Source organism: Camellia sinensis, unplaced genomic scaffold (genome assembly GCF_055761805.1).
Source record: "Camellia sinensis isolate YWXY unplaced genomic scaffold, ASM5576180v1 Unanchor14, whole genome shotgun sequence".
Classification (NCBI taxonomy): domain Eukaryota; kingdom Viridiplantae; phylum Streptophyta; class Magnoliopsida; order Ericales; family Theaceae; genus Camellia; species Camellia sinensis.
The window spans coordinates 4,131,506-4,275,684 of record NW_028129020.1 but is presented as its reverse complement, the minus strand read 5'-3'; the positions used below and the strand labels follow the sequence as shown (position 1 = coordinate 4,275,684).

At 36.7% G+C, this 144,179-nt stretch overlaps 5 protein-coding genes and 2 long non-coding RNA genes across 13 annotated transcripts in view; all 7 read right to left on the bottom strand.

Annotated features, from left to right (window-relative positions):
* LOC145814954 (uncharacterized) overlaps positions 1-924 on the bottom strand; it is a 6,388-nt gene extending 5,464 nt beyond the window's left edge. Inside the window, exon 1 of one of the 3 annotated variants that reach the window (XM_082911892.1) lies at positions 577-924. The gene's annotated coding sequence lies outside the window, so the exon portion shown is untranslated. The remainder of the gene's footprint in view (positions 1-576) is intronic. The other 2 variants (XM_082911893.1, XM_082911894.1) reach the window with 2 other exon arrangements.
* Positions 925-5,616: 4,692 nt separating this feature from the next.
* Positions 5,617-10,634, bottom strand: LOC114275093 (uncharacterized). 2 transcript variants are annotated; one of them, XR_003633605.2, is made up of 3 exons: positions 9,582-10,634; positions 6,738-7,109; positions 5,617-6,636 (listed from the first exon to the last, which is right to left on the bottom strand). It is a non-coding gene; the product is annotated as an uncharacterized LOC114275093 (long non-coding RNA). The 2 variants fall into 2 exon arrangements; XR_014358171.1 differs by lacking the exon at positions 9,582-10,634 and having other exon boundaries at positions 6,738-9,570.
* A 14,946-nt stretch (positions 10,635-25,580) lies between these two features.
* LOC145814964 (uncharacterized) lies at positions 25,581-26,558 on the bottom strand. Its single transcript, XM_082911928.1, has one exon. The coding sequence runs from the start codon at positions 26,556-26,558 to the stop codon at positions 25,581-25,583; it is 978 nt and encodes a 325-aa protein (XP_082768054.1).
* A 9,520-nt stretch (positions 26,559-36,078) lies between these two features.
* Positions 36,079-36,636, bottom strand: LOC145814963 (uncharacterized). The gene has a single exon (XM_082911926.1). It carries the CDS (start codon positions 36,634-36,636, stop codon positions 36,079-36,081), a length of 558 nt encoding a protein of 185 aa, XP_082768052.1.
* A 22,500-nt stretch (positions 36,637-59,136) lies between these two features.
* Positions 59,137-66,108, bottom strand: LOC114275094 (transcription elongation factor SPT4 homolog 2). 3 transcript variants are annotated; one of them, XM_028217086.2, is made up of 5 exons: positions 65,773-66,108; positions 65,503-65,594; positions 65,268-65,323; positions 62,188-62,249; positions 59,137-59,438 (listed from the first exon to the last, which is right to left on the bottom strand). In XM_028217086.2, the coding sequence occupies exons 1-5, from the start codon at positions 65,857-65,859 to the stop codon at positions 59,388-59,390; spliced, it is 348 nt and encodes a 115-aa protein (XP_028072887.2). In that variant the 5' UTR covers positions 65,860-66,108; the 3' UTR covers positions 59,137-59,387. The 3 variants fall into 3 exon arrangements, with proteins under 3 accessions (XP_028072887.2, XP_082768016.1, XP_028072886.2); XM_082911890.1 differs by having other exon boundaries at positions 62,188-62,245; positions 65,773-66,037; XM_028217085.2 differs by lacking the exons at positions 59,137-59,438; positions 62,188-62,249 and adding an exon at positions 64,001-64,140 and having other exon boundaries at positions 65,773-65,999.
* A 9,021-nt stretch (positions 66,109-75,129) lies between these two features.
* Positions 75,130-113,711, bottom strand: LOC145788616 (WD repeat-containing protein 26 homolog). 2 transcript variants are annotated; one of them, XM_082911889.1, is made up of 5 exons: positions 113,326-113,711; positions 111,728-112,553; positions 107,072-107,173; positions 76,576-77,205; positions 75,130-75,679 (listed from the first exon to the last, which is right to left on the bottom strand). In XM_082911889.1, exons 2-5 carry the CDS (start codon positions 112,523-112,525, stop codon positions 75,452-75,454), a joined length of 1,758 nt encoding a protein of 585 aa, XP_082768015.1. In that variant the 5' UTR covers positions 112,526-112,553; positions 113,326-113,711; the 3' UTR covers positions 75,130-75,451. The 2 variants fall into 2 exon arrangements, with proteins under 2 accessions (XP_082768015.1, XP_028102143.1); XM_028246342.2 differs by having other exon boundaries at positions 113,377-113,655.
* A 14,884-nt stretch (positions 113,712-128,595) lies between these two features.
* On the bottom strand, positions 128,596-141,062 carry LOC145814952 (uncharacterized). Its single transcript, XR_014358170.1, has 4 exons — positions 140,690-141,062; positions 140,390-140,443; positions 136,429-136,557; positions 128,596-129,048 (listed from the first exon to the last, which is right to left on the bottom strand). It is a non-coding gene; the product is annotated as an uncharacterized LOC145814952 (long non-coding RNA).
* Positions 141,063-144,179: the final 3,117 nt, after the last annotated feature.

Sequence of the window (144,179 nt, the reverse complement as noted above, 5' to 3'; positions counted from 1 at the left end):
TGAAACTCCCTAGTTACTCTGTTTTCATGCTGAGAAAGAGTAAGAAAGATAAAACAAGGTCTATAATCTTTCATCTAATTCTACAATTGCATGAACTTTAATCTCCAATTTCAACTACCCAACCAATTATTAACTCTCTATCATCATGATGGTCCGAAAAATGATAGAACAGAGATTCACAAAGATAAAATTCCTAGTTAATCTGTTTTCTTGTTGAGAAAAAAAATCCATAATCTTCCATCTAATTATACGATATTCGTACATTTTCATCATTCCAATGCGTGTGAAAGACAGTAAAACAAAGACCAGGTCACAAAGATGACAACCCCAGGTCCCTGTTTGGTTGCCGAGAAAAGGGAAGAAAAACCCACAATGTTCTTGATCATTGCATGCAAGCTAATTCATCAGTAAATGTTCATAAGTGCATCTACAAACATGCAAAAATAAATTAACCCAAAAAATCAATCATCAACTAGGCATTTGCCCATATGGGTTTCTCAATCAGACCCAAAAACAAAGCAAAAATAGCCGAAGAACAAGAGAGAACGAGAGAGAGAAACGAGAGATATAACTCACCACGCTGGAGAACTGTGTTAAGCGCCAACGAGATCGCCGGAGAACTCTGATCTCTAGCTGCTTTCGATGCTGGAACTCTGATCGGGAGTGGGAGTGGGAGTGAGGGAGTGAGAAAACCCTAGCTGTAAACAGGATGTCAAAACATACGGAGAAATGAGCTCGATCCATTCCCCGATGGAGAATTAACCCACTGACCCGATGGATAGAAAAATAGGGAAACTCACGTATTTCGGGTAGGATATCCATTGTAACCATTAGGATCGGTTTCTATTATCATCCCTAGATACGAAAGGTTCTGACCACACGAAATTTTCTGTCTAATTTCACAAAATTTAAAAACGTAAGATCATAAGATATACTATTAAAATTTTATACTAGAATTAAATAATTAAGTATTTGAAGATGTGCGAAGAGAGATTTGAGATCTGATTGGAGGGCCAATCTGAAAGGCACGTGTAATTAAAATTAGGGGTGGGCGCGGGTCGGTTGCTGCCATGAAACCTCCAATCCGCCATCCATCCGTCAAATTGGCGGATTGGAGAAAATCAATCCGCATCCGTCCGCTAATCCGGCGGATGTGGATTGAGCGGATTGGCGGTTTGGCGGATGGATGCGAATCGGTTTGGCGGTTTGAAATTTTATAAATTTTCAACATAATTCAACTTGTGCATTTCTTGAAAAAAAAAAAGAAAAAAAAGTATCACAGTCAATGACTTAAAAAAGTATTACAATTATTACATGCATCATCCAAAGAAAGAAAGTTTGAAACTTTAGAATATCACAATCACTGCATGTCTCATCCACATATTACAATCACAGTATGCCTCATCCACATAAATTATTACAATCTGTGGTTCTTAAAATATAAAAACAATTCAAACCACCAAAACCATGAACAGAGCAATAGTAGAGATTGTGTATGTCTCTGTATTGTTACATTTATATATGTTTTTGAAAACAAAAACTAACCAGTATATATCATATTTTTTATTTATTACTTTTAGAATTTGATTTAAAAACAAAAAAATATAGATAAATAATACCTTTATTTTTTTCAATTCAAAAAATATATTCAAGTTGAAAACTTCTTTTCAACAGAATATTTGAACTCTTTTTCAATTGAAAATACAAACAAAACATTTAAACAAATTGAAAATACAAAATCTTATAAATTACTAAGGATGCTTGCGGTTTGGCGGTTCGGTTGCGGCCAAAGGAACCTCAAATCCGCCATCCGTCCGCCAAATTGGCGGATTGGAGAAAATCAATCCGCAACTGTCCGTTCGTCATCACGCATCCGTCCAAAATGCGGCGGATCGGTTCGGTTCGGTCGATTTTGGCGGATCGGTATATCCGCTGCTCACCCCTAACTAAAATGATCCTCTGGCGCTGTTGGCGTTGTGGGCCAACCAAACTTATTTGACGAAATATAAAGAAGTGTTTTGAAAAGTTGGTAACAAATTAATTTTTTAATTTTTTGAGTAATTTTTTTGATAAAAAATTAGATTTTTTTTTGGTTAAAAAATTTGACTTTTTTGACAAAAATATTAAAAAATTAATTTTTTTAACTTGTTGCCAAAATGAGCCAAAGCATGAATGAGAAAGATTTGATACAAAGCTTGCAAGAGTTTCAAAAATCATTCACATGCTAGTGTACTATTGTTTTTGCTCTCAAATAATAATTTCAACATGTGTATGTATGTATATATGTGCACACTCTCTCTCTAACTGAGGTGGAAAAATGTAGATGTGACACGTGTCAATCGAGATGGGAAAGACAATGGGCCAATTTAGTAGAGTTACAGGAAAGTGATTATAGGTCATAACTTAACAGATTATATCTTATAACTGTGAGTATAAGCTGGTAATCTGTTTAGTGTAACTGTGGGATTATAGATTTAAGCAACAGAGTAGTGTTTGGTAAATAAATTGTAAAATAGCTTTTTGCTGTGTAATTATCATTTTTGCCCTAATGAACAGAAAATTTGTAATTTTGTCATTTCCTTCTCTTTAAATTTTGAAAAAATTATTTCATTAATGGAAGTTGATTAATTAGTACCTAATTTGGTATATTTCATTTACCTCAAATTTATTTTTTAATTAAAATTTTTTTTTAAATAATATTGAGTTGACAAGGGAACAAAAAAATGTCATTGGAATAAAAATATAATAAATTACTATTAAGGCAATAAAAATAAAACTTCCTACATATTTAAAGATCTCCTAATTTCGTCTACAAATTGACATACAAATATTATGTCTCCTCACTTCCATCTCGTTGTCATCACAGTCAACATCATTTCCATGACATGCTTGTTAAGACGAAGATCCTTCCTCTTCATTAGGCACATAATTCCGTGAATCTATCATAAGAGTCAAATGCAATATCGCAGAACTCACTTCGTCGGATGAAATTATGAATTGCCATTGTTGCACAAACAAGTTTGACTTGGGTTGCCCACTTGTAGTTTGGTGGGATATCCTTTATCATTGGCCATCTTATTTTCCAAACCTCAAACGTTCTTTCTATTACACTTCTAAGTGATGAATGTGCTTGGTTAAATTTTTCTTGTGCATTTTGACGAGGTTGACCATGTTCAAATTGAGCTAGATGGTATCTCTCTCCTTTGTAAGGTGCAAGATATCCTTTCATGTTTGGATACTCAGCATCCACGAATATTTTAAAATTGCAAAATGAAATTAAAGTAAGCAATTATAAATGTAAAAATAAATATGGAGATGTGAGTGTGGTGCATCTACTGTACCAATCAAATATAAAACAGTTACCTCCTTGTGGTTTTGAAAAATTATGACTAGGATTTCTAATTGTATCCAAGAGGATCCGAGTATCGTATGCACTTCATTTCCATTCTGGTAAGCAAAATGTGAAATACATATCAAAGTCATATGTGGCCATTATGTTTTGAGTTGCATACCCCTTTCTACCTATTAAATGAGGTTGCTTATCTGGAGATATATATGCTTTGATGTGTGTTCCGTCAATTGCTCCAATACAATCTTATTACAAAATAGTTCATAAAATTATTTTTAGTCACTGATTATTAGAAATATCCGATCAACATTATTATATGTAACACCTAAGTTCTATTTGTAATTATTTTTTTACCTTGAAATGAGGATAATATTTGCGTTTGCTTCGAATATATGGATGCACACCATTTCTCGATTGAGGTCTTATCCAATCAATAGGCATCATTGTAATAGCTTTTAACACCTTTTTGAAGTATTTTGAAATAATCTCGCCGAAATGTTGAAATCTTTCTTGGGTATTTCTGTTTCGAATATCACCGCCAACAATATACAAAAATATTACAACATGCTCTTGAACCGAGACCTTTTGTCCAGTTTCAAGGCCATACTTTGTCTGTAACAAATCACACAATTAATAAAATACCTCTTTTGTCATTTGAAAATTTTCAAATATTCTTGTCCGATTCCCTTCTTGTAATTCTACCATCCACTTCTCCTTTGATAAACTAGATGTCCTACTGGTTCTTTTATCAAATAATTTGTCGCATATGTCACTGCAACTGTTGCCGCCGTAACTAAGAGCATATTAATATGTTGTTGGGTTTGTAATGTGTTGTCTTCATCTTCAGTATCTTCATTATAGTGATTATCATTCCATTCGTCATCACTGTTACTCATCTCCAAAATATCTACCAATTTAAAGGTTTAGTTACTATTACAAGAATGACCTTGCTTTTTTGTAATTAGATTTTAGTCTAAATTAAGCATTATAAATAATCATGACTTCACGAAAAATAGTTTTTATGATTTTTTTGTTCAATTTTTTATATTTAAATGCATCCTTAGAATTAATATATTAATGATTAAATTAATGGTGGCGGAAAGTGGGGGTGGTGTAATGGTGGAGATGATGGTAACATTAATAAGAATTTAATGTGAAAAATATTTTTCATATTTAAAAAATAAAAAACATTTTGCATTACCCATAAAAAATATTTTTTTATTAATTTTTATTTTTCATTGCACTGAATTTCCAACATAGAGTCACTGGGATACTTTTTTTAAAAAAAATATATAAATTAGATTGTATTTTAGGTGCTAATCCAACTAAGTTTTGATACATACCATCCAATTTATAATTAACTTAAAAACGTCAGCTGAAGATACTCCATTCCACCCATCAAATTAATAAAGAGAGAGAAGAATTGTGATTATGAATTAACTCCTATCATCTTTATTTTCAATGTTTTCTTTTTGTTTTCGGAAATAAAAATACTGATAAGTTCAATCACCCCTACGTATTGTTTCACATCATTTTATTTTCTGCCAAACAAAAAAAAATTTAAACTTCTTAAAGTATTTCTTAAAAAAAATGTATATTTTTTAAAGGTTCATCATGGATGAAGTATTTTTTCTAAAAATACTTTCTCATATCTGTTGTTTGTTTACCACATATAATGCACTAATGAAAATCTGACCTCACTTTTTTTTTTTTTATTTATTTTTTTGCTTTGACAAATATCTTCTGCATGCAGATTGATTAGTGATCCAATTTGGGGTTTTATTCTGTTTAATTGCATGTTAGATGCAAATGATTTTGATGGATAAAACAACAAGCAAATTTAATGTAATAAAACAACAAGCAAAATTTTGTTAGATGTAATAAAAATGATCATTAAAAATAGCAGGCAAATTTAACTTCCTAAAATTTTAACTTCAATGAACATAGCAATACAACAGCAACAGTTTGAAATGCAAACCAGAATGACCTCCAAATTTAGCACAACAACAGCAACAAATGGAAATTCAGCATAGCAACAGATGGACATTCAGTACAAAAAATAAATATTGCACAACAAGCATAAGGCAATTCAACCTTTCTCATAATAACACCAGTTGGAAAACATCTATATATATATATAAAAGTCTTTACCATTCACCTACTATTCATATTCAAAATTGAAACCAACCATTCAACCATTCAACTAACATTCAGCCAGTCAATCATTCACTTACCATTCAACTAAGAAAATGCCACCTACTCAAATATTAATAATAATAAAAGTCCAACATAGTCAATATTAATCAAAGTCCAACAAAATATTAATAAAAGTCCAACATAGTCAATAATATCCATCAAAGTCCAACAAAATACTCCCTCCGTCCCAAAATAATGGTCCCTTTTGGGGAATCCAACTTTTTTTGGTAGTACAATTATTGCATTTGAAAAAAGTTGATTTTCCAAAATTATCCTTTTGATAGTACATTTTTTGGGAATATCAATGCATAATTGTACTTTTTATGTTGTTTATTAATTTAAAAGAAGGGTAAAATAGGAAATTTATATCATTTTTGTACTTGATTTTTGAAGAGGGACTAATATTTTGGGACAATGAAAAATGGAATAAGGGACTAATATTTTGGGACGGAGGGAGTATTAATAAAAGAAAAAAAATAACGAGTTTAACACAACAGTCCATCTAAAAAACAATTAGCCGTGATAACATGTGGTGGTCTTCTCCATCTTAATCTCCAACTTTAGAAACCTCAACCGAACTTCATCCATAGGAAGACTCATGAAGAACTCACGACGCTTGTCTTGTAAGAACAATCTAGCAGCCCATACATACAGCTCATCATTCGGGGACACACCAGGGATGCTTTCCAACATCGCCAAACATTCTGCAATTGAATGATATCTTGATGAGGTCTGTGTTGAAGTTGCTGAAGATGACTCAACCACATTGACTATACGATCAGGTGTCTTGTTCAGTAGAGCGGCACTAGTAAATTTCTTCTTTGTCTTGCTCTTGGTTGATGAACCACCAATGTTTGATGACCATTTTTTGTTTAATTCGGAAGGATGAACCACTTCCAAATCAGCATCATCATGAAATTTAGCATCATGTGGAGTATGAAATTCCTCCGGAGTCTCATTAGTGTGAGGCATTACCCTGAGCTAGGAGTGTATGTCCATTCTTCTATAGCTGCTGCATCTGAGAATAGTATGTCTAAGTCTTCAGTGAATTGCAACGGTATACGTTGGAATTTAGCAGCATTAGGATACCTCTGCAACAATTACAAAGTAAAATTTAACAATTTCAAGTAACAAAATTTGGTGTATTTAAACAAAAAACAAACAAAATATGTATATTAAGCAATTCACGTACCTCCAATTTCTTAGTCCACCACTCATCAGATGCAGATATAGCTCCAGTCAATGTATCCCGACCTAAGCCTGTCTCACCCCTTAACATATTATTCCTTAAAAGCCAATATTTTTTCAACACATCCCAATGATTTTTATTTGTATTCGTTGGTATGCTTTTCCAGTCATACTTTTAAACTTAGTTATCACATTTTCCCACTTGACCCTATCTAAGTGTGTACCAGGTCTACGTCCAACCTTCACTTGCCCAACACAAAGCTTAATAAAAATTTCATTTGATTTTGCATCCCAATGAGCTTTAACGGATGGTACTTGACTTGATTTTCCCTTGTTCTTCCTATTTTCAGATTGTGTTTCCTCTTGGGTACTCATTCTATGAAAGACAAAAAAAATTTAAAACAAACTCATTCATCGGTGCTTGCATTACAACAGCTAGATTAGTACAAAAGAACCATACATGGCAAATACGTCAACATTCATTGGGTACAAAGCTTAGTATAGTTCATGGTAAACTACATTAGCACAAAAACACCGGGTATCTCTAAACGGCACCTATCATCATTTGAAGAGTAATGCAATTGACATAATAATACAAATCGTGAGCAGACCCACAACAAGCTGCTTCATGAAAGTATTGGATTGCTCAAGCATTTGGTTCTTCACTTTTAGTCCTATAGTCTCCATATTTTGATTTGGATCAAGCATTCTCTCGTTCTTTAGCCTCTCTACCATCGTTACAGATTTTGGGGTACACCACTTCCAAAATTGACAATTTCTTTTCTCACAAATGAAATACAGTCTCCCTTTAGATGGCTTGTCAGACTCGGTAACCCTTATGGCAGCTCTTAGCCCACAATCACATTTCAAAGCCTCATACCTTAAGTCGAAGCTCTCACCACTAGAATAATAGTTACTAGAGGATGACATGCCTCAGCATTAATTAGGAACAATTGAATCCAAATCCTTATTGGAAAGCTAATTGTAAATACATTGCACCCACGAAGTATTGATTGAATAAAATGTTTCTAACATAATGACAATTTGTTTGCACCCATTTGTTCCTAGAAAAATTTGAAGTGCACTGATCTCATTTCAAATGGGAGAGTTATTTGTAATTATGTAATAAAATTATCAACTAATAAAGTTAAAAGATTTATCAACTAATAAAGTTGAAAGATTAAATTCAGTGCTAAACATAGAACATGACATAGAACACTACCAAGAACAGTCATCAAAGAAAGATGGCAAAAGGTGTTGCTCCTTGACGTTCAAGAGTATTCTCCCAAAAGAAGGTACAAAATTATTCCAATTGGTTCTTTAATTTTAAAGACCTGTTGGTTCTTCAATTTTAAAGACATATGTTATTTTGTTTTTATATTTTTTCATTTGAAATCTTTTTCATATAGGAAACTTATATATTTTTTGAACTAAAACTAAAGATGAAGGGATTGGTCTAGTCTAGTGGCATGCTTGAATTTAAGGCTTCCTAATGTGCTTTACAAAACTTTTTCTTCCCTATTCTCCTAAAGTAAAAGTTATACTTTTTTGTGGTGACAAAAATTATACGCACAAGGCCTTCACAAACCCAGACAAGATTTTCAAACATTTACGAAAAGATAAAGGCGTTTCTTAAGGAGAAAGGTAAAATTAAGGAGAAAGGTAAACATCTATGAAAAGATTTTCAAACATTTCTTCCCTATTCTCCTAAAGCCCAGACAAGATTTTCATTAATGATGCAGAACTACACTGCTGGCTTGGATGGTAAATTGGCTTGGGTGAATTGTCAACCCAGACAAGATTTTCAAACATTTATGAAATTATTTGTTCATGTCTTAAGGAGAAAGGTAAAATTAAAATAAAATATAATATTAAAAAAAATAAAACAGTTTAGGAACATTAAACCCAAACTGTTCTACAACTGTAGCATCCATTTAAGAATGAATCATGATATCCACCTCACAAGCTGGGTTCAAATTCTAGAAGATCCTTATCAACAAAACCATGAAGAACATAAAGACGTAAGCATCAAAGATTTAGATTCAAACCTAAGCATTAAGAAGTTTGAGATAATCCAATGCCTCTCATATATTTTGAACTTCCTTTCTGTTTTTGACAGGGTAAAAATGCCAAAGATAAAGGATGTTGAGGGCAGATTTGATTTCCTATTGGTAGAATGCAAGTTTAACTAGATTAAGGATGTTGATGTGCTTTAGTGGCAGATAATAAGGGGATTGCAAAAACATAGAAAACTACATGAACTATGGATAATAATTAATAAGTAGGATTAGGTAACCACATGAGCATATAGATGAGATCAAATCCAATAAACATGTCTAAGGTAAACCATAATTACAAAAATCTTAAATAACCTAAATATCAAAATTAGTGCAAACACTAAACATGGTCTAAAATTTGATAAAAAAGCAAGAGACCCAGATGATCAAAACCCAAATATATGCACGAGAAGATCAGAGAACCCATAATAGCAAACATAGCAAAACGTTTATTAGATATGGGTAAAATCCAAATTATAAAAAAGAAAATTATGCAGATAAATATAAAACATATGTGAGACTACATGAACAAGAAACCAGAAACCAAAAACCAAAATCGATGTATTGCCTTCATGAACCAGAAAGAGGGGTACCCTACATGAAGCAGAAACCAAAATCGATGAGAGAGAGAGAGAGAGAGCAACCAGAAACCAAAAACAAACGCAAACAAGAACCCTAATCGAATTTGAACACAGAGCAACCAAAACTCAAAAAAACCCTAAATCGATGTGTATATCTAATATGTATATCTATATATAACAAAACATAGGGTTTAGGGTTTCAAATCTTACTTTTTGGTGGAGATCAACAAAAAACAGGGATGATCGCCGGCGAGCTTTGATGTGTGAAGCAATTCTTCGTTGTTCGGCAGCAAGAGGAGAGGAAAGGAGAAGAAGAGAGCGCCATTTGAGAGGAGAAGTGTACCAAACACACAAACATAGCTTAATTTATGCCAAAAGCTGCTTTAAGCTGAAAAAAAGTGTTACCAAACTGGCACTAAATATAATTATTATTTCATATCAATATAAAACTTACAAAGATGACACTAACTTCTTATAAAAGAGTTGTATATATAATTTTCTGATCCATTTTTGTATTAATAAACTCTTTCTTTATGTTTTTTGATTTTTTTATTAATAATTTTTTTTTCTTTCTTTCTTTCAATCTATGGCAATTTTTTTTTTTGACCAAGTTCAGAATTCAGAAATGTCCATTGAACTAGTAGGGTGAGTGCAATGACTGCACAACTTGAGAAGAAATGTAGTTATTTCAAAAGTTGTTCATGCTTGAATTGCATATTTCATTTGGCAAGAGAGAAATGCAAGACTGTTAATTTAATTGATCTAGTAATATCAGTTAGTTTTAGGAGATAGTGAAATTTGATCTAGTAAGGGAATCAATGTCAAGTTGTCATTGCTCTTTATGTCCAATATTTGCGATCACGATATCAAATGTCATTAAAAAAAAAAAAAAAGGTGAATTCCTCCCTAGTATAAATTGGTTTTAGGTGAAATAGTAGAATTTGGTTAAACACACTATTCGCTCTTTTTTTTTTTTTTTCTTCTTCTTCTTCTTCTTCTAAGGAGGAACGTTGTCAAACTAGTTTTATATATGGATATATTCCTACTATAAATCTCTTATTCACAAAGAAATACTAAGAGGAGTCGAACCACTTGTGGAACTCCTTGCCTCATTCATTGGGCAACCAAATTAATGCACAACCACATACATACAACCAAAATCTAATTCTAATGCCTACACAAGGATAAGACAACTACTACATAAATACACACACACACACACATATATATATATATATATAATTCTAGTTCACTTATCTCATTCTCATATATATATATACTTAGAAAATATGAGGAAGAAGAACTCCGAAAATATGAGGAAGAAGGAATATATTTCTGTTATATTCAAAACTTCTTATTTTACAAGACCAAATGACACTCCTTATATAGGAGATATTACAAACATCATTATAACCCATTATATGCCACTTACATATTATATATTACCATTATCTACCACTATCATATTATATACATGCCACTATCTACCACCAACACCACTATCATATTCTATACATGCCACTATCTACCACCAACACCACTATCATATGCCACTATCTTATTATATGCATTAACACAAATTTCCAGCACTCCCCCTCAAGCTGGTTTGAAGATATCTTCCATAGCCAGCTTGCTAGTCAGCTTATCAAATTGCTTCTTGTGTAGTCCCTTTGTTAGCACATCAGCTAATTGTTCACCTGTTGGAAGGTAGGTCATACAGATTATGCCAGCATTGATTTTCTCCTTGATGAAATGTTTATCCACTTCTATATGTTTTGTGCGATCATGTAGAACTGGATTATGAGCTATAGATATAGCTGCTTTGTTGTCACAATAGACCTTCATAGGTGTCGGGTGAGAAAGCTTTAATTCTTCAAGAATTCTTTTAATCCACATTACTTCACAGATTCCATAGGCAACAGCTCTGAACTCTGCTTCTGCACTACTTCTAGCTACCACATTCTGTTTTTTACTCCGCCATGTAACTAGGTTCCCACCTACAAAGGAGCAGTATCCGGATGTTGATCTCCTGTCTGTAACACTTCCTGCCCAGTCTGCATCTGTGTATACTTCAACTTGAAGATGTCCATGTTTCTTGAACAGTAAGCCTCTCCCTGGAGTTCCTTTCAAATATCTTAAGATCTTATAAACGGCCTCAAAGTGCTCTGCCCCTGGTGAGTGCATGAACTGACTTACCATGCTGACTGCAAAGGCAATATCAGGCCGCGTATGAGACAAGTAAATCAATTTCCCGACAAGTCGCTGATATTGTTCCCTCTCTTTGACTTCTTCAGCCTTAGCAGCTTGTAACTTCAAGTTAGGCTCGATCGGAGTCTCCACCATCTTACAACCAAGCATACCTGTTTCTCCAAGGAGATCAAGAACATATTTTCTCTGATTAACGAATATACCTTCCTTGGATCTTGCAAATTCCATTCCGAGGAAATACTTGAGGGCTCCCAGATCCTTTATGTGAAATTCTTTTGCGAGTTTCTCTTTGAGGGCTGCTAACTCTGCTTCATCATTACCAGTTAAAATGATGTCATCAACATAAACAATCAAAATTGCAATTTTACTATTTTTTGAATGTTTATAAAATATTGTGTGATCTGCTTGACTCTGCGAGAAGCCACAACTGATAACTGCCTTCCCAAAGCGTTCAAACCACGCTCTTGGTGATTGTTTGAGTCCGTATAATGACTTGTTCAATCTGCATACTCTGTCGCTTCCAAGTCTCTGCTCAAATCCCGGCGGTAGGCTCATGAACACCTCCTCTTCAAGATCACCATTGAGAAATGCATTTTTAATGTCAAGTTGATGTAGAGGCCAATCTGAATTTACTGCAAGAGATAACAGTACTCTGATGGAATTTATTTTAGCAACAGGAGCAAACGTCTCCTGATAGTCGATCCCATAAGTTTGAGTGAAGCCTTTAGCCACCAGTCTCGCCTTGTATCTCTCAACGCTTCCATCTGCGTTACATTTTATCGTAAACACCCATTTACACCCAACTGTTTTCTTGTCTTTGGGTAGATCAACTATCTCCTAAGTACCACTTCTCCTTAAAGCATTCATCTCCTCCATGACTGCTAATTTCCAATTCGGATCATCCAATGCTTCCTGTATATTCCTTGGAACAAACAAGTGTGAAATCCTAGATGTGAAAGCTCTATGGTTTTTAGACAGTCTTTGATAGGAGAGGTAATTTGCAATAGGATGTTTAATGCAATTTCGGACACCTTTCCTAATTGCTATAGGAACATCAAGGTCGGAAATAGAAGGAATAGGATTACCTAAAATTTCGATGCCAGAACTCGGGTGGACATTCGGGTCATTAGGATGGACATTCGGGTCATTATTCCTCAGATGAAATCGCTTCCAAGTATAAACCTGAAGCTCAGGATTTAGATCATTTTGTAGTACTTCTCCCCCTAAACAAGAATCTTCTTGACTAGGCACCATAGAACTTGGTTCTCCTAAGTGATCATTATCAGACAGATGTGATTTTTGTGTAGGATAAATGACATTGGGGAGCGGGATAGAAATATCCCAAAAACGGTCTTCTACTCCACTTGTCTCCCCCTGAAGAGAAGTGTTGGGGAAATAGGATTTTGTTTCCACAAATGACACATCCATACTCACATGAAATTTCTTGGTTTGAGGATCGAAACACTTATACCCCTTTTTGTTTGAGGAATAACCCAAAAAAACACATTTTATAGCACGGGGGTCAAGTTTTGAACGAAATTGACTAGGAACATGAACATAGGCAGTACATCCAAAAACTTTGGCCGGTAAATCAGAAAACAACCTCGTGTCAGGAAAAAAAGTTTTGAGACAATCGAAAGGTGTTTTGTATGTTAACACCTTTGTAGGCATCCTGTTTATCAAATAAGAGGCTGTTAAAATTGCTTCACCCCATAAAAATTTAGGAACATGCATGTAAAACATTATAGCACGTGCTACTTCAAGTAGATGTTTATTTTTTCGTTCTGCAATGCCATTTTGTTGAGGGGTATCCCGACATGTAGATTGATGAAAAATTCCCTTTTTTTCCAAAAACTCACCCAACTGCTCATTGAAATATTCTGTTCCATTATCAGAATGTAAAATACCAATTTTGGTTTGAAATTGGTTTTCAATCATATTGTAAAAATTTGTGAATAAATTTTTCACGTCAGATTTTTTATTCATTAAATAAATCCAACATAAGCGGGTATGGTCATCAATAAATGTAACAAACCATCTTTTACCAGAAAGAGTAGTGATTTTAGAAGGGCCCCAAACATCACTATGAATCAAATAAAAAGGTTTGGAAGCCTGGTAAGATTTTGGCAAATAAGTAGAGCGATGAAATTTTGCAAAAATGCAACTTTCACAATGAAAAGAAGAACAATCAATCCCTTTAAATAATTCTGGAAATAAATGTTTCAGATAAAGAAAACTAGGATGTCCTAGCCTATAGTGCCATAGCATTATTTTTTCTCGAACAGAGATTGAACTAGTACTATTAAAGCTCTGAGCTTTTTTATTACTAACAGGTACTTCATCAAAGTAGTAAAGACCTTCAAGCATCCTAGCACGCCCAATCATTATCCCCGAGTTCTGGTCCTGAAATTCACAATGGGATTCAAAAAATGTAACACGACAATTAGAATCCTTAGATAGTTTACTGACAGACAAAAGGTTACAGGCTAAGTTGGGGACGTGAAGAACAGCATTGAGATTAATTTTCTCAGTTAGTTTAATAAATCCTTTTCCTGCAATAGGTGAAAAACTACCATCGGCTATTCTGATTTTGTCATGACCAGAACAAGGGAAATAGGTACTAAATAAATGGGAAAAACTAGTCATGTGATCGGAGGCACCGGAATCTATGATCCACGGAGAGAAGTTTAGGCAAGAGAAGGCTTTAGGATTTCTACCTGTTTGTGCCAACAAAACACTAGGAGTACTGGATGAGGAGTTGGATTTTATCAGCTTTAAGAGTTGATCAATCTGCTTTTTGTTGAAGGGACTTGAATCGGCTTCATTAGCGGTAGGAAAGCCACGATTCTTCTCTCCTTGTTTGCTGCTTTTCCAGTTGACAGGTTTGCCATGGATCTTCCAACACGTTTCGCGTGTATGGCGAGGCTTGTTGCAAAAATCACACCAGACCCGTGGCTTATCATCAAACCTGCGCTGGTAATTTGCAGCCTTGTTGGCCGCAGCATCGCTAATTAAAGCAGAAATTTCAATTGATTCACCAGTACCTTTTTTCTTAAGCATGACGCTCCTTCGGCTCTCTTCCCTTCTGACTTCGGCAAATACTTCGCCAATGGATGGGAGAGGAGGTCTGCCAATAATTCTTCCTCGCACTTCATCGAACTCAATGTTGAGGCCGGCAAGAAACTTGTAAATACGGCTGTCTTCCACAGTTTTCTTGTGGTGGTTGCAGTCGTCAACGGATTTCCATTCGTATGTGTTGAAGATGTCAAGATCCTGCCACAACCTTTTCAACGAATTGAAATATTTGGTGACGGAATCATCTCCTTGACGAATCTCTCCCAACTTCAAAGTTAATTCGAAAACTTGAGATTGATTTCCTAGGTCAGAATACATCTGACTAACATTATCCCACAATTCTTGTGCAGTAGGATAGCACATGTAATTAGAGCTTATATCCTCCTCCATGGAATTGACCAACCATGTCATAACCATGGAGTTTTCAGCGTCCCAACTGTCGAACAGCGGATCATTAACAGCAGGAGCCTTCTTGTCACCAGTGATGTAACCGATCTTTCCTTGCCCACGGATATACATCCGGACAGATTGTGACCAGCGGAGAAAATTATCACCATTTAGGCGGATGGTGGTGATTTGGACAGAGTGAGAGTTGGACGTTTTCACCGGAATGGCAGCGGCAGGGGTTGAAGTGGTTTCGGACGTGACTTCCGACATGGCTATGACGGTTTTAGGGCTGCTGTGTTTTTTGTAACTCTGATACCAACTTAGAAAATATGAGGAAGAAGAACTCCGAAAATATGAGGAAGAAGGAATATATTTCTGTTATATTCAAAACTTCTTATTTTACAAGACCAAATGACACTCCTTATATAGGAGATATTACAAACATCATTATAACCCATTATATGCCACTTACATATTATATATTACCATTATCTACCACTATCATATTATATACATACCACTATCTACCACCAACACCACTATCATATTCTATACATGCCACTATCTACCACCAACACCACTATCATATTCTATACATGCCACTATCTACCACCAACACCACTATCATATGCCACTATCTTATTATATGCATTAAAACAAATTTCCAGCATATATATATATATATAAATATTTATTGTGAGAATGTAGCTATATGTTTGTACATAATCATCGTCTGTTTATTCTTTCCGAGTAGGTTCAAATGCAACAAGATAAGTAATAGCTTTCTCTTATGTTTTCTAGTGAATATATATATATATATATATATATATCTATATAACATAAAATATATTACTTAATTATCTTATTAGCTAGTTTTTATCTGTTGTGATAAGTAATGCTAGAGATCTACATTTAAGACCTCCAAATACGCCCAATGTGGCAAGGAAGTAGAACCCTATATGATTGAATGTGTGACAAATCAAACGTTGACATCTATCATTCCACATTATTGTGGGTGAAATTGTGAAGATTTTATTGGGATCTCAAATATTTTCTGCATATACCTAAGATGTTTCGGTGTGCACTTTTAAAATATATCATATTATGTGCATCTTATCATAAGTAATATAATTATAACACTATAACACTCTCTAAATTGAAATGAAATATTTTTTATATATTAGAGATCAAATTGATATAATTTAAATATTAAGAATCAAAATAATATAATGGTCATATTTAGGAACCTCACAACTAGTGTCATGTGTGGCCTTAACATTCATTATGAAATTTATAATATTACCATGTTTTTGTTGGCTTCTTATTGTTCCAATCAATTTGTTTGGATGCAGTGTCCACCACAAGACTTTGGTCATGGGTTCTATCGCAGTGTGGAACTGTAATTTGTGTGCTTTTAAAGAAAGACAAAGGCACTTTTGTTATGAATCCAAACACGGAGAAAAAAAAAAAAAAAACCAACCGTTGAAACAAATATTAATGAGGGAAAAAAATGTAATTTAGTATACGAAACTCTTATTAATGCAAAGTTTGAGAAGTGCTAGATTTATAGTCTTAGTCACAATTTTGAAGATGTTTTATGACTCGAATCTACATAATTAGAAATGTTAACATTCAATTTTGATTGATAAAAATGAGTAGTTGTGGACCAACTATAGCAATTCTTCATAAGTGTGATTAAAAGAGTCCCTACCCACTAGGGAGCTAGACAAGAGGGACATAAACGAGTTTGACAAAGTGAATGAACTGCAAATGTTCTAGTTTGACCTCAGCTCCACTAGGATCCTAATAAGTAAAGGTTGAGAGGAGTGATAGATAAGAATTGTGTCATCTCTATAAACTAGAAATAATATTATAATTTGCTCAACAAACTCAAATGGAAGTGAACTCACTTGTTAAGCTATACACAATACTTTTTTGTTATCAAATTAAAAATCGTGAATGGAATCAAGAATCGTAACATTCTAACAACTATGATACAAAGAAATATAAGAAGTAAACAAATCCAAAGCTAGTTAGGAAAAAGACAGAAATAATTAGATGGGGGAAGAAAGGTGAAAAACAGATTTCTTTTAAAGTACAACCAAAGGCCCACCCTCAAGAAATAGATAATAAGTGACCCAAGTGACATGAACTCTTTCAACTTCTCCCAATGTACCCATGTCCACACGACATGACAAAGGTAAGAGTGTGAGATATGTAGCTCATGACTCATTAGCTTGCTCAGCAAAAGAATCAGCAAAAGAATCCATTAAACAGTGGCTTCACATCGCATGTCAACTAACTATAAGAACTATATTACAGGAATGCAACTGCATTTTACAGGGAAAAAAAAAAGTTTCAGAAAAGGGAAAGAGACACTTTCTTTAGCACAAATGACAGGATGGAGTCAAGAACCACCTTAACACAGCAACATATAGTCATAATTTTGCTTAAAGAAGTTGTATTTATTATATTTTCCAATTGTTTCCCAATGCTTTGCTGCATTTACACTTGCCTATCAATATTTCTCTGATACCACATGCCAATTGGTTATGTTTTCTCGAAAGGACAAGTCAAAGACATTAGGATAGATACTTCCCTAATGTAATATCATAGATGAGCAAAATCCATCAAAGCCAAGGTACATCAAAGCCAACTCCACCAGAAAGCACAATAATAGACTGGTCATCCAATGTACTTTTGTCCAACTAACTGAAGAAGGGACAAATCATACATTCAGCCTATCAATACTTTAAGAGCCACTAGAAAAATAAGCAATGAAAAAAGTTCCACAAGAACATCCATGTAGAAGGAAAATTCAAAACAAAGCATAGTATAAGTTAATAATCCCCATTCCCAAGTGCCTGAACTAGAATACGTATATAAAGACAGCATTGCTTCAGCACATGGAGTCAAGTGCAGTGGTGATGGGTGAGAGTTAAAGTATAGACAATGATTGGAGTAGCAATGCAGAGGACAAGGTCCAGACTTCAAAATAATATTCTAACCCAAAATGCAACTGTATTAGGCAACCAAACATATCCACTTACGTATGGGCTAATTTTTATTTTTATTTTTATGCAAAATGCAAGCATTTAGGCATATCTGAGAAGATAGGAGATTAATAAGCAAACAATAAAATTAAACCAAGAATTAGTTGAAACAGGACATCAAAAAACGGACCTTGGTATCAAGCATGATAGCACACAAGATCTGGGTGTTGTGCATGGCAATCTTGAGATTGTTCAAGGTTTCCTGATGGTTGGTATTCATGGGTACCACGGGAGAAGTTGAACTTGGCACCATTCATCCCTGCCTTTAGAAGCTTCTCGAGCATAGGCACACTTCGAGAAGCCGGGCCGAGGGTGCACACGATCTTTGTCTTGGCCATCATTTGGGAGTTCCTTCAATATTCCCTCAATTTATATGTTGGCCATTTCACTTACTAAATCCTCTCTCTCTCTCACTGACTATACCTTGTTGCAGAAATACAATACAACTGCAAATGAATGCAACCCAAAAATGGAAATCAAGAAAGAGATGGAGAGAGAAAATCACCCACGCCACGAATTAGCAATTTTTGAATGAAGGGTACAAACAGTGTGTCTTTTGTTTTGTTTTCTTTTGTTTTGTTTTGTGCTTCGCTGGTTAGCCCACAAATTGAACATTTGCATTGTTGGGATTTGGGAACCAAGGGAAAAAATTTATTGACTAAGATTGTCTTTGATTTTGAGAATCGATTTGAAGAAGAATAAAGTGAAAATATGAGGGTAATATGAATTTAATATAAATTATTTTTTTTCACGATCTAAAATAGTGTAAATTAAATTATTGTGTACAACATTGTACTTGACTTCTTCAGTGGTATTTGGACCATGGATCATCAATTTGAGTAAGAATTTAAAAAGAAAAAACTAAAAATTAAGTGAAATATGAATAAAATAAAATTACATTTTACACATTTTTTTTTTCAAATCTCAATTCAAATTCATGATCTATTTATGCATTTTTCAGAAGAAAATGGGCTAAAAAAACCTTCAAAAAATTAAAAGAGAAAATAGATTGCCCCCATTCCTTAGTTAATCTGTATCAACAGTTAGCACCAAAGAAAGGAGGAAGCACTGAATATCATTGTGTATAAATGAATATGCACACAATTGTATGGTGTTTGTATAGGATAAAAAAATAAAAAATAAATAAAAATAGAGAGAGAAGAAAGAAATAATAATAGATTCAGCAGAGTAGCAAAGATCAGAAAATAAGACAAGATGAATGAAATGAAAGCGGAAATGTGTCACGACCCAAACCCATCCTTATAGGTTTAGCGTTGTAACCGGTTGGTAATCTGTAGATTACCTACGGCCTCAAGACAAAATTTCAAAATATTTAATTTTATCGGGGCTTGAAGCGGAAGCAAAACAAAAATGATGATATCCATTGAGCTATGCGTACATGATTAACTGTAGTTATTAAAACATTCTTAACACACTTTCATATATACATGTACGAAGACATATTTTATATCCCACACACTACATGAAGAACTTTTAACAAAATACAAAGACTAACCCAAGCTTAAAAAAATAAAATAAAGCCTCTACACAGAGGCACTTCTTAGATGGCTTGACAAAAAGGCAGACTCCGGGGCAAACTCTAATGTTGATTCTCCAATTGCTCACCAACACATATATATAAGGAGTGAGCTAACACCTAGTGAATAACACCAAAGTAAAGAGGTTATACGAATAAGATTCTTAATTAAGTAATTCATATTTATACTTAATACATGTAAATCTAACTCATAACGATTTCAAGTCCTATCCATCATGCTCAAGGCGTATCAGAGGGGCAAAACGACCTCAGGTCCAAAGTACTCATTCACACAGAATGACCTTGAGTCCAAAATACTCATTCATACAGAACGACCTCGAGTCCAAAATACTCATTCATACGGAACTACCTCGAGTCCAAAATACTTGTCCAATAATATTACAGAACGGCCTTAGGCCCAATCATGACATTGAACGGCCTCAAGCCCAATCACATTACAGAACGACCTCAGGTCCATCATTTCCATATTCATATCTATGCGCATATTCATATTCATGATCATGATCACATTCGTATTCAACGGCCTTAGGCCTATTTCGTGTCCTTGACACACATATCAAACGGCCTTGGGCGTATTTCATATCCTTGCAAAATGACCTTTGGTCCATGTAATCAAATATACAAAATGGCCTTTAGGCCCATTTCATGTTCATTGAGAACAACCTTTGGTCCATTCAGATGACTTCATACTTATCAATTTCATTATAGTCTTGCACAATCAGACAAATAGAATGCTCGTTCATAATTCGAATTCACGAGTCCAGAACACTTATACATGAATAGTATTTAAAAATAGCGTATATGGACATATCTTTAGTAAAGCATTACTCACAGTGTTCAGATGCTTGGTTCACCCTTGTAGTTGACCCTACACAATTCATAACACACATAGAAATCAGATCACAATACAATTTATTCCGTTCTTAACTTGTTTAATTCTCGTATGCTTCTTTCTTACTCTTTTAATTCATTTATAATGCCCAATGTATGCCTAAGAGCGCTTAAAAATAAAAGAGAACGGAAATCGGAACATGAAACGACTTTTCAAAATTTTCTGAAATAGGGCTCTTCGCTCGAGCGCAACATTGGCCGCTCAAGCAGACCCCTTAGTCTGCAAAAATACTGGTTGCTTGCATTCTACGCATAAGCAGAAACTTCTCCGCTCGAGCGATGAAGCCGATTTATGGGTTTTCTAGAATGTTATTTGTGCTTCAAAACATAACTTTAAATGATATAACTTACATGTTTTGTCCCATATATCAACCATGCAACTTCTAACATGATATAATAGGCCTGTTTGGTAGGGCTTATAAGCTGCTTATTTCTGTTTTTAGCTTAATTTAAGCTAAAATATTATGTTTGGTGCAGCTTAAATTAACCAGCTTATAGCTTAAATTAAGCTATTTCTCAACTTATCTTAAAAGCTGGTCATGGGGTGCTTAAATTTTCGACTTAAGCGCGCAGTTGGTGTGGGGGGCTAAAATTACTTAAATACCCTCGTCAATACCCAAATATTATATTAATTAATATTAATTAAAAAATAAAAATTTTTATATTTCTGATGAAAAAGAAAAAAATCAATATTAATTAAAAAATAAATATTAATTGGTAATAATTATTAATAAATTCATATTGTATATTTTTATATTAATTAAAAAATAAAAAATTGTATATTTCTGAAGAAAAAGAAAAAAATCAATATTAATTAAAAAATAATATTAATTGGTATTACTTCTTAATAAATTCATATTGTATATTTTTATATTAATTAATTTTTTTTTGTATATTTCTGAAGAAGAAAAAAAATCAATATTAATTGGTATTAATTATTAATAAATTAATATTGTATACTTTTGTAATGAATTAATTATTAATTGATACTAATTAATAACAATTGTTGATTATTAATATTAATTTTTTTTTAGAGAGGATTATTAATATTAATTGATACTAATAAAAATTAATTATTAATATTAATTTATACTAATTAATAATTTTAGTATTAATTGAGACTAATTAAACCATTAATTGATACTAATTAATAATTTTAGTATTAATTGATACTAATTAATTTATAATGGAAAAAAATTGTAACAATAATACTTCCATTACATTTTTATCAAATGTATCAATTTTTATATTAATTGATACTAATTATATTAACTTTATTAATGAAATAAATTTTTTAAAATTAAATATAGCAATCTCAGTTTTTCTCGTCATGTATTGTATTTCGGACTCGGGTCTAGTGGTTGTTGTTGTTGTCTTATTCTTGTTTCCATCCTTTAATTCCTTGCATTTGAGTTTTGGGATGTGTTGGGTAAGTTTGGAACAGGTTAGTTGGGTGTTGGAACAAATGGTTGCTGTCTAGATTTTGACTTCTTCGCTCGAGCGAGGCTTTTGTCGCTCGAGCGAACCCTGGGTTTTTGCTTCTTCGCTCGAGCGAGCTTTCTTTGATGTGTCCCTTGGCTCGAGCAAGCACTCTTGCGCTTGAGCGTGCGTCTGCGTTTAGTTTGGACCTAAAGGTTGGTATTCTTCGCTCGAGCGAGCGAGCGAGCTCTATGTTTTGAGTTTCTTCGCTTGAGCGAGAACTTTTGCGCTCGAGCGTACTTCTGGGTTGCAGACCTGAAACTTCGCATTGTTCACTCGAGCGACACTTCTTGCGCTCGAGCGAGGTTCTTTTGTGTCTGGTCGCTCGAGCGACCACTCCTTCGCTCGAGCGAGGTTCGAATATATCAGATCGCAGCAGCGGTTCTCTTTTTCACTCTTTGATCTCTTTTTATCTCCAAACCCTAGATCCGACACACATACTCTCTCCGCACACTCCTTCTCTCTACAAATACTCCATGTTCTAGGAGTTTTCTATCCTAATCCCTTTGTAAGAAAGTTAGAGCTTGGCTTGGGCTTCCTATTGATCCGAAAATTTGTGGATTTGGAGCATCTTGGGTTTCACTTTTTTTCTCATTTGGGCTCTTAACTTTGAGGTAGGGATAATCTACTCTTTTTTATGAGTTTTAACATAAATGTTGGGCATTTGTATAAATGTAGGGATTTTGGAAAGTTAGGGTTTGATTTAAAATTATAAAAGAGGGGTTCCTTGGTTTTGGGCTCCATTATGCATATGAGGTTTTGAAATGGGGTTATGGGTGTTCAATTGATGAAATTGAGCCTTAAGGTTGTTATTTGAGAAAAGGGGAAAAATGCCCTATTTGGGATTAAATGAGTTATTTGCCAACATAATGAAATTAACTATGGGAATATATAATTGGATTGGAAATGATGGGATTGGGGGAAAATGTAATGGATTGGTATAGTTGGATTGAAAATCGCTTACCTAGGGAAAATGTATTAATTTATCTTTTTGATAAATTTAATTATCTGTTTAGAAATAACTGTTTTGGGCTATCGGTGGAGGATAGCCATGATTGTTGTAGAATTGCATGATGATTAGGTAAATTGAAATTAATCAATTGGAATATGTCATTGAATGTGACAGTTAGAATAACACATTGAATATGTGCATTAATTGATCATTGTATATGATGAAGTGTTTAAATACATTGCATATGTATCTTTGTTTAGGATGAGATATGGGATGTACTCTATGGTTTGAGAGGAGATAGGGGATGTACTCCATAGTTTGGGAGGAGATAGGGGATGGACTCTATTGATAATTAAGTTGGCCGAAGTGTCCAGGGTGAAAGTCCCAAAACCTTTTATACATTTGAATGATGTTGATGATTGAAGTGTGGATAATATGAGTTGCAGTCTCATTTTGAATTGTTGATGAACTGAAGTGTTGATTATATAAGTTGTAGTCTCATTTTGATTTGTTTGGATGAATGATGATACATGTCTACGAATCGATTTAGATAATAAATGGAAGTGAATTGAGATACGGTTGAAAATGCTGGTTAATTTTGAAAAAAGGATATGTTGTTTACAAGTGTTGATCATTTATTGAATACTAATGTTTTAGTTATTTTTCATATTTGGTTTAGCATATCTCTATTGGGCTTTGGCTCACCCTATATGGGACATCATTTTCAGGTGCAGGGGTCATGCCACCTCTAAGGACCTAGCTTGGGTGGTTTAGAGGCAACAGACTTCTTTTGTTGATTTTTCTTTTATGATATATGTTTTTATTTCCAAGCCGAGGGCTTTAATTGTAAAGGGCTTCTGACCCTCTTTTGTTGTAACTAAGTGTTGACTTGGAAAGTTGTAAGCCCGTAGGGCATTTACTTTTGTTGTCAATATGTAATACTTTTGTAAAGAATACTCTGATGAATGGATGTATATTTTATTCTCCTATGTCTATGGATGTTATGAATGATTGATTTACGCATTTATTTTTGAGGGCGTTACATTAAAACTGAAAAAAATGACAAAATAATCATTTTTATATCATATAAAGGCAGAAAGTATAATTATACAGCAAAAAACTATTTTACAGCTTATTAACTAAACACTACTCTGCTGTTTAAATCCATAATCCCACAGCTGCACCAAACAGATTAACAACTTATGTTCACAGCTATAAGCCATAATCTGTTAAGCTATAATCTATAATCACTTTTCCACAGCTCTACCAAACGGGGCCAATGCCAATTCTACAATATTTGAAGCTCAAATCTCCAAGGATTCATCATACAAGCCAAATTATTTCAAATTCATTTCCATAACTTCATAACTCGTGCACATAAATTCTACATTTCATGGATTGTGCATCCATGTGAAATGTAGACTTTAATTTTATCTCAAATGGTAGAAATGACACTCAAATTCATGAGATTCAACAAAATTATGTATGCATGTGTGATTTGGTGCCAAATTCTTCATGTTTCAAAAATCATCTTTCTTTATTCTATGAAACATAACTTGAAGCTATAAAGCCCCTTCCAAAAATATTTGCATGTATGAAATTTAATTCAAAATCAAACTAATTTTTGATTCTCAAATATAAATCATAATTTATTTCCATAGTTGTCCAAATTTAAATTGAATTCATGTTCTTCATATCAAGCCCAATTCCAAACTCACAAATTCTAAAACATGAATTAAACTTTCAAAATATAACCTCAAAACTTGGGTTCATACATGGCTTGTCTAAAAATACACAAACTCTTAATTAATCAAGAAAATATGATTAATTTTAGATTATTTACATCAAAACTCCTTTAATTTAAAAACTAAACTCATTTGTTCATAAACTCATAATTTTCCAAAGCTTAGTTCTTATTTCATCAAAATATGAAATTAATTCTAAGAAAGCTATGATGCATGTACAATTAGACTATTAAGACTTGTAGGATTTGTCCATGCATGTAGAAATTAGATTCAATTCATGCATGATTTTCCAAAATCAAACCCAAAATGATCAATTTCTAAATTAATTTTCATAAATTGAACCTAACTCCATTGCATGGATCAAATTGTCAATACATCATTGTTGCATGTAATTTATATAACACAATTCAATAATAATTCTCAAAATTAAACTCAAACTTAACAAATTTAAAGAATTAAAACTCATATTCTTCAACCTAACTTGATTTTATATGCAAAACTCAATTTCTATCCATTTATATAATTGATCTACAAATCTTCATTTTTAATCCTCTCAAAATCCATCTTGAATCAATTTATGTCTAGATTATTTAAACAACAGTAGAAAGATGATGGAATTTCTTACCTTAAGATGATTTTTTCACAATTTTTAACTTGAATTTTGGTATCCCAAAAAACCCTCTTCTCCTTTGTTCTTCCTTCAATTCTCAAGCCTTGAGTTCCTTCTCTCTCTCTCGGCCTTTCTCTTCTTACGGCTCAATCTCTCTCTCTGGTTGTTAAAGAATGAATTGAATAGGCGCTATCTAATACAATGTGTATATATATATATATATTTTTTTGAATAAGGAAATGCCAAACGACTTACAACAAATCCAAAAAAAGGAAAGATCTAAGCTCTAGAGGGAGATTAACAACCCAGTCAAGCGGTAGCTTGCCTTTCAAATGGAAAGAGGCTACCCAGTGGGCCATGCGGTTTGTGTTTCTAGGCGACCAGCTGAAAGAGATATCCCTTCGAGACTGCGCAAGTCGAATGTAGTGGATAATGGCCTGGCAATCCCAGGGAGGCACCAATTCAGAAACACTTAAGCTGATGACTAATTTGTTATCTCCTTCTACATGGACTTGCTTGAGGTTGAGGGTGTGAGAAAAGGCGCATGCCATTCGAACCACTCGAGCTTCTCCTTGCATGGTTGACGAAACATGAACGATAGAGGTTCTGCCATCTATCAACTTTCCTTCCCAATTTCGGAGAACAACAGCCAAGGATGCCCTCGACCCATCGTGGGAAAAACTGGCATCGCAGTTAAATTTAAATTGGCCTGAACTTGGAGGAATCCATCTACAGAGAGGAGGCTCTGCCACTCCTTCACTTTGCTGACGGGTATCATTTTGGATTAGAACAAATAATTCTCTCCAAGCAAACATAACTTGTCGCAGAGTTGCCAAGGGGTCTAGAGGATTATGGTTAAACACCCAGTCATTACGAGATTTCCAAATATACCAACCCACCATCGCCACTCTCCCAATAATCTTTAACTGTTCTGCTTTATTGGAGCACATATCCATGAGAGAATTGGTCCATTCAGCCACAGAGTTGTACTCAGTCAAATCAACCCGTATGCCTAGCTCACTGCCAAACCAAACTGATCGACTCCAAGGGCAATAGAAAAAGAGATGCTCAATAGTTTCAACTGGGCAGTCACAAGCTGGACATTGACTAGAAGGAGCACATCTTCGGCGGAACAGATTTTCCTTAGAAGCCAACTTGTTTTTGCACACCCTCCACCAAAAATGACGAATTTTGGGGGGGACTTTAAGGGACCAGATTAACTTCCACATGCTCGCCAAGGGGGAGAAGGATGAGGAGGCCACGGACGAAGGATCATGCTGCAAGGTGTCTTTAACGGCAACGTGTTATCCGCGACGAACCTCATAGTCACTCTTCGGGGTAAAATGCCAGACAAGCTCATCTGCTTTATCTTCGCAAGAGATGGGAATGGACCGAATACTATCCACAACTTCTGCACTTACCACACTCCTCAATTTGTTGATATCCCACTCTTTGCTGTTAGGAACTATAACATCTGTAACACATGAAATTGGGCAATCTGGAGGACGAGAGTGCTTGATTGTGAAATCTGGAGTATTGAGAAGCCACTTATCCTCCCAGAACTGAATTGATTCCCTATTGCCTACCTGCCACTGAACACATTTTTTAAGCAAATTTCTGCCTTGGAGTATGCTAGTCCAGGCCCAAGACGCTGTCCTCCCCTTTTGCGCCTGCATAAACTCTGCATGAGGAAAATAAATACATTTTAACATTCTTGAATAGTAGGAGTTGGGGAACTTTAGTATCCTCCAAGCTTGACGGGCTAGGATAGCAAGATTAAAGGCTTTGAAGTCACGAAAGCCCATACCACCCTGTGATTTTGCAACTGAGAGACTGCTCCATTTTACCTAGTGAATACCTCTGCTATCTGGATTCCCTCCCTACCAAAAGTTGCTCATGAAGGCGTTAAGTTGATTGTAGAATTTTTTGGCAAAAGGCAAAGCAGGCCATAGCATAGGCGAGAATTGCTTGCACCACCGATTTAAGGAGGATTTCACGACCCGCTGGTGATAAAAGGTGTTGTTTCCAACCCTGCATCTTTTGAACCGCCCGTTCAATCAAATACCCATATGCTTCCATTTTCGATCGGCCCCAAAAAAAAGGGAGACCTAGATACTTGGAGTCAGGCGTCATGGAAGAAATGCCTATAAGCGAACCGATCTCATGTTGGATTGGAATGGGAGTGTTGGATGAGAAATGCATGCTAGACTTCTCCCAGTTTATCAATTGGCCAGAGACAAGGCAAAACTCCTCCAAACATCCCTTCAGATGTTGACATTGAGCTATAGTTGCAGTAGAAAACAGGAGAACATCATCAGCAAAGAGTAACTGGGATAAGATAGGGCACCCTCTTTTCAACCTGATGCCTTGTAATCTATTAGCAAAAATACTTACTGAAATTTGTTTGGAAAGGACATCCGCAACCAAGGTAAAAAGGTAGGGTGAGAGTGGATCTCCCTGACGAAGGCCTCTTTGGGGAATAAAGGCTGCTCTTTTTTCTCTGTTAGCAAAGATCGAGAAAGACACAGTACTCACCACTTCCATAATCCACTGAATCCAAATCGAGCTAAACCCCATTTTAATAAGAAGAGCCTCTAAAAAGTCCTATTGGATGCGATCATAAGCTATATTGAAATCGAGCTTGCTTGCCATCTCATGATCGGTGCCCCTCTTTTTCAGCTTTAGATGGTGGAAGGCTTCATGAGCTACTAAAATGTTGTCTTGGATCAGACGCCCTGGCACAAACGCAGATTGTTGCGGGGAGATCACTTGTTTCAAGATTGGTTTCAAACGATTGGCCAAAATTTTGGAAATGATTTTGAGAGTGAAGTTATGTAAACGTGCCCGAACGTCCCAGCTTCACGCGCGAATGGCGGGAGATCGTTTTGTTCATTAGCTACTACAGTTCAGACTCAATGTCACGGTTCTGAATCTAATCTCACAAAGTGCAATGCAAGACCGATAAATCACCAAAGAGTCCAAATCTGGCAAATCGTTTTGGAAAACTGATTTTAATAAAGAAGTGCCAAACATGGATTGCTTTGCCAGATATAGAGTCGCCACCTAAATGTTTTTGTTTTTGGAAAATTTAGGAAACCCTGACTCGTGCCTAAGGCCACGTGTCCGTCATCACCAAAGTTGCCTCGGCTTGGGAACTTGGATACGAGAGGGGAAGATCATGCAATGAGCACCCCCGCTCGCTCGATCAAAGATCGGCCTTTACTAACATGATATGTTGTTTTTGAAAACACATGTGCTCTTATTCCGGTTATTAATCTAACTTACTACGTGATGCGCACAGCATACAAGTATAGACTAGATCGCCTAAGTTGGAACAAAACATCTCATGTTTGTTTGTTTGAAAATGGTTTGAAGGTGCTACTTGCAAGTAGGCTAAGGCGTGGATTTGCCACCCTCAAGTGGGCTTAGAAAACATGATTTTGCCACCTCAAGTGGGCTTAAAACTCGCATTTTGATGAATTGTTCTAATTCAAGCAATCCAACCTTCATCCACAGGCATTTAGGCAGTTATATCATATAAGCAGTTAGCCTCATGGCAAGCATGCTTTTATGGCAATCAATAACACACATGCAGTATGTTAAAGCGTAAACACTCACAGTGTACTCCGAGCCAAAGCAACAACTAGTTAGAAATCATACATGATCCTAGCTATGTTAAGATGCCTAATGCAACACATGCAAAAATGCAACTAAAATAGGCTCGGCTTTTCTAAGATGGCATATGAGATGCAACTTGATAACATGCTGTTGAACACGTATTCAAGTAAATGTATTGAAATACAATACGGTTTGTATAATGCGCCGAGCCCGGTGCATGTAAGACAAATGAATGAATGCAAACATGCAAGCATAGGAATGCTAATTGAAACATGACCTAGAACTAACCATCGTAAGCGGTTAAGTAAAAGGGAGAAAGACGTGGGGTTGGAAGACATTCACACACTCACGCACACTTATTACAAAATTCGCCCTCTCGACGGAGGGTCCGAATGAATAATACAAGCTAGCTACGCTAAGCTATTCTAACTAATCTAATAATCTAATTAGACTAATTATTACATAATCAAATTGAATATTAGCTAAGCTAAGCTAATTAAGAATTTACAACGATGAATTAAATTAGCTAACACATTAACTAATTAATTACAAATTAACTAACTATACAAAGCAGTTAAAACGGCCTCGAGAAGAAGGGCATATACATGCTCAATCGACTTTGCTCGGAAATCCGTTGCCATGCCTCATGTTGTCTCTGTTTGCACTGTTCTGCACCTCTGAAAATTATGCCAACTTCTGTGATGCTTCTGAACCACCTCATGGACGCTCTGAAAGGTCATTGGCCAAGAGGGGTGGCCATCGGCCAGTGAATAATGGTCATCGACCAATTTTGAGGCTATCGGCCAAATATTGTTAGCCGATCGGCCATCTCTTCCTGCAAACTCTCCTTTTTGCTGCAACAGAGCACAAACAGAGGCATGATAATGTATTTGCAAGAAAATGTGTGTGCAACCGCACTCCTTATCATGTTTGAAGCTCAAAAGAGTGTAATGCTCGACTCTCGAGCCATCTATTACGCATTTCGATGTATGATGGCCAAAGAGGCCGAGTTGCACAAATCAATATGGATGAAATGCACAAAAAACACATAAATGCCTTAACCTCTATCATGCATGATTAAGAGAGTCGGCGATCGAAAATTGAGGCACGTTTCATCACTTCAAGTATGAAACGTCCTTCGTTCCTCGTGTTTGGCTTAACACCCAAACCAAACACAATGCAATGCATGCACAACTTAACAAAGCTAATGACATGCAAACTCAATGCAATGCAACCTAAGCATACAAGCAAAGCTAATGCCACATGAGTATGCAAACAATCATGCAATGCATGCAAGCAAACAACATGGCATGCAACAAACATGCAACAATGTCATGCAATGCAACAAGCATGCAACAACATGCAATGTAACAAGTATGCAACAACATACAATGCAACAGGTATGCAATAAGCATGCAACAACATGCAAAAATGGATTTAAACTAAAATGGACGGACCTCAATCATGCCCAAATCAGTGGCCAAAATGATGAAACAATGGCATGAAAAGTAAGAAAATGCATACACATGCATTGTCTCATCACATAGGCATAAGAGCACAACCCTCAAATATGATGAAGAAGTGACAAGTGTGAGAGTATGGCAATGAAGTAAGCTCTGAAAGCATGTGAGGAATGATGCCAAATCATGTACATAATACAAGCATAGCATGCTAGGAGGTTCAAAGCTTAAGGCTAGCCAAGGAACTTGTACCAAGGCCATATGAATCAAATCCCAAAGGGCCAAGGACAACCAAAAAAGTCCTAGAACATGTTAAAATGAGTCTAAAACATGCATGGAAGGAAGCCAAAATATGCTAGCATGAATGGCATAAGGCATGATGGATGCAAGGCAAATAAGGTAGATTACACTACACCTATCAAGACCAAACATGAGATGGCTTCGCCAACAAAAATCAGAGTTATATCATGGCAAAATAACCCCAAATACACATTGAAATGATAGCTCACAAGCTTAGGCATGAAGGCATACGCAAAGGCTCATGTTCAAGGCATAAATGACCAACCCTTCAATGCATTGAAAAAGTGAAAGATGTGAGTGCATGGCAATGAAACATGCTCTGAAATCACATAACAAATGATGCCAAATCATTCAAATAGGTCAAGCAATGCATGCTAGCGGATTTGATGCACAAAGCTAACAAGCTAGGATGAACCATAGCTATACAAATCATGGCATGCATGGCCAAAACAACAAAAATCAGAGCTTAAGCATGCTAAAACATGATCAAAAGCTTCTTAGAGTTAAGCCAAAATCATGCTAGAATGACATGTTAAAGCATGATACACATTAGGCTAATTCATGGAATTGCACTGCAAGTGCATGGAGCATGCAAGGGCCAACCAAGCCAAACCTTAACAGAGGTATGACATGGAAAAATATCACCAAAAACATGCTGAAATAGAATCAAATCACGCTAGAAAGGCATGCTACTTCATGAAGCATACAAGACTAGTTTGTGAGAAATACACTACAACTGTATAAACAATCAAAATCAGAGTTATAACATGTCAAAATACCACAAAAAACATGCTTGAACTAAGCTAATTCAAACCACAAAAGTATGCTACTTTGTAAGGCTAACAAGGCTAACAAAGAGGATTTACACTACAAGTGCAATAAGCATGCAAGAGGTGACCAAGACAGCCAAAAACAGAGTTGTGGAAGGTCTGATAAGTCAGAAAAATGAGCCTAAACAAAGCCATAAAGAAGTAAAAACACATGCTCATTTGGTTGGCCATCAACACTAGCAAGAAAGACAAGAGAAGAGGGGACCGCCCTCTCCTATTTGGGCCCTCAAAACAGGGTTTTTATTACTGAAAATCCTCTGGATTTTAGTGGTTAAAAGGCCACAAAAAGTTATTTTGAAAGGCCTTAGAAGATGGCTCAAAAGCTATACAAGCTAAAGAACAAAAGGGAGAGACAACCCTCTAACACAAAATAGGCCTAAACCATCACTTTTAGGGCTAAAAAACAGATATTTTCTCAGTTCAAAACCAAGCCAAAAACAGTTTGCAAAGGTGGTAAAACAAACATGCAAAGCAAAGGTAAAAGGGGTGAGTGGTTACCTTTGGAGCACAGCAGCAAAAACAACCACTTTTCTTGAGCCAAAACCACCTTTTGGAGCTCAAAACAAGTTCCAAGGGACCTCAGCCCAATGGTGATCAAGTCTTCTTAAGGGTTGATACGTTGAGGATGGTTGTATGCAAGCCTTCTAGCACAAATGCTCAAGAGAGGATTGTAGAGAGAGAGGTTCTAGTGTGAGAAGCTCCCAAACCTTTTGCCAAAAATGTTCTCTAAATGTTCTAACCCTTGAATATGAGATATAAGGCTTCATTATATAGCAAAATATCAAGCTTGGTTAGAAATATCTGAGCTAGGACAGGTGGCACAAGCTGGAAACAGCTGGAAGAGAATATCTGCCAATTCTGGGCTTTCTGGACATTTTTGGATGATCGGCCAACATTTGTGGCCGATAAGGTTCACTTTTGGCCGACCTATAGCTGTTGAGCTCCAATTGTGGCCGATGAAGTCCCATAGAGGCCGATGGAAAAAATCAGTCCTGGTCCCTGACTTGAAGCAAGCCTAATTCCTTTATCTAGACTCCTTTTCAGGTCATTCTTGAGCCTAAACTGTAGCCCCAGAAGTCTTATTTCCAAATTTGGAAGCCTCACCTCAAAATTATAAGTGTGCTAAGAGATAGCCCTCTTTTAGTGAAGACTGCTCTGTTTCGGTCCAGCCGGAATGATGCCCAACTTCAGCCAATCATATCTCCCCCATCTGGACTCGACTTTAGGAGATTCTTAAGTGAAAAATGAAGCCCCAAAAGTCTTGTTTCCAACGGTGGTGGCCTCATAGCTGAAATCCAAGTATACAAAAGGATAGGCCTGATTTAGCGAGGGCAGCTCGACTCTCTCTTAGCGATTCATGCCCATCTTCTTCTCCAACTTGGTTTCTTTCCTCTTCTCCTCTTTTGTTCAACTTCAAACCCCTAAATAAGGTGTTTTGAAAGATTTTTCAAAGATTTCATCTCTCTTTCATTCATTTCCACTTTGTCCTTGCTCGGTTTATCGAAAAGCGCAACATTTGACAAAATGCGAGCCTCGGAACATCGTATGAACTTTATTTCAAAAATATTTTGAAAGAGAGGGTTTTAAGGTCTAAAAACCATCCAAAATAGCTTTGTCCCAAAATGAGGTGTAATGTTGGGATTTGACTCTCCTCTTGCCGAAGAAATCGAACTTTTGCTCTGCACATCTTTCACCACCAAGTAAACCATCAGTAGCGCTCAAGTCTTAAGGGTGGTAAAAAATAGGGTGTCTACAAGTTACACAAGCTAATGGGCCGAAATTGGGTAAGCTTTTCTGGATTGGGCACTTTGGGAATGAGGACCAAATTAGTGTAGTTCAATTCCCTCTATATATGACCATTGGCAAAAAAAACTATGAATCGCTGAGCAAACATCATCGCCTACTACCTCCCAATGAGTTTGGAAAAAAATACCAGAGTAACCGTCAGGGCCAGGTTCTTTCAAAGGTCCCAATTGAAAGGCAGCAGCTTTGATTTCTACATGGGAAACCGGGCGAGTCAGTGAATCATTCATCTCCATGGAAATAACCCTCTGAATGGACGATAGAGCTGAGATGAAAGATCGAGAAGGCAGACTTGTAAAAAGATGAGAAAAATAATCATGGAGGTGCGAATTGATCTCGTTGTCAGTTGATAGCCACCTACCCTCCTCGTTTTGCAATTTAACTAGCTTGTTTCGTTGACGTAGCTGGATTAAAGAGGCATGAAAAAAGGTAGAATTCTGGTCGCCTGACTGTAACCAATGAACCCGAGATCATTGGTGGAGAAACATCTCCTCACGGATGATCACCCTTGAAATTTCATCTTTAGTTTCTCTTTGGGCAGCAACATTTTCTTCGGACCAGTCAAGAGCTTGAAGATGAGACAACTTGGTCTTGAGCTCGGATAATTTGATACGATTATCACCAAATTCTATTTGGCTCCAGGATTTCAAAACCCATTTGCACCCTCTCAATTTTTGACAGAGCTTGAACATAGGAGAACCCACACATGCCTCAGCCCATTTCGGTCTTATAATCTCACGACAATTCGGAGAAGTAGTCCACATTGATTCAAATTTAAATTGACGGGGCATAGATTTCGGAGGCAAACAAGTATTAAGGATAAGTGGACAGTGATCTGACCCAAGGATAAGTTCATGGATAAGCTGTGAATACGGAAATAGTGCTCGTCATTCCACCGTTGCCATTGCAGGATCAATTCTTTCCCTGACATTATGCTGTCCTGACTGGTTGTTTGTCCATGTAAAACCGTGTCCCTTGAACTCCAAATCCATCAAAGCACAATCCTGAAGCAATTGTTGGAAGCCTAGAATTCTTCGAACCTTTGGACCCGCTCCTCCAGTTTTCTCCCAAGAAGCTCCGATCTCATTAAAATCACCCATGCACAGCCAGGGATATTGATTTTCAGAAGCAAGAGTTCTAATAGAGTCCCAGAATAAGGCACGGATGTGCTCCCTAGGCGGTGCGTGAATGAATGTGGCAAGCCAAGAGATACCGTGATGTGATAACACACACCACAACAGGTTCGGATTCCGGGAGCGAATGTCAATATCTACCTCAGTTGTCCACCACAAAGCTAGTCCCCCCGCAAGCCCAATTGGGTCGACATAGGCACTATTGGCGAAATGCATACTACGGCGAAGTCGCGCTAGGACAGAGTGTTTATTCTTTGTCTCCATTAAGAAAACCACGCTGGGACAATGGGTTTTTGCACAACCCTCGGAGGATCTAGATTGTCAGGGGTCGCCCCAGCCCTTGACAATTCTAGCTGATTATAAACATGAGGGTTGTGGCTGTATGGGACCAGCCACCAATCCGTCTTGAGCAAACTTTGTATTTGAGGCATTAAGGGGTGTGTATGGGCTTGGCGAATCCAGACCAATAGTAACAGAATCAGAGGTAGGGAACGGCTGTGCTAGACCATTCAGAGATTGCCAAAGGCGTTGAGCACTTTCAACATGATGGACTTTCACTTCCACTAAGTCCAGACAGGGCTTCAGGTGGTCACTCCTTGAAGGTTGAGAAGCCTGGCGTGCCTTATGGGAACGGTTATAGGAACGAGTCCTTAGTTTAGTATTGGAATGAGGGGGTGAAAGGGAAGTCACCTGGGGAGAGGTGAGGGTGGGCTTGAGGGACTTTAGGGAAGGCAGAATGGATGGGGTAAAGTCAGTAGCTTTCCTTTTGAGAGAGAGATTATGGAATGCGTTGGGTAGGAGTAAATCTGGTATGTTGGGATCCAAGGCTAAATTAAAATGAGAGGATGTTGGGCTAGAGAGTGGACTAATGTTATCAGTCGAAGATGGGCATTTGGACGCAAGGGATGATGGGCTGTTGGGGGAACCTGGACTGTCGGCCGGTTCTGTAACAAAATAGGCTGGCCCAGAGTGAGTGGGAGTGTTTAAAGGAGAGAGAGAGAGAGAGAGAGAGAGAGAGAGAGAGAGAGAGAGAGAGAGAGAGGAAGGCCCAACAATATGTAAGTTAGTAGGAGGCCCACTTCCCAGAGGGACTACAAAAGGGCTGATAGACAGGCTCAAATTGTTCCCAACCGAAAATTTCCCTGGCTGGGTGGTGGCCCTTAACTGACATTGGGGAGTGATATTGTTAGGAGAGACTCCCAGGGTGCCACTTGGCAGCTTGGATAAGTGGACTAGTGGATTTGGCTCGACAGCAGCAGAGCAGGGAGGTGGCCCTTGCACCACTCCCTCTGATGTACCCGCTTGTCCTGTAGGGGAAGGTTCACGCACATCAGAAGCACGCGCCGCTTGAGGCTCTGATTCCTTCGTCAATCCATGATGTTTCCGTCCAAGAAGGGGTCGAATTCTGGCCTCCATCTCATCTATTTGCTGTTGGATGAACTCCACCGGTAAATTGAGCTTCGGAGCGACCCCAGTTCTCAAATGAGGACCATACCCAGAGTTACCTCTAGCTTCCCTCCCAATAAATTTGCAAGAATTTTTGTCGTGCCCAATTTTGCCGCAATCATAGCAATAATCCGATAACCTCTCAAATTTGAAATCAATTCATTTCTCAGTGGTGTTCGACGTGTGTGGGTCCGTCCTCTTCATTAGAAAACCTCTGGGAAGGGGTTTAGAGATATCCAATTCCACTCTGAGTCGCAGAAAACTCCGATGTAGCAGTAAACCATCATGAGGAGCTTCAACCCCAATCAGCTGTCCCAAATGCTCAGCTATGAGTTGGCCGTTTCGTCCGGTTAATCGATCCACCGGGAGACCATGGACTTGAACCCAGAAGGGACAGTAAGAGAAGTCCATCTCAGAAACAGAGCAACCCATCTTTAAAGGCTGTAAGACTAGAAGATTTTCCATAATAGACCATGGAGCATCCCGGAGAACCTTTTGTCTATCCTCCTGGGTTCCGAACCGAAACAAGAAAACATTATCAGGCCAAGGAGAGACAGCAACGTCCTCCCTGCTCTTCCACGCACTTTGAATAATTTTGGATACAACAGTTCGATTTAAGAGCTTTGATGCCAAGACCTTCCCTACCAAACACAAATGAGAGTTATCAGTGCTTTCATCGGAGCCCTCCTCCAAATCGATGGATACAAAACCTTCCATTGCGTCCCTAACCAAAAGCGATACAAGGACCAGCGGAACAAAACTGTGGAACCAACACCGAACGAGTGGCAAGCAGAAGACACGATGAAGACAGAAGAAAAAGAAAGAGAAAACTGAGGTCCACCTGAAGAGCAGACCCAGATCAAAACTCTACGATGAATACACACACAACCTTCTCTTCACACCCACCAGATTTCTTAATACACCCCCTCTTGACTTTAACACAAGCTTAGCCTCTGTTTGGGAAGTGGGTTGGCTTTTTCGCTTTTTGACTTTTTTGACTATTTTAGCCTGGGCTAAAAAGTTTGGTTTGGGGAGAGTTTTTTTACTTTTTTGGCTTTTTTTATGAGAGAAGAATGTAATGATTATGGGTTGTATGTGATATTTTATTTTTTGTGACTAAAATAACCTATTTTATCTTTTGTGACTAAAATAGCTAAAAAAACTCCGTTTAACTCTTGCCAAACAGAACTATACACACATGTGCAAAGCTCCAGCTCCTCTTGTTTCATGAATTGATCAATATAAAACACGTTGGCACACAGCTTCGCAATTAATCACGTGAGTAGGATTAATTTAACTCTCAATTACATAATTAGTTTAATTAAATCATAATTAATCATATTTAATCTTGATTGGTGAATTCCAATATAACTCAATTAGCCTAATTGACTTTAATTAAGGCCCAATCAATCATAACTAAATTTATCAATCTAAATCAGATTTTTAATCAATACTTCAAAAGGCTCCAAATATCAAATTAAACTTATCACCATCATCAATCTTGGTTTCTCAAGCCATTAAGGTCTTCAATTTTAAATCAAACTCAAAATCTCCGTCAATAAATTACATATTTAATCGAACACCTCATAAATAAATTTACTTCATAATAATCTTAATTCTCAATCTTCATAACTTAATCAATTTCAATTCGGACCCAATTAATAAAATCTCAATTTTACTAAACTAAATCGAGTATTAATTAAACTCCCAAATGGGCCCGTATTTAAAATTAAACTAATTAATTTCACTTCCTTAAGCTGTTTGGACCTTAATTTTTAATTCCAAATAAATTGTTATTAAAATCAAATGTGAATCAGACTCTAAATTTCTCATAAATCCCAAATTACATTAGAGTAATCACCAATTAGGATCCAAATCTCCTTAATCAATTAAACATAAAATCTCATACATAATGAGGTTGGCTTAATCTAAGGTTTATGTTAATTATGCTCAATTAATTCATTACAAATCGTAATTTTGCCAAATTTCACCGTAGGCTCTAAAAATCATGCTAAACACAGATATGAAATAGGTTTAGGTTTTGGTTTCTAGCGCCTCTAAGGCTATCTAGCGCCTCTAATGCTATAAATTTTTAGTTTAAGGTTCCAATTGTGACAAATTTTTCTACACCCAACATATATAAATTCATAATCACATAAGGACTCACATAATTTTACATACAAATTCATATCAAATATAGAATCACATGCCTCACATAATCAGATTCATATAAATTACTAATATAAACATTATTACAAACCCACATTAAAATTTGGGTTTTTTCAATACACAACCCACTCTTTTCTTTTGCCGTTGTTCATAAATTTCTTGAGTTACTTTTTTTCTTTTCTGATTAATATTTTTATCAAATTTTGTATATATGCATGTTATGTGTGTGCTTTCATACGGATTTGGGGGTTATTGAGCCAATGATAATTGGTCTGACAAAAGGATTTTTTCGATCAAAAATTGAAATAATCATAAATTGACTTGTTTGATAGTTAGATGTGTATACATTGGAGTCTTGAATGGAGATTAAGGTTGAAGCATTTAATATCGTGAATAAAACTCCCCTTAGTGTTGAGTGTGTGTATTATATTATTTTGGATAGGATAAAATTGAAACAATTGTGTGTGGATTGAGAGACATAAAATATTTCAAATTCATTAAGTGTATGTCTTCAGAGATGATGTACATAAAGAACAAATGGTGTGTAGAAAAAAAATTACTCTAAAAGCTAAAAGCTAATTTTTAGCTAACTTTCCAAATTACCACAGAGAATCCATTATCCACCACAAATCGCAATCACATTCACATTCAATTCAAGAACAGTGGTAGTATGCTTTTTTGTACGAGTATTCATTCACAACAATCACAGGACATGCCATACATTAATTACCGGAACGAAGAGCCAAGTTGGGCAACCAAACCACCCTCCTCAACTTAAGCCTCTCGTTTTAAAATTGTACCATACCACACCATACCATACCACACGGTTTTCTTGGGACACAAGGATATTATTTTACTTTTAATTTTTTAATTTTTTTTAAATATCTTATTTCTTTCAAATTTATTCAATAATCAATACACATGGCTGACCATGAAAATAGAAATAAAAACACTTCCACCTATTAGTTTTCTGAAACTATCTTATATTTGGATAGGAATTTTTGGAGAAAATTATATAAATGAAATATAAATTATTATTTTTTATATTTTTCTTTCATTATCTTTTTCTTTCACAAATCTATAATCCACTTAAGCATTACTATTTTTTTTTAATTTACCTGAATAAATTTTTTTGACATCACTTACAAATTCAATAAGCAAATTACACCAACCTCTCTTAAGATTTAAAACAAATGCAATATATCATACAATTTTTTGACATAATTATATTGACTTCCCTTCTAATATGATTAAAAAGGTCGAAACTAATGCAGATGTTTGAAAATATAAAGATAAACAATGACAAATATATATATTTCAGTATTGTTGGCTTATTTTTCATACGAATAAAAATATGCGAGCATACCAGTAAGAATTGAAAAATTCTTACAGATGAAATTCAAGTCAATTATGAAGCGATTACATTAACGATTTTTTTGGCTCAATTGAGTGAACAATCACAGTAGCTATTAATTCACGTCTACGAAATGCATAAAATAAAGTGTAGGAAATATAAATGAAAAGAAAAATAGAAATTAATTGTCTTTGATTTGAAATGGATCATTACAATGTAGCCATAAATGGCTTTTTATAGGCAAAGACTTGTAGGAAAAATCTAGGGTAAATTATAAATACACCCCTGAGGTATGCTTAAAATACAAATTGCCCCCTATAGTTTAAAAAATTACAAATACCTCTTTGTTAGTATTTTTTATTTAACAGAATTAATTAAAAAAATAAAATTCATAATTGTTTTCCTGTACAATAATAAAATTACCTAAATTATTAATTAAAACATATTTCTAACATCACTAAAAACTGTTAATTAACTTGATGATTTATTAATAAAATTGACGATTTGTTATGAAATTAGGAACCTCAGGGGGTGGAATGTAATTTCCAAAATCATAGAGGGCGATTCGTATTTTAATCAAATCTCAGGGAGTGTATTTGTAATTTACCCAAAAAAACTACTTAGTAACTACCCTATTCTTCCATCTTCTCCATTTCTTTTTTGGTGAGTAATCTTCTTAATTTCATACTCTATGATCTTCCATAACTTCTTTCAACCTCCACTTCATGCTCTATATTTTCCACTTTGTCCTCCACTTTATCCTCCATCATCTTTTCACATGTGTTTAGTACTTCATAACTTTTCATAACTTTCAAATGAGTAGGAGGGTGTCACATGTCCTACAATTATATAAATAATAAATAATAATAAAATTACAAATTTATGGTGACAACGAGTATAAAAGAGATGTCATTATTTTTTCATTCATATGACTAACGAATAATTAATGAAAATAAATTAAGTGTTATATCAATTAAAATCTTAAAAGAATTCAATATAATTATACTAAATTCATAAAACTTGTTATATTTTTATTTTTAAATTTCAAAGGAAATCAATATAATTTATCGTAATTCAATTGACACCAAGTTGGGTTAAGATGATATTTTTGTTCAATTTTAAACAAAAGTTAATGAATGATCAAAGTTAGAAGGGATTGTATATTTTGACAATCAAAGTAGGTGTGGGGACATATTTCTTGAATGACAGCACGTGGCCAAGGTGACGTCGAAGTGTCAGCCGAGGTGCCACGTGGTTTGGTCTTGATGCCAAGGTCAAGGTTATCTACGGAGATATCAGAATCCGAGATGAGCGGATAAAGGACAGGAGTTCTGGAATAGGGGAGGACCTCAGTCTGGATAAGGATAAAACTCTTAGGGAGTTTATCCCTATCTAGCTGAGGGTCCAAGATAGGCATTGAGCCTGAGTTCACTGTAGTGAGGCTTCTATAAGGATCAGGTCAGTGTTGGCTATAAAAACATGGCACCCTCGTAGGTCTAAGGTATGCTTTTATTTCTAATATACTGTGAGCAGTAAGTTAATTCTTATGAGTTAAGCACAATTTGTTATCTTTGAGAGATATTTAATTATTAACTTGAGCGTCGGAGTGCCCCTGGGTGGACGAACCACCGCCAAATTCTTATCTTTCTGTGACAGGTTGTTCGGGCTTAATTTCTTCTGCCGGTGCTCTTCAGCTGAGTTTCCCGTTTGGTTGTGTGGTCAGAAATCACCACCCACAATTTGGGGCCGTCTATGGAAACGTAAGGAGAATAGATGACCAATAACGAGCAAGGAGAAAAGATTGGGGACAACATCTAGAAAACATGTTAATCTTAACATGGAGGAAGAAAACCATAATGAAGGAGTACGGGATCAGAATCCCGGAGAGAAGGACGTCAACCAGGAGGGTGACGCACTGAAGAAATCAGGCCGAGACGAGTATTACAATGAAAGTGACCTCCAGGTATGGAAAGACAGATGCCTGAAGAGGGACGACGAGATGAAGGGAACGACAAACAAGTTGGCAGACCTACAATCAGTTGTCAACTTCATGATATAGAACAAGGTCATGCAACCACCGTTTCTGCTGAAAGACACGTCGATGCCAGCGACCAAGAACGATGCCCAAAGAGGGGGCAAAAAGCAATCCCAGCAGTCTTTCAGCACAACAAGGAGAAGGAGCGCTCACATCAACCTTCACGGGATATCAGGTGAGCAAAATCAATGAGAGGAGAGTCCTAGAGGACGCCGCAAACCAAAGGAACTTATGTTAAAGAACATCGACATGTTCAGGGGAAGGAACTTTGTTTTGACATGGCGAACGAAGAAAAGTCCAAGAAGACACACAACGACATCGGGAGCAGCGCATCAAAATGGCTGAAGTCTGTTGACAGTCAAGCTCCTAGTCGGACTAAGGAGGATTTGAGGGACTACCTCCAGAGGAAGCGGCAGAATGCTGAGGTCAACTCCCCTATTAAGCTGAGAACGCCGTTCTTAGTGGAGTTGGATAGGTTTGAAGCCCCAAAAAGGTTTCATATGCCGAGGTTTCAGATATACGACGATAAGTCCGACCCGAATTTTCATGTCATCTTATACCTGAAGTCAATGGCTTTATATACCGAGAATGAACCATTGCTATGCAAGGTGTTCCCCTCATCCTTTGGGAAAATTGTATCAGATTGGTTTCACAAGTTGTCGAAAGAAACTGTGAAAAGTTGGAAAGGCCTGACCGAGATGTTTATGGCCAGGTTCATCATGAACAAATTGCAGCCATTAAGTGTAGACTCCCTGATGGCTTTGAAGATTGGCGAGGGTGAAAGGCTTAGGACTTATGCCAAAAGGTATTATGAGGTGTTCAACCGAATACCGAGATACAACCAGGAGTTGGCGGTCGTGTCTTTTAAGAACGGCCTGGAAGATGATTGCATGGTTCGAAAGTTGTTGGCAAAGACTCTACCAAAGAGTATGGAGGAGCTCATGGCAAGGATCGAGAAATATACCAGAGTAGAAAAGGATACACTGGGAACGAGAGCGTCGAAGCAGGAGAAGAGAAACGGCTTGTCGAAACGAGGTTGAGGTAATACTGGATATAACAGGTAAGAAACAGGGTTGAAGACTGCACAGGCAGTCACCACTGTGTTCCGGATCCCGGTTTATAAATTTCTGGAAAGGATTAAGAACTAGCCGTATTATAGAGCACCAGAGAAGATTTCTGGCGAATTTATGGGAAGAAGCCTTGGGAAGCACTATGCTTACCACAATGAGGATGGGTACCTAACTCAGGGGTACAGAGCCCTGAAGACGCATTTGGAAGACCAAGTCAGACAGGGCCACTTGAGAGACTTGGTAGATGAGGCCAAAACAAGGGAAGAGCAAGCAAGGCTGCCCCAAGCATCAGTAACACCACCTCCACTAGCACCACAACAACAAGCAGATGGACCTCGAGTGATCAATGTGATTCACTCCAGGGTCAATAAGAACGAGATACGTGGGGAGACTTAGAGGGTAAGACATTTACAGCATGTGTGTCAAGTCCAGCAGAAAAGGCCCAGGACAAATGAGTGTCAGGGACCAATGGTGTCCTTCACAGAGATAGACCTGGACATGGTACAACATCCACACAACGATGCTTTGGTAGTAACCCTCAAGGTTAGAGAATACCAGGTAAGGCGTATCTTGATCGACCAAGGCAGCTCTTGTGACATCATGTATATCAGATGTTACAAGGAGATCGGCCCTCACCGAGATAATTTGGAACAATCCAACAGCCCAATGGTCGGATTCAACGGAATGTCAACATGGCCCTTGGGGGCAATAAATTTGGAGGTACAAGCAAGCACCAGGAAGGTAAGCACAGAGTTTATAGTAATTGATACTCTCTCCCTTTACAATGTTATCTTGGAAAGGCCATGGTTGCATGCAATGAGAGCTGTTTCTTCAAGATTGCACTAACGATTACGGTTCCCAACGGAGCATGGAATTGAGGAGGTTAGAAAGGATCAAGTGCAGGCAAAAAAATGCTTCATAGTAGCAATGAAATTCACCTGCAACGTGCAAGAGGCAGAAACGGTGGAAATTGAAGTCGAGGACACGGAGGTCCTGGAGGACGTCGGCAAATAACCATCCGACAAAAGTGAGGAAGCCTTGAAGAAGATTCTGGTAGAAGAAGGTAAAAAAGAGCGCTTCTTCCTTCTCGGCTCAGGCTTGGCCGAGGAGGAAGAAAGAGAGATAGAAACATTTTTGCAAGCAAACATAGAAGTGTTTTCCTGGACGCCATACGAGATGCCTGGCATTGACCCCGAGGTCACTTGCTACAGACTCAATGTAGACAGGTCGGCTAAACCTGTCATTCAGCGGGCAAGAAGGCCGACGTTAATTTATAGAGAGGCAGTAGAAAAGGAAGTGAACAGATTGTTGGAAGCCAACGCTATTCGGGAGGTGAACTAGCCAACTTGGTTGTCTAACACAGTTAAAGAAGAATGAGAAATGGAGGGTATGTGTGGACTTCACCAGCCTGAATAAGGCTTGTCTCAAAGACAATTTCTCATTACCCAAAATTGATCAATTAATAGATGCCACTTCAGGGAATGGAAGGATGAGTTTCCTAGATGCTTATAAGGGATACCACCAGATAGCGATGTACCCTCTTGACGAGGAGAAAACTACATTTATCACCCTGAAAAGGCTGTACTGCTATAGAGTGATGCCATTCGGGTTGAAAAATGCAGGAGCAACCTACCAGAGGTTGGTGACCAAAATGTTCAGACATCTCATTGGCAAAATAATAGAAGTGTACATTGATGGCATGGTCGCGAAGACCAAAGAACTAGAATCACCTGGTCGACTTGAAAGCAGTTTTTGATATCCTGAGAACATATCGGCTCCGACTTAATGCTTCGAAATACGCATTTGGAGTCAGGTCTGGTAAGTTCCTGGGATACTTGGTTACTAGAAGGGGCATTGAGGCAAGCCCAGATCAGATCAAGGCCATCCTTGATTTGAAGAGCCCAACATCGACAAAACAAGTATAGATGTTGACTGGAAAGGCCGCAGCCCTGAACAGGTTTATAAGCAGAAGTTCTGATAAGTGTAAACCATTTTTTAGTTTGTTAAAGAAGGCCACAGATTTCCTGTCGACGGAAGAATGTGAAGTCGCTTTGGCTAACTTGAAAAAGTAACTGACAACAGCTCTAGTTCTGTCAAATCCAATACGTAGAGAGGAATTAGTGGTAATCCGAGAAGAGAAAGGAGAATAAAGGGCAGTATACTATGTGAGTAAAATCCTAGCAAGCGCAAAGACCAGGTACTTACCCTTGGAGAAATTGACACTGGCTTTAGTGGTGGCTTCGAAGAAAATGAATCACTACTTCCAAGCCCACAAGATTGTGGTACTGACTAAGCATCCTTTGAAGTCACTGTTGCAGCAAGGAGATCTGACAGGAAGGATAGCCAGATGGGCAGTAGTTTTGGGCCAATATAACTTAGAATTTACGCCTAGAACAGCGATTAAAGGCCCGATTTTGGCCGATTTTGTGGCCGAATTCACTCTTGGTGCCATCCTATGTCGAACTCCGATGAGCCGTGGCTTAGGATGCCTAGTGGAGCAGGAAGAAACCCAACTGGGACTGAAAAACCCCACACCAGCAGAGCAGAAGAAAGTAAAGAAACCAAAATCCTATGACATCTACATTGGGGACTCCTCCCGCTTGCTTGTTGATGGAAGTTCAAACCGTCAAGAAGCGGAGGCAAGAGTAGTATTAGTATTGCTAGATGGGTGAATGTTGGAGCAGTCTATTCATTTGGGGTTCAAGGCCTCAAACAATGAAGCAGAGTATGAGGCACTAATCGCAGGGTTAAAGCTGGCAATAGCAATGGAAGCCGATGAGGTGGTAGTCTTCTGTGATTCCCAACTTATTGTGAATCAGGTAATAGGCGAGTATACAACCCGAGATGAAAGAATGGTGGCCTATGTCAAAGAAGTTGTTAGGCTGCTAGTCTTATTCCAGAATTGTCGGCTACAGCAGGTTAGCTGAGATGACAACAGCCATGCCGATACCTTGGCTAACCTGGCTAGCGCAATGAAATCAAGGGAGGCATGGACAATAATGGTTGATTATTTGTCAGGCCCAAGTGTGGAACCATTGATCACAGAGTACGAAGCAATATGTATGGAGATGGGTCCAAGTTAGGTGGATGCAATAGTAATGTTCCTTAGGGATGGAAAGCTGCCAGACGATCGAAAAGAGGCACATAAGACAAGATTGAAGTCGGCTAGGTTCAGCCTAACAGCAAAAGGCCATCTCTACAGGAGGTCCTTTACTAGACCCTTTTTAAGATGTGTGCATCCCTCCCAAGTTGAAGACTGCTTGTATGAAATACATGAAAGAGTATGTGGAAGCCATGCTGGGGGCAGATCACTTGCTCATAGGGCCATTACTCAAGGGCACTGGTGGCCCTACATGCAGAAGGATGTTGAACCCTACGTCAAAAAATGCGAGAAGTGTCAAAGGTTTGTACCTTTGATACATCAACCAGCGGTAGATTTGAACCCTATGCCCTTGGTCATTTGCCCAGGGGGGCATGAATCTGGTTGGACAACTACCCCAAGCAATTGGACAACAGAAGTTTCTACTGGTAGCAACCGATTACTTCACAAAGTGGGTAGAAGTTGAACCCCTTGTGAAGATACGAGATATTGATATGAAGAACTTCATATAGAAGAACATCATCACCAGGTTTGGGATCCCAAGGGCACTAATAGCAAACAATGATACACAGTTTGACAGTAAGCTAATCAAAAGCTTATGTACAAAGTAAAAAAACAAGAATTACTACTTTATTCCAAGTTTCTCTTAGAGTAATGGCCAGGCAGAAGCATCCAATAAGACTATCTTGGATGGGATCAAAAAGAAGCTGGAAGTAGCAAAGGGAAAATGGGTGGAAGAGTTACCCAATGTGCTTTGGACATCAGACTATGTTGAGAAGATCAACTAGAGAGTCTCCTTTTGCCATGGCTTATGGCACTAAAGCAGTTATCCCACTGGAAGTCGGCATCCTTGGAATCAGAACCCAGGGGGTAGAAAATGGGACTAATGAGGCATTCCTGGCCTGAGATTTGGACCTGTTGGAGGACAAAAGAGAGAGAGCAACAATTTGGCTAGGGGCATACCGTCAACAACTTGCTAGGGCTTACAACAAGAAGGTCAACCTAAGAGAGTTCAAGGTTAAGGACCTCGTCTTGAGAAAATTCGTCAGCAACAAGAAGGATCCCAAGGAGGGGAAACTTGGCCTAAACTAGGAGGGAACTTATAGAATCATCTCGGTTGCCAATAATGGGGCATATCGGCTTGAAGACAGTGATGGCGAAGAGTTGCCAAGACCCTGGAACACTTGTAACTTAAAGTTCTTTTATCATTAGATTTTTGTTTTTTTTGAAGTTTGTCATTATTTTATTAGTCGAAGCAATAAAATGCTAGTTTGATTTTTATGAATTCGAAATTTGTGCGATAAGACTGACCAGCCCTATGACGATGTTTCCGAATGAAACATGATGAATAACTTAGACTTATTATATGGCAGAGTTAAATTATACTTCCATGTAATAGAGTTGAACTAAGTTGACGATGTTTCTGAATGAAACATGATGAATTACTTAGACTTATTATATGACAAAGTTGAATTATACTTGCACATAATAAAGTTAAACTAAGTTGGCGATGTTTCTGAATGAAATATGACGAATAACTTAGATTTATTATATGGAAGAATTGAATTATACTTATACTTGCATATAATAGAGTTGAATTAAGTTGGCAATGTTTCTAAATGAAACATAACAAATAACTTAGACTTATTATATGGCAGAGTTGAATTATACTTACATATAATAGAGTTGAACTAAGTTGGCGATGTTTCTGAATGAAACATGACGAATAACTTAGACTTATTATATGACAGAGTTAAATTATACTTGCATATAATAGAGTTGAACTAAGTTGAATTAACCTAGATTTGCCATGTCGGCAGAGTTAAATTCATGATGAAACTAAGTTTGCTTTAGCTAGATTAACAGAGAAAGCAAGGTTGAAACACCTCGGGAAGTCTTTGTTTGAATCTGACTTCGGCGAAAGACCTTAGACACACGCATAATGTGAACTTATAGGGGGCAGAGAGCAGGAATGATAAATAAACTCGGGAGCAAGAGCTTGGGACTTGTTGAAATTTTTTTAAAAAAATTACAAGTTAAAATGGGCTTAAAACATTTATTGAAATTTCGAAGAAATTTACAAGTTGCAGTTCGCCGAGGTAATTATGAATAAAATATCCAAGATACATATTACCCGAAGTGATCAACCAGGTTGTCAAAACTTGGAAAGGGTGAAGTCTTAATAGAAGATAGCATATGAAGGAAAAAAAGGCAATGCTTGACTGAACAACACTTGTAAAAATATTTTAATATTTTTAAGTGTTAGCCGAGATATCCCAATTGTTGGCCGAGGAAAACAGTCAAGGTTTATGTCCGAGGTGTTTTACCTTGAAGTTATTATACAGTTAAGGTATACTTTGAAGAAATGCAAAAATGTTCTAAGTATGGCAGCATGAAAGGCATGAAAGAAAGCAGTAGACATGTATGAAAAGAGCATTCAACACTTAGCCAAAAGAGATCACATACATTCAAAGAAAGAAACTTGCTCGGGAACAAAAAGGCACTTCAGCTTGACCTAGAAGATTACTTGTTCAACTTACAAAAGAGAAATTACAATTGAAAGAAAAGTTCAGAGTAAAAAAAAAAAAAATCCTAAGTACTGGAGGCATTGGCATTTATGTCAGATTGCTCAACCTCGGCTATTGGCGTTGTGTCTGCCTCGGTCGGCAGTAAGGTTTCCTTCTCGGCCGCTATCTCGGCATCTATTTTGAGCAGAGTCTGATCCAAGCTCTTCTCGACCGCCTGGACTTCGGCCTCAAATGTCGTCTTCTTGGGAGAGGTGCTTTTGGAGACCTCGTCCTCATCATCTTGAGTCAAGTCTAGGACTTGCTTATTTAGAGTGGAGGACTTGGCCTCAGCAGCAACCTCTTCCTCAGCCTCTTCCTCGGCGTCCTCCTCCTCAGCATCATCGTCGAATTCTTTCGGAGTAGGAGGGAAGGGCACTTGGAGCTGGTTAATATCCCGAAGTGGGGAGTCCACAAGGATAGACATCTTGTTGAGCACCACTGTCCAGCCGAGATAATAACCTCGGTTGCAAGCCAGATTGACTTGTTCTTTGTATTGGTCGCGAACAGCAGCTTGGCCTTCTTCAAAAGCCTTCTCTTCGGCCGCCTTGACCTCGGCCTCTTTTGAGTCGAGGGCCTCTTGGAGCTTGGCCTCTAACGCAGCTGTCTTGGCTTTGGCAGCCTCAAGATCGGCTTTTGCGACTTCGGCTTCAGCGTCAACCATTTTGGCTTTTTCCTCGACTTGATTCTAAGCAGCCTTGGAAGCCTTGGCTTGATCCAACAGAGCTCGATTATTGGCTTCGGAATGATTGAGTGAGGGAAGGAGTTTGGCAACTTCCTTAGTCTTCCTTGTCATCTCTGTCTTGACTGCATATGAATGTGCATGCTGGATGGCCTGCAAGGATTGAAGCAGATTAGTGAAATTTGACTAAGTATTAAAAAAGAAAAAAAAAAAAAAAAAAAACGTGACTTACCAAGACTAAGTGTTGCATCATCAGGCCGAAGTTCTCGTATTCATGGAGGTCGGCTATATGATTCATATCCTCGAGTAGAAGCACAACCGTTGATAGGGCGACATCGACCTCAACGTCATTGATCGCGCTGTCGCAGACTATCAAGGGTTTGTCCCCTACCATAACTTCGGGCGCCCAGGTCATGTTGCAAGGGAAACTACTGCTACCCTTTGGGCAATTTGACCTCGGCTTCTTCGATGGGGGAGCATCGGGCGTTGTCTCCTCAGATGGCCTCTTTTCAGTAGCAGTAGCGTTCTTCTCGACCTCGGCAAGTTTTGAGATTGGCATAGTGTCCTTAGAGTCAATCTGAGTCACTGTGGCCTTAGCCATGGCCTTCTTTATTCTTTTTGGCTTCGGCTTTGATTGAGATGGAGAAGAGGAGGACTGCACCGTCACAACCCCAGGAATATTAGCTAGAAGGTCCTTAATAACGGCTGGTTTTCGGCCCATTTCGTCGGCAGTGGTAGCAAGTGTAACTTTGGTGCCAAAGTGAATGGTTGGAAGGGCGATTGGAGGATTGGCTAGATCGTAGGCTGACACCTTAGAATCTTGTCGTTTGCGGCTACGAGTTCAGCTAGCTGGTACATTTGGTAGGGCACGACGTTGGCGTCGGCACTGAGATAGTGGGATTAGTTGGGCTAAAACAGAAGTGGAGGGCTGCTCTACTGGGTCTGATGAAGAGGCCTGATTTGGCCTTGGTGATGAAGCAATTGTTAGAGTTGTTGTTAATGGGGGAGTCTTGCTTCGGCGTGGGACATCAGGTAACACAGACTTATAGATCGGGATGTAATTAAGCAGCAAAGGGGCTTTGCGCTTATTAATATCCAAACCTAAAAGTCTCTTCAGATCTCGACTAGGGACGTATGATTGCCAAAATCCTTTTGCTGGCTGAGGGAGAACTACAGAAAGCAAGGAGCAAACATTAGTAGAGATAAATGAGTTAGCAAGCCTTAACAAAAATGAAATTACAGTAGGATGGCTAAATCTTGCCATTACCCTCTTTAAAAACTGTTCCGCTCAGAGGATAGAGATGGGGATCGTCATCAGGTGTAAACTCTCAGTTGCCCAAGACGATCAAGTAATCATCTTCAGCACCCTTGTTAGAGTCTGGGAGTTCGGCTATTAGTTTGAAAGCAGTGGATCTGGGCTTAAGGTAGTACATGTACCCTTTTTCAGACTTAAGGCCACACATGGTATAGCAGAATTGTATGCCAGATAAAATGATCCTAGCCTTTTCTCTGTGAGCTAATTCGATGATACCATTAATAAGCCGATATGAATTTATAGCGAGTTGTATGGGGTTAAGTTTGTAGTAGTGGAGAATCTCTCGAAAGAGAGTGTCTAAAGGAAACCGAAGTTCGCATTTAATGAATGTAACGACAGGAAAGGGCATGAAGTTTTCATCGGGCATAATAGAGTCTTCCTCCTCAGTTAACCTCAAATGGACGTCAGTTAGGATGGAGAACTCCCGCCTAAAATGTTCTAGTTTTTCTGGGGTGTCTACCCTCCACCTGAACATACCCATTATCTCGGCAAGAAGGGGTTAGACAACATAAGTAATAGGTTTAGGATTGAAGACCTCGCCTAAAACCTAAACAGGCTCTAATGCAAGGGTTTTTGAGGATCTAAGGGGAACTAGTTTCAATTCTCCTATGAAACAGGGTTCTAAAGCAAATCCCAATCCTAGAAACTACAGAAACAGGAATTGAGGGAAAAATCTAGAAATACAAACAAGAAAAACAAGAAAATGGGGATAATTCAAAGTCATAGTAGCATCAAAGGCAAACAAAATTCAAGAATCAAACAAAGCAGAGATATCGATATGGCAAGAACAGTGCCAGACATTCAAAATGGCTAGTACAAATGTGCCAAAGATCGTAAGGCAAATTCAATGACGAAATTTCGAGAAACAAGACAGATTCAAGAACAGAAAATATCTCATACTACGAAAATAGATGTAACTTTCACAGCAATAAATACAGAGTGGAACACATGGAAAAACTCAAAAGGAAGATATATTAAAGAACATGACCAGAAAATAAAGAGAAGAAACTAAGAACTTACCGAGTGAAGCCGAAAGAAAGGAAGCCGGAATGAAGATCGCCGGAGTCAGACGGCATGAAAAATCAGAAACCAGACGATGAAAAGGTCGTTGGAGGAGGTAATCGGAGTAGTTACAGAGCTTGAAAGCTTGAAAAATGGCGGTTTGGGAGAGAGGCGTTAGAGAGAGAAAGTTTGAATGCAAATTGAATTCTCAAAGGTGAAGAAAATGAGAAGTTTTGTTAAAAACATGAAAAGACAGCAAAACATAATTAAATGCCTTGGACGACATGCTTGTTAGGCGGCGTGCACAGAAGTGATGCGACTAGATGGCGTGTGTCAAGTACGAACCAATGCGAAAAGGACGCGTGGAGGAAACGGTTGAGAAAACCGTGCGTAACAGCTCATGCGCAGATAAAACTCTTAGAGTTCTTGATTTAATGAGCCAATAACCTCGGCTAGAGGAACGATCTCGGTTAAAGAACTTGGTTCTTGGTTCTGGGTCATTGATAAAGATGGACAATTGAGTCCTGGGAGCTTGAAATCGATGAGTCTTGATCTCAGCCGAAAGAGAAGAATGAATTTAGCCAACATGATATATGAACAAGCGATATAAGTTCCATTACCTTAGGATGTCAAGCTAATAGAACCTAGGAGGCAGTTGTGGGGACATATTTTTTGAATGACAGCACGTGGCCAAAGTGACGCCGAAGTGTCAGCCGAGGTGCCACGTGGTCTGGTCTTGATGCCGAGGTGATCTCGGCTAGGCCGAGGTTATCTACGGAGATATCGGAATTCGAGATGAGCGGATAAAGGACAGGAGTCCTGGAATAGGGGAGGACCTCAGTCTGGATAAGAATAAAGCTCTTAAGGAGTTTATCCCTATCTAGCTGAGGGTCCAAGATAGACATTGAGTCTGAGTCCACTGAAGTGAGACTTCTACGGGGATCAGGTCAGTGTTGGCTATAAAAACATGGCACCCTCATGGGTCTAATGTATGTTTTTATTTGTGATATACTGTGAGCAGTAAGTTAATTCTTGTGAGTTAAGCACAATTTGCTATCTTTGAGAGATATTTGATTACTAACTTGAGCGTCGGGGTGCTCCCGGGTGGACGAACCACCTCTTTCTGTGACAAGTTATTCGGGTTTAATTTATTCTGCCGATGCTCTCCAGCTGAGTTTCCCGTTTGGTTGTGTGGTCAGAAATTAACATCCACAGTAGAAATATAAATTTTAAAGGCCAAAATTGAAGATCCTTAATACTTTTAAGATTATATTTGAATGACAAATTTAAAAAATAAATGAAATGCAAGTAAAATATGATTATATTTCACTTACTTTTTTTCTTTTCATTTGCTAAATTCCTTACATAAATTTATAATCTATACGGTGTAAGAGAAAAAAAGTACAATTTATCTTTTTCTTGGCTTTTGACCCCAAGAAAAATTGAGTAACACTAATTCTTATATATAAAAATAAAAAGTAATAACTATTTCCATTAAATACTATTTAAGCAAAAATATAAGAAACCTTGAAAATAGTTCAAATTCTCATTCACCTCACAGTCAATAAACTAGTATAATAATTGAAAAGGGTGTCCCAATTAACCCTTGGCATGCATACGACTAACAAGCAGGACCAACATATCATCAAGTAATCTTAGGAATTTAGGGGGAAAAAATTATATAATATTTAAGATGAGCATTATATAAAAATTTTGTCAATTTTTTAAGATGTTAAACATTTTTACATATCATTATCATGAGTAATTTATTTATTTTACAATCTTTCTATCTTGTTTTAACCGTTGGGGGGTGGGTGGCAGCTAGGGTGGGTGATTTCAGTGGTGGAAGTTTGATACTAGGCACACGTAGGGATGGCAATTTGAAACCGGTCCGACGGGGATCCCCAATCCTGACCCCGATTTAAGCGATTTTTTCCCGAAAAATATCCCTGACGGGAAGGTGACGGTATTTGAAAATCAATCCCCAATCTGTCACGGGCCGGGGACGGTGATCTGTGTTTGATCCCCAGCCCGGCCCGATCCCCGGCCTCAGCCCCGTCCCCGGCCCCATCCCCGAAATTCCCCGAAGTGAAATTACTTTTATACCCCTTATAATAATAATAATAATAATAATAATAATAATAATAATAATAAAAAAAAAAAACCAAACCTAACCTAACCTAACATGTGTATTAAATTTTCCCGAAGCTTCTCTCGTACTACCTGTGTATTAAAAAACCAAACCAAACCAAACCTCTTTCCTTCGTCTTTCTCTCACTCTCTCAACTCTGTCTCTCATTCTCTCCATTACTCTCTCTCAACTCTCCTCCTCTCTGTCAACTCTCTCACTCTCAACACCACACCGTTGTCCCCGATCTCTTCTTCTCACCGAACCAGTGTCGATCCCTCACCTCTTCTTCACCTCTAATCTCTCTTTTCCTCACATCTAATCTCTCTCACTTTCTCACCAAACCAGTGCCGATCTGACAGAGCACCGATCTGAGCAGAGCACCGACCAGAGCACTGGATCGATCTCTCTGTGCCGCGATGCCAAAGTCGATTGAGCAGATGAATCTCTCTCTCTCTACTTAGATCTGAGCAGATCGATCTCTCAATCTCTCTACTTAGATATAATATAAACTGTTGTTGATGTTATTTATATAAACTGTTTGTAGATGATGTTGGTAGATGATGTTTGTTTGTTTTTATTTTTATTTTTTGGATCGGATGTTGATGATGTTGAATCTGCCGTTGCTGTTTTTTTTTTTTTTTTGGTCCGGGGAATTTTCGGGGTCGGGGAAACCCGATCCCCGATAGGGGGCGGGGATGGGGATGATGATTGGTTCCCCGTCGGGGATCGGGGCCGGGGAGATGTTTACCATCGGGGATCGGGGACGGGGAGTGCGATCCCCGACCCCGCCCCGCCCCGTTGCCATTCCTAGGCGCACGCCATTTCCTGTGGGAGCACCACACAAATCGTTTGTTTTGTAACAGAGATAGACCCTGGGCAATTGTTCCAATAATTATGAAGTGTCAACATAAATAAAAAATTATGTTCAAATTTAAAAAAAGAGATTAGCATGCATTATAAAAAATTTAAGGTAAACTATCAATAGATCCTAATAGTTTGACTTAATTCCCATCAAGTCCTATTAAAAATAAATCTTGATAAAATTGTTGTTAAAAATAACTTTTTGTGACAATTTTTTACATACGTCGCTAAAAATTGATAATTAGTGATTTTTTTTGTCATGATTTTTATAAATTGTTGCTAAAACTTACAATTAGTGGCATTTTTTTATAACAATTTTTTTTCATAAGACCTATTAGACAATAAGTCTACTCATTAAGATCTACATGTAAGTACCCTTATAATTTAATTATTAATTTATTAATTGCTATTTTGTACTAAAAAAATATTTAATAAAGATAACATGAGAAAACAAAAAAAAATTAAAAAAATGTAAGCATCGAAAAATTTTGAACTATTTGAAGTATTTGTCAAACACTTTTAATATTTTAGAAAGTAGTAAGGAACATTTACGGATGTTAGAAGATTTTTTGATTTTGTCACGCATCTAAAAGCATATCTAATTGTGTTTGTTAAAATAGTATTGTTATTATTATAATTTGATAATAAATAGTGTTATTTTGTCAAATTATAACAACGGTGTTTTAATGATTTATTTGTTATTTTAACAAATATCGACCAACTTTCCTTTAAGTTTATAGGTATTGTTTGGATATAGGTTTTTCAATGATTTTTTTTTAATTTATTTTTTTGTCTTTTGTAACCTTTTTTTAACTGTTTCTAAATATATATATATATATATATATATATATATATATATATATATATATATATATATATTTATATTATACCCGACTAGACAAATATAAAAAAAATGAAAAAGAAATTGAAAATTTGAAAAAATAAATTTAAATACTAAAAATTACATTATATTGGAACATAAAAATGATATTGCAAATGAAGACTAAAAATTACATTAACAAATAAATAATATTGCAAAATTAAAAAATACATTCTCCCGTAATTATTCATCAGGAGGCAGGGGAAAATAGTAATTTGGGTTGCTGACATTTGCGGACCATTTGACAAAAATCTCATTTTTTTGCATTATGTAATATGCTTTCGTCTAAGGGTACAAATGAAAAATATCCGTAGTTATTATCAAATGTTCTTCCTTTTTGATCTCATGTTCTTGTCTTTTGATTTCAAGTTTTTTCATCTCTTGCAGCTCTTAAATCTTTTTTTCTTCTCTTTCAGCTTTTTTCTTTTCCTTCTCAACAAGATGTTGGTTAAATGTCTCCAATTGTATGCTCATTTTTTGGGCTTCAGCTTCAACGACTTAATTTCTCCAAAATAATTCTTTTGCAGCTTTCCTACCCATAGACCTTTTACCCCTTGCAGAGACACTACCCTCACCGGTTTGATTATTACCAACACTTAGACTATTGTCGTCTTCAAGAGAAATGCAATTATCTATAGGGGAATCAGGGGCTAAATTAGGGGAAAACGGTGTATATATCCTTGATTTCACTATGTTCGTAGGAGTTAAATCTTGCCACCTGATATTATTTTGCAAGATTAGCCAACAATGTTCAAAAGCAAAATGTTTGTTTTCATCTTGATGGTATAATAGTTTTGCTTGATGCATCTGTATCAATAAAATATTAAATTAATTAATTAGTTAATTTTTATATAAGACAAAAAAAAAAAAAAAAAAAAAAACCAACATAATAAATGAAGATGAAATCTTACTATATCAACTTGAGACATCCAGCTTGGGTGTAGATTTTCGACTCGCGCTAAACACCCACGAAATTTGTTGCAACATTTTATAATTACACCCCATTAAGATGAGATAGACACTTGTGTTCTTGAGTGATCATTCTACAATGAACAATAATTTTAAAAATTAATGAGCAATTGGGTTTTCAGTAATGTGACACCAAGCTCTACAAATTGACACATCTTCTTGAGTAGTGATTGATTTTCCTCTCTTTGTTTTTAATGAACCTTCCATACTTATTGTGTGAAAAATAGAATAGAAAAATATAATTGAAAGAAAAATTGTTGTCGTGAACTCAAATTGATAAAACAAGGTATGTGTATTTATACTACTCAAATTGAAAGAAAAATAACCGTTTAATTATAGCTGTTGGTGTCTTGTTTGTTTGGAAAAATAGCCGTTTTTTAACTTTCAGATTCATATAGAGCCGTTGGGCTCATGTTAAACATTCCACCAAGACACTCTATCTCTCATTTCCAACGGCTGAGATCTTTATTGTCTAGAAACATCTTCCTCTCTCACCGGTCTCTATTCTCTATAATCATCTTCCTCTGTCTAATCTCTAGATACTCTATCTCTCTTATCTCTCTATATCTCTTCTCTCTCCATATTGATCGATCCTCCCCACGGTGGGAACTTCTTTCTCTCCTCTCCGTCTCTCTCTACCCCACACCCCATTTCTTTGTCTCACTTATCTCTCTCTTTTTCTCTCTCCCCTAAAACCCAGATCTGACTCTCTCTCACTTCTATAACCTGCCGTCGTCTACCAATCGCCGCCGTCTACCAAATCTGACTCCAAACACCTCAAGTCCCTCTGAATCGATCATCCATGTCTCCAAATCTGACAAACCCACCTCCTTTATCTCTCATGGACATGGAAGATCACTCGCTGAAGCCTTCCATCCCTACTACAGATGCTTCTTTTTGTAAGGTTCTTTCTTCTTTTTCTTATTCTTCTTCTTCTTCCTCCTCCTCTTATTTGTTGTTCTATTTTTTTTCCTCTAATTTTCACTTTCATTTACTAGTACTTTTTCTTTATAAAGATTTTTGTGTTGATTTTCAAATATTCCCATTTGTAACGAATGTTCTATTTTTTATTTGGGTGTTGTGATCTGATCACAGACTGGATTGTCATTAAATGAAAACAGTTACACAGAGACCATAAAACTATGAAAGCAAACACCTCCTGCCTACAACTATTTCCGTTATCAGAACTGGAACGGTGAATTCTTCCCCCTCCAATTTCTGTCAAGTATTTTTTTGGACTTCACTGCGTTTATTTTCTTAATTTTTTTTTGGCTTGAAATTGGTGAAATTGAAATTTTACTAGCTTGCTTCTGTTTGAAATTGTTCAATTTTGGGTGAAATTGGGTGAAAATTACTTCTGTGTTTGGAATTGGAAGAAAATTGCTTCTTTGTTTGGAAAGGATGATGAGAAAGAAAGGAAGAGAAAGAGGGAGGGAGTGAGAAAACGGTTGGTTGAAGCTGACTCGATAGCTTTGGCATTTGCCAAAGATAATAGCTGCTAAAAGTTACTATTTTTATGAACTGCTGCCATAATTTAACAATAGCAATTTCAATGACAAACCATTAGAGATGCTCTCAAACAAAACATACTTTTCTATTGATTAAAATAACAGAGACTTCCGCTTGAAATAAAGTCCATCACACAGTTTAAATCAATAAAAAAAAAAATTAAATAAATTTGCTTTGTTTGCACGTTATCAAGCGTGTAAACAAAATAATTTTCAACCCAGGGGTCTTAAAACCAGTTCATAGCTTTGTTAAACTACACTTTCTTATTCACTACATTTTTTTTCAATATGTATAACATAGGGGTGAATATGGTCTGAATTGATTCGGACGGGAATAAAATTAAGACTAATCCGTTATTTACGGTTCTTAAAAAATTAGAACCAATCCAATTCGTTTAAATCGTGGAACCAACCCGAACCAATCAATTTAAACACGGAATGAATCGATTTAGGACCACAGATTCACATAATTAAATAAGAAAAAATATATATATAACATTTTAATTTCATAAAATAAACATAGTATTATATTAGTTCCAAAATAGCAACATGTTTTTCTATAATAGCAACATACTGTTCTAGAATTTAAACTGGTTCCACCATAAGTATTTTGATCATTACAAATTAAAATTAAAAACTAACCAACAAAAGTAATAAAAGAAGATACTATGCGGATTTAGATTTGGATTTAGGTTTTATATGGAATAAGAAAAAATTCTATGCGGGAGGGTGTATAATATAATTGGTTCCAATCCGGAACCGTAGAGTTCAATTCAGAACCAATCCATGGATTACGAATTTTTAATTTTTCAATCCGGAACCGAATTACAGATTCAAAAAATCAATCCAAACATACCGGATTGGACTGGACCGGATCGAATTACGGATTTCTTGCTCAACCCTAGTATAACACAAACTAAAACTATGTTTGACATAGACTACTTTGACTATTTTAGTTATAAAAAGACAAAAATAAACTAAAAAATCAATAAGACAAAATGTCATATCCAAATTATAATTATTTTATTTCTTTTTCTCACAAAAATTAAAAAAATCAAAAAAACTTATCTCAAACGAGACTTTTTAACTGCAGGGTAAAATAGCTAAAAAAACCAAAAAACCAATCCATACTCTGAAAATATATAGATGGGATTTTAAAAAATTTATTGGTGAGACCTACTTTTCTAAAATTGTTTTTATGTCCAATTATATATTTCTTTTTGTAGACATTCTTTTTTAAAATAAATGCAAATCAGAAATGCAAGATTCTTGCAATTAAAGCCCCACTCTTTTCCCTTGGATTTTGCTTTCTTTTCTCTAGAGAAGTTATCTAATAGGTCAAGCTTATCCCATGACCATGTGTACTCACTTAAAAGACTTATCAGCTTAATAGTTTAAAGAACATATATGAGCTTCTATTCTGAAAATTAAAAATGAGGGCCCCCTCCTTCTCTGTTTTCCTTTTATAAGCTATTAAATGGAATAGAAATCTCTATCATCCCCAATCAAATATCACCCTTTAAAACACAAGCGGTCACATTTCTTTTCTCTTTCACCAAGATTGAGACATTCTCATGTATCCTCAAAGCCTTGGCATACTTGACATATAGATATAGGCAAAGAGCAGAATATTCAAGAACTAATGACAGTTAAAAAGTCCCATAACCAAAAGGATGTTACAAAGTCTGGAGTCCATTTGCCTGAGCTAAAAGGCAAGGTGTCAACTGATCCCTAGTTTTGACAACCATTTACTTTTACAAACTGAAAATTTGGATACCCTCAAATGAGCAAATATTACTAGCTATTGGAGTAATGATCAACTACTCAATCATACACGTTTAGGGGGTACATATTGGACACGCTCATCTTCACAAAGATTCTGCAAATACATACAATTTACCAATCAAGATCAGATTCTAGATTGTATCAAACTGGATAGAAGAAAATTAACAAAAGAATTTCAACATATTAAATTAAATTGTGCAAATAAGTATGCTTCATCTCACAATGTCACCAGAAATAAACTCCCCTAGGTAGGTATCTAGTGTATGGGCAATTTATGTAGACACAATGGATTTTGGTTATAATGAGTTGATAGGTTAGGTTGAGTGTCTTGGGTGCTGCAGTTTCAAGATCAACACAAAGACAATGCAATCACCGCACTGTACTCGCAGAAAATACAATTTTCACAAGCATATTCTATAATTTTCTTTAATTTTGAAAAATATCAGATGCTTTTTGGATACTCTTGGTCACATATCGAAATTATTATAAAATTGAGATCATAATAAATTTTGCAGCATTAGAGTATAATTGTTAGGATAGTACAAAAATAATTTTTCAATACTTTACTTAAAGAAGAAGAAAATAGTGAGATTACAGTAGTATCCCACCTTTTTGGCTTATCCTTAATGTGCACATGCGTCTCATATCCAAGAACATACTTTATAGAAGGTAAGGATAAATTAATAATATAATATACTAAAATTGAATTTTAGCAATTAAACAATAATGGAAAACTTGCGTACAATATTTTGTATATTTCATTTAAGTGTAAAAGGACAAGCACAATGGCAATATAGATAGTTAAGACTTCATATTTAAATGAAATTTTTATAGGACCTACTAAAAAAAAAATAGAGCTATTAACTCTTAAACTAATAACTAATTTATATAGAAGGATTTATCACGATAGTCTGAGTTTATGTATTAATACTAAAAATTATAATTTTTTACAAACGTATCATAGTCGTACCCATATCTTACGTTTTTAGGTTTTGTTATATCGTCATATCTATATCGCATCGTATCTTATTTTATCCGTATCCATGCTTCATAGAGCATAGTGCAATGGAGATGGGACCAAAGTTCAGTTTTGCACCAAATAGACCTATTTGACCCTTTCCTGTTCCTGACTGGTTTTGGAATTAAAATTTTGCAAAAAAACAAAATGTCCCTACTCAAATACACATTTTGAGCAGGTCACAAAGGGTTTATAAGAAAATACTTCAGAAGCTCCCACAGAAACCATGCTCAAAGTGGCAGGTGTCTACAATTTCACTTGCCAAAAAATGTACACAAGCTCCAGCTCAAAGTGCACTCAAGCGAGCTAGCGCCTAACTGAAAAAAAGATGTCCAAAGGTCCCCCCACTGAGTGTTCTGTAGAATTTCAGTTTTTCTCAAATTTAATCTCTTCAAAACTTATATATAAGGCAACTAGGTTTTCTGTAGGCAGGGTGCTCAATCACTAGGCCATTGAAGTTGCCGCCTAAAGCCCACTTTTTCAAGAGGCCTTAAATTTCTAAATTACTTGCTGGATGCCCAAAGAAAAGCTCCTTATCTAAAGCCTAATAAAAATAACTGTCACAAGGTACAATAAAAAGATTCCTCCTCATCCGAAGGCCAAAGAAAAAAAAAAGAACTTCCATGTCGAAAGGACCTAATAGTAAAGCCTGAAAAAATTAAAATCTTCCACGTTCAAAAGCCCCAATAATAAAGAGTTAAAAAGAAGGAAGAAAAAAAAAAAAAAAAAAAAAAAAACCCTCCTTGTTCAAAGTCCCGGTAAAAACAATTCATTTCTCAAAAACCCAGATAAAAAAGAAAAGAATAATCATACATATCTAAAAAAAGTACCTAGAAAAATATCTAGAAATGTTCACATAACACCATATTTACTCGTTTTGATCTTCTTACACATGCTTTATTTGTGTTTTATTGCTTTCATAGCTAGGTGGGGGTCATGGACTTTTCTAAATAGTTAGGGTAAATTACAAATACAGCCCTTGAAATTTGCTTAAAATACAAATTGCTCTAATTATAGAAAATGCAAATATCCCCTTATCAGAAATTTTTATGTAACAGAATTAACTAAAAAAATAAAATTCCTAACTATTCTCTTATACAACAATAAAAGTACATGAATTGTAAATTGAAATTTATTTCTAACATCATTAAAAACTGTTAATTGTTTTGATGATTTATTTATAAAAGGGGTTATTTGTTATGCAATTAGAAACTCGAACGGACAAAATGTAATATCCAAAACTACAGGGGCAATATGTAATTTAAGCAAATCTCATAGGGTATGTTCGGAATTTAATTTACCCAATTGGTTTTATGAACACATTTTCTAGGTATGTAAAATTACTTGCCCCAAAAAATATCCTTATCCAAAGGCCCTAATAGTCAAGATGGTGAACAGCCTCAAATTTTAATTAAAAGAATAGAAGATGGAAATGAATTTTACTTAAAAAGCAACAATATAAATTTCGCCTGAGGCCTCATTGAGGGTTGGGCCACCCTAGTTTGTACGAATACTGTAAAACTTTTGAAAGGGAAACCATGTTGGTTTTAGAAAGCAAAAAAACTTTAAGAAATCCATTGTTCTCAGTCATTGAGAAATTCATTAGATTCATTTATGGGAATGGACTTGATGGACTGATTTCTGGTATCACACATCTGTATACTATTTTTACATGGAGCATTGAGAAGATTATAAAATGCAACAGTCATGAATAATTTGGTTCAAACTTATAAATTGCCAAGGTAAATATTGACCAACTTCACAGAACAAAAATACATTCTAAGAGAACAAAATTTAAGAATTGCAGGAAGTATAAATTGCAAACCTGAAGATCCTCGGGGAGTGCCTCTGAGACTGCAAGCGTGTAACAACCAGGGACAAATCTTCCTGGTAAAGGTTTAATATGATCATAAATTCCAAGTTACAAGTCATTAAAACCATAAATTTTCCACTGAAATAAACAATCAAATGTTTTTGGAAAAAAGGAAAACTAGTTATTCAATTATATCAATCAATATCATTTCATGTTCAATATTAATTCAAAAACTCAACGGTGGCAAAATTCTTTAAGTGCAAGGTTTTATGAAGAGAAAGATAATTGTTCTAGTCTTTTCCAAAGGGATGTCTCTTATCTTCTCCAAGAGTCCTCTTCTCCTTTTGCACATTTTTTCTTTCACCTAAAGTAGTTGCAATGAAACAAGAACAAAATAACAACAGGATCTGCAATAATAAAAATGACTGTTTTAGTTTTTCCTGACAAGATTATCTTCTCTCCAAAAAATTCTCTCTTCCTTGGGTTCAATGGCTTTTCCTCTCGAAGGTTCAGACCACAAACTAAACCTTATGCTTGTTGCTTAATTGTGAACTCTCTCTCTCTCCATTTTTCCATATGAGAGAATGATGTGGCATAATAAACCTTATGATTTTTGCTCACTGAACCTTATATTTGTCACTTAATTGTGAACTCTCTCTCTCCATTTTTCCATATGAGAGAATGATGTGGCATAATAACGCACCCATGTACACACACATCAGTGAACGTATACATAAGAGTCTTAAGAAGAAGCACATAGTGATGCAACAAATATTGGTCCAAAAGAAAATGTCGAAGGTAATGTTTAGAATCCTATTTAAATTTACTCAAAGTTAAATTGCAGCTGGTCCTACTCATTTAAGTTTTCTTATGTTCTCGAATTGAGGATAATTCAGCAATTTATGGTTTTGCATTTCCTGAAGCTGACAATGCCAAATTTCACCAGGAAAAGAAAGAAAAAAAAAAGCAACAACATGATACATAATGAAAAAAGAAAGAAATGATTTGCAGAAAACCACTTGTTTTAGCCCTTTTGATTTTTAGCAATGTAGCAGCTAAATGAAAGAAGGAAAAAATAACTAAAGACAATACCAACTTTTGTCTTCAAAGAGAGAGAGAGAGAGAGAGAGAGAGAGAGAGTCATTCGAGAATATTATATGTAATCGGTCCAGTACATTCAATCCAGCACATAAAGGAAGGGTTGAAGGGAAGAATAGGGCTTATCATCTTCTTTGAAGATAGATAATTCAAGCAAAGGGGAAAAATTAGTAGGCAGGGGAGATGAGGATGATTGTTCAGCTACTACAGAAGACTTTCGACTTTGTTGGACAAGGCAAGGATGGGAATCGAATGAAAATAGTGGAGCAAAGGAGAAGACTCCAAAGATCTCTCATTTTTTTGGGATATGAAGTTGGCTTGCTAGGCAAGGAGTCATCCTACATATGTCATGTAGAAATTTCTTGTGGAATATGAAAAGGGGGAGGTAGGTTGCTGGAATGGAGACTTTAAAGTTGGGTGTTGGATTGGGTGGAGGTTCTTGGAGGCAAAGACTCGCATCTACAAAGGAGAGAAAAAGTTTGCATCTCAGAGTTGTGTATGGTGATGGATGAGGAAGGGTGGAGAGGGTGTCTCAGACAAAGATGTATTTTGCAAACTATGGTGGTCCCAACATGGTCTTAGAAGCCACTTAGTGTTGATGAACACAATAGACATGGAGATAGTTGTGTGGAGGCGGTTTCCTCCTCCACTAGGGTGATAAAAACAATGAAAGAAGAAGTAAAATCAGAGAAAGGAATTACTTACCCATCAGTCCAATAAGTTCTTGTGGTTATGGCTATGTTAGTTGACACTAGCTCAGATATATTGTGTCAATAGTTATTGTCGTCATTTCCTCAAATTCAAGGAACGAGACAATGGAAAGTTTGTCATCATGCTGTGTGAATGTCCATGTTTCTTCTACTATACCTACAGGAAAAATTAAATGTCTACACAATATGTTGCATGCAACATGTACACTTGCCAGCTTCTAATAATATAATTGAACAGACTAAAACTATACCAAGCTTAGTCCCCATTTGATGGGGTCAAGGAGGGGTAGATTGGGTACAATCCTAACCTTTGCCATAATTGAGCCAACTACAAAATAAATTTAATAGGAATTTATAGCAACAACATATGAGTTTGTATTCAATAGGAATTTATAGCAACAGCATACGAGTTTGTCTTTATGTTTAAAGAGCATGTCATCCTTCATGTTATATTATATCCACCTCATACAGCTTAGGATTTTAATTTGATACCTTTCGCTTGCTTCAAATTTTTTGCACATGAGGCTAACAAATAGCATTTCCGCATTTTGTCTACATAGTTTTTTACTTATATATATTTGTTTGTCTTTTGTTAACTTATAACTTAACAAAACTGATGCATGCTGTATAGTGCATGCGCATGTGTTATGCATATGATAACATCAACATTGTTAATTGAAGTTGAGTGCAACCAGAGTTGATTGAAAATTACAGCAGATTATGATGGATGATGATTATGAGAAGATATGTTTCATCTTGTTTGTTTTACCAAGCTTGTAAACTAGCCTCTTGTTTTTTCTAATTAGAAAGAAGCAATGATAATTGTAAAATTTACCAAAACATACAACATTCTAGCAAATTCACGTTTAGGCTTTAGGCTTTAGGCCAGGCACACGTATCCACACAGGCTAAGATACATATGTCCTTGTCAACATACAAGCTCTCTATAAATCCAGTGCGCTAAACCCTAATTCGAAAAGTAGGCAACCCTGGCTCATAAGGCTTCCAAAACAAGAGGCTGTATAGTGTCAACCAGAGACCAAACAGAAAAAATTAATGAAGAAGCACTAGCTCACTCATGCACAAAAGCAGCATCTATATATATATATATATATATATATATATTTGGGTAAATAGAAAAAAGAAAGAAAAAAAATGAAAGAAAGAAAGAAAGAAAAGAAAAAGAAAAGATGAGCATATAGAAATAACCATGTAAGTGTAAAACCTTCCAGAATTTTCAAAAGAAAAAAAGAAAAAATTAGAATGAAAAATAGCTCGGCATACCAATGCGAAGCCATCGAGCAGCCCAACTTCTGGTCGGATCCATGACTGAGATAATCCTGCAAAACAATTCTCACCAAAAAAATTAAACGAAGATAGAAGTGAAGCGATTGATGTGGAGAGCACAAAAAAACAAACAAACAAACAATGAAATTAGCAACATGTATCATGTAGATTGTACTAAACTGAGAGAGAGAGAGAGAGAGAGAGAGAGAGAGAGATGCGTAAATAATATTACCCAGTAAAATTAGGAGTAGTGCAATCAACAACACGCTCATGATCTTCGTCCATCTTAAAGAAGGGGCAGTTCTCGCATCCCGATTCCCTAAACTGCAACTTTGAAATATTAACCACAAATAGGCATGCCCCCAATAATAATACTACATATAAATACAGGATAAATGAATAATGTCATTAAAAAATAAACCCTAACGAAACAAGGAAGGAGACGATTTCAATGAGATACATAAGACAACCGCTGTAGCAATTAACACAAGCAGATAGAGACCTGATCGTAGGTTTTGACAAGCCTGCACCGAAGGCATGCTCTCAGTTCATGCCCGAAACTGGTTGGTATCTGAGCTGCGCTCGCCATTTTTGTGCAAAAATCTCTCTCCCTCTCTCGCTCTCTCTCTCGCTTCGCTCCTCACAGACAGTAGAGGACGCTTATATATATATATATATATATGTACGTCTGCAATCAAAGCCCAGCGCCCTTGCCCCTGGACTGAGCGGAATTCAGAATAGGTAATTTTATCCCCAAATTAAAAGAGGAATAATTTATTTTTAAATTAATACTTGTCACACTATTTTTTATACATGTGATTAAATTGATACATTTATTATTACCGCATCAATTTAATTATATATATATATATATATATATATATAATCTATATGCAGGTCTATAAAATAGATTGAATTACAAATAAATTGAAAAGAAGTTAATCTATTTTAAATTGAGTCAAGTTAAATGTTAATATAATACGAAAATAATTAAAATTTTAATTCATTTTTTTACATATTATTGGATACTATATCTTTATACAATTAGACAATGCATTTTGTTTTCAAATTTTGTGATTTTTTTGGAAAATTTAAAACAAATAGACATTGAGCAACTGAGGGTGTATTTTATTTTCAAATTTGTGGCTTTTTGAAGAATTTTAAAACAAATAAACATTGAACAATCTATGGTGTAGTGACAAACCACTGAGTCTTGCTCATGACCCAGGGTTGATCATCATATCATAATGCCCCTCCACCTTTTCTCCCCCTCCTCCGACCAAAAATGCAAGGGAAATTGTTTTGAAAAGATCTTTTCGTCAAAGATCTCTAATTACAATCTTCACTTGTTGAACGATAGGAGAAATTTCATTTATGTAGTATTTAGTAGAGTTTTTTAAATACGATTTGAGAATAGAGTTGTATTTTGAGTTTGTGAGTTTTAGAATTATGATTTGAATGTGAAAAATTTATTTGGTTATAAGTTTTGAAAAGAGTTTTGAATTGAGTTTTGAAGAGAGTTTTGAGTTTTTGAAATTAGAAAAATTATTTGATTCAAAAATTTATAACTCATGACCAAACACATAACACAAAATTCTATTCAAAACTCATATAAAAATTTTAAAAAAAATCAAAAATGTTTTTTATTTATAATATAAAAATAACAGGTATCAAAAAATAAATAAATAAATACTGTTCTGGTCAATCGGCCGGACATCCGGGTTAGCAAAATTTTTCCGCTTGGAAAGGAATTTTTAAAAATGAGTATGAAATTATAATTTAAAAATTCAAAACAAGCACAACACTCAAATCAATGGATGAAAATGTATTTGAAATACGTAACCAAACATAGCCTTAACTTTTATCTCTATTTCTTGGAGTGTTTTTATTGGACCAAAATATTTTACTGACTATGAACATTTAAAAAAAGCAAGAAATTACTTTATATCTATAATTTCTATTTTTTGTTTTTCTTTTTCTTTTTTTTTTTTTTTTTTTTTTTTTTTTTGGACTGTGAATGCATGAGATGGAGTAAGAAACATGTGCATTGTTTGCTTGAGAACTGAATAATATCTTCTCATTTCTCTTAAAATTTAGGATATAAATTACATTAACATTCTATATTTTTTTTAAAATCACACTATCATCCTCTTTATTTTATGAAATCACATTGACTTCCCCTGTTTCAAAAAATATTAGGGTAAATTACATTTACCTCCCCTGAGATTTCTGACAAATACAGGGACCTTTCCTGTGATTTGAATAATTACAGTAACCTTCCGTACTTTACCTGACAATATCAAGATTCTCCCCTGCTGTCAAAAACCACCAAACAGTGTTACTTTTTTCATAAGAAATTACCTTATTGCCCTTCCTTTTAGAATATTAAAAAAAAATGGATTAGATGACAGGTTTGAAAGAAACAAACAGTGTTTGGAACAATATTTTGGATTTATTTTTTAAAAAATGCTCCAAAAAAATTATTTTTTATTTTAAATATATAATTTTTATTTAAATATTTTAAAATATTTTATTTTATTTTTTAAATATTTTAATTTTTAAATTTTAATATTTTAAACCCAAAACACAATTTCATACTCAAATCGTAACCAAACACAGACTAAAAACTCAATTCAAAAATTATTTTCAAATCTCATAACCAAACACATAACTCGATACTCCACACTACTTTCAAAATTCTACACTCAAATCGTAACCAAACGCATAACAAAAAATTAAAATATTTAAAAATATATTTATAAAATAAAATAAAATATTTAAAATAAAAACTATATATTTAAAATAAAAATAAAAATTTTAAAATTTTTTAATATTTAAAATATTTTAAAAAATACAACATGTAGGTGTATGAAATATAATGCACATTAAAATAAATAAATAAATATTTAAAATGTAAAATATTTACCTTAAAAAAATAAATTCAAAAAATTATTTCTAATTGGAATTGTGATTCTATGAGTTTTGAAAAGATTTTTGAAAATTTCTAATTGGAATTGTGTATTTGGTTAAGACTCAGTGAGTTTTGAAAAGATTTTGGAAAATTTTTAATTGGAATTGTGATTCTAAAAGAGAACCAAATATATTTCTGTACGGGGAAGAAATAATTCTCCTCGTATAATCCTGTTGACCAAGTCCACGCTCCTCCGTACGACGTCGCTTTGTCACCTGAAAACACAAACGTGAGCTAGCCGGCAGGTGTGTGCCGGAAACCTCTCCGATGCCTAAGTCAGAAAACTTGACAAATAGACAAAGCTCTAAGTTCTCAGAAAAATTGTGTTCTGTTACCTCCTCCAAGGTGATGCTTGTGAGCTTTTATAGATTTCGAGTGGCACAATCCTAGTGGGACTCTTATTTCTCCATGCAGAGTCCTCCTAGGATTCATATTCTTGAAGGATAATGCTTATCTTTTTACACCCCCACTGCTTAAACCAAGTGGGATGGTTTTCACTATGGCCGAACTATCACACGACCGAAGTAAAAATGGCTATACTGAGCCACATAGTAGGCCGAACTACCCTTGGCTCGATTCTCACTCTACTCCTCCTTATCTCGGTTTTCTCCTGTTCAACCCATGGTATGTTCGGACCGAACTAACGACTTACGACCGGTATAACTTCAAGTTGCTTTCAGACCGAAGTACATTTACCCTCAAACCGAAATAATTTCATCTCTTTCTTGGCCGGAATAACTTTATCTCTTAACCGGAGTAACGTTCTTATTCTTGGACCGGAGTGAGTTTTACATCTCCATTGGGCCTTTTTATCCTGTCCTTCGTACTTTGGGCCATAAAGTCCATCTTCGCAGCTCGGCCCAATTTTTACCAAAAATTACCCTCTCAATTTCTAAAAAAAATCTTTTTTCGGAACATGTTTTTACTTAAAACTCAATTCAAAAATTATTTTCAAAACTCATAACCAAACACAAACTTAAAACTCAATTCAAAACTTTTTTCAAAACTCAAAATTCTTTCCAAAACTCAAAACCAAACTTTTTCAAAAACTCTATTTTAAAAGAAAAAAAATTACAAAAAAAATTTATTTTATTTTTTTTGGTTATAAATTTTGAAATTTTTTGAAATTATTTTTTTAGGGTAAATATTTTATATTTAAAATATTTATTTTAATGTGCATTATATTTCATACATCTATGTGTTGTATTTTTTTTTAATATTTTAAATATTAAAAAAATTTATAATTTTTATTTTTATTTTAAATATATAGTTTTATTTTAAATATTTTATTTTATTTTATAAATATATTTTTAAATATTTTAATTTTTTTTGTTATGCGTTTGGTTACGATTTGAGTGTAGAGTTTTGAAAATAGTGTCGAGTGTCGAGTTATGTGTTTAGTTATGAGGTTTGAAAATAATTTTTGAATTGAATTTTGAGTTATGTGTTTAGTTACAATTTGAGTGTGAAATTGTGTTTTGAGTTTAAAATATTAAAATTAAAATATTAAAATATTTACAAAATGAAATAAAATATTTAAATAGAAATTACATATTTAAAATAAAAATAATAAATTTTTTAAAAACATTTTTTAATATTTAAAATAATTAATCCAAAAATACTATTCCAAACAAACACTGTTTGTTTCTTTCAAACCTATCCTCTAATCTAAAAACATTTTTTAATATTTTAAAGGGAAGGGCAATAAGGTAATTTCCTAAGGAAAAAATAACACCGTTTAGTGATTTTTGACCGCAGGGGAAATCTTGATATTGTCAAGTAAAGTAGGGGAGGTTACTATAATTATTCAAACTATAGGAAAGGTCCCTATATTTGTCAGAGACCTCAGGGGTAAATGTAATTTACCCAAAATATTATAACACAGACGTCTTTGTAAGTCAACCGTTTGTTGACTTGACGGAAATTGCTAATGTTGGCAAAAAAAAAAATCGTAAATGCCCACTTTGCCCTTATTGGTTTATTTTCTCATCCAAACCTTCCTCACCAATCTGTTAAAATAAAAGGAAGATTTAGTTAAAAACCGTCGTAACATTAAAGAATAAACTAAAAAAATGTTTTTTTAAAAAGCCTAATATATACCATTATTACTAGAATATTAATCTTTAAATAATATAATTTTTCATTTAAATATCAATTTTTAATAAAATTAATATTTTTAGAATCATCTCATCAAGATATATCAAATAACAGATCAAAAAAAAAAAAAGATATATCAAATAAGATTCATATTGATTATGAAATTTAAAAAAAAAAAAAAAAAATATTTCTATTGAAATTGATGTAAACAATAACATGTTACTCTTATTTGACAGTAACATGTTATTCTGTCTCACAGTAACATGTTACTCTAATAATATTGTCCAAGAAAAAAAAAATATTTTATTTTATCATTACTCAATTATGCGCCTTATTTTTAAAAAGTTTATGAAGCAAAATAAATTGGGCGTCATTTTTTACCAAATAAGAATCCAATGAAGAGATTTTGGCTAAATTTCCACACACAAAAAAAAAATACTAGCAAGTGTTTTTCTTTCTCTATAAAAACACTATCAGTAATCCTCCCACCCCACAACAGCCTCACCTTTCATCCTCCACATATTTTTTTTTTTTTTTTTTTGGATATAAAAGTAAGATTTTATTGATGGTAAAAGAACACATTACAATATAATTTTGAAAAAAAAATACTTAAAGATGACTCCTGAAACTCAATAAGACACCCTTATTCAATGCAAATCCTCGGTTCCAATAGCTCAAGTCCACAGCATCCACCTTTCATGATTTCTACAAAGTTATAGACCCTTGAGGGATCAAAAGACCCTAAAACATTTTTGCTGCCTCTCAAAGAACATTGAATAATTAAAAAATAAAGTACTAGAAATTCCAACAAATGGGTAATAAAAGAGTATGTAGAACTAGTGCCGACAATCCAGCAATTCTAACACAGAGATAGCTCTGTTAATCACGCCTTGACAACTTAGGCCAAAATCATCAATCACATTATCACCCCAACCCTATCTTCCACTGCACCCCCACTCCGCCTCCCATAAATCCATCACATAACCACTATATAAATCAATGGCATCATTTTGATCCATCAACAGCAGTAAGTGGCCTTCCCACAAACACCTTATAAACAATATTTATTGACATCGGTGGGCCCACAAAAGATTTTGGCCCACGACTTAGAGCCTAATTCACAGTCCAAGTACTAAAGCCTAGCACCCTATGTTGAACCAGGAACCAATGGCATCTAAACACTTGTCAAGCAGGGAACCAGCCACGTAAGTAGATCAAGATCTGCAAAGTTATTACACCCATACATCAGCCATTAATGAGACCTTGGTAGCATTAAATGCAGTAGTCCCTTCACGTCGGAGAAAACAGGCTCAACATGAATGAGGTCAGCTAAAACATAGACTTACGGCCGACGAGACAGCTGGGAAGGAACAAGGAAATGATGAATGAAAAAGATAAAAGGCTTCAAAAGAACGACATAGGTTAAGTTTTCTCTGATTCCTCTCGTACTTATCTCTCTGGAAAAACCTCATTGCCTTGAACTAACTTGATTGTCGGAGTGTCCACTAGGGGACTTCCCTTCATTGGACCGTCTTTGCAGGTGTATTCTGCGAACTATAAGCCCAACAGACCTATCTGAAGTGTGGATCAATCTGGCCCATCCATCCTTCAAGTTTACAGTATCATCATATATATATGTGCAACAATCCAATTGATGTAGCAAACACTGCCCCGACCCCAACTCTACCACACAAAATCAATCCAATTGATGCACAATTTGAACCCATACTCACAAAATCAAAATACACAAATCATGTTGGAACAATCTTTTGTATAAAAAATAAATTGAAACCAAATCAAACAAATAAAATAAATAACTTACAGAATTTATTTTACCGAACTGAATGAATAAAAAAAAAATCATGTCGAATATGTAACACTCTATCCTTAAGACAGATTCGCCCCGCTACGGTGCTTACAGATATAAGTCGTCTATCTCCAAGGATACAATGATCTTTACAAATTATAGTAGCACTACAAACAATTTGTACGGCGAACCAAACCTGTATTCTATATTCTCTTTATTTTTTTTCCCCTAAAATTAATATGAAGAATAATGTAACCAAAGAGCAAAACTGGGAAGAAAATGAATTTTTTCAGACTTTTCCTGGATGATTTCAGATCTCCAAAAACTGCTGGAATCAATTCTATTTATAGGCAAATTGTAGACCCGAACAAGTATTAATTTCAAACTGGAACAGATTCAATTCAAACCAACAAGTGCAACACTGTTTGAATAGATAACTGTTGGAGTTTGAATCTGTTGGTAACTGTTGGACAGATTTGAATCTGTCTAGGCCAAGGTTCTGAAAAGCGGTTGCGGTCGCCGTAACGGTGGCGGTGACGCGGTTGCGGTTGCGGTGTGTAAAGGCCGTAGCGTAACTGTTACGGTAACCGAAACCGTGAATTTTTCTATTTTTCGCACAATTTGAAAAAAACTTACCGATACGCACATTTTTTTTCCATGATCATATTTATTGGGTTTTAAAATAAATATTGATCAATTTTTATAAATTTTTAAGTTTGATCCAATATATTTCATATTTTTAAATCACTATAAACTAAGTTTTTTACATTTTATTTTAATAATTAATGACTTTATATTATACAAAAAATCAATCACTAACTATTATATATAAGATAAAAAAATGACAAAAGTAAGAATAAATAAAAGCCTATATATATATATTAATCAAACCAAATAGATAATGACCACACTTATTATTATTATTATTATTATTATTATTATTATTATCAAACAATATATAGATACATACACACAAACAAAATGGTTGAGTGATAGCAGCTGAATAGAATAGCATAGGTCTTACAACTTCAACAAATCAATAATATGTTCTTCATCTTCCCTATTCTTTCTCTCTATCTCTTGTTCCTCCATCTTCACTCTTCTCTCTCTATCTCTCTTCCCTCATTTTCAACTTTTTTTTTTTTTTTTTTTTGTGTTTTTTCGAAAGAAGCAATTCGGAACCATTACGTAACGGTGCGTAACAGGCCGTTACGGCACCGTTACGACCGCTATAGCAACCGCTACGGCCAATACACCTGTGAATTTCAATCACACTGCAAAAGCGGCCGTAACGGGTGACGGTAACTACCATAACTGTTACGTAACGGTTGCGGCCGCTTTTTAAAACCTTGGTCTAGGCAGTTTTATAACTATAAAACTAATTTGAATCTGTCCAAATTTGAACAGATTGAAAAACTATTGTGGAATTCGGATCTAAAAAGGGGCACAAAATTTGAATTCAAATACAAATTACAGTGGCACAAAATTTAAATTAATTTTTCTGCAAGAAATTTGGAAAAAATTTAAATAAATTTTGTCCAAAAAATTAATATAAGAACCGATCTGATCCACAACCCACACCCGCACCCGGCTCGACCGGCCGACCAGCGGTGGCAGTGCGCGTGTGGTGGTTCGGGCTAAGGTATACTTTGTCCATAACTCCTCCCTTCTACAAACTTGGAGTGCCTCTTGGAGCCCAACCCAAGTGTTGCCACCTAGAACTTATATACACACATAAGTTCTCTTAAAGTTTCAATGTGGAATAACCTATTTCAAGGAAACCCACATTTAATTCTTTAAATGTCTATTCCACGAACCTGAAAACAACATCAAGTTCTCACTCACTCATAAATGATTTTGACGAACCGTCTTTGTCGAGTGACTTGTCATGCAGTAAAGAACACATCACCTTTTCGGACCCACCTCAAAAGACGTGGGACCCTCTCTATTTTGAACTCAAAGATTGCTCAAAATAAGCCTATATAAAACCAATTTTTCCAATAAATCAAACCCTATTTTGATGATTTAGAGAGAGGGTAGAAGAGTGATAGAAAGAAAAGGTAGGTTTGTGGCTTCAATGGACGACGGGTTCACAGCTGTCGGCGGCGACTAAGGGCTTCCACTCTATTGCTGGTGGCTCATGATGGACACTCTAGAAATCAAAACCATAAAAACAATCCCCATTAGAGTGATCAAAGCCCCCAACATTGAGGGCAATCGAACCCAAGATTGGTGTGGTGAGCTCACCAATTGTGTTCTTCAAACATTAGCAGCAACTGTCATCAGTGGTGATGAGGCTGTATGTGAAGGAAAAAATAGTGGAGAAAAGAGTGGTTATATTGTAGGATAGCGACAACAGCTGCACTGATACAGAGTGAATAAGTGATCATTGACGGTGATAGAGAGTTTGGTTGTGAGAGTGTGTCTCTGGAAGGTACGAAAAGTTAGAGAAGAAAGAAAGGACGAAATAAGTGGGTATTAAGGTAAATTTACCATTGCATCAAACAGAGTTAGCTAACAGGGGTGCCAGTGTGATTTTAGAGAATAAGGGATAAGGAGTGTATGTGTAATTTACCCTAAAACTTATAACCAAAAAAATTTGGTTAAAAAATGATAAATCATCAGTGATTCGCAATTATCAGTCAGTCAGTGAAATGTTGATGTTTGAAGACACTGTAGACAAATAGTGAGTATGAATTGAAAAAAATAACAAATTATAAAAACTAAGTTTTAATTTGTTATGAGTTTCAAACCAGTTTTCAATAAATAAATAAATGAAGTCAAAAGAAAAGAGAATCACAGACAATAACATGCCTGGAAACATACTTGCAGAGCATAAGTAGCTTGCCGTAGCTAAGATCATCCAAATAGGTCACCTGCAAATACTGAGAAAGCTACCTGCCATGATAAAGGATGGCCCAAACAGTGTTTTTGGCCAACCAGACTAAAAGTTACATAAAGATACTCAAAAGGACTGACCAGGGTTTTATTCGAAAATCAGAAATGTACCCATTTGTATTTCCCAACGAAGAAATCAAAGAACAGAACACAAAATTATAAGGTAAAACTCGTAACCACTAGTATAACCAATTCAAATAAAGGAAATAAATATTGTAAAAAAATGGCCATTAAGTTGCAGAGATTATTGGCAGATAGCGGTCCTACATAATAGAGAGTTTTTGCATGCTTCAGAAAAGAAAAGCCAATGAGAGGGAGATTTATACAAAATGTGGATGAAGATAAGCTACAAAGAAAACTTCCATCTATCATGAATGCAAGGGAACTTTTCAACTCTTAATAATCATCTCAAGTTCTTCCATTGGACTGGTGAACAATGCCATTGCCATTGCCATTGCTGTGAGTACCTCCTAAACACTGGAGATCATCTAGACCCCATATTCGAATTGTATGATCATCACCGGCAGAAGCCAGCATGTGAAGATTTCTTGGATTCCAGCTGACACAATTAACAGCTCCAGAATGCCCTGGCAGTGTTGAAATGAGTTCCCCAGAGCCTCTATGCCATATATATACCTGCACAAGGAAGGATTAAAAAAGTTACCAGTAATCTAGAGACAGAATGGAGCTATGTTTCTGCATGACAGGGAGAGAGGCTCCTCCTTTCACAACGCAAGGTGTTCACCTTCTACATTAAAAAGACCCAAAAGGTTGCCATTCTCAACCAATTTGACAAGGCTTGTTAATTGCCCACATCATGAATCAGCCAGATTTATAAAATCACACTAGTAAAGAAAGTCGCCCATCATGTCAATAGACATCTAAGGAATCTAAGTGGCTCATTGTCTCTTAAAACCAAACTGAATTGATGACCGAATGAAGTTTGGCAGAGTCATTTCATCAAGCTGCAAGAAAAGACAGTTAGTAGTACTGCAGTCAGGATGCTGACCCCCAAAAGCTTTCGGATCAGCACCCTAACTTGATAAATCCTATTAGCATGTCTGAAACATTGCTCTATTTGCTAACTTAAATAGCATTAAAACATGAAAGCTTAGTTACTGTAGGATCTAGTTGGCTAAATTCTTTCAAGTTCCCTAGCTTAACCTTGTAAATTGTAATTGAACTGGCCTGACATCATTTAATAAACAAGACATACAAAGCTTGCCACTTTCCAACCTATCTTGAGCTAACCTTATAGTATGATTGAACCAAAAGAAAAAAGTACATTAAACAAAACAAAAAAAATGGGCTGGGTTTAAACCTTCTATCTTAACTCCAAAGCACAAAACACTAAAATATAATTAAAAAGAGGCAGAAAAAAATAAGTTTTCAAAGTCTGCCCTTGCTCCTTTTTTCTATATAGTGAAGTGAGAAATAGAGAGAGAACAGTAATGAGCAGTTAATTGAATTTGAGAAGTGGAAATGACAACTCTAATAAATCACGTCAAAACTAAACACGAAGAAGATTGTACCTGTGAATCTTCACTCCCACTGGCAATAAACGCTTGCTCAAATCCACCAAAACAAGATCTGATGACGAATCGAGTACGTTTCTGACCTTTATACTTGGAAACAACCTCTACATCATCCTCTATGCTCCAAAGATGAATTTCTTGGTTCATAAGATTAACCAATAAGAACTTGTTGTCCTTTGACAATGAAAATGAAGTAATTACCTCCTGCTCTTCAATTAGTCTCTCAAATTTTGCTTCCCTGTCAAGCAACAAGATTGCAGTCTCTCTACAAATGCTTATGATCCTCTTCCCATCATCAGTTATGGCCATGTCTGATATATTGAGCGTCCGCTGCCCTTTCCAACATTCCAGCTCTCTTCCCTCCAAGTCCCACAAGCAAATGCTCTTGTCCGTCATGCCAGAAACTATCCCTTTACCATCCGGAAACCATCCACAGGATACCAGGCCAACACCAGGTCTTTCATAAACATACAGACATTCACCAGAATTAACATCCCAGCGTTTGATAACCTCCTCCAGTCCACATGTAAGGAGCTGACAATCATCAGGGCTCCATGAGACAGCCGACACTGGTTTCTGGTGACCAGTTAATGTGTTCTTCAGCACCACTTGACCATTATCTTTGACCTGAGAAGTGAAATTTGTCAAATCTAGAAACATATAATCAGCATACCCTACCACGTCTAGGTAGGTGATAGAAACACTAACAGGTAAAGACTAAAGAACATCAAAAGCTTTACAAGGCTGTCAAAGAAGCTAGTTATAGTGATAGTGATAGTTATAGTTATAGTTTGCATTTGGGTGCTGAAAGTTTGTAGTTCTAAATGTTAGTTTCATGCTAATGTTTTTGGTTTGGGTACTGTTGCTAATCTGCAACTGCCACTGATGCTGTGTTGCTGCATCTCCTTTTTTTGCCTTGGTTGTTATTGTTGTCCCCCTGCTGTAGTAGCCACGCTGTGGGGTTGCTACTGCTGCTGTTGCTTTTTGTGCATGTCTTTTTATGAGTTGAGAACCCATAGATGCACTTTCTCAACAAAAAAAATACTATAGCAGCTTTTAAACCAGTCTAAATGGTTGAATAGGTATCAATCACCTAGGAGGCCCGGGAAGATTTGATTCGGTGTGTTTTTTGAATCTTGAAGGCTATGCCAGATGGAAGACCCATAGCTTTCTGTTGCTATGGTTGCACTAAGCCATAAATAATGGTTGAATAGCTGCTTCAACCACCTAGGAGACCCAGGAAAGATGGCTGTCTTGTTATCTGCTTTGTTTTTCTTTCGATTTATTATTTTGGGTATGTAAATAGATGTGATATTGGCCTACAAGTGAGATAAAGCACATTCTGTAATTATGGTGTGGGATTTGGATTAGAGTTGGTTCATTTTGGTTAATATAGGTATATCCTGGATTGTGGTTGTAATTGTAAAATTAGATAGGTTTATACTCACTTGTGGGTTGTGCAAAGTATAGAAGTCCATCCTTCCCAGCTCTTCTGCTACAGGCTCATGTTCAGTCTATGGTGGTAGTGGTTGGGTGACCTTTGGTTAGGACTTTGGTTAGATATGGTTTGTTTACCCCTTCTTAATGGTTTGATTTTTTGGGTTTGAGTTATTTGTATGAATATGCCTAAGGTATGCCCCTTGTAGACTTGTATATTTTCTGTCTTTTATACAATGTTTTAAAAAGCTCCAGGCGCATTAAGGCCCTAAGGTCTTCTGGAGCTTAAGCGTGGCGCCTCACCGAAGCGAGGTGCAAGTTGTTGAAGATAACCAAAATATTAATGTAGGTGAAGGTTTTAATATAAAACAAACATTCTTAGAATTTCAAAAAATAAAAAATAAATAAAAAGAACGACATTTAATATTCCAAAACTAATGAAAAATAACATTCAACGTTTCAAAAATTTCTCAAAAATAACATTAAATTTTTTTTGAATAACAACAAAATTTTATTAAAACGGGAAAGAGAAAGAGGACAAGAAGTCCTTATACAAAGAAAGAAAAGAAGAAAGAGCAAAACAAAATCACAAAACTCGAACCCAAAGGATGGCAAACAGTAGCCCAATCCCTAGAGATCAAAAACAAAAGGACTCCTTTAAAAGAAGGAGATACAAATGCCCAAAAAGAGGCCAAATATTCAGCCTTATCCCACAAATCCTCTACACTTCCTTGCCTTCAAAAATTCCAACATTTCTCTCCAACCATATAACCCAGAAAATAACAAAAACAATGCCTATCCACATTGTTTTAGCTTTCTTGGTACTCCCAAACCCGTCAAACCAAATAAGAAGCATATGCATACACTCCCGTGGAGCAACCCACTGCACTTCACATAACCTGAAAAGGCGCTGCCATAATACAGCAGCAACCGAGCAATGAAGAAAAAGATAATCCGCTACCTCCAAGCTTCTCTTGCACATCACACACCATTGGGGGCATAAAGAGTGATTAGGCCTTCTCCTCTGGAAAACATCATTAGTTGTAACACTCTTTTGAGCCAAAGACCACATGAAAAACTTCACTTTATGAGGGACACCCGCTTCCCAAAATTTCTTATGAAAAGAGAACAAGAGAACCGAGGGATTATCAATAATCTTATCAAAAAAGGATTTGCATGAAAAGACCCCAGAAGAGACAAGATTACACACCCTACTATCGGAAGATGAAGAAAGAGAAACCCCCTCAAGCACAACCAACAAAGATGCCAACTCCCCCGCCTCCCAATCATTCAAGTTTCTAATGAGATCAAAATTCCAGGAGATGGGTGTCGTAGACGAGCAAGCCACCGATGCTATAGACACATTTGGAGAACGAGCCAACCTGTAAAGAAGGGGAAAAGATCTAGCAAACAAAATATCCCCTATCCAAACATCCTCCCAAAACCGAACATTCTTCCCATTACCCACTTTGAATGAAAAAAAATTAGACACTAGAGGATACAAACGAGAAATGGATTTCCACGGAGAACGACAATTGCCTCTATTAACCACATTAGAATCCCTACCATTGGATTGAACTCCATACTTGCTTTTAATAATTGAACACCATAACGACTCACTTTCAAGAGGAAATCTCCACAACCACTTACCTAAAAAAACAATATTCCTAGCAACGATGTTTCCTATAGCCAAGCCACCTTTTGCCCTAAAAAGAGAAACAGTCTCCCACCTAACCAAATGAACTCCTTTACCCTCTTCACAGCTTTCCCAGAGAAAATCCCTCATCAGTTTCTCAATCTTTCTTGCAATGCTAACTGTTAAATGTATAGATGAGAAGAAGAAGAAGAAGAAGAAGAAGAAGAATAAGAAGAAGAAATAGAACAAGAGAAAACTACTGTAGATTATTGATTCAAAAAACTTAGGGTTTCCCCCTTACACACAACTACTTATACTAATAAGAATAATACATAAAGACCAAACTACCCCTAACACTTAACACTCTCCCTCAAGTTGGTGCAAAGATGTTTCTCATGCCCAACTTGCAACAAATAGGGTGATACATATCACACCCTTAGTAAAAAAGTTGGTGAAAGACTTTACTACTAAGACTCTTAGTAAAAACATCCGCCAGTTGATCTTCAGACTTAACAAAAGGCATACATATCACACCCTTATTCAATTTCTCCTTAATGAAATGTTTGTCAATCTCAATATGCTTAGTCTGGTCATGTTGAACAGGATTGTGTGCAATACTAATAGCAGCCTTGTTGTCGCAATACAAAGTCATGGGACCACTCCAATCAAGCCCTATATCACTCAACAAAGATTGAAGCCACAAAATTGATGTATAAAGAGAAATAGAGAATTGTATTATTGATTGATATATGTTGTGTTTACAATGAGTCCTATATATAGAAGAATAGAGGAGGTAGGTATGTAGTAGGTGGAGTAGTAGGTGGAGTAGGTGAAGTGGGTGGAGTAGGTGTAGTGGTAGGTTTTGGTACATTTTAACAGCCCCCCGCAAACTCAATGGGGATAAGAACTAACCAACTTGAGTTTGGAGAGAGTAACAAAACAAGAAAACAATCTAAAAAATAAAAAATGGATAGGAGACACTGTATGGTCGTGTCAGACCGGTGTAGAAGACTGTATGGTTATGGCAGACCGATGTAGAAGACAGTTTATGGGGTCATGTCAGACCGTTGTAGCAGACAATGTTGTGACAGTTGTTATGACAGTTTACGGAGTCTTGCTGGACCCTTGTAGAAACTAACCGGAATCAATGTCGGGACAGTTTACAGAGTCTTGTCGGACCCATGAAGGAGCTAACCGGAATTAATGTCGGGACAGTTTACAGAGTCTTGTCGGACCCATGAAGGAGCTAACCGGAATCAATGTCGGGACAGTTTACTGAGTCTTGTCGGACCCTTAAAAAGTCGCACCCTCAAAAGGTGTGCCCAATCTTTCAAAAGGCGTGCCATCAAAAGGCGTGCCCAATCCATAAAAAGGCGTGCCATCAAAAGGCGAGCCCAAGTCATAAAAAGATGTGCCAGACATGATGGCGAGGCGCGTCACCACATTGGCTTGCGCGCCCGTTTTGTCGTCTGGCGTCAAGTGGCGCGCGATGCGCGTGTCTGCCTCTTCATTATGGTCTTTATAAACCGAAGCGGAGGCTGAGGCTGAGGCTGAGGCAGAAAACCTGCTAAAAAACTCTGAAAAAATTCTTCGTTGTCTGAGAGAGAAACTCTGTAATACTCTGTAACAACTATTGCCCAGAAAATGGCCTCTTCTTCCCGTGGTCTGCTCACTCTCTTTCCAGACCTCAACGAGTCAACAAGAGAGACAACTGGTGTGGCGGCCCGTGAACCTCAACCAAACACCTCTGGTTTTGCTCCGTTGAACTTTCCGATGCGGTCGGTGGAGCAAAAAATGGTATTACAAACAGATATTGAAGCCAATCAGTATACATTGAAGTCATGTGTTGAAACCATGACTGCGGTCACAAACTTGTCGCACCGGCTGCGGAGTAGGACAAATGAGGTGCAGCAGTTAAACGCCCAACTGGCTCTGCTCCAACGCATGTATAAGGATGCGCGAGCAGAGATAAGTGTGCTAAAGGCGGAAAACAAGGAGCTGAAGCGGAAGGCCACCGTGATGTTTCGATTTGGAGGTCCGCCATATGCTGCAGTGGAGGAGCAGGGAGTAGTGATCGTGCCCAGTGGAGTGGGAAACACGGAGGCAACACCGGCAAGGACCGCCCAGGACGGAGGCAAGAAGAAAAGACCGGCAGCAGAGTAGAGAAGGGATAAGGAAAAAAGTCCCGCCTGTGGGTGATGTTTTTTTTTTTTTTTTTTTTGTGTGTAAAATTGTGATCGGGGTTGATCCTGGAGATGAATAAAATATGGGTGTTGTGCAAATTGGTAAAATGATTGGTTATTTATTTATTTATTTATTTATTTATTTTTATTTTTTTTTAAATTGAGCATGGGGATGATGAAGATATAATGATGAATAAAAATAATAAAGGTGGGAGTGGGGAACAGACTGTTAATGGGTTCTGAAACAGTGGGATGAAAGAGAAAAAAAAATATAAAAAAATAATAATAATAAAAAAAATGGGTCAAATTGTGAGTGTGTGGAGAATTATTATGTTATAGGATGGTGTATGGTCAGCATGATGATTGTGGCCATCTTTTATATATGTATTTATATATATATATATATCAATAGGACCAAGTGATGTATGCTACAAAACCGAAGAGGAGTTGTAAGTGGGTCATGTGGGTTGATTTTGCTAGCATATTGTAATATGATAATGGCCATACATGTGCTGCAAGTGGGTGGAATAAAGTAAGGCAAAAGAAGGATATGATTAAAGGGAGTATGGTGGAGAGAAAAAGGGACCAGAGAGAGAGGGAGTGGGTGGATTAAATGTTTTCATCATAAAGTGCATGTGTATCTGTGCTTTCTGTTTTTTTTTTTTTTTTTTTTTTTTTCTTCAACACCCCAAACCCGAGAGAGAGAAAGAGCTTGGTGAGTGTATTGCAAAGAGAGAGACCCAGCATAGAGAGAGATAGAGATACCGCTAGAGGGCCAGAACATGTGGTGATTGCTCGTAATATCTCTCCGCAAACGCCTCTAGCACCCTCTGTATCTTCTGAGATTCTCCAGGCAATCGAAAATTTTCCAAGAAAACACGCAATGCGGTATCCAAATTCATGCCTTGGAAATCAAATGCCCCAGCAAATTCATAAAGCACTTGAATACAGAATTCATCATGATTTCCAAGGAAATCTCCGACAAGATTCTTATCTAACCCAGTCGTGTATCTGAAGAAGTATGCTACACTTTTGGGGTCAAGTTCATCAGGCAACAGATGCATTCCTTGGAGAAATTCTAAACCCTTCTTTGGATCCCTGTTGAAGTGATCGACTCCAATCATCAACCTTTTCTTGATGAACTTCATCTTATGGACAAATGCAACCCAATGTTTAGGGTCATCATAGTTCTCACATTTCACTATCCAGAATGGATTGTATTCCTCAAGATCTGATGAAGCAGTTTGTTCTGGAGCTGGAGAATCATTGCCTATCCTGTCAGCCATACCTTGAATCATCGCATTCAGACCATCCAAAGCAAGAACATGCATTGCAGATAGAGGGCCAGAGGGTTTGCCGAAGAAGGAACGGCCGTTGGGAGGTGAGAGACGACCGAACACGGCTGAGACGCAGCCAGTGTCAGAATTAGAATCGCCGAAGTTGAATATTGCTGGAAATGGACAAGCATTCGATCCTTGAAGTTGAAGACTCAATTTGGTTCTGTGATTCGTGGCAGTGAAAACCCAGAAGGCGGCGAGGAGAGTAACTCCGATTGTGGCTGCTTCTAGAGTTTTTCTCCGAGTCCAAGGACCCTTCCATCTCCTGATGCTGATAGTCGTGTCCATGGAAGCGAGTTGAAGATGCAGCGGAGTGAAGGTATGTGTAGAAAATTCCAGCGGGCAGTGAAGGCAAGGTTGCCGGCCGACTGCCCGCTGGTGAGAAAGAAATATAGGCCTAAATCTTATGGCTCTGATACCATGTTAAAATTGATGTATAGAGAGAAATAGAGAATTGTATTATTGATTGATATATGTTGTGTTTACAATGAGTCCTATATATAGAAGATTAGAGGAGGTAGGTATGTAGTAGGTGGAGTAGGTGAAGTGGGTGGAGTAGGTGTTGTGGTAGGTTTTGGTACATTTTAACATGTTCCATGTGCCATAGCCCTGTATTCAGCTTCAACACTAGATCTAGAAACGACCCCCTGCTTCTTACTACGCCATGTGACTAGATTTCCCCCTACAAAAGCACAATAACCAGATGTAGAGCGTCGGTCATCTATAGAGCCTGCCCAATCTGCATCTGTGAATGCTTCCAACCTCAAGTGACCATGATTAGAGAACAAAATTCCTTTTCCAGGGGCAGATTTAAGGTACCTCAAAATGCGATAGACTGCATCCAAATGAGTTACACGAGGATCATGCATAAACTGACTCACTATTCCAACTGCATAGGCAATATCTGGACGAGTATGAGAGAGATATATCAGTCTTCCCACAAGTCTTTGGTACCTTTCCTTCTCCACAGGCTCACCAATTCCACTACAAAGATGATGATTAGTCTCAATTGGTGAATCAGCTGGTCTGCAGCCCAACATGCCCGTTTTCTCAAGAAGATCTAGAATGTACTTCCTTTGAGAAATAAAAATGCCTTTGTCAGATCTAGTAACTTCAATCCCAAGGAAGTATCTCAATGGACCAAGTTCTTTTATCTCAAACTCCTTGGCTAACTGCATCTTAAGATGAGTCACCTCCTCCTCATCATTACCTGTCACAACTATGTCATCCACGTATACAATAAGCACTGTTACCTTATGTACATTACGTTTGACAAACAAGGTGTGATCCGCATTGCTTTGCTGATACCCAAATCCCAGTATTGCCTTGAGGAATCTACCAAACCAGGCTCTAGGAGATTGTTTCAAACCGTACAAAGCCTTCTTTAATCTACAAACCTTTCCAACTGTAGACTGAGATGAGAATCCTGGAGGTACATCCATATATACCTCCTCCTCCAAATCCCCATGAAGAAAAGCATTCTTCACATCTAGTTGTTGTAGAGACCATCCCAAATTAGCCGCACATGACAGAATAGCTCGAATGGAATTCATCTTTGCTACCGGGGCAAAAGTTTCTTGATAATCTGTTCCATATGTTTGGGTAAATCCCTTGGCCACTAGTCTTGCTTTGTACCGTTCAATCGTCTCATCTGCATTGTGCTTAATGGTGAACACCCACTTACATCCGACTGGGTGTTTCCCATTTGGAAGAGACGCCAACTCCCATGTGTTATTTTTACTTAAAGCTTGCATCTCTTCTACCATAGCTACCTTTCACTTAGGATCATTGATGGCTTCTTTCCAACCCTACGGAATACACACAGAAGAAAGGGACGAAACAAAAGCACGATACGTAGAAGACAACGAATCATATGACACGAATTTAGAAATAGGGTGTTGAGTACAAGCTCTAACCCCCTTTCTGAGAGCAATAGGGAGACTCAAATCATCCGTAATAGGACCATCAACAACAGGTGAAGAAATGAGATGAGGATCATTACCTGAAGAGTTAGTGGAAACTGGGTGTGGAACTGCCATAAGAGATGATGATTGACTTGGTGGCACAAGAGAAGCCGGCTCTTTCTGACGTCGTGAATAAGTCTTAAGATCAGCTCTGTCCAAACGACCACCAATATCCGACTCCTCATCAACAGAACTCCTAGGCTCCCCCTCACCACAAATAACAGCCCGTTGAGGAGGAAGGAAAAAAGACAACTCATGCTGATATGATGCCGTCTCATCCGCAATCTCATCGATACCACGCTCCCCCTAAGAGATGGCGGAGGACCAGGAAAAAAAGACTCAGATTCACGGAAGATGACAGCCATACTAACATACAACCTATGAGAGTGAGGGTCATAGCATTTGTAGCCTTTCTGAGTAGCAGAATAACCAAGAAAGACACACCGGACAGCCTTAGGATCAAGCTTCCCACGAGTCCGAGGTTGAAGATGAACAAAACAGACACTACCAAAAACCCGAGGCGGAAGAGAAGAAGTGGGATACGTCACAGGAAGAAGCTCAAGAGGAATTTGGAAATGGAGGACACTAGAGGGCATACGGTTAATAAGATAAGCCGCGGTAAGAACCGCATCGCCCCAAAAGGACTTAGGAACGTTCATGGTAAACAAGAGAGAGCGAGCAACCTCAAGTAGATGGCCATTCTTACGTTCAGCAACTCTATTCTGTTCAGGAGTGCCAACACAACTAGTCTGATAAAGAATGCCATGGTCGTCGAGGTATGCCCGGAAAGCACCATCAACATACTCAGTCCCATTATCACTCCTAAGAATTTTGATAGTAGCATTGAAGAGATTGGATACCATTTTATGAAAACTTTTGAAACATGAGAAAACTTCATTTTTTGTACGAAGTAAATAAAGCCAAGTCACACGGGAATAACAATCAATGAATGTGACAAACCATCGATAACCAGAGGTAGAAACAACAGGGGAAGGACCCCACACATCGGTATGAATAAGCATAAAAGGAAAAGTACTTCTTTTATTAATTGAAGGATAACAAGTACGTTTATGCTTAGCAAGCTCACAAGCATCACAAACAAAGTTATTCCTAGGACAATCACGAACTAATAAAGGAAAAAGTTTCTCTAAAATGCTAAAGGAAGGATGCCCCAAACGGCGATGCCACTGGTGAAGGAGACGAAGGGAGGAGCCAGAAGTGCATTGAAGAGCCTGAGAGGACAAAGGTGAGACAAGCATGGCATCCAGAAAGTACAGACCACTTTGTGCTCTACCACTGCCAATCATTTTCCCCGTAGCCAGTTCCTGAAAGACACAATGAGTCGGAAAAAAGGTTATAGAGCAATTGAGAGCAATAGTAAGGCTACTAACAGAAAGTAAGTTAGTTGAAAAATTAGGAACATGAAGAACAGATGAAAGCGAAAGTAAAGAGGTGCAACGAACAGAACCCTTGCCGGAGATAGAAGATAAAGTGCCATCAACCACTCTAACCTTATCTCGCCCAGAACTAGGTGAATAAGAATGGAAAAAACTAGAAGTACTCGTCATGTGATCAGTAGCACCGGAATCAATAATCCAAGGAGACGACGAAGAAGCACTGAGGGCACTAGCAGAAATACCTGTATGAGCAAAGTTGGAAGAGGCAGAAGAGGAAGGAGCTAAGGCAGATGAAGAATCAAGTCGAGCCATCAAACGTCTGAGAGTGTGAAGCTCATCCGGGGAAATAGAACTAGCATCATTCGAGGCACTAGCAGTAGTCTCAGAAACATGTGCTTGAGGACGAACACCACCACCACCACCACCACCACGGCCTCGAGTAGGGCGGCCATGCAACTTCCAACAGTGTTCTTTATCATGTCTATCTTTCCCACAATACTCACACTTCAACCGGTCCCGATCAACCAATGGACCCTTACCACCACCTGGAGGCAGAAAAGGTGGAGTATCACGTGACTTGGGGCCGACAACCATCGCTGACCGATCCAGAACATGAGCATGCACCATAGCACTACAACGACTCTCCTCCTGCTGAACCAGGGCATAAGCCTCACGCAATGTAGGAAACGGAGAGCGACCCAACACCTGAACCCGTATCTGATCATACTCCAAATTCAGACCAGCAAGAAAGTCATACACCCGCTCCTTCTCCACAGCCTGCTGAAACATAGTGGCATCCTTGGAGCAAACTGGCTGGAAACTCTGGTAAAAATCTAGCTCTTGCCACAAACCACTCAACTCAGCATAGTAGACTGCCAGAGAGCGATCCTTCTGATCCAAACCCCTAATCGTCTTACACAATTCATAAGCCTGTGCATCATTCCCTTGTTAAGAATACATTTGAGAGGCGGCAGCTATCCAGATCTTGTGAGCAGTATCCATCAAGAGAAAAGTCCGACTAATGGTAGGCTCCATAGAATTGATGAGCCAGGTCATAACTAAAGCATTCTCAGAAATCCATTGAGCAGATAAAGTACTATCCTCAGTAGGTGGCTGGGTACTACTACCAGTAATATAGCCAGTCAAACGTCGGGCAGCAATCGCAAGACTACAGGAGCGGGACCAAATCAAGTAATTAAGACCATTAAGTTTGACCGGACTAATCTGGAGAGAAGGACTATCACCAAGAGTCAGACCACAACTCAGTCCACTCTCCTCTTTGCCCTTAGAGTCCTGACCCAAGCTGTCAGCCATGAGATGAGAAAAGAGGGTGCAAAAAACACAAGCCGGATATCAAACAAGTTCACAAATCACCCAACCAGCACACCAAACACCTTCTAAGGCTAAAACAGTCCAAAAGAAGCCCAGAACAGAGCAACCAAATCAACTACAAGTCAGAAAACCGAAGCGGAGCATCTGAACAGCGATAAAAATCCAAGATAGGGCCAAAATACATCAAACCAGGGACAACAAACCCCTCTAGGGTTCCAGTCGGCTCCCAAGGATAGGAGAAGAAGGGACAAAACCAGAAAAAAGAGGGTCAAAAAGTGATTTTCGAAAAATCACCCAATTTTGACGAAAAATCAAAAAAATTAGAAAATTCAATCAATAATGACCAAACAATCAAAATGAGATAATAGGGTGATTACCCATTAAATTTCGAGCATACTATAATTTTTTTTTTTTTTTTTTTGTGGCTATAACAGACGTACCAGGAACAATATGGGGCGAACAATCTTCAAGGAGAAAGATAGTGCTCTAATACCATGTTAAATGTATAGATGAGGAAAAGAAGAAGAAGAATAAGAAGAAGAAATAGAACAAGAGAAAACTACGGTAGATTATTGATTCAAAAAACTTAGGGTTTCCCCCTTACACACAACTACTTATACTAATAAGAATAATACATAAAGACCAAACTACCCCTAACACTTAACACTAACCGGAATTTTGAAAAGGGCCAGGAAATAAATAGGAACAGATCCTAATACGGATTATACCAACGTGTACCTCCCTCCCTTAGACAACAAAGCTCGCTTCCATCCCTCCAATCTTTTCCTAATTTTGACAAGAACAGTTTCCCAAAAAGACACCAATCTAGGATCTCCTCCCAACGGAAGCCCTAGACATTTGAGGGAAAGAGAATCAATTGAACATCCCAACATAGCTGCCACCCTATGCACATGACTATCATCCAAATTAACACCCACTACACTGCTTTTGCTAAGATTGACCTTGAGGCCCGACACTATTTCAAAAATTCTCAGAATCTTCAGCAAACTCCCCACCTTACTTTCCTCCTTAGAAGAGAAAAAAATAGTATCATCCGCAAATTGTAAGTGAGTAACACCTATCCTATCCCTTCCCACCACAAACCCCTCAATGACACCATTGTCCTTAGCTAAATCAATAATCTTACCCAACACATCAGCAACTAAAATAAACAAAAATGGTGATAAAGGATCACCCTATCTTAGACCCCTAGATGCTTGGAAAAAATCCCCCGCCTTGCCATTCACAATGATTGCCATGTTGCATGACGACAAGCACCCCCAAATCCACTTCCTCCATCTAACACCAAACCCCTTCCTTTCCAAAACAAAATCCACAAAGCCCCAATCAATATGGTCATATGCCTTCTCAAAATCTACCTTAAATACAATACCCTCCTTACGTAGTCCCCTATACTCCTCCACAACCTTGTTTGCCATTAAGATTACATCCAAAATCTGCCGACCCTGCACGAACGCACCTTGTGCTGAAGAAATTGTACCCCCCAGGACAACTCTTAGTCTCCTAGAAAGCACTTAAGCTAAAATCTTATAAAGAGGATGTGACCAAGCTAATGGGTCTAAAATCCCCAATCTTGATCGACATCTCCTTCTTGGAAATTAGACAAATGAAGGATGCATTGCTACACAAATTAACCTGCCCACTTTCAAAGAACTCGCTAAATACCCTCATAAGATCCCTTTTTACAATTTCCCAACAATCTTGAAATAATGCCATTGAAAAACCATCTGGGCCTGGAGCCTTGTCTCTGTCGCACTCAAATACAGCCTGTCTCACCTCATCTTCGTCGAAGGGTCTTTCTAGCCAACTAGCAGACGCTAGATCCACAGGGACCCAATTAATACCTTCAATTAGGGCTGAGCAAGAAATCCGTGAAATCTGTAATCCGATCCAGTCCAGTCCAATCCAGTAGGTTTGGATTGGCTTTTGGAATCCGTGGTTCGGTTCCGGATTGAAAAATTAAAAATCCGTAGTTCACGGATTGGTTCCGGATTGAACCCCATGGTTCCGGATTGGAACCGATCCGGACCGTATATAAATAGTCTATATTTTTATTATACACCCTCCTGCATAGTATTTTCTCTTATTTCATATAAAACTTAAATCCAAACCTAAACTTGTACAGTATCTTCTTTTATTACTTTTGTTTGCTAATTTTTAGTGTTAATTTGTATTGGTCTAAATACTTATAGTGGAACTAGTTTTCTTGTAGTTGTTTAAATTCTAGAACAGTTTGTCGCTATTACAAAAAGACATGTTGCTATTATGAAACTAATATGGTGCTATATTTATATTTTTATGAAATTAAAGTGTTGTATATATATTTTTTGTTATTTAATTATGTAAATCCGTAATCCTAAACCGATCAAATCCGTGTTTAAATGGATTGGTTCAGATTGGTTCCATGATTTAAACGGATTGGATTGGTTCCAATTTTTCAGGATCTGTAGATAACGGATTGGTCCTGGTTTTACTCCAATCCGGACCATGCTCACCCCTACCTTCAATCCCTGGACGATCCACACACCCATCAGAATATAAATTTGAATAAAAATTAAAAATTTCCTCAACAATCAGCTCCTCCTTACACACAACTTCACCAGAAGCCACTTCCAAATTTTTAATAAAACTCTTCCGCTTTCCCGACGCAACTCTATGATAAAATCTAGAATTGGTATCACCCTCTCTAGCCCATTTCAACTTAGCTCTCTGACCCCAAAAAATTTGCTCCCTAAAAATGATCTCCTCCAACTTCATTCTTAGCATTGACCTCCTATACCTTAACGTTTGAGATAAACCCTCCCCGGCCTCCTTCACATCTAACTCCCCAATCTCCCGAACTAATTCTGCTTTCATCTCACCCATATCCCCAAAAACTTCACGTTCCCAAACTTTAAGATTTTCCTTGACTCCTCTCAACCTTCGCATAAACTTAAAACATTCCCACTCATGGACACGAGTATTTTCCCACCATTCCTTAAAGAATGCCTTGAAAGCTCAATTTTCCAACCACATATTCTCAAACCTGAATGGGGTTGGACCCCATTTAAAATGACAACTCTCTAGAATCACAGGACAATGATCTGACACCACTCTGGACCCTACCTCTTGCCTTACATCCTGAAACAACTCCTCCCACCCCAAAGTATGAAGAAACCTATCCAACCTACAACACACCCGATTTTCCTGCAGATTAGACCATGGGAATCGCGCATTACTCAAAGGAAGATCAATCAACTCACACTCCCTGATTAAAGAATCGAAGTCCCGTATACTCCTATTTGTTGAAACCCCATTTAGTTTTTCCGAAACTTGCCTAACCACATTAAAATCCCCACCCACACACCAATAAGGAGAACAAAGCCCAAATAATCCCACCACTCCCGTCGATCCCCTGATCTATTAGGACCATACACCCCTGACAACCGCCATTCCTTATTATCCCTATTCCTAAACCTAATAGACAAAGAAAATACCCCAACAACTACCTCACATTCCGCTACAACTCTCTCATCCCACATAATCAAAATTCCCCCTGATCTCCCCCCAGAAGGCAATACAACCCATCTCCTAAATCGAGTCCCCCAAGCACTTCTAATAAAAAACCTATCACACTCCTCACACTGTCTCTTGAAATATAACTATGTCTGGTTGTTGAATTTTCAAAACCCCTTTAACTACTGTCCTCGAACATTCCAACTAAAGATCTTCATCGGGAACCATCATCACCCCTTGCCTCTTCTCCCCGCCCCTCATAATTGATGCCACTTTTGAGGTTTCTTAATTCCCTCATCCCTTTCCTTAGCCCCGAACCTCTTTGACTTCCATCCCCCCAGATGGAATCCCCACCCTCTTAGCCCGAGACTTCTTCCCAGTATTTCTGACCAATGCCAACCCAAGAGTCTCAAGCAACTGTGCAAAGTGAGGCACATCATCCTCCTTTGAAGGAAAAGACACATACTTACTCATTTCCCTCAACCACATTTTAGACTCAGCACCATCGTTGCCACTAACAGTGTTCCTTTGAAGCCTATGATTAGGAGATTCCTCTCTCAAAAGATTAGTCCTATCAATATCCATGTTATTCAGCTGTGGGTTCAAATTGCCACCGGTAGAGTTCCTATTCTCATGTAACAGAGACAAATTATCATTCTTGTTATAATCCATTCTGGCAGCTTGTAAGGAACAAGGGCCCAACACTGACTCCCCCTCCTTCCCCCCCCCCTAACTGACACAGAATGAGAACTTTGAAGATGAGGATGAAGTGAAGAATTCATGTTGTCCCTATCAATAGAGTCGCCAACCTGTTCACAAGAATTGAAGACAGCCTCACCCTCGGATCCCCCAGTGAGCTTAATACAAGAAGAAACTGGTACCTCCTCTTCATGGTATAGCCAATTGAGATTCAAATCAAAATCATCAACCCTCTCCTCCTCCGAATAATTATCAGCTTCCTCATTCGTACCCAGAGATTCATTAGAACTGTCTTGAGAGCCATATTCTTCCAATGCTTAGAGCACCCCTTGTGGATCGCAAATGCCCCTTTCCACTTCATGAATCATTCTGTCAACACCAGAAAAAATTCGATTGCTACATCCTCACCTTCAGCCAAACCATTAACATCAATGGGTCGCTCAATCTGAAGAAGCTGGCCTGTGGAACGATCGACCACATCGGCCAAACCCAATTGAATTTCATTTGGGGTTAACCCAACCAGCAGAGTCAGAACCTGATCAACCCCAACCTCCTCATCCTTCTGTCGCCAACTGTCGTTACCTTCATCCACCTGGTTCGCTGTCTGTATACAATCGTTCACCCCATCGAGAACACCCGTCGTCTCCTTTACCCGACAAAGCCCTAGATCCAAACCATGAATAGAAATACCCATTTGGTCTGATTTCAGCCCATCGCGATTCAAAATATGACTTGGTTGTTTGTTACCCAATGGGCCATCACCCCCAAGGTTCCCTCCCTGACCCGAATGACGAGTACTAATAAGGCCCAAATTAAAACTCTCATCTTCATAAACTTGGTCTGCAAGTGGTGCAAGAGAAAGGCCCAAAACTGACCTGGGCCGGAGTTCAGCCAACAGCCCATCTTCACCGAAATTAGCCTTTCGAGATAAGGAGCCCAGAACAATAGGCCCATGTTCAATACGATCATGCCCAACGCTTGACCTTCCCTCTTTGTTGACATTCTCTCTGTCGAATAGAAGAGTCCCTTCGTGAACCCCAACTTCCTTGGGAACCAGACATCCACGTGTCCCAACTGTCCCCTCAGTCTCTTCATCTCCCCCACCTCCGGCGCCAGTCTTCGATGGAACCTCTCGCCGTAAATCCCATTGCAATCCCATTGCCGATGACCCTCCCTTCGTCTAAAGGACTTCGATATCGCCTTTACTCGCACAGTGATTGGTCCTTGGGCCGTCGAGATCTCCATAGATGATGGTAAAAACCCAGAAACTGATCCTCTCACCTTCAACCTTGCTTCAAAATGATTTTCAAAATTCTTGGTTTTGTTGTCCACTTCTAAGAGCCCTCCACATTTTTCCCCAATTTGTTCGAAAATCTTGATATTCCATAGATTAAACGGTAAATCACAAATAGCAATCCAGCCTCCATACGAAGTAATCACAGTAGATCTCACATGCTTCTCTTCTGACCACCTCTCCAACAATACTGCAATACCCTTATCAAAAAACTGCCACCCTTTATCCCCATAGAACGCAGCCATATCCTCGGTCTTGGTGAAAAACAGAGCTCGATTCAACTAAAAGGGGCGAAGCTTGATAGATATCTTGTAAGATTTACATAATTCCTTCTCAATTTGCTCCCACCCAATAAAGAAATCTGCTCTCTCACACACCACCGCTTGATGGAGCACTAGCGCAGAACCATCTTTTAGCGAACTCGATGATGGAAGCTTGAGAACCTCCGCATACGACCATCCTCTGTTTGCCCCTGTTTTCATTTGCTTACTCGATTCCTCTGTGTCATCCTCCTTATTGGCCCCATTCGACCGAACATCATTGCGAGGATCCTTTACCATGGCCAAATTCCTTGTCCCATTACCTACCTTCTTACCTTCTACTCCTCTAGCACGGTTGTTCTGCCTTGTTCCAAATAGAATTGTTTCAAGTAACCCAGCCACATCCTTCCACCCCTGTCGATTGACTCCTGCTGGGATGATAATGTTTGATGTCCTTATCCCAACAACCCACTTGGATAGCTCCACAAACTCACCTCTCCTATTTGAATAACACTGAAGACAGAAAACAGCCGAGCTATTCGTATACTTTCTGAAGAACTGCCTCATTGCAATCATGGTTCCAGCATCTTTAAGAACCTGTGATGCCCAGAAAACCCCTCCCAGATCAAGTTTCAATGTGAAACTGCGATGCCTATTCCTTTCTATGATTTCCACTACCTCCCTATGTGATCTCTCATCAACGTGAACAATAATTACCTTCTGCTCAATCTTCAAATCAAACACACGATCATTGTATCTCCTCATGATTAAAAGTACACCAAAAAATTACTAAATCCAAGAAACCACAATGAGATCGCGATTCAAAATATGACTTGGTTGTTTGTTACCCAATGGGCCATCACCCCCAAGGTTAAAAATAACATTAAATTTTACTTTGCCCTACACTGTTTATCTTTCTTTATTAATTTATTAACGTGATTTATTTCTTTTTTAGATAAGGAACTTGCACCATATAATACCTTAGTGGTTTTAATTTTAAATCGGCACCAAATTGCCTGATAGCTTCAATCATTGGCCCGAAACTGTTGTAATTTACTACATTGAAAGAAATCCCACAGCCATATATCCATCTTGCAATCCCAGAGCTTTTGCTTAATGCCTAGAGCTTTTTTTTTATATAAAATTGGGGTTCAAAGCATGTGTTTATATTTTATATTAAAGGGGTTGTAATTCCATATGGTTACACACACAAAGAATAAGGATGGAGCAACAATTTAAATGAAGCGCATAAGGCGTGCGCCTAAGCCTAAGCCTAAGCCTAAGCCTAAGGCGTGCGCCTAAGCCTAAGCCTAAGGCGCGCGCCTCAAGTGCCTCAAATGTGCCTTTTCTACTACGCCTCGCCTTAAGCTGTCTGAGGCGCCTCAGGTGCGTCTCAGTGTGCCTCACGCCTAAGCACGCCTTTTAAAACACTGCTTTTATACACCACTAGCTTACCCCAAAAAAAGACTGCCAGAGAATAAAAAGTAAGCACAACATACAGTGTCAGTGTTAGTAGTTTGTTTGTCACTAGTCATAATATTTTCTTTCTTTTATACACGGCTTGCTTACCCCAAGAAAAAGACTGCCAAAGAATAAAAAGTTAGCTCAACATACACTGTCAGTGTCAGTAGTTTGGTTGTCACTAGTCATAACTCTAGGTAATTCTCATATTTATTGACTTTTCATACAGAACTATTGTCAATTGAGATTGACACCCCTAGATCTTAAGTTTCAACAATTGCATTTTTATCACTACTTAAACTAATTTTCTTGAGCATCTCACATAACTTTCTCAAAATTACATGCAATGTCACCACTTGACTAGTAAAATGCACAAAAAACCCACTGGTGCAAATTCCCTAGTACATAATTAAGAACCTCCACTACTCGCAGTGTAGTCCTCTTCAACCTTACAAGAGATTAGCAAAATGGAGTAGCTCAGGAAGACAGAAGCATGCTCTCTCTAATTTTACATTCTTTTTTATATGCAAAATTTCATTAAACAAAACAAACCGCCTTAAAGGGGGTGAACCATGTACACTCAGAATGTCAAAACATATGAGCTATACATCCTCTGGCATGTACAACTGACCTATAAACTGCGGAAAAGACGAAATAAAAAAGGAAAATCCTCTATCAACCAAACAAGTAGAGAAAAGAGCAAAGATCCCTTCAACCAATGGAAAGCTTGATACCATCAAAATATATACTCTTACACTCCAACCAAACTATCCAAATGTGCTGCACACTGCCATGCCTTATTCTCCCACCTCTTGGGGTAACAAGAACTCCAAGAAGCAAGAAGCACTCCAATTGAGAACGACATAAACCAGACAACACCAAAAATCAAGCACATCAAATCCCAAAGCTCACTTTCCATTAGACAATGAAGAAGAAGGTAATTGACAGCTTCTCCCGCTTGCTTACACATGCAACACCAATCTACAATCACTTTGCTTATCTTCGTAAGCAATGTTTCGAAACCGAACCAGACTGGCTGGTTCAACCGGTTGACCAGTCAACCAGTCCAGTTCCAGCCCAGAATAACCTAACCCCTAAACCCACTTCAAACTGAAAACCGGCTTATTTTCATCAAACTGGCAAGAACCACAGTTTAATCAGTCACCTGTTCAAATTGGTGCTGGTTGCTTGAACTGGCTGACCTGAACCGCACGCTAATTCCATGCACTTCTTCAAAAAGTTCTGTGTAGTTCACTTTCCAGCTACGTTACATAGACTCAGGTACAACTATTGGGAACAGGTGCATGCCTTCATGCAATCTATCTCACATCAATGTTAGAGGTTAAAATGTTTACTTTCTAGCAAATATGAGTTTCTTAATCTTCAAACATTATAAAAAGTTGGAGGATCTAAGTGTTTAAATTGGGTACAAGTGTTGTCATATCTAGTGGACACGGGTACTTTAAGGCAAACTGAAGAGTCCATGTGCAATAGCTTTCCACAGAGTCGAACCAGCCACCTAGCACATGAAGGCCAAAGGCTCCCACCGCTTGGACAGGCTTTCCATTTCTTAAATATTAGGTGATGGAATACCGATTACGAGATATAACAGAGGTGTCAGCGAATCAATTTGGGTTTATGTCTGGCAGGTCAACAATGGAAGCGATCTATCTGTTGAGGAGAGTAATAGAAAAGTATAGAGAGAAGAAAAGAGACATTCATATGGTGTTTATCGATCTTGAGAAAACATGTGATAAAGTATCTTGAGATATAATATGGTGGGTGTTAGAGAAGAAAGGGGTGACAAAAAGTCACATTGATGCGATTAGGGACACGTATGAAGGGGTGGTGACCACTATTAGATCGCCTGCTAGAGAGACAAATGAATTTCCTATCATTGTAGGGTTATACTAGGGATCTACCTTAAGTCCTCATTTTTTTGCGTTAGTTATGGATGAATTGGCGAAAAATATTCAAGATGATGTGCCATGGTATATGCTTTTTGCAGATAATATCATGTTAGTGGATGAGACTAGAGAATGAGTTAACACAAAGTTGGAGATTTAGAGAAAAACACTTAAATCTAAAGGATTCCGGATAAGCAAAACTAAAACAGAGTACATGGAGTGTAAATTTAATAACAGTAACAATGAAAGTTGAGGAGAAGTGAAGTGAAGATTGAGAACCAAGAATTGCCTAAGAGTGAACATTTTCATTATTTAGGGTCGATTATCACAACGGCGGGGGAGATTGATGTGGATGTGGATGTGGATGTGGATGTGGCGCATAGGATTAAGGCGAGATGGCTTAAGTGGAGAAGTGCGTCTGGGGTACTGTGCAATAAACGAATACCCACTAGACTAAGAGGTAAGTTCTATAGAACGACTATTAGACCAATGATGTTGTATGGGACGAAGTGTCGAGCAACCAAGAAACAACATGTAGATAAAATGAGTATTACTGAGATGAGAATGCTAAAGTGGATGTATGGCAAAACTAGACAAGACAGAATTAGGAAGGAGTGTATTCGGAAATGGGTAGGAGTAGCACTGATAGAAGATAAATTGAGAGAGAATCGATTGAGATGGTTTGGTCATATTCAATAGAGATCAATAGAGACAGTAGTGAAGAAATGTGATGCAGTTACGGTAGATGGAAGTGTTAGGGGACCAGGTAGGCCTGGATTAACATTGGCTAGTGTTGTAAATAGATATATGGATCTACTTAATTTGACTAACGAAATGACATTTGATAGAACCGTGTGGAGAAGAAGGATTCATGTAACCGACCCCATTTAATGAGTTTAGTTGGTTAGCATTTTTTATTTATTCATTTCTTTCTCACAATTACAAATCAATACTATTTTTTATATCAAAAATCAAGTAATACATACAAAGTTTGAAATTATTGAAGTAAAAATAAATTCTTAATATTAATATTTAGTTATAGTTTTTAATATATTTATTATGTCATTATGACATCACGATGCAATTCCATTTGACCCAACAGTTGAACTAGTGACCCTTAACCTGGTCCCTTTACCAATTTGCTCAACAGTCTGAATTTTAAAACATTGTCCCTAAGGTTGTCTACAGTGAAAATAGTCTATAGAGCAAAGATGACTAAAACAACACCCAAATAGTACACATTAATGTGTTTGGGAGAGGAAAGATTAGGTACACACCTAACCTTTGGCATAGTGCACAAAGTGGTTGCCCTGAGACTTGAACTCATAGCCTCAAGGTTATTAGGCTACGGTTTTAACATTGAACCAATGGTCATCCCTGTGGCAAAAAAAAACAAACAAACAAACAAACAACCACCACCACCATCTTAGAGAGAGGGAGCCATGTTTCTCCAAATAACTTTCCAAATACAAAAAGGAACAGCATCATCACACAAATCTTGCTAGAAATAGCATACTAAAAAAATTTCCCATTGAAAACCCTCTAGCCTCCAGGCCAAAGCATTCTCACCACTCCACTAAATATTTGAATTATGCAGTAATTTAAACAAAAATAATAACCCTCAATAGATTGGACTTTGCATGGGTGGCCAACACAACCTATGCCTAGAAAATCTAAAAATTACAAAAATAGCCCTAATGTCAAATAATGACAAAAAAATATTGCTGGAAATTTGTGTTAATGCATATAATAAGATAGTGGCATATGATAGTGGTGTTGGTGGTAGATAGTGGCATGTATAGAATATGATAGTGGCGTTGGTGGTAGATAGTGGCATGTATAGAATATGATAGTGGTGTTGGTGGTAGATAGTGGCATGTATATAATATGATAGTGGTAGATAGTGGTAATATATAATATGTAAGTGGCATATAATGGGTTATAATGATGTTTGTAATATCTCCTATATAAGGAGTGTCATTTGGTTTTGTAAAATAAGAAGTTTTGAATATAACAGATATATATTCCTTCTTCCTCATATTTTCGGAGTTCTTCTTCCTCATATTTTCTAAGTTGGTATCAGAGCTACAAAAAACACAGCATCCCTAAAACCGTCATAGCCATGTCGGAAGTCACGTCCGAAACCACTTCAACCCCTGCCGCTGCCATTCCGGTGAAAACGTCCAACTCTCACTCTGTCCAAATCACCACCATCCGCCTAAATGGTGATAATTTTCTCCGCTGGTCACAATCTGTCCGGATGTATATCCGTGGGCAAGGAAAGATCGGTTACATCACTGGTGACAAGAAGGCTCCTGCTGTTAATGATCCGCTGTTCGACAGTTGGGACGCTGAAAACTCTATGGTTATGACATGGTTGGTCAATTCCATGGAGGAGGATATAAGCTCTAATTACATGTGCTATCCTACTGCACAAGAATTGTGGGATAATGTTAGTCAGATGTATTCTGACCTAGGAAATCAATCTCAAGTTTTCGAATTAACTTTGAAGTTGGAAGAGATTCGTCAAGGAGATGATTCTGTCACCAAATATTTCAATTCGTTAAAAAGGTTGTGGCAGGATCTTGACATCTTCAACACATACGAATGGAAATCGGTTGACGACTGCAACCACCACAAGAAAACTGTGGAAGACAGCCGTATTTACAAGTTTCTTGCCGGCCTCAACATTGAGTTCGATGAAGTGCGAGGAAGAATTATTGGCAGACCTCCTCTCCCATCCATTGGCGAAGTATTTGCCGAAGTCAGAAGGGAAGAGAGCCGAAGGAGCGTCATGCTTAAGAAAAAAGGTACTGGTGAATCAATTGAAATTTCTGCTTTAATTAGCGATGCTGCGGCCAACAAGGTTGCAAATTACCAGCGCAGGTTTGATGATAAGCCACGGGTCTGGTGTGATTTTTGCAACAAGCCTTACCATACACGCGAAACGTGTTGGAAGATCCATGGCAAACCTGTCAACTGGAAAAGCAGCAAACAAGGAGAGAAGAATCGTGGCTTTCCTACCGCTAATGAAGCCGATTCAGGTCCCTTCAACAAAGAGCAGATTGATCAACTCTTAAAGCTGATAAAATCCAACTCCTCATCCGGTACTCCTAGTGTTTTGTTGGCACAAACAGGTAGAAATCCTAAAGCCTTCTCTTGCCTAAACTTCTCTCCGTGGATCATAGATTCCGGTGCCTCCGATCACATGACTAGTTTTTCCCATTTATTTAGTACCTATTTCCCTTGTTCTGGTCATGACAAAATCAGAATAGCCGATGGTAGTTTTTCACCTATTGCAGGAAAAGGATTTATTAAACTAACTGAGAAAATTAATCTCAATGCTGTTCTTCACGTCCCCAACTTAGCCTGTAACCTTTTGTCTGTCAGTAAACTATCTAAGGATTCTAATTGTCGTGTTACATTTTTTGAATCCCATTGTGAATTTCAGGACCAGAACTCGGGGATGATGATTGGGCGTGCTAGGATGCTTGAAGGTCTTTACTACTTTGATGAAGTACCTGTTAGTAATAAAAAAGCTCAGAACTTTAATAGTACTAGTTCAATCTCTGTTCGAGAAAAAATAATGCTATGGCACTATAGCCTAGGACATCCTAGTTTTCTTTATCTGAAACATTTATTTCCAGAATTATTTAAAGGGATTGATTGTTCTTCTTTTCATTGTGAAAGTTGCATTTTTGCAAAATTTCATCGCCTACTTATTTGCCAAAACCTTACCAGGCTTCCAAACCTTTTTATTTGATTCATAGTGATGTTTGGGGCCCTTCTAAAATCACTACTCTTTCTGGTAAAAGATGGTTTGTTACATTTATTGATGACCATACCCGCTTATGTTGGATTTATTTGATGAATAAAAAATCTGACGTGAAAAATTTATTCACAAATTTTTACAATATGATTGAAAACCAATTTCAAACCAAAATTGGTATTTTACATTCTGATAATGGAACAGAATATTTCAATGAGCAGTTGGGTGAGTTTTTGGAAAAAAAGGGGATTTTTCATCAATCTACATGTCGGGATACCCCTCAACAAAATGGCATTGCAGAACGAAAAAATAAACATCTACTTGAAATAGCACGTGCTATAATGTTTTACATGCAAGTTGGTATCAGAGCTTTCACATCTAGGATTTCACACTTGTTTGTTCCAAGGAATATACAGGAAGCATTGGATGATCCGAATTGGAAATTAGCAGTCATGGAGGAGATGAATGCTTTAAGGAGAAGTGGTACTTGGGAGATAGTTGATCTACCCAAAGACAAGAAAACAGTTGGGTGTAAATGGGTGTTTACGATAAAATGTAACGCAGATGGAAGCGTTGAGAGATACAAGGCGAGACTGGTGGCTAAAGGTTTCACTCAAACTTATGGGATCGATTATCAGGAGACGTTTGCTCCTGTTGCTAAAATAAATTCCATCAGAGTACTGTTATCTCTTGCAGTAAATTCAGATTGGCCTCTACATCAACTTGACATTAAAAATGCATTTCTCAATGGTGATCTTGAACAGGAGGTGTTCATGAGCCTACCGCCGGGATTTGAGCAGAGACTTGGAAGCGACAGAGTATGCAGATTGAACAAGTTATTATACGGACTCAAACAATCACCAAGAGCGTGGTTTGAACGCTTTGGGAAGGCAGTTATCAGTTGTGGCTTCTCGCAGAGTCAAGCAGATCACACAATATTTTATAAACATTCAAAAAACAGTAAAATTGCAATTTTGATTGTTTATGTTGATGACATCATTTTAACTGGTAATGATGAAGCAGAGTTAGCAGCCCTCAAAGAGAAACTTGCAAAAGAATTTCACATTAAGGATCTGGGAGCCCTCAAGTATTTCCTCGGAATGGAATTTGCAAGATCCAAAGAAGGTATATTCGTTAATCAGAGAAAATATGTTCTTGATCTCCTTGGAGAAACAGGTATGCTTGGTTGTAAGATGGTGGAGACTCCGATCGAGCCTAACTTGAAGTTACAAGCTGCTAAGGCTGAAGAAGTCAAAGAGAGGGAACAATATCAGCGACTTGTCGGGAAATTGATTTACTTGTCTCATACGCGGCCTGATATTGCCTTTGCAGTCAGCATGGTAAGTCAGTTCATGCACTCACCAGGGGCAGAGCACTTTGAGGCCGTTTATAAGATCTTAAGATATTTGAAAGGAACTCCAGGGAACATGAACATAGGCAGTACATCCAAAAACTTTGGCGGGTAAATCAGAAAACAACCTCGTGTCAGGAAAAAAAGTTTTGAGACAATCGAAAGGTGTTTGGTATGTTAACACCTTTGTAGGCATCCTGTTTATCAAATAAGAGGCTGTTAAAATTGCTTCACCCCATAAATATTTAGGAACATGCATGTAAAACATTATAGAAGTGGATAAACATTTCATCAAGGAGAAAATCAATGCTGGCATAATCTGTATGACCTACCTTCCAACAGGTGAACAATTAGCTGATGTGCTTACGAAGGGACTACACAAGAAGCAATTTGATAAGCTGACTAGCAAGCTGGCTATGGAAGATATCTTCAAACCAGCTTGAGGGGGAGTGCTGGAAATTTGTGTTAATGCATATAATAAGATAGTGGCATATGATAGTGGTGTTGGTGGTAGATAGTGGCATGTATAGAATATGATAGTGGTGTTGGTGGTAGATAGTGGCATGTATAGAATATGATAGTGGTGTTGGTGGTAGATAGTGGCATGTATATAATATGATAGTGGTAGATAGTGGTAATATATAATATGTAAGTGGCATATAATGGGTTATAATGATGTTTGTAATATCTCCTATATAAGGAGTGTCATTTGGTCTTGTAAAATAAGAAGTTTTGAATATAACAGAAATATATTCCTTTTTCCTCATATTTTCTAAGTAATATTATTGAACTAAACAAAACGTTAATAAGCATAACATCTAACTTGATCAAGACCCAAGATGCAATTATTCTAGATTCCAAATGGTCTCACATCACCTAGGGCATGCCAAACAAAAACAAGCATTAGAAGCATCCTTTCCGTGTCACTTGTACACCTTCAAAGCTGCTGCCATGCTCCACCATAATTCTTGGCAAAAGAAGTACAATCTTGTGACACGAACATGTAACCATTACACGGAAGAAAAGTTTTGTCACTAAATATGACAAACCTCTCCATGCAACAGCAATCTTAAATATGTTCCTAACTCAACAAAACAATAGCATTCTTAAATATGTTCCTAACTCAACAAAACTAAGTCCTATTCATACACAACATGCCTAAGGTGGGACAGAATTTGATGCTTGTATATTACATGTCTAAACAAATATAATAGGTTTTAAGGCCTAGAAGCAAGGCTACAAACCCCACAATTGTCAAGAATCCTTGTTCTTCCGAATATATTGTCCTTGTCATAGCAAAAGTAGGGTCACACATTTGGTTGGTTTGGTACTCACATGCTCTATTATTAGAATCTTATGATTCACGATTCGATTCGCAATTTTGCAAAATCAATACAAATCTATGAGTGAACCTATTTTAGAAGTACATCTATAGTAAATCGCACGATTCACAATCGATTCACGATTTGATTCACGTTTTACGATTCATGCAATTCTTGAAACTATTATGTCCGACATATTTTCAACTATTTTTTTTCTCCATCTTTGTAATGAAAATGACATAATACAACTTCTAATAACTTTTAATATCAATACATATACATGATTTGTTGTCATTTTAGTAATCATGGAGTTTTTAACAAGATCCAATCAAATTCAGTCAGACCCAACATGTTTTTAACCTTTCTTCTTATTTTTGTCCCTTAAAAAATCATAATATATCTGCTTTAAGATTAAGGTAATTTACACCATAAATTATCTATTGCTATTTTATGAAATTAAATATAGTTGAATATTACATGGGCAAGGTCAATTATACTTTTTAAAATGTTTTTGGCTTCTAAAATAAAAGATCCTAAATAATTCTATTATTTTGGAAAAGTATGTATGCTTATTGTCTAAATATCAATATAGTTGTTAAATTATTGTTACTTTGAAAAATAAGAGTTTGTTTTTGTTTACTATCTTTATTAAGAATGATTGATAAGAAACATCAAAAAAAGAAAAAATGTAAGATAGTGATCTTTCTATAGGAATCTTTGTTAACTTCTAATCTATTAAACTACATGACCATCATTAAAAACAACATTTTCATTGATTTAAGTCCAAATATTTCATATTTATAAAATATATTTAACATCCAAGGATGTATATATATTTTTCTAAGCAATATAGAAAAAGTGACCGAATCTTTACGATTCACGATTTGATTCAATTCACGATTCGGCACAAAGCCATTTCGATTCACAATTCGAATCCCGATTTGACAACTATGCATGTCTTGAACTGACCAAGGCTAAGTAACAACAAACCAAATTAATTTGGTTTGGTTCTAGGTTGAGTAGTTGGGACGAGATGACCTTTTAATTTTATCTACCTACCTATTTATATAGCTGTATAATTTACATGAATATATACAAGCTACAGTTGCCTTATTCAAATGTTCCTTTCCTATTGATTCATTACTCAGTTTATAAATTAGTGACATAAGTAACCAAATATTGTTTAAGATTATCAATTATAATAAAATATGAGATATCCTAATAATCAATAAACAATTTGATTAAGCTCTCAAATATGGACTCCTTTGTGATTAGTCTATTCTTTATTTTCCTATAATGATAATATGGGGTTGCACAAAATACCCTATACAACTGGACCACAAGCAACAAAGCCGATATTGCTCTCTTGAATACTGATGGTTCAACGTGTTGATATCTTTCAGCCTTAGACAGACAATAAGGCATTTAGAAGTTTTACAAGGAGAGCAGTTTCATGTTTTATGAAAAAGGAAAAAAGAAAGGGCTAATTACACGAACCCCCCCAGGGTATCTGACAATTACAGGTGCCTCCCTTGTGGTTTTTGAAATTATAGCTCACTCTGTTTGGCTTGGAGTTTTCAAAAATAATTTTCTGAGTTTTTAATTTGTATTTTTTGTATTTTTAGTATTTTTTAAAATATTATAATCAATTTTTTTCCCCTTTTTAGATCCACTTAATCTAGATATACTTAAAAAGTGTAAGATTTGTACAAAAAGTTTTAAAATATTCATTGAAAACAATAAAATACGAAAATATACTGAATTTTCGTATTTTTTTTGTATTTGATGAAGTTTTTAAAGATTTTTTCACAAATATTATATTTTTTAAGTATATCTAGATTAAGTGAATCTAAAAAATAAAAAATAAAAAAAAGCATAAAATATTAAAAAAAAAATTAGTAAAAACAAAAAACACGAAAAATAAAAAAACTCAATTTTTTGAGAAGTGGTTTATGAAATTACACTAAATTCCCTGCCAAAATTGTTTGGTGCTGGTAGGAAATGGGAATTGAAAACTTACTATTTACCCTTCTACAAAATCCAATTTCAGTTACCTCTTTATTTATCGACATAACCAAACAACCCTATTAGATTTATTATCACTGTAGCCAAACACCTTGAACCACCATCCACCATCCTCACTCTCTCTCTAATAGAGACATTGCTCTCTCTCACTCACTCTCTATATAACCAAAAAACAAAAAACTCTCTTTTTTCTTTCTCACTGTCCGCCAAACATTAGTCACTAAACACTGGCCAACAGCCACCACCACGACCAACCCACCCCACTGCCACCATAATCACCGGCCGCCGCCACCCCTCACTGGCACATCCAACATACCGTTACCCCACTGCCAATTCACTGGGTCTGGTTTCCAAAGGGGAGGAAAAGTGTGGATATCATTTTGAAGCAGCTATGCTACAGGTAGAAGAAGTTGTGTCCATCAAGCTCCAAAGCTCTAACAAAGAGTTGCAAGATCTTGGATATACCACACTTTGAAAGCTAATTGGATTACAAATTAAATAACAAATGATTTAAAATAGTTGTTCATATACAAATGTATGTGTGTGTAAATGCAGTCTGATTCAATTTTTTGGAAAGGGTTTGCCTCCATTATCAATTTACTTCCATTAGTGTTGTGTATATATATATTATGTATGCTTATGTACATAACAGTTTAATGAAGTGCATGCGAATGGAATTTTATAGCCATTTGAAGATGTTTTGGTGGTGGTTTTGGTTTTGGGAATAGAGAAAGGGTTGGGTAGCAAGCTCATATCATGTTTGAGGAAATGTAAAAGAGAGGGATTCAAATGGATAATTCTTTGCAATTGTAGAGGTGGCGGTGTCGTGGGTGAGAGGGAGGAGGTGGTGGTGTTACTATTAAAGAGAAAGAAAGGGGGGCGGTGGTAGTGGTGTTGCAGAGGAAGAGGAGGTGCTGCTGCTGTTGCGTGGGGGGGAAGAGGAAAAGAGGAGAGAAGAAGAGAAGGTGAGTGTTTGGTTGTAAGGATAACATTTTTGGGGTGTTTGGGAATAAGGGTAACTTTGGAATTTACATACAAAAAATTGTTGAAATAAGAAATTGTCGTCATTATCTCTAACGGCTAGATAACAGAGGGGGAGATAGGTGTATATTGTTAGCAAAAGTAAATGGATCAGTGTAATTTTACAAACCACAAGGGAGGATCCTATAATTGTCAGATACCTCAAGGGAGAGGTACCAGTAATTAGCCCAAAAAGAAAACAAGGAGAAAACATTCAATAGATGATCAAAGACAATGAAATTTAAGAATATATATAACTCACTTATAAGATGACAAAGGTTTTAACATTGGAGTACATTTAATTGTATAATATCATTGGAGTGCATCAAGTTCTATGATATCATAGGAGTATGACAAATGTTTGGACTGCATTAAGTTGTATAATATCATTGGAGTATGTCATATTCTATTAATTAAAATTGTTTGTTTGGTCTAGTATTGTATTTATCCTATTCAGGGAGCTTCCAAGTAATTTTACTTGGACATATGCTTGCATGTAAGAGCGCTCATGTGCACACAAAGAGTAGTGAACAAACTACTTTATGCCAGTGATCAAAAATCAAAAACTCAAAGGAAATTTTACCTCCCATATAATGGCTGATCGATCTTTGGATGATGATGCCAAATATTTTCCATTATGAGAGAATTGCAAAAACCATACTTCATCCTCATGTGCATGCAATACCTGTTCCATTAAGATACACACGAAATTTTTTTAATTTCGAATGATTACTAAAAATGTTTAAATCAAGTGTGAGCTCCCTTCAGTGTATATGAAGATCATTAAATAGGTACTTGTAGAGGAGAAGTTATTTAGTGGTCCCAGACATAGTTTTAAAAGGCTTTATTGAGGCTTGCCTCCAAGCGAGGCCAAGGCAAAATGCATCGAGGCTTTGACTTTTTTTTTTTTTTTTTTTTGATAACTCAGGGTGTCCGGGCCAGCTTGCGCGCACCTCGACTAATCCCTGGGAGACCAATCCCACCTAATCCCTGGGAGACCAATCCCACCGTCCACTAGTAGGGGACCTATTTAAAGCCAAAGCAAAGCTCTGTATGAACTGGCCCAACACAAGAATTGATAGCACCTAAGAGATTTTGAACTTAAGACTTAGAGAGGAGCAAACTCCTAAGTCCCAAGCCTACACCACTAGGCCAACCCTTAGGGGTTCATCAAGGCTTTGACTTTTACGCAACACTCTCCACAGGCTTGCACATCACAGTCTGAGGTGTGTGCCTCATCTTGTGCTTTATATGCCTTTTGCTCATAAGCATATGTATACACCTATGGAGGGCTTGTCTTGAGCGCTAAACTTAGTTTGATACACAGTTTAAACATAAAAAAGAAGAAACTATTTTGTAATTACATTCCATGAAAAAAAATCAAGTACATGACCATTGACCAACCAATAAAAAACACAAAACCAAGGCTCAAGTGAGAAACTTGGCAAATGAAGCTAAAACTTTGATTTCACCTTTAATGAGGACAAGTTTTCTTCCCTGTAGTGAAATGTTCAACGCCTTGAGGAGTATTTACACCTTTATACTTAGTTTTTAAATTTTTTTTTTACTAATTTTAAATATAATATTTAATTGTTAAATATAAATTTTCAAAATTAAAAATGCTTACACCTTGCCTCACCAAGGGTAAAATGCCTTGTATTACACATTCATCTTTAAAAACTTTGGTCCCAGGCACAGCCTAGGTAGTGCTCCACTCCATGCAGCATGTGACACCAGGCTACTCTTATCAATGGGTTTGGTGGCCACACCGGAAGCCCCAGTAGTAGGGATTTCAAGTGGTTCCCGGGGCACATGTTAAACAATATGGAGCAACACATGGCATAGGCCACACCGTGCATACAAAGCACCTAATAATCTCTCAATTGTAGAGGTAAACTTAAATTCAACAAATTATTCAAAAATGAGAATTCATCACGGAGTTATTGCAAAGGATAGATTAGAAACTTTAAAATGTTAGCAAAGGAAAACAAAAAGCAAATGTATTTTTATTGCTTCTTTTGTTTGAAAAGTCAATAATAAAACAATATATTTACCATAAACGATATGGTCTAGTTAAATGTACAATACATCATCACAGCATAAGCCCAGGAGAGGACAAGAAATATGTAAGGAGACAAGTTCTAGAAATTGGTTCCATTGCAAAGAGAGTCTACTCAAGATCTCTTGAAATCACACTATTTGGCATCCCTTATATTAGCACACTTTTTTTTATCTTTTTATCTTTTTTGAATCACATTATCTCTCTACTTTTTTGCACATCTTTTTATAAAAAGTCAAAAATATACTTATTTAGATCATCCCAAATACCCTCAGCTTTGGTCAACTCTTCATGTTTTTGTTGGGTAATTATTGTGAGAATATTAGTGTACCTCTATATATGAGATACACTAATATTCTCACAATTACGCCACAAATTTAGGTTTAATGTGTTTTTGCAAGTTTATTGAGTCAGTAATGTTTTAGAAATTTTAAATTATATTGGTCTAAGTGTATTATATGCCCATCATCTTTGCATTATTAGTAGATAAGCTAAACTATGTTATTTAGCCTTAATGCGCTAATGCATTATTTAACAAAGGTTAGAACAATTCTAAAGACAAGTCTACAATTTTTGAATAAAAAACAACCAAACTCTTTACATTGACCATCTCTAAGGTTTCTAACAATTGCAAGACTTTTCCTAAGGTTTCTACAATAACACTGACCTCGCTCAATTTATTTGACAATATATGAATTCCGCCTTTTGTTATCCAACCATGAAGGACTTGATAAAATCTGTAGATGTCACCATTTTTTGCCATGGGGACAAAATTATTTGCTGAGTAGTTCACCAATTTTTTTTCCCTTTTTATGTTTCCAAATGATAAAATGGTAGGTATCATTTGGAAACACTTAAGCTATGTTTGGATGACAAGAAACCTGAGGGGATATGGTAATCTCATTATTAGTAATAAAATTCATGTATCAATGTTATTCAAGAGTTGGTTTCGCTAGAAAATCTCTACGGAAAAATGATAAAATTCCAAGTATGTGAGATTCCCATGGGAAGTGGGGGAACCAAATTCTTACTTAGTTTGGGAATGTAATTCTTGCTCGAATGAGTAATCATGAATCACTTTCCTATTTCAATTCATTCCAAGCGATAGAATCATGAGAACTAAGGAATCACATTCACATTCCCCCTCAAGCTTTCTCCCATACAAACTTAGGCCTCGTTTGGGAAGCGACCCGTTTAACCAAAAAGTCAAAAAATCACTAAAAAAACCAAAAAACCAACAACTCATACCAAAAAACCAAAGATACTCTTTTCTCTCTACTTTTTGCACATCTTTTCGTAAAAAACCAAAAAGTCATCCCAAACATACTAGTTTTTTTTAGTTCATATTTTAGCCAAATAGCCAAAAAGTTACTAAATTAGCCAGTTCCCAAACGAGGCCTTAGTCTTACATTTTACTTTTTTTGTTTACAAAAAACATTAAAAATATTTATATTTAGTTTTGAAAAAAACAAAACAAAAAATATGTTTGGTACACACATGTTTTAACAACTTATTTTGAAAACAAGTGAGAGGAGGTGGCCGAAGGTAGTTGCAAGTGAGAGGTGGCGGCCGAAGATTGTTGTCAATAGATGGAGGTGGTAACTTACAGGAGATGGTGGCCAAAGGTGGTTGCCCCCAGCAAGAGTTGGTTGCTATCAGCGAGAAGTGGTTAACAGAGGTCGAAGGTGGTTGCTAGCCATGGGAGATGGTGGTTAGAGAAGGTCGCCAATGGCGGTGACTGGAGGTGGAGGGTGGCCAGAGCTAGTAACTGAAGGAGGTCGTTGACAATGGTGGACAAAAAGGGTAATGGGTGTGTTTGGTGGAGATTATTTTAAGGTAAAAGTTGATACTCAAAAAGCAAAAGCTAAAAGCACCCATCTCCCAGCTTTTGGAAAATCGATTCTTTTTCAACTTATTTAAGTTATTTCTACCTAATAAGCTATACGCAAAAGTTGCACCAAACAATCTAGCACAAACTCCCAAATTAAAATAAGCTATAAGCTGCTTGTATAATCCCCACCAAACACCCCTAATGAACAGTGGGTGATGGCAGGAGATAGTGGCGCAGAGAGAAGAATTAATGAAAACTTAGTTTCAAAACGAGTGAAAAACAATTTTTTTTTTTTGGGTTGCAATAATTTAATAAATTTTGCAAACTGTTTACAATTTTTTGGAAATGAAAATAGGCATGAAATGAGTTTTTGTATATAATTTTCAAATTTTTGTAAACATAATAAAAAAAATTGGAAACATGCATGTTACTAAACGGCTCCTTAGTGTTTGTTAGGTGTCTTATGCTATTTGTTGAATATTAGTAGTTATAATGTTGGATTTGTTGGTTGTTAGTATTTAGAATGTTGGATTCGTCATTTTTTTGGAGCTATTGAGTTTTTGTCTATGTTCTTTATAAATTTTTTATAAATTATATATATATATATATATATTCATTAGAATTCACCTTGCTTCAATGAAGCCATTGCCTCGGGCTTTAGGCTTTAGGAGGCCTAGTCACCTCAGTTCATTTTTTTCCTTAAAAAAAAACTGATTATATGAATGTACCACAAGCTATGCAGCACAAGTACTTACAACAGAAGGAAACTTAACTGTGTGCTCTTCTTGTCAGGTCTATCTCACGATTTCTCCAACAATGACTAAAGTACACCCTCCCCTCTGTCTACCTCTCTTGGGATATGAAACCTTGTTGTGACAGTGCTGTGTCAGTCATCCATATCAGTGCATGCTTATGCAGACACATTACAGCAATGCCAACGAATAGAAATCACAAGCAAAAGGAAGATTCTCGCAACATATTTGCAATGAGAAAAAATACTAATGAGACAAAAAGATTATCCATACACAAACTCATGTAAGTTCAGTCATCTATAACACATTTGCACATAAACAACGGCAATCAAAAGGCACCCTAAACAGTTATTTCCTTATTCTATGAAGAAGTGCATAAACAGAACTCAATAGAGCACTTCAAACAATTACATAATATTGATTTGACATCAAATTTAATCATTCCTAACAAACCAACAATTCATGTTACTTATACACGATCTAAAATCATGAGAAATTTATATTGTTTCCAGTACTGACGAGGAAAAGAACAAGTCGAAACAGCAGCAACTGAGATTAGAATCTATCTATGTATCTTGAACAAAGAAGACATCTAACCTGTAATGTTCGAGAAGGAATCAGGTTTCTTCCGCACTGATGATCTGACAACAAAGACAGTTCATTGTCCAATGTGTTGTGAAACACACAATTAAATTGCTGCATTTCAAGAGCCTGCTCAACTAGATGTTCCAACCTTCTTTCAGGAATCATAACAGCTGCAGGAAGCAACTTCAGCAATTTCTCAAGAAATCTTGACCTTGAGTCTGCACCAACATTATCTTGACTGGAAAGCCCAAGTACAACAGACTGAGAAGGTAAGATAATGCAAGTAGCAAGTTCATGAACTCGGCCTGTATTGATGGAAAGGGGCACAATCTCATTCCTAAGAGTATGCAGAGCATCCATGTATTCTCCCACTTTTAAAAGCTCTACAAACTTCTGTTCCAATATCAAGAAAGATGTTGATTTCACAATGGATTCATCAGCCAGCTCAATAGTGCGCAATGTGGCCAAACTTTCATCCCACTTTCCATCCAGCACTTGCTGCATAAACAAACTTAATGCTGATGGGTGCAACTGTATCCCAGATTCTTCCTGCAGAAGAGCCCCAGTCCTATCATATCCAAGAGAGTATAATGCCCTAGTTATAATTTTCACAAATTCATGCTTCTTGAAAACTCCTTTTGAACCAATCCTTTCTCCATCTCCTTGGGAGAATAACGGCCTAGCCATAGCGTCTCCCAAAGAGCCAGATACCGGCTCTAGATAAGATGAGTTGTCAAAAGATTTCTCCAAATCTCCTGGAGGAACTCTCACACGTTTCAAAGGTGGTTCAGTGTCCTCTATACCTCCCATGAAATGCCAAACTTAGCCCATGAACGTTCTAGATACAAGCAGAAAAAAACTAGAAATGATTAGAAGAAAAACATCTGCCCCCAAAAGTGCCACGTTGAAACATTTGGAAAGGAACTATGTCATGCACAACTTAGACAGGGGAGAAAAGTTGTGGAAAGCATGTATAAATAAATTTCAAACAGCAAAAATATATATAACCAAGGAGCACAAAAAGAGCTTGTGAAAGCAAAACAATAACATGGCCACATGGCGAGTACAGCAGTTGTTATGTAGACATGAACCTTGTGGTTCTCAATGTCTCCAGTTTTAAATGGATAATAATGGCAAGAATACAAATAGGTCATGTTTAATTCACAAGATTAATAGTGAAGTAACTATCCAATTGGATTAATATCCATTAGATTAATAATCTCACCCCTACCGATTACTAATAATCCTAAACCAAAATGTTAAAAGAAATATAGGATAATTGACCCCACGAATTAATAATCCCAATCCCACGAATTAATAATCTCAATCCCAGACTCTAATCCACCCAATCAAACATGCCCATACAGAAATGCAATTGATGCCCATACAGAAATGCAATTGATCAATGCTAGTAAGTACTAAACATAAATATAATTATGCAGCATTTTACGCTAATTTCAGAAGTCCAAATATAGCTTTCCAAAATAGGAAAGAGGGCAAAAAGCAATTTTCAAGTTTTCTATTTAAAACAAAGACACCAATATTAGTTTTGCGGCCATCTCCAACTGGGGAAACAGATGGTGGGAGGCAAGCTTTCGTGTTTGTTTTACCGTCAAAGCGTGATGCAGAGGGCCGTGATTTACACTTGGAATGGTGGACACCTTGTGGTTCGGAAAGCGTTTGGTGATCGTGATGTTGGTAATCGCTGCGGTGGATTTGTGGAGGCGGATGAGACGTCGTCTGATCTGGGATGGGTTCGTCTCAGAGTTCGAAGCGCCCAAGGAATGCCATCGCTGGTCTCCGTACAGTGGGGCTCGTGGAAGTACTCGCTACCGGTGTGGGTAGAAGCCAGTCCGTTGGTGGACCCTGTTTCGCCGCCGGTGATGTCAGGATGGATAAGGAAGAGCGTGATTTGGAACGAAATGATCGGAGGATCTTCGCGAAGATGGGGGGGACATGTATATATACACAAAGATTTGGTTTGGATGTGGATCAGGGCAGGCCAATCCGGTTTGGGCCTGGTCACCAAGCTAGGGACCGGGTTGGCCGTGTGGGCCTGTTTAAGGCCCAAAATGTGACGGTTCACTTTGGGGGTAAACAGGTTTGGGCCACAGCCACTAAGCAGAAGAAAGATGGTTTGGGCTGTGACAGGTTTGTGTTGGGCCTCCAAAATGGTGACGGTTTGCTAAGGTCTAGTACAAGCGACCCGCCCGTTTCGGGTCAAGACAATCCGGATGTTCATTGGGTCTTTTTGACGATTTTTGAAGGATTGGGGCTTCGCGAGCAACACGACGGCGAGTTAGTGCCATCAGTGGAGGAGCCGACCATCGGGAGGACACTGGGAGTGTAACGACCCCGAAATGGGTGTTACAATTATTTTTCTTAATTATGCGTTAATATGAATTAATTTGAGAATATTTGTCGAAATTTGAGAAATATCTGTTGGGGCTACGACTTTGGAACTAAAATTGATGACCTTAATAGGTTCAAAAACCGAAATTGAGTACATGAATATGCTAATGGAAATTTTTAGAGTCATTTAGAAGTTTAATTGAAAATTAATTTCGTCTAATTCATTAAGGTGTGTTTGGATGGTTTCATTACGACTTTACACTGCAAATTGAAGGCATTAGAGGCTTCAGAAACCATAACGAAATACATATTTGTGATTAGTGTGATTTTTAAGACTTAATATGGAGTTTTGTAAAAATCTGATTCATAATGGATTAAATTGGATTTAATTAAATATTAGATAGTATATATACATATATATTGCTTAGGCTCAACAAAAGAGAGGAAGAAATATCTCTGTGTGTGTGTGTGTGTGTGTGTGTGTGTGAGAGAGAGAGAGAGAGAGAGAGAGAGAGAGAGACTTCTAGAGACTAAGAGAAGAAGATAACGAAGAAGAGAAAAGAGTTTAGGGCCAAAACAACCATCAAAGGTAAGGATCTTTCTCTAATTTCATGAATTTGAAATGATATACTTATCAATCTATGGAATTTAAGTTGTATTTGGGAGAATTCATGTTTCATTGAGAGTGTTTGTGGGGTAAAGTGAAGGAGAATACCTATATGAACATGTATTGTTAGATTTGTGGAAATTAGCTCATAAATTCACCATGTATGACATCAAATCATGTAATTCATGTTCATAGACTTGTTTTCGTGCATGGCTTCTAAGGTTTGAAAGAAATTCCTCCATGAAAGCTTGAGTTGGAGCTTTTAACTACATGTTTGGGTTTTGACATTTAATTCATGATTTTTGGTTGCTTGATGGGAAATTGGATTTTGTTTTAAAGGTATGATTTTTATTTGATGTTAGAATTATTTATTCAACTTGTTTTGTTGAGTTTTGAGCGTTGAATTACATGAAAATAAAGTTGATTTTGTAAAAGAATAAGGTTCCATTCAAAAGCAGAAGTTCGAACTAAAAATATACCCAAACCGCTAGAGCGACCTGGGCCACCGCTTGAGCGGCCAATCCCTTTTTGGCCAAAATTGCATTCTGAAGTTCCACCGCTCATCCGGCCAAGGCACTGCACGAGCGGCCAGACTACCGCACGTATGGCTAAACAAGGTAGATTTTTCAATTTTGTTTTCTTTCCGTTTTCTGACTTCTGAGCCTTCATTTGCATGGTTTTCACGTGTAGTTTATATCCATAGACATCTCATAAGCATGAAAATAAGTAAAAGAAACATGGAATTAACTGAATGAGCAAGTAGAAGATAACTAAATAAGGTTAAGAATCAACTGTATAACTCGAATGGTATTGAGAAATTGTGCTATGAATAGTTGTGTTTGTAGGCCCAGACTCGAAGATCGAGCCACGGGTTTTGGAAGGCCACTGCGAGTAATATTTCTGTAAAGATAGGTTGATATGAACTATGTTTCTACTATTATGCGATAAGTTATAATTTCTGAAATGGTATTTTGATTATGTAAGCGAATGTCTTATTTGCGAATCTATTATGGCATCCATAGATAATCCCAAGTCATGGGGGACGGCATGTAAATACGGGTCCATGACATATATGTGATACGAGATCTCGTTAGCCACTTCATTGTAGTGACATGTGTTTAATCGGTTTTCGGAACGTATGACTCTAGTCAGAAGACGATACGTGATATATTCTATGGAAGGTACCATTATGTTATGTTTTGATATGAGACTAATATGAATAATTGTGTCATGATTTGTTTTACGGATATGATATATTTAGAATTCATTCACTAACCCATTTACTTTAATGTTATTCACTGGGCTTTAGCTCACTATTTTTATGTATATGTATAGGTGAGCGTTCTGGAGGGCAAGTTTAGAAGGAGACTTTAGCCGAGCCACTGTTTTGAAGCCTACCAAGTTGATTTGTGTGCCTCCGAGTTAGGTCTGGAAGGACATTGCCAAGATTTTGGTCATGAAGAACATTTTCGACACGTGCATATGTTTTATATAAAATATTATGTTATAAGTTATTTAATGTTATGTGGGTAAATTAACGCTTATGTTTGTTCATATAGCTGCACAGCCCATTGGACTCTTAGTATTTTTGTATATTACTTCCACTAGCCCTGATTAATTTTGATTGTACATGAAGGCCTATGGTAATCCAAGGATTACTAGCCGATTGCGATGCCAAACTTTTAGGGGCGGGTTTGGGTCATGACAGGGAGACTGTCGTCTAGTGCTCAGCATCTTAAGTATCCTCGAGATAGGGAATGCTTATCGCATCATGAGAGTCCGACGTCAAAGGAGCAGCATCAGACTATGTCGGGATCTGGGGGAAATTGCATGGAGATGTAGTCAACAAACAAAACTCGATGGGCCAATATGGAAGACAAGTTGGCGATGGTGATTCAGCCGATGAAATGGGATATTGAGATAGACATGTTGACTGTTGCGAAAGAAGAATGAGAGTCAAAGGCAGAGAAGGTGTGTATACACTCTATTTTGACCAGTTCTAAGACATGGGTGTTTTCTTTTGATTGTCCGATGATGACAATTAGAATGTGTTTCTCACAGAATCCTCAGTAAAAGAGATAGAATTTGAGCTTTAATACCAACATTCACACATTTTTGGCCAAATTATTTTACACCTTTAAACCCTCTTTTCAAAATATTTTTCCAAATGTTTCTACGATGTTCTGAGGCTTCCATTTCAATTAAAATATTGCACTTTTCAATAAACCGAGTAAGGACAGAGTGAAAATAAATGGAAAGGATGTGAACTTTTTGAAAAATTATTTAAAAAACATATTCTTCATAGGTTTGGATTTGAAGGAAATTAGAGGGAATGAAAGAGAACTAGTTTAGGAAAAGAATGAGCGTCAAATCATTAAGAAGGAAATGAACAACTTTTAATAAATTAGGCATATCTCTTTGTACACTTCGAATTTAAATGTGAGACTACCACCATTGGAAAGTAGACTTTTGGGGCTTTAATTTAGACCCAAGAATAACCTTAAACCGAGTCCGGATAAGGGAGATATGCCCGTTTGAATTTGGGCTTACGATCAGATTTTGTTGACCTAAAATGAATAGTCTTCACTAAATTAGGCATATCTCTTTTTACACTTGGAATTTAAATATGAGACCACCACCATTGGAAAGTAGACTTTTGGGGCTTCAATTTAGACCCAAGAATTACCTAAGAACGGGTTCAGATAAGGGAGATATGCCCATTTGAAGTTGAGCTTAAGAGCAGATTTTGTTGAACCAGCCCGAAATAGCATCAAACCCTCTTCTCTTTTTTTTTGTGGTTTGATTGGGACACCTCATTAACTTATTTTCTGATATTTCACCACCAAATATATATACACTCAGCCTCCATTACCTAAGGCTTGATCCGTTATAGATAATGCTCCACTTTTGTCTCTCATTAGCTCTACTAGTGCTCCATTAGCTTCAATATCTTCCTTTTGTCTTTCACCTTGTCTTCCACCATTTCTCTACTTGCTTAGCCTTGCTTAGCCTATATATACACATCATATTGTTGAGAGAAGCAAGAGGATAGATTAAGGAGAAAACATTTGAGCTAGAGAAATGAGGAAGAAATGAGAGAAATGTTGAGTTTTTGAGCTAAACACACTTCTATCTTCCAAAACACTTCCAAGCTTCCATAGCTACTGAAATTCCTCATTTTCATACATCAAAACCACCCCAAAAATTCTGATATAGCCAAAGATCAATTGCCTTGATGATAAGAAAGAGTGTTTATTGATTGAAAGTGAGAAAAATTAGAGAGTTAGCCACTTTCCATACTATAAACTCCATAATTTCGAATTGAGGATTTGAAAACACACTTCCTACACTTGAGGGTGATCAAGAGAGAGTTTGTGAACTAAGGAGTTCATCATTTCCTTAGAAGGTGAATTTCACAAACCTTTTATTTTCTTGCATTTCTTACTTATTTTGCTCTTTTGCTTTGATTTATTGTTATGTTGTATATTGTTGTAATGTAATTGAAAGTGGTGAATTAATGTCCCATATATGTTGTTTTTAGCAAGAGAAAGAGACATTCCATGCTAAATGGTTTAATCCCTTTGGAGGTTCATTACTAGGGCATTACATCTCTCATACCAAGAACAACTCCTTGTTTGACACTTCTTTCCATTTAGAGGACTTAAACTCACCATTGGACTTAATGAATTAAAGAATATATGGTAATTTGAAATTGAGTAACTAAAATTGAGGCTAAAATGGTGCAAGATAATAATTTGGTTGTATTCGATCGGACGTTAATTGAACACATGGAAACTTGAGGCAATTTATACTCATTAGTGATGAAATGATTCAAGTTTCCAAGGTTACCACTTCCCTTAATCAATTCATGAAAGGAAAGAGGTTACAGTCATATTTTGTTGCATTTATTGAACTTGCACACTTTGATTCACAAGCCATCATGCAATGAAATTATTTGAGTTAGTGGTTTGTGGCTTAAGTTTATTTCTCCTTTGATTCATTCATGAAAAATGGGGGTGCGTTGTGCAGACAATGCTAGAGAATACCCTATGCATACTCTGTTTTTCCTCTGTTGCAACAAGATGAACTAGGTAGCAGTGGCTGGCAAGCCACTGGTTGCCGGCAGACCACCTTTGATAGCCAGCAGGCTACCACTGGTGGCCAATGTCCCTCACCAGTGGCCGGTAGGGCACTAATGCAAAATTCAGCAGTGTGTTCCTTTGGCAGAGCAGAGCCATTCTGGAAGTGGGCAACAGTGTATGTGTTCTATTGTGCAACAGAGGCTCTCTAGAAGCAAAATATTGGCTTTTCGGGTGGAAATCGAACATGTGCATGTACATTCCTCGCTTCCCGAGGTGAAGTAATTAGTTGTTTAGCTTACTTACTTCTTTTAATTGTACTTATGTTGTAATTATTTAATTAGCTAAAGTAGTTAATTAGCTGTGAGTTAATTTATTTCATTTGGTTTGTAATAGTTAATTAATTAACTTAGCTTAAATAGTTAGCTAGTTAGTTTATTCATTCAGACTCTCCTTCATGAGAGCATAATGTTGTAATAATGTGTATGTCTTCCAACCCTACGTCTTTTTCCCTTTTATTTAACTGCTTATGATGGTTAGTATAGGGACATCAGTTTAAACTAGCATTCTTCATGTTTGCATCCACTTATATTGCATGCACCGAGGCTCAGTTCATCATTCCAACTGCATTGTTAGTTTAATACTTATTTGAATACATGCTTAAACCACATGCTATCAATTGATTCATATGCCATGTTAAGTAGCCGAGCCTATTTTAGATTGCATATCACATGTGTTGCATTAGTCATATTGCATAGTTAGGAATCATGCATTATTTCTAACTCTCTTATGTCTTTTTGACTTGGAATACTAGGTGAGCCTTTCCTCGCTTTAGCATATTGCATGAGTATGATTGTTGCCATGTCTAGCATGCTTACCATGAGACTAAGTGCTTAATTGATATACATGCTTGTATGCTTGTGAGTGAAGGCTAATTGCTTGAATTGGAATAATTTGAGCCATGCACATTTAAACCCACTTTTCAAGTGGTAAATTCACAAACTCTTTTCAGAAAACAAACATGACTCAAGTGTTCCAATCTTATTTTACATTCACAAACTCTTATTTCACATAATAATGCTAGATTAATAACCGGAACAAGAATATATAATGTAAAATAAGATTCATATCATGATTAGTAGAGGTCGATCTTTGATCGGGCGAGCGGGGGGTGCTCAATTCATGACCTTCTCCTCTTGTACCTAAGTTCCCGAGCCGAGACAATCTTGGTGATGATGGATATGTGGCCTTTGGCACGAGTCATGGGTTTCCTAAATTTTCCCAAAATAAAAATTTAAGTAGCGACTTTGTATCTAGCAAAACAGTCTATTTTTTGAAATTTGATTCAAAATCGATTTTCCAAAAGATTCGCCAGATTTGGACTCTTTGGTGTTTATCTATTTCACATTGCACTTGTGGAATCAGATTCAAAACCGCGGGAGTCCGATACTATAAGGCTTATTTTGACTTCCGGAAGGCGGCGTGAAAAAGTCGAGCTACAAGGTGTTTCTGGAGATGATCCTCCTTATGCTGAAGAGGTTTCGGCTTGGGTATTAAATCGAATCAATGAGGTGAGTCAACTTCTGGGTGTTTCTTTTAAAAGACATGAGGACGAGGCTATGAAGTATTTACTACGATTGAAGAATCTTGGAGATGGGGTGCTTCCTCTTGACAGAAGGTACAATATGTCGATCAGAATGGGAAGAAAGCCAGAGAGTTACGAACACTGGAGTACTCCATCAATTATGATTAGGTTTTGGAGGGATGGTTTGGGACATAAGAAAGGGGTGTGGAAATCAATTGATGTTATCATGCGGTTAAAAATCTTGTCTTAGAATATGCGATACTTGAACGATCCAGGAAAAATGGTGTTAGTCCGATCTCTACTTAGAAGTGTTAGGGCGGATGTGGTATGTCTTCAGAAAACAAAGATAGACTACATTGGTGGGAAGGTTGTAAAGGAGCTATAGGGGGGCAATTTGTGGACTGGACCTATTTACCTGCTCTTAGGGCAACAAGTGGAGTTCTTGCGTGTTGGGACCAGAGGGTGGTGGAGATGGAGGATGTAGAGGTGGGCAGTTACTCATTATCATGTCTGTTCAGCTATATTGCGAATAAGTTTTGATGGGTTTTCATTATGGAGCGAGCCAACTTTTAGAAGGAGCTACAATATATTACTTTTCGTTGGGGCTTTCTTAGTGTTTGGGTGGCGATTTTAATGTGGTTCAAAGCATAGAGTAGAAGCTGGGAGCCATTTCGATGGTGGGGTCTATACAGGTCTTTTCCTCATTTATTGATAAAATAGTGGATCTATCGTTTCAAGGTGACGATTATACTTGGTCTGAGGATAGAGCAATGATTGATAGATTTCTGGTCTTAGGGGAGTGAAAGGAGCATTTCTCACAGGTGGCTCAATTGAGATTACAGTGCCTGGTGTCGGATCATTGACCAGTTCTATTGGATAGTGGTGGGATCAGCGGGGGATCGACGCCATTTCAGTTTGAGCATATGTGGTTAATATCCGGGGGTTTTGGAAAGATAACAAAAAGCTGGTGGGATAGTTTCAATGTATTAGGGGAGCCCAGTTGTTGTTTAGCTTAGAAATTAAAATTGCTCAAGATTGAATTGAGAATATGGAATATAGAGGTTTTTGGTCGATTAGAGGTTCAGAAGGCTAACATTATAGACTACAGTAGTGATACAGGGGTTGGATGAGAAAGAGGTTGGGAAAATATTGACTGAGGAGGACTTGGCTTGTCAAGATGCAATTCGTAAGGAATTTGGGCATGTTGCTCATATAGAGGAGGTTAGTTTCCACCAGAAATCTAGGTGCTTGTGGTTAAAGGATGGGGATCGGAATACGAGTTTTTTTTCCATCATATGGCCAATGCTCATCAACGAGTGAACCAGATAGGCAGGTTGCGAGTCAATGGAATGGAGTTCTCATCCTCAAAGGACATCAGGGCAAGCATAACGCGCTTTTATGAGCATTTATTTTGGGATGATTGGGACACTTAGAGACTAAGCTTGAATGGATTACTTTTGATGTCATTTTTGAAGTGGATTGTGTTCTGTTAGAGAGACCATTCACAGAGGATGAGGTGTTCAGGGCTTTGCAAAGTATGCCTAAGGATAAGGCTCCTGGGCCTGATGGGTTTTCTATTCCCTTTTTTCAGCACTGTTGGAGGGTGGTGAAGGTGGATGTGGCGGCTATGTTTGAGCAGTTTTATCAGATAGTGCAATTTGAGAAAAGTCTTAATGCGACGTTTGTTGCTATGATCCCAAAGAAATGAAGGGTAGAGGATATTCGGATTTTCGGCCTATTAGCCTTTTGGGTAATGTTTATATGTTATTGGCCAAGGTTTTGGCGAATCGACTTCAAGGTGTGTTGGATGGGATGGTATCCGAGTCCCAAAACACTTTTGTGGGTGGTCGGTATATTTTAGACGCAGTGTTAGTGGCTAATGAGTGTATAGATTCAAGGCTACGGTAGGAAAATGATGGGATTATTTGTAAATTAGATATTGAAAAGGCATATGATAATGTAAATTGGAAGTTTCTTTTGTATGTGATAGAAATGGTGGGCTTTTGGGAAAGACGGATGCGTTGGGTTCAGTTTTGTATCTCCACGGTGCAAATGTCGGTGTTAGTCAATAGATCCCCGGCTGGTTTCTTTCTTATACTTTGGGGGTTACGGCAGGAAGATCTGTTGTCCCCGTTTTTGTTTATTTTGATTATGGAGGCGCTAGGGCGGCCGTTATCAAGGGCGGTTCAAGGTGGCTTGTTGAAGGATTTTAAGGTGGGAACGGATCTATCTACTCTGGTGGTATATCATTTTTTTTACATGGATGATGCCCTTATTTTCTGCAACGTGGATCCAGATCAGATTGTGTATTTGAGGTGTGTGTTGTTGTGCTTTGAGGTAGTTTTGGGGTTACGGGTGAATCTAGAAAAATCTGAGTTAATTCCAATTGGTGAGGTGGATAGATTACCAGTCTTGACAGTTATTTTGGGGTGTAAGGTGACCTTTCTATCGGTTTCTTATTTGGGCCTACCTTTAAAGGCTTCATTCAAGGTGAATAGGGTGTGGGACGGGATGATGGATCGTGTACAACGATGGTTGGCGGTTTAGAAGAGGCAGTATTTATCCAAAAGGGGGCACCTCACACTGATTAAAAGTGTTTTGTCAAGCATCCCGACTTACTTTATGTCCGTTCATGTGATTTCGGTGTCAATGGTAAAGCAGATTGAGAAATTACAAAGGGATTTCCTGTGGGGTGATGAAGAGGCAATTACTCATTATCATTTGGTGGCTTGGGATTAGATTTGTAAGCCTAAGGAGAAAAAGGGTTTAAGGGTTCGCTATCTGACTGTGTTTAATATGGCTTTGTTGGGGAAGTGGTTATATGGCGTTTTGTGGGGAAGAGAGATCGTTTATAGAGGAAGGTGGTAATGGTGAAGTTTGGTTTAGGCCGAAGTGGTTGGTGTTCGGGAAGAGTAGGCCAATCCCATGGTTGTGGAGTGTGGAAGGGGATTTGGTTAGCGTAGGAGGATTTTAGAAGAGGGCTCGGTTGAAGATAGGGATTGGGGACTGCGCTCGGTTATGGCATGACAGGTGGTGTGGTGAGCTTTCTCTAGAATTGACACTTTTATACAAGTGGTTTAGAGATTGAAAGATGCATTTAGAAACCATTTTTGAAAATTTTGAAATTTTGGAAATTTTATAGACCGCCTGAGCGGACAAATTATTGCTCGAGCACACATTGAAGGCTTCCAATACTTTTGCAATCTTTACATACCGCTCAAACGACCAGAAGTTTGCTTGAGCGAACAACTCTTATCAGCATATTTTGGAAAAGTTGCATTTATTTCATATTTTCAATCTCATCTCTTCTCAAGCATTCTTAAGCAAGAATTATGACTCAATGAAGATTGATAAGCTAGCAATCAACATAAATTAGTCGGTTAAGGAATAAGCCATTAATTTAATAATGATTGATTAAGAAGCCAAGTAAGAAATCGGTCTATTTGGAAAAAGACTTAGTAATGAAAGAATAATAAAAGAATATGTGAAATGAGAACCCGATTCATTTGAATAAAGAAAGAATAAGCCTAGTAGAACTTCAGATTATTTTGACAGATAAAAACAAGAGAAGTCAAGTTTGATCAAGGAAGTGATGTTGTGTTTCAATGTGTATATGTTAGATGTTTGTGTAGGTCACACGTTAACGTCTGCTTGATCTATCTGATCTGCTTCTTAAACTATCTATGAGTAACAACTCTGTAAAGCTATGTTTGATTATAAGTATTTTTTGATTGAAATGATATGATCTATTTTTTGAAATTCTATTTTATGAATCATGAATGAATGTCCATTTTTTCTTAAATGTATTTATGGCATCCTTAGTTCACATGGCCCTCGTCCGAGGGTAACAATACCGTGACTTATGTTCATGTGCCTCTCGCCCGGGGGTAACAATATTGTGGCCAATATGCACGTGGCCCTCACCCGGGGGTAACAATACCGTGGCTTATGTTTATGTGACCCTTGTCTGGAGGTAACAATACCAAGGCCTATGTTCACGTGGCCCTCACCTGGGGGTAACAATACCATGGCTATTTGTGTACAAAGATGTTGACCTTTATGGTCGTTGATACCGACTATACATGTGGGTCTTTTGACCAATTTGATCTGTTAGCTAATGGATGTACCACATATAACTGTTCACAAATCTAAATATGTATACGAATATGTTTCTAACATAAACTCTGATTTCTGAATTTGTGATGAACATCATTCATAAATCCTTTACCTTGTTGTTATTCACTGGGCTCTAACTCACTGTATTATTTATGTATGTAGATGATCAGGCGTGTGACCAGGCTTAGAGGCTTCTGCCTAGCCTCTGTCTTGTCAGCCAACCTATCTGCCTCCCGTAGAGGTTCCGAATATGTCAAGTGGTCATGGCTATGTAATTAAAGTTCAAGTTTTTGTTTATTCTGTAATTAGGGCTACGTCCCTTTTCGTCTTATCCATACAAATGTGATATTGTAAGGGTGATGCACGATATATATATAGAAATTTTAAATTTTTTTTGTCTCATATATGTATGCACAGCTCAATGGACATTTCATATTTGTTATTTGCTTCCACTAGCCCCTAATAATCTGATTTTTTATTTAGAGGCCTTCGGTAATCTATGGATTACTGGTCGGTTACGATGCTAAATCTATAAGGGTGGGTTTGGGTCGTAGCAAGGTGTCTCGCCGTGAGAATATGGCTCGATGGTTAAAGACATTAAGACTCTAGTACAACATCATTGTCTGGCTTTTGGTGCCATAGGAAAGCTAATAGTGCCGCCCACTGGTTCGCTCGTGCGGGGTTAAGAGGTTCTCTTCCAGTTAATTGGATGGTCAACCCTCTCCCTGAGCTTGTTTGCTTTGTTTCCTAGTAGATGCTTGTTTGCTCTGTTTATGTTTCCTTGTAGCTTGGCTGGGTTATTGTTTATAAAATTTTTGGCATTCAAAAAAAGAAAAAAAGAAATATGTTGGTTTGATTTCAATAGATAGTTATCTTGTTGAACAAATTGTGTCATTTTGGCTTAAAGAAATTAGAGTTTGGACTTAATGGCCCAAAAGATTAAAAAATAGACCTATGACTTAAGTACCCAATTATATTCAATGAGATTACTCCCTAATTGTGATGTCCTGGGTCATTGACCCGATTTGATTATGCTTTTTCAAATTGTTTGTCTAGTTGTCTTAAGTGTCGTTTGACATGTCGGTGTTGTGAATTGATTCTTGTTAAATCGACTTAACATTTTCCCGAGTTAGAAAATTTGAGTTTTAGGCATTAGAACGGAGACAAATAGTGTGGACACCTTAGGAACACTTTTGTGCTACCAGGTGGTCCCTGCACATGCGGCCAGGAGGGCCCACATGTACGGATAGGTGTAGTAGAAAAATTTGATTATGGGCATGGGCTCACATGTGCGGAAGGCTAGGGTCGCACGTGCTGGGAGTTGCGTCGCACGTACACCAAGGAAGAGTCACCACCTGGCATACATTGCAGAAAACCACACATGCTCCAGGGGGGCACTGCACATATGGAAGAGGCAACCGCATATGCAGCCAAGGGCTCTACAAGTGCGGGGTTCTATGTTGTAGCGTCGAATTTTGGACCCATTTTCACCCAAATCTGATCCCTCCTCTCCTTTTTGAGTCATTTCTCACCACACTCTCTCTAACTCTCTTTTTCTCTCTTTCCTTTCCCATTTCTATATAAAATTTTACAAACACTTCCATCCTAACAAATCCATCAAGTTTTGGAACCTAGTTCTCAAGGGCATCGTTTTAGTCGAAGTAGATCAATTTTCCAGTGACGTCAAATTTGGGGCTTTTCTCTCTTTTCCTCCTCTAAGCTTTGAGGTAAGAATTTTCTTAACGTTGTGTATGTATTTTAACTCTTTTATTTGCAATTTTGATAGTTATAACTATTTTGAAGATTAGAATTTTGTTAAAATTATATTTAATGCACAAAAAGAGGAGAAATTATTGAATATCTTACCAAATTTTCAATTGTTTGCTTAATATGGTTGTGGGACAATTAAATTTAAGAAATTTACTTTACGATGAGAAACCCCAAATTTTTTTCATAAACCATAAAATATTGAGATTTGAGAAATTGGTTTTGTGTTTGAGAAATTATCGAATTCTCAGAAAATTATGAGCATTTGTTGTGTTGAGAAAAGAATATCGGGAATTTGAAATATCACTCCTATTTTTGGAATTATTAAGAATGTTGAATTATGCTCTATATATTGCCTAAATTAGAATCCATTAAAATAGAGATAATTATTTTGGTAACAAGTGGAGGGTTGTATTGACGTGTTATAGAAATTTTATGTGAACGAGGTAAATTGAAACATTTACAAGCCATGCATATCATTGAACATTCACATGATTTTCTGAATTTAATTTATTTCTATTTTGAAAAATGCATTGTGAATTTTTGAAATTATTAAAAACAATTGAAATGTATTTAGAAAATGGGGTAAATACATTGGTAAATTTGGTTAAGGATTATAATTGTTGAGAATTAAATTGGCTTTAGGTCCACGATGAAAGTTCTAAAATATGTGCGGAGTAGGTTTTGATTTTCTTCTAGTTAAAAGCCAGTAAATTGGTTTTAATAGTGCTCAATGAGACTATTTGCAGACGTATTTATTGCCCTTATTTTATCGAAAAGAATGTTTGATTTGTAATGGTTTTTGAACAAGTGCATTGTATGGGTTTTGGCATGGTATTTGATTTGCATTCACTTCATGATATTGTTAAATTTCATGCACTTCATTAAGATTATATCTATTGAGCTTTATGATTATCCCTATGTGGAAAATTATTTTCAGGTGCTGATGGTGTGCCTCAAGGTGATGGCCATGAAGGATTTTGGAGCAGGAGGATTTTGGAGCACAAGGCTCATTTATGTTTCTTATTTTGTATCGCCAAGGGCTTGTATGTTTTAGGATGTAAAATCCACTTTTGACGTAACCCGAGCAAGACCTTGGAACTTGTAGTCTTTAAGGCATAAATTTGTATTTATTTAGCCTTTATTATCATGGTCACATGCTATAGATTCATATCATAGGAATGATGAATGTATTAGCGCAAGTGATCCTATTTTGTAAATCTGTAGATGAAACTCATAAATGAAATATAGGGATTTTAGTATGAAATGACCATTGAATTGTTAGCTTCCGCATGAATAATGAATTGAATGTGAGTTATATTTGTTAGACCGGGTTTCAGTATTTTGTGGATGTTACACCAATAGAAAAAAGTTTTCTCCAACTCAGGTTGTAAGAACTCCTAGATCTCAAATGATGTGACATCTAATGATTGGTTAACGGATTAAATAGTTATTTGTTATTTATTTTAGGTAACTTATGTATTTTTTTGTAATTAAATTTTTATCTAAAAATATATAATTCAATTTTGATAATTTTTAGATGATTTATCACCTGAATTTTTTGTTTCACGATCAAATTGTTCCACAATTGTATTACACTATTAAAACCCGATGAAAATCTGTCTACATTGGGCAATATTGTGTGATAAAAATATGCAAAAAGTTCAATGAAAAAAAAAACACAAAAAAATGTCATTTTTCATTATTACTTGTTTTTGACAATAAAATTTCAGAGTTGTTCACAAATATAAAAAAAGTTACTAAGGACAAAAAAATAAAATAAACAAATTCAAAAATTAAAACAAACATAATTTTTGTTGCGAAACGGTTTGATCCTACAAAAAATAAATAAATAGAATAAAAATCAGCTGATGAATTATTCAAAAATTGTAAATATTAAATTTTATATTTTTAGATAAAGATTTAGTTACAAAAAAAAGAAGATAAATAAGTTATTTAAAATAAATAAGATTCCAAATATAAGTTTCCTTAAATTGTACAATCTCTTAACCAATTATTATTATTATTATATATAAGATGCCACGTTACTTGGATTGTAGAAATTCCTCCATGCTAGGTTGGAGGAAACCTTCTCCCCTTGTTTAATTGTTCAGTGTCTAAAATCACAATGTTTACTTTAATAATACTCATTTAATTCTCAAAGTGAAGAATAAAAGGGTAAAATTATTAAATTATGTGTAATTATAATATACATACATATATATATATATATATACAGTAAGTGCACAGTGGACTAAAAGCTCGAATAGAAGCTTTTCATGAAAAAAATTCACTGAGAAAGTGGAAGATTCTCTATTGCCCTAAACCAAAAGGATGAAAGAAATGAAAAGAGAAAGAATATAAAGACAGGATCTGTACAGAAAAATTAAAATATATCAACTAAAAAGTGGCAAAAATAAATTTTTAAGGGAAAAGAAAACAATCAACAGACTAGTATGTTATTATGTGCTTACAGACTACAAAGTCATGAATTCCTTGAAAAACATTCTGTTAGTTAGGAAACTACTCTGAGAGGAGAGTTGAGGAGAGAGTGCAGTACAGATTGCAGCAAGATTACCAGAAGTAGTAGGTATCTCTATACATCCACCGAAGTAACCCCCATCCAAGAAGGCTTGACACTTTTATACCTGAGTTGAGAATCTCTGAAAGGGATATATATATATACATAATGGAAGTGTCAAACATTGTCTGGCCAGAACTCCCTGAAAAAGGCCCGCTCAAATTCCTTCTCTCGCAAATGCTTTTCAAACTCTTGCATTTTCTTCACCCTTTTAGACATGGCCTTTGCTTTCTTTCCAGAACACACCTAACATGAGTAGTGACATCATTAGCAAGCAATGACACAAAAAAGGTTGAAGCAAGAGTAATTTAGGGGCCATATACAGATGGCGGTAGTAGTAAATGGGTACTCCAAGACTACAATACAAGTATACATCAACACAAAGGGTCCAGCCCAGGTACACAATTATATGCTAAAAGTAATGATGTTCTCTCTCTCAACCTATCATTGCCCTCCAGCCAGTTTAGCATTGACAGTGATTTGTCTAGCAGGAATTGTGTGGAAGGTTGCACTCACTCTCATTTTCTTGTTGAAACGACACAGTAAGGATTGCGCCATTTTTTCTCATACTGTGGCAAACAACAAACTTCAACAACAAAGATGAGTCATCACCAGAAGAATTAAGGAACTAAACAAAAGGAAGACGCCAGAAAGACACCTCTAAGGCAAAATGAGCAGCACTTCCACCCTAAAACCATAACAAGTCACACCAATCCATACAGACGAACTCGACAACCATGGACTCGTTAAAAATGCTAGAAGAATGGATTGAGCTTTGGGTAAAATCATTGACAATCTCAAAGAAAAAATCCAAAAGTTGCAGGAACAACTTGAAAAGAAAAAGGCGCCAGAGCCCCGCAAGACCAAGGAGAGAGAGTAGAAGGGCGTTGGCAATCATGCCAATGAGAGTGTTACAAGGGTTCAAAGTCACTAGAGATGAAATGGAGAGCAATCCAAACTATAGACAAGAAGCAAAAATCAGAGCACAACGCAAAACTCATAGCCGGTTGAATAGAAGTAGTCCAACCAAGATCCAACCAAGACGTAGAAACATTGCACAAAGAGTGCAGATTCCAACCTAGGGTCATGATAGATAAAGTCTAAAGACAATCTCAGAATGTGGTTGGTTGGATCATCTTGAATGAATGAAGGTAACACAACCAAAGGCATAGACCAAAGGGATATCAAGCAAATCTCTGCTTCTTCCCCATCTAAGGAGATAGAAAGAGAATCCTCACCAAGGAAGTTATTCCCTCCAAAGTTTACCACGTACTATGGGAAGTCAGACCCAGTGAGCCACATTTTGGCACTAAAAACAAATGATGGCCCTTTGGGAACCAAGCATTAATGCGTACTATGTTCCCTTCTAGTTTGGGAGAGGTGGTTCTCAAATGGTTCCACAAATTGACACCGCGATCTATCTATAGATGGGATCAACTAGTAGAAGCGTTACATCAAGGTTTACTACCAACAAGCACCCCGGAAATCGATGTCAGTGAGCCTAGGGAATATGCTCGAAGGTACAGGGAGGCTTATAATGAAATTGTGCACTACATAAACAGTTAGCTATTGCATCCTTCAAAATCGGCCTCTCACCACAGAGTAAGTTATCAGTCTTTGACTAAGCAGGCTTCATCTAGCATGGCTGACCTCATGCAGATGATCAAAATACTAAAGTGGAGCAAGATATTAGCTAAGCAGAGGTACGAGTCATGTCCCCAACAAGAACAAACAATAAGGAATCAGAGAAAGAGCAGGGAGGCTAAAAGCAACACAGATGAAGCATGGGAATGACCAGAAGACTTGTCAGGAAATCAACATTGTCTTCAAGGAGCCTATTGACAAGATCCTTGACCAAATAAAAGCTCACCCGTATTTCCAATGGGCTTAAAAGATGTTCGGGGATCCCAGAAGGAGAATCCAGACTCTCCAATGTGCCTACAAGAAAAAGAAAGGTCATCTCACTAAGAACTACCAAAATCTAAAGTGCCACTTGGATAATGCACAGAACCAAACAGAGGTTCAATTCCAATTGGGGTCATAAATATGACCCATGGACTCATAGACTCCACATAGAGGTGGGCAAAGGCCTAGTGGCCTGCCCACCCACCCATCCTGCATTTTTTAGGGCTTGGGATTAATATTTAAGCCCATTGGGTAGGATAGGGCATGGTTGGGCTGGGCTGAACTTTTAGGCATGTTAGGCTTGGGAATAGTCCTTGAGCCAAACCCGGCCCAAGCTAACCCAATTATTAATATATTTTAAATTACAAATATATCCCTTGAGGTTTGCTTAAAATATGAATTGCCCCCTATGATTTTAGAAATTACAAATACCCCTTTATCATAATTTTTTATTTAACAAAATTAATAGAAAAAAATGAAATTCCTAACTACTCTCCTATACAACAATTAAATTACTTGAATTGTTAATTGAAATATATTTCTGACATCATTAAAATTTGTTAATTGAATTGATGAATTATTAATAAAATTGGTCATTTGTTAGGCAATTAGAAACTTGAAGAGCGGGATGTAATTTCTAGAACCGCAATAGGTAATCTGTATTTTAAATAAACATCAGGGGGTGTATTTGTAATATACAATTTGGGTTTATTACACAGACCTTCCCTGAGGTATTTGACAACTACAAAAACCTCCCTTGTAGTTTCTGAAATTACATTAACCTCCCTTACTTTTACTGACAATATACAAAAACCTCTCCTTCATTATCTAACTGTTGAATAAGATAACAAAATTTCTTATGTCAACAAATTTTAATTTCAAAATTCCAAAAATGCCCTTATTCTCTTACATCATTCGTTGTCACTACAACCAAACATCTCACAACAGTATATTATTTTGACAACCAAACAACCATCTTCTTCCTCTTTCCCACATCCACCGTTCCAATAAATCCACCACCATCTTTGTCACCCACCCCATTACCTCCACCATTATTACAAAGCCACCATCTCTTTGTCACTTGTTGGCAAGCCACAAATCATACTTTGGTAAGTTAGATTCCTTACTAATATATATATATATACATATAGATGTAGATATATACACAAAAAAAATAAAAAATAACAGAGAGGCTGAGTATTGAACAGAGCAAATAAATATGAATTTTGAAGATATTATATAGATTTATATATATGCCTGTGCATATGTTTGAGATGCAAAGAACAAAAAACAAAATAAAATAACAATAAAGGCTAGGACATATATATATTAAATCTGATTTGTAAATATTTTATATGATTGAATCTAATTTGAACATATATATATATATATAATGTGAAGCATAGAGCTACAAAATAGAGACCCAAACCCATTGCATTGTTGTCCAAATTGTAAAGTGAAGCAGAGTTCTACATCGTCACCAAAAATCAACCCACTGCTCATTTATAGAATATGAATTAATTGTTTTTGCAATATTAACTAATTGAATGGAGTGAGGGTGAGTGACTGGATAATGGAACTATGGAGTGACTTAGAGAGAGGACATGGTGAAGTTTAGAGAGAGAAGGGGCCAGGTGAAGAAGATGGGGGAATTGGATTGTGTGTGGTGAAGTCAATGACAAGGGAGGAATGTTTATTTTGAATTTTTTATAGGAGGGTATCTTTGTCGTTTTAGTGGCAATGTTAACACTGTTGGTAGACAATTCTGATAGGGGAGATCAGTGTAATTTTAAAAACTACAAGGGCAGTCTCTATAATTGCCAGATACCTCAAGGGAGGTATGTGTAATTAACCCTACTTATTATATTATTAATATGCGTATATAATTTACTAGTAATTTTTGTTTAAAATAAAATAATATCCTAAAAAATACACCAACACAGCTTTGACTTAGGATAAATGGACAATAACTAAATATCTCTTCATCCTACCACCAGTGATGAGGTTCCCATCTGAAAGAGGGGTGGACAAAATTCAATGAGACCAACTCACCTTGCTTTCTAGCCGCGCTAAAGAACAACACCATGACAGAACATTTGAGAACAACAGAGGTGCCCAATCAACCAATCTTGGAAGATGTAGGAGCACAACCCACCAAAAAAGTGGAGGAGAATTTGAAGAGATTCCAAATAGATCAAAAGCATGCCAACAAGCATTTTTTATCAGCATATCACAGAGTGCTAGAATGACTTGGTAAGCAAGCAACCACTTATGTAGGCGCCTATGCTATTTCTTTCTTCTTTCTTTTTTAGTTTAGTGATAGTTAGTCATGATGAGGAACAAGAGCTCATTTCCTTCTTTAAAATTTAGAGGCCTTTGCTTGGACACCATATGGTATGCCTGGGATAGATCTAATTTTATATGCCATAAGTGGAGTGTGGATCCCAAGCATAATTCCAAGGTGTAGTGGAGAACATCATTCGTTGTCCAACAACATGCAAAAGCAACCATTGAAGAAGTCGAACGGCTATTGGAGGTAGGTGTTATTCAAGAAGTCTATTATCCTAAATAACTAACATTGAGGTCTTCAAGAAAAAGAATGGCGGGTGAATGGTTTAAGTAAACTTTACAAGTCTTAATAAAGCATATTCAAAAGATAGCTTCCCACATTCCAAAATCGATCAATTCGTGGATGTTACTGCATGACAAAGGTGGTAGAGATTTTAAACAAATATAGACTAAGAAGTATGGACACAGACACATGACATGACGCAAATATGACACGGACATGCCGACATGACAATTTTTAAAAATACAGGATACGACACGACACGTGAGGGACACACACATAATATATAATTTTATATATTTATTATATGTCATATATATGAATATGTCATTCTAAAACAATAAATAAATGCAATATAAAACTAATTTCTATAAATTAACATTATTTTTCTTTTATCATAAGTTATTTTGTTTAAACGTATAATTAATTTTGTGTGTCTAATCAATGGACACGTGTGTTTAAGCAATGGACACGTATGTCCTCCAAGTGTCCAAAGAGTGTTCGAATCTAAATTCTATTTTAAAAAATAAGACATGTTTGGATGAGTGTAGTCAGACACATGTCGGGAAAGTGTCTAACACAGACACGCCACCTTTTTTGAAGTGTCCGTGCTTCTTAGGATATAGAGGATACCACCAAATAACCATGTATGCCCCTGATAATGAGAAAACAATTTTTATCACTCCACAGGCATATTTTGCTACAAGGTGATGTCATCCGATTTGACAAGCATAGCTACAAACCAACATCTAAAAATGAAGATGTTTCAAAGTTTGATATGAAACACCATGAAAGTATATATTGACGACATGGTGATCGAGCACTTTTCTTCCCAAAAAAAAAATTATGAGGATCTTCTAAGGTAGATCCCTCCTGTTCCTATCAAAGAGTGAGTCGACCATCATGCCGACATGAAGAAATCATTTGACATGCTTAAAGCCTACAAATTAAGGCTTAATGCATCAAAAATGTGCCTTTGGCATCGGGTAAAGAAAATCTTTAGTTTACCCGGCCACACATTGAGGGATAGAAGCTAATCCAAACCAGATAACAACAATAAAGGAAATAAAAACCCCAAAGATAGCCAAATCCATAAGTTAACGAGGATGACGACTGCACCAAATAAATTCATTAGCAAGTGGTCAAATAAGTGATGACCATTCATCTAGCTTCCGAAGAAGAAGAATCAGCTTCAATGGATTGGGGAGTGTGATAGTGTTAGAAGAACTAAAGACATGCTTACCTTACCCTCCATTACTCTCTACACCCCAAGATGGCAAGGAGTTGTACCTATACTTATCTAAAAACAACAAACCCCGTCCGGTAACACTTATTGGCAGTTTTTTTAGCTTAAAAAATATTTTCTTTTGAGTGTTATACTTTGGTAAAACTTTGGAAGTTTGTAGCTTATTTGTTTTTTAAGCTAAAAAGGCTCAAAGTAAAGTTAAAATGTAAACTTTTTCTAAGCTCATTTTGGGATATTTTTTAGCTAGTTTTTTTTTTTTATATAAACCAAACTCCAAATTTTACCAAATAGAGCTACAATCTGACAAGGAAAATGGTGTTAGAATACCAAATTCCACCTTGGACTCACAAGGGGGATAAAAGTGACATCTAAATTTTAAAAATCCAACAATAGTATAGATAAATATATCATCTCCCTAATAGAATCACAGTAACTTTATTGTCCTATGATGTGATTCCACATCAAAAATATACCTCTCAACCCTCTTCCAGTTGCCTCAATTAAATCTAAGCAAATAACAGAACATATCATAATATGAAGCAAAAAATGTATCAAAACCTTTAATGAGATAAAGAAACAAAAATATAGACATAGACAGTAACACCAAGCTTGTTAGCCCAGTAGCTGAGGCAAGCATAAATTTGTTTATCATTAATGTTTTCCTTGCAATGAAAAACCTAGCTTGTTACTCGAAGTCAAGTTCTTCCAACTAGTGCTGCCTCAAAAGTCAAGTTATTGCTGATTCATACTACATAGACCTCTTTCCTCCTACGGCACACTCTACAAGTTTTGCTAATGAAATAGCAGGTTGTTTAATATCAACCCGCCAGAAAATTGTCATGCACGATCTACATTATCCCTCCTCTTGCAAAGATAATAGCAATCATCTTGAAGTATAGTTGGCAATGTCACTTTAATTAGGCCACCTCTATCAAGCAAACTTGGGCCTTCTAACTCTGCATTTATTCTAATGAATTACTCATGCAGCCCGCCATCAAGTTCCACATTTATTTGTCTTTTAACAATAAGAAAGTCTAAGTAACGTTTAAACTAGTCGTCTATTTGTTCAACCCTCCAAAACAAAAATTCCTTATACTACTAAAACATATCCGAAAATCATGTAGTTAAGATTGCCAAAATGGATATATAGATAGGCTACTCCATAGACCCTCTAGGGAGTATTGCCCCATAGCAACCACAGCACATCAGCAGGGAACCCCACCGCACAACCGCACATACGTCGAGGCCAAAACTAAGGCTCCCCGCATGTTCTGGGCGTTAAGAAGTATGTTTAACCCCAACAAGGGACTATGGAGACTTTAACCCAGTCTTTGAGCGAGGAATTCGCAGGCCTTACCACTGAACCAACCCCCTGTTGGTTAAAAAATCATGTAGTTGGCATACTACAAACATACCTTTTGAGTCTTGACCAATGAAATACATACCCTTCAACCAGACATCTAAAAGAAGTGTATCTAATTGGTGACAACTTCAAAGAAATCGAAATTGGATCTTTTATAAACTTCAACCAGACATCTAGTAGTTCCCACAAGCATTAATTCAAGATCATTGTTTTGACTTGGATATTTTATAAAGTGAACAGTCATCAGCAAACAATGAATGAGGTATTTGACTAGTTATTTTACTCCATTGAGCTTCATTAACTTTTCTCTATGGTTATTTGCTCTTCAAGGAATTCCACATCAGCACTCCACTGTGAGCACTTTATTGGTTTTGTTTCATGATCTGCTAAAAATCTTTGTTAGCTTTCTAAGCTCTATGGTTATTTATTCATTTTATTTCATCATATTCCTAAAAAATCTATCTTATTTAATCAATGAAAGAAAAAACAATTGAACCAACAACTGAATAAAACAATGAAACTATAAGAGCAAATGGAACTTACTTTGTCCGGTTTCCTATCAGAAACAGGATGTTCAGAATTTTCCAAATGCTGTGGTTTCTTCTTAACTTTTTCTGCTCCCAATCCACGCTTATTCTTCTTAAAATAAGCCTGTACAGGCTCCAACCTGCCCTGTATATGAATGGACTAATTACGTAAACATAGAGATAGTACTACACAATAAAAAGGCTTTAACTTCAGAAGGATAAGCTATGATGCACTGCAAATCAAAATAGGAAATAATAACACATAGAAGATTAAACAAGAATGAAATTTCCATACAATCTAATCAGGATACTGCACCTTGGTAACTTTATTACTCATATTTTCCTACTTATGGATCACAAAATTTATTATATAATTGAATCTGCTTCACATGCTTTCAACCAATGTTATTAAAAGCGCGCCTAGGCATGCGCCTAGACCCAAGTCCCATCCAAGCCCAAGGTTTGCGCCTTGTAGTGTTCCAGGCCAGACGACTTCGATAAGGTGCGACTTCGATAAGGTCCCATCCAGGCCCAAGGTTTGTGCCTTGTATTGTTTCAGGCCGAGCGACTTCAATAAGGCGCGCAACTGGTCCAGGGCCCAAGGCTTGCGTCTTGAGGGCTTTTTTGTTTGTTGCTTTAATTGTTTTGTTTAAAATCTAACCATTGATTTAATATGATCTAGCTACAGAAGATCCCTACTCTTATTACGCATGCCAATACATTGGGTATTCAACCCCAAATTAATGATAGAAGAAAAATTAGCCTTAATTTCTAATATCTGAAGAACACTTTATTGCTGCATGCCTTCATTATTTAGTCCAGCAACTCCAAAAATTCTTCTTCACGTTGTTGTCTTCTTCTTCTTTTCTTACTTTCTGTCTCATTCTCTTCTCTTCTTCTTGTCCATGTTGTTGTCTTCTTTACTTCTCTTCTCTACATTGCTATCTTCTTCTTCACATGGTTGTGATGTTGTTGCCTTCTTCTTCCATCTTCTCATACTTATTCTCCGATCTCCTTTTCTTTCTCATTATTCTTTAGACTGATCTATTTTTTACCCCTCTTGTTATTCTTCTTCTCCTCTCTTTTTATTTATGTTTTATGTTAAATTTTGAAATATTGATCATTTGTCAAGGTTAAAATAGTAGTGTTTGTTAGTATTTATATTTTTAAATGTTATTTCATTTTACTTATGTTGAATCCTAAATTATTTGCTTATATTAAATTATATATTTTTTGTACGTACAAGGTGCGGCTCACTTCGGTGAAGCCTGCACCTCGCCTTGCACCTTGAGCCGAGGCCCCAAGAGACCTTGGCACCTTGGTGCACCTATCGCATTTAATAACACTGCTATCAGCATCATCATCCAAATGCATGAAAGACACATATTTGATTTATAAAAACAGGATCCTATTGAAAGAAAAAAGTAATAAGTTTTGATCCTATTGAAAAAAAAAGTAATGAGTTTTGATCCTATTGAAAGAAAAAGTAATAAGATGGGAAAGAGACACATAATATGTTCAACTACGTTTCTAATTAGAGAAATCTTGCCATCAAAGGAGTGGAAGTAGATGTGAATAACTTAATCTCAACATTTTCTATCTCAGTTCAAGTTGATTCATGTAATTCTTTCTATGGGTAAAAATCATTCTGCATGCCATGAGATATTACATGTTGACCAAAAGGTTTGCAGATGTACCAATGTGTTTCACATACCTAAAACATCATCATCCATGTCAAAGGTATGTGAAACACCTTTTTATGTCTTATAGGGTAAAAATCAATATTAGACAGACACGGAAATTACATTATCTAAAAGAGCACAGATAGGTTGCTCCTCAATTGGTGGTACAATTTCAATCAAAGAGTAAATCTAAATGGTATGCAAATTTATTGTTGAATATTAGCATATAATTTTGTTTTATTTTCATAGATAAAATCAAATATTTTTCTAAATAATGATTGGTGCTGAAATGATAATGAGAAAGCACAATAGAAGATAATTAAATATGTAAACTAAGATGGTTTTGAGTAATGGGATCCTAGTTGGGCAGCACTGTCTGCATTGCATGTCTGGCTTGCTAGATATATTGGTGATGGTTCGACAATGCTTCTTCTTTTGTTCCCTTAGATATGCTGATTTATCTGTCAAGAATTGACCAATGTCATATCAGAGACTTCAGTCTAAGGAATTGTTGCTATTCTTGCCAAATAGGATGGCCAGTTCTGAAAGCTGTTGGTTCTGGGCTATTTTGGGGGGTGTTAACGATACAGTATATTGGTTTGCAGGCCAACCTTGGAGCCTATTGAGATGAAAAATATTACCATTTTGAGAATCAAGGTAGAACTTAAGGTGGTGTTTGATAAAACTGAAAACTAAAAGCTAAAAATTAAAAACTGAAAGCTAAATGCCGCATTTTTTAAGCTAAAAAGCAGTTTGATAAAAATTAAGGCTGTGTTTGGTTGTATTCTCCAAACAAATTTCTACTCTATGTTTTGAGCGTGTTGTTCGTTTAGAGTTTTAAAAAACTAATCCCACACTTACTTACTTTTGAAAACTCTATCCAAGGTGGGAAAATTTGGGTTAACCGGTCGTCCTCCAGACATCCGGCCGGTTGACCGGAACAGTGCATATTTTTATTTTATTTTTTATTTTTTACATTTTAAATAAAAAAAATTTCGGAATTTTTAAATTTTTTTATGAGCTTTAAATAAAATTTTAAGTTGTGTGTTTGGTTACGAGTTGTAAGTTTTTGTATCAAATATCATATGTCATATCAAAAATTCCCCACTCAATTTAAAATTCTTTTAAAAACTCATTCACCAAACAAATTTTCCACACTCAAATCATAATTCTAAAACTCACAAACTCAAAATATAACTCAATTCTCAAATCATATTTAAAAAACTCTACCAAACGCAACTCAAGTGTTGAACTAAAATAGATTGTTTGATATAGACAAGATCAAATTTAAAAATTATTTTTTTTAAATTGTAACTTCCAATTTTTATATTGTAATAGTGGCGTCGACGGCACCAATAGCAATGGTGGTGGAGGTAAAAAGACAATGGTTATGGTGATGGTGAAGGGGTAATGTAGTAAAGATAAAAGGCGGTGGTGCTTATAGTGGTGGAATGATGGCAGTGGTTATGGCAATGGTTACGGATGTGAAGGGTAGTTGTAATGGTCGTGGAGAGGCGGTCGTAATGGCAATGACAACAGTAGTGGCGGTGGTGGTGTGGTGGAATGATGGTAGTGCCAATAGAACGATGACAATTGTGATGGAGGTTGTGGTAGTGATAGTGATAGTGATAGTGGTAATGGTAGTGGTAGTAGATTGGTGGTGATAGTAGCTGTAGGGGTGGTGGCGATAGCGAAGATGGTGGTAAGAGTGGTGGTGACGGTGGTAGTAGCAACTGTGGTGGCGGCAGCGGTGGCGGCACTAACTATGGTGGCGGTGGTGATAAGAGGGGTGATGGTGACGGTGGTAGGAGTGGTGATGGAAGCGGTGGTGAGGTTATTACCATGTATGTCGACACATATGTATTAGTTTTTATAACTTCAGTCAGAATTAAGTAGTTTTCAATCACCTAAAATTTTCTTAATTTGTAGCCTACATTTTAAGTGCTACTTTTGTAGTTATCAAAGGAGCTTAATGAATTTTCACCAAATACATTTAGTTTTAAATGCTGAATTAGGTAATCAAACATCAGCTAAAGCACACAACGTAAGTCTACTACAATCTATGCCTATGTTGTTTTCCAATCATTTCTCTGCAGTGCAGTGGTGGACACAAAACACTGGTTGATAATCAAATAATATCGCAAAGAATAAGCTTATTGATGAACTGGAAGTACAAACAATGGTTAACAAATATTTAAAAAAATTGGAATAAAAAGAAAAACGGTCGTTTCTAGATCAAAGTTTAAAAAAAGGAAAAAGAAAGAAAATAACACAAAGGAGGCGAGAGAGAGGAACCTGCTCAGAGATACCAAGACCTGTCCCTTCTTTCCAACCGTGCTTCTTCAGGAGCTGCCAGACAAATATAATCCAAAACCCCCACCCAGATCAGAATTAAGATTATTTACTGCTATCATGTTCATATACATACAAAAACGAAAAAGAAGAAGAAAGCGTGTGTATGAGTACTTCAATTTAAAACGAATTTTTTTTTTAAAAAAAAATATATATATATATAGAGAGAGAGAGAGTCGTATGAATAATTGAAATAGAATTACCAAACATATACGCATAAACCCAGAGGGAAAAAGGCAAAACCTGAAAGCCAATATTAGAAGAGTCGATGATGCGCGGTTCTGAAGAAGATGATGATGTCGAATCCCGACTACCACTCCCAACCCCCACGCCCACCCCCATGAATTCACCGCCCTTTACATCTCCCATTAGTAAAATACAGCAAGATTGAACAATGATGATTACACGAATTGGCTCGTGCAACCCTAGGCAAACCCTAGAGTAGTGTATTGGTTTTTTTTTTTTTTTTAATTTGATTACAAAAATTGTGAAGAGGAATTTTTGTTTTTTTGTAATTGATTTGATAAAAAAAAAAAAAAAAGTGAAATTATTATAATTTAAATATATCATTTTATTTATTTATTGTTTTAACTTATTCTATCTTTATTAATTATTTTAGTAAAAAAAAATAACTTGCCAAACACCCCATTAGTAGTAGACTAACGTTAACGTTAAGTCAATCTCGGTTCGGGTCAAGTCGGCACTGCATAAAAATGAATTTTGTGTTTATCTAAGTTAGTTTAGTCTTAATATTGGGCCTCTATATCTGTCCAAGCCCGGTTAAAAAATTAATTATAAATCTCAAATCCACTATTTGTTAAAAAAATAAATTATTCTATAATTAAATTTAATCACATATTATATTTCTTAAATAAATATATTGACATCATTATAAATTTAAAATGTTTGTGTATAAATTGAAATATTTCTTAACTAAATTCAATCACCTATCACGACAAATATGAGTTTCAATAAAATCAACAAAGATAAAATTTAGATCCTAACAAAATATATATTTTAATGTATTACAAATAAATAAAAAAATTAATTTAATAGTGTGCCGGGCTGAGACAAAATGGAAATATAAATCCCAAGCCCAATCCATTACCCATTAATATTTCAGCATAAAACTGTTGACTCAACCCGGTCCTACGGGCTAAACAAACTTCTCAAACCCTAGAAAAATAAGGCTAAATCGACGACTGTGTGGGCCAATGAGTTTATATCCACCCTTATTTTATATGATTTTTTTTTTTTTTGGTGAATACCTATTTTATATGGTCTATTACATATAATGGAAGCTATTAGAATATCTCCAACCATGTATCATTTATTTCACCAAATATGAGTAAAAACTCTATCCGATATTCAACTCTCCAACGAAGTACTGTGGGCTGTCATCAAAACACCAATTGACCGAGAAGACAACCAGGTGAAAGTCCAGCCGATTGACTGGCCAGTGTAATCAATCAATTTCGAAAATTCTTTTTCTCTCAATTCTTTTGCCATTTCTTTTTCCTATCATTAATTATTTTCCATTGCTTTTTGACTCCATTAATTATTTCCTTCCAAAAGATATGTATAAACAGATTAAACCATGTAAATAAAGCCAACAAATAACATTTTACCTGGAACCAAACCATTATTGAAAACCATAGCATAATGACTTCTTCAACTTCTTATTTGTTCACTGGTTTTTCATCTTCCTCTTCTTCCTCATCCTCTGATGATGAAAAAATTGTTGTACTTGTGGGTCTTTAGGAGATAAATACTACTAGTATGATAGAGATTCTAACAGCAAGTGATCAATCAAAGAAAAAAGGTGGCTTTGTTGTAGGGCATAAATACATACATCGCGAAAGAATAAAGGGTCATGATCGATTGTTTGAGGATTATTTTGCTATAAATCTAGTTTATTCATCTTCAACATTTTGGAGACGTTTTAGAATGCGTCGTGATCTGTATCTACGAATTTTGAATGCCATTGAAGCACACAACACATATTTTGTTCAAAAAAAAAAGAAAAGATGTAGCTCATATTCTTGGATTGTCTCCACTTCAAAAGATGACTTTAGCAATTAGAATGCTCACATATGGAGTGGCAGCAGATACAATTGATGATTATGTGTGAATTGGGTAAAGCACAACAATTTAAAATTTGAAATATATTTGCAATTCAATTAACGAAATCTTTGGACCTGAATATCTTAGATCTCCATCAATAACTAACATTACTAGATTACTTGCTATTGGGGAGATTCGTGAGTTTCCGGGTATGTTGGGTAGTTTAGATTGCATGCATTGGGAGTGAAAAAATTGTTTAATGGCACGGCAAGGTTAAATTTGTAGGCCATCAGAAAAAACCAACCATAGTTCTTAAAGCAGTAGCTTCTCATGACTTGTGGATTTGGCATGCATTTTTTAGAATGCCTAGATCACACAATGACTTGAATGTCTTGGATTGTTCGCCTTATTTTCTAATCTTGCCCAAGGTAAAGCTCCACCTACTAATTACACAATTAATGAACACACTTACAATATGGGTTATTACCTTGCTGATGATATATACATTCCATGGGCAACACTGGTTCAAACAATCTCTTCTTCCTAATGAGCAACAACATTTTTATATGATGCAAGAGTCAGTAGGGAAAAATGTAGAGTGGGCATTCGGAGTGCTCCAATCCCAATTTGCAATTGTAGGTGGTCTAGTATGTTTTTAGGATCTCAAAATCCTTGGTAACATAATGAAGACTTACATTATATTGCATAATATGATTGTTGAAGATGAGAGAGACTTCTATCTTGATTTGGATTATGAAATATCATCAACCAACTCAGCAGTAGTAGTTTCTACTATCAGTAACAATGACTTTGAATCCTTTATGTCCCATCATTTAGGTATTAGAGATATTATGCCCTCCACAATGATTTAATTGAACATATGCGGCAACTTCATAGTGAAAAGTAACTTCACCATGTGGACAAGAGGATGAACTTTTGGTTGGCTTTTTTGATTGGGAGCTGTTTAGGCAAATGATTTGTTAGTGTTTCTTGTTGTTTTGGTAATAAAGATGCTCTTAAACTTGTACACATATATCATTTTTGGAGCTAAATACATGAAATTAATATATAATTTTTGTGGAGATGGTCTTATCTTATTGGAGATGATTATTGGATTTGATTGTATTACTGTATTTTTAGTTGACATTTTACTGCTATTTTAGTTTTGTTTGTAATGCATAACACTTGAAATTAACATCACCAAAACTTTTACACTCAAGACTGTTGGTCAATTTTATTTTAAGAAATTATACTTTTTACCTAAAGTATTATTGGTCCTTAAATTTTGTCAATATCCAATTTGCCGTCGATATCCAATTTACTGATTTAAAATGACATGCTGCTTTAAATTTATATGATCATAATATTAATTTTTTTATCCTCTACAAAACTATTATTTGTTCTTACTTTGATCTTAAAAATAACACATTTTTTTTCACTTTAGTCCATTAGTTCATAGCCACATCAAATTTTCCCTACCAAAAAATTTGACAGTAGTTTCTAAATGCTCCAAATTAAGTATACATAAATTTGATACTAGTTTCTTTCATGGGTTTTTTTTTTTTTTGTTGTTGTTGTTGTCATCAGTCGTGGAGGATGGGAACATCAATGCATGCATTTTAAAGTTCTGAAAAGTCTGACCCATGAATGCATGAGAAGTGTAAAGCAT

What these genes read in the sequence shown, in the direction of transcription:
- LOC145814964 (XM_082911928.1), bottom strand. Translation starts at nt 26,558, where the DNA reads ATGTGGAAGTTAATCTGGTCCCTTAAAGTCCCCCCCAAAATTCGTCAT.
- LOC145814963 (XM_082911926.1), bottom strand. Translation starts at nt 36,636, where the DNA reads ATGGAAGGTTTTGTATCCATCGATTTGGAGGAGGGCTCCGATGAAAGC.
- LOC114275094 (XM_028217085.2), bottom strand. Translation starts at nt 65,859, where the DNA reads ATGGCGAGCGCAGCTCAGATACCAACCAGTTTCGGGCATGAACTGAGA. An exon ending in TTGTCAAAACCTACGATCAG is followed by an intron (nt 65,595 to 65,772) that starts GTCTCTATCTGC and finishes TCAAAGTTGCAG; the next exon opens with TTTAGGGAATCGGGATGCGA. An exon ending in ACTACTCCTAATTTTACTGG is followed by an intron (nt 65,324 to 65,502) that starts GTAATATTATTT and finishes ATTGTTTTGCAG; the next exon opens with GATTATCTCAGTCATGGATC.
- LOC145788616 (XM_082911889.1), bottom strand. Translation starts at nt 112,525, where the DNA reads ATGGGAGGTATAGAGGACACTGAACCACCTTTGAAACGTGTGAGAGTT. An exon ending in TTCCTTCTCGAACATTACAG is followed by an intron (nt 107,174 to 111,727) that starts GTTAGATGTCTT and finishes TTAATGGAACAG; the next exon opens with GTATTGCATGCACATGAGGA. An exon ending in GTGGGAGTGAAGATTCACAG is followed by an intron (nt 75,680 to 76,575) that starts GTACAATCTTCT and finishes TTCCTTGTGCAG; the next exon opens with GTATATATATGGCATAGAGG.